The sequence below is a fragment of the Peromyscus californicus genome, unplaced genomic scaffold (assembly GCF_007827085.1).
Source record: "Peromyscus californicus insignis strain IS unplaced genomic scaffold, ASM782708v3 Scaffold_12__1_contigs__length_115047231, whole genome shotgun sequence".
NCBI lineage: Eukaryota > Metazoa > Chordata > Mammalia > Rodentia > Cricetidae > Peromyscus > Peromyscus californicus.
The window spans coordinates 67,937,095-68,079,207 of NW_026294413.1; the positions used below are offsets into that span (position 1 = coordinate 67,937,095).

Genomic DNA, 142,113 nt, shown 5'->3' on the forward strand with positions numbered 1-142,113 from the left:
CAACTTCTGTGCTTAACAACCATGCAGATTTGAGCACATTCCTACCTCTTATAACCTCCTCTAACCCAAGCCATGTGTGGTTCCTCCCATTAGGGCCTCAGCCCTGTGGTGCCAGCCCACCTTAGGCCCTGGCAGAGAGGTAACTCTCAAAGGTCCAGGCCAGAAGTTGCATCACACAAGGACCATGGAAGCCAAGGCTCTCAGCGTCTCTTTCTAGAACCCTGTATTTCCCTCCCACATGCTCAGGCCTAGGGAAGCTCTTCCCAGTCAGCTCAGTTCCTCCAACGTGCTCAGCATCCACAGCTGCAGGGTCTCTCAGCAGCAGGAGCCCCTCTGAACAGGTCCATCTCAGTCCCTGCTGGACTCTAGGATAGGACACCATGATGGTCACATGGCCTATGTCTGTCTTTGACATCCACAAGGACGAAAGAACTAGAAATCTCTACTTTTTCATCAGTGTGCACTGAAGTGTATCAGGTTTGGAAATGACAATAGCGTGTTAGCTTCTACTGGGAAACTCTTCATAAAAGCATAATTTTTACCTAGGGGAGAGGGCTGTAGGTAACTAATAACACAACCAAGACAGCCTTGTATTTATTTTAAAGATACCAGATACAGAATCATTATGCAGATTTAAATCATAAGACATGTACATATTCAGAAGCATAATTCCAAAAAGAATTAAACAGGAATCCAGGAAAATGGAAAAGGATAGAAAAAATGGTGTTAAGAAATACCTCTAATGTTTACACATTTATGGTTACTGCTGCATCTATAGTTCCTAAGATTACCTGGGCTTCTCATGTCCTGTGGTTTGTGGTCGGGAACACATGCTGGTATACCTCCATTGTCCTGTCCAGCTTCCTAAGTCTCCCAGCACCACTTTCCATGGACTTAGAGAATATAGAGATTCTGTTCTCTATTTGTGCCCTTTGCCACCATTCTGTCCATGGTGGTTTTTAGTGAGGATGTTCCCTAGGCTCCTGTATTTGAACATCTGGTTCCAAGTAGGTGATGCTGTTGGGGATGTGAGGAAATATGGTCTTGGTGGAGGAAGTCCATTCCTGGGGCAGGCTTTGAGGATTCAAAGACTCACACCATTCCCAATTCTTTCTCTCTCTCTCTCTCTCTCTCTCTCTCTCTCTCTCTCTCTCTCTCTCTCTCTCTCTCTCTCTCTCCTATGTCCTGGTGTGTGTGTGTGTGTGTGTGTGTGTGTGTGTGTGTGTGTGTGTGTGTGTGTGTGTGTGTGTGTGTAATTACAGGAAATGATATGAGACCTCAGCTGTCTGCTCCTGCGGCCATGCCTTGATGCTATGCCTAGAACCACATTCCCTAGTCTTTCTCCTAGAAGTTGCCTTGGTCATGGTGTTTTATAAATGTAAATAATACACATGTTTTTAAGCAACCAAGACAGATTGTTGTATTTATTTTAAAGATAACAGATACAGAGCCATTATGGAGATTTAAGTCATAAGAGATGCATATACTCAGAAGCATAATTCAGAAACAGAATTAAACATAAATCAAGGAGGCTGGAAAATATGGAAAAATTTAAAAAATGATGTGAAGAAATACCCCTAATATTTAGACATTCCTGATTACTACTGCATCCATGGTTCCAAAGAATTCCTGGGCTTCTCATTGTTAGGAAGTTCTTGACCTGAGACTGTAGGCAGAATGTGTGGCTTTTTGTTGAATAAAAGTCTCCCTAGTTGGACTCACATTGCAAAGTAAATCCAAGCTTCTAGCCATGGTTTCTCACACCTAAATCCATGATTGGGAGGCAGAGTGTGACAGATCTCTGAGTGCAAGGCCAGCCAAGCCTGTAGAGAAAGACTCTGTCTCAAAACAAACAAACTACAAAAAAATGCTTAAATTAACTTGAGTAAACTTAAAACTCCAAGCAACCATTGCTTCAGGATCCTGTCCTGTCAGACTCTTATTAGATGACAAATACAGCTTAATTCCTTCCTATTCCAAATAGACAGAGCATAACATTCTTCTGGGAGATGAAATAAAATTCCCCTTTGGGTCAGGTAACTTTCAAAAACATGCTTTTATAATGGAAGTGATGTAGTTGACACACAGTTTCTGATAGGGAACTGGAAAACAAACCTGCCCTGGAGACATAAAAGGACCTAGCTATTGGAGACAACAAAAACAAAGAAGAGTGCTGAATGAAGGGAAAAATGCATGTCAAAAATCATACAGTCACAGATGTATTCAGTTTAGGTGTTATATTTACTTTGAGAAGATGGTTCTATGCCTTAAATAACTTTGAAAACCATTATGGTGCATCCTTTAGAGAGGAAATAAAGTAAATTTCTACAAAAAGGTAGTAACTTATACAACAAACAGCATCAACCATGTTAGGACAGAGCCTGAACTGAGCCTAGGATTCCCTGGCCACCAAGGCACAAGTAATCTCAATGTCATCTAATTTGTGGTCAGTAACTTGCTGGCATCCCACACAGAAGATGAGCCCATGCTCAGACCTCCCATGGAGAGAAGCCCCTGGGCTCCTCCCACAGCTGCATGGTGCAGTGTAGTAGGACAGGCCCATAGGGTCGGGAAAATTGCCTCAAACCAGTTGCCAAGGCATGCACATAACGTACTTCCATATGAGCCAACCTGGAGTCTGCCTGAGGGCCTCGCAAGAGGAGCTGTCAGAGATTCTGATCATGCCCCGCCAATGATAGATGACCACACAATGCCACCATATTGGGACACAGCTTGGGTGCTGGGAGGAGGGTATATAAGGCCTTCCCTGTTATTGAATAAACAAGTCTGTTGTTTGCCTTCAAAAGACTCTGGCTGTCTGTATCATTGACGACATGCTTTCTCACCCCCTCCCCAAAGGAAGCCCTTAGGATCCAAGCAACAGTGAAGGTGTTTAAAGCCACCTTGATTTGCTCCATTGAGCACACATTGGAGTGGATTCAGAGGCAGGTAAATGCCTTAAACACACTGCTTTAGATTTCTCTGCTCTATGGAAGTATCTCTGAGTTGATCCCATTTCAAAAGAGCTTACACTCCTCTTCTAAAATCTCTGTACTGATTTTCTGTACATAGGGAAAGAAATGCTTCAACTCATCAAGACCCAACTTCTCTGCCTCTCCAGGCCATTGCAGTCCAGCAAACCATGGAGAGCTGTAAGACATCCCTGAAGGACACAGACCAGACACAGGAACACAAGGTCTTCTTGGTTTGTTCTGGGCAACATATGCCGGTATACCTCCATTGTCCTGTCCAACTTTCTAAGTCTCCCAGCACCGCTTTTTGTGGACTTAGAGAATATAGAGTTTCTGTTCTATATTTGTGTCCTCTCAAATATTATTATAGGACTAGCCTTAATAATATTATTCCCAGGATACCAGAAGAGAAACTATGAATGCTGAGAAATGAATCTAAGTACACCCAGCTCTTTGTCCGTCTACTTTATTCCTCTGGGATAAAATCCTATCTACATAGCTTCAGTTCTGTTCTCATGCCTAGCTCCCTTCTTGTGTGATTTCTCTCTACCTTTATCTGCTGTCCCTGTAAGTTCTATCTTAATTCTCTCATCTTAGTTCTGCCCCATCTAGGTCTTTATCATCCCATTCTTACCCATTTCATTCTTCCTCATCGGGCTCTTCCTCATCTTCCATCTCAATCTTCTAGTTCTCCATCTAGTTCTCCTGTTCTCTTCTCTCTTCTCATGTCTAGCCTCTCTCTGAAAATAAAACCTCCTTTTTATCCCTGATACTCTTATCTCTCCAAGCTATCTCTGCTCCCACCATTTCTGGCTAGTGTGCTCAGTCGCTAGGTAACGTGGCTAGCCAACTTCCATCACAGATAGAAGTACCTGTAAGTTGGAACCCTTTAGTTCTGAGTTAATTGTTAAGGGTGGATCTAAAACTAGAGATAAGACTTGTAAAGGAGAAAGTTAAGTTTAATTAGCACATCTGCCAGACCTTCTCAAACAGTCTGGATGCTTAAGTCTGCTCTTAGAGAGTACAGAGGTATCTCTGGTAAGATACTTTGGTCCATCTGGGGATGGTCCAGGCCAGATGCAGCTAATGACAATAATTACAAAAAGGCCTGAAATTAGGGATCCTGGCTCTGTTACTGAACAGAAGGTTATCTAAATGTTCCTTTAGTAGAGGAGAAATTGTGCCCAAAGAATGATGGAAAAGCTACAATAGCACACGAGAAATTCATAGTAGGAAACAGCTAATAATCAAAAGTCAATATCACCAAGACTCCTTGAGCCTCATCTTGACCTCTGGAAGGCCCAAGCTTCTTCCAGGTATTAGCTTGTCATAACCAGCTGAAATCCTACTTCATATATTTTTTGGGCTTGCAGCAGTGTCCCATGACTCCTTTCTGTGGTGGTTTTTAGGGAGGATATCTCGCCTAGGCTCATGTATTTGAACATCTGGTTTCCAGTAGGTGATGCTGTTGGGGATGTGAGGAAATATGGTCTTGGTGGAGGAAGTCTATTGCTAGGGCAGGCTTTGAGGTTTCAAAGACTCACACCATTCCCAATTCTCTCTCTCTCTCTCTCTCTCTCTCTCTCTCTCTCTCTCTCTCTCTCTCTCTCTCTCTCTCATTCTTTCTCTCTCTGCCATTCCCTGGTGTGTGTGTGTGTGTGTGTGTGTGTGTGTGTGTGTGTGTGTGTGTGTGTGTAATTACAGTAAATGATGTGAGCCTTGAGCTCTCTGCTCCTGCTATCATGTTTCTTCTTACTTTAACACATGGAACCATGTGCCCTAGTCTTTCTCATAGAGGTCACCTTGATCATGGTGTTCTGTTTCAGTAATAGAAAAGTAACTAATACACACACTTTTAAGCAACATACATATTTATCTTGACAGAAATGCAGGAATGGATTTATTTACCATATTTCTCAGGAGTGGTTGGCCTGATGCATTGTGGGAGAGCCTGCAAAGCACACAGCCACATCTGAATGACAACTCTCTTTGCAGAGTCAGACTGCTACCCTACATAATGTAGTTCATCCTCTAAGCCAGAAATGACATTTTCCCCTACAGCAACAATATATGGTTTCAAAATCAAAGTGATGTGCAGACAAGTCTCCCTCCTAGAAAAGACTGCACTCAAGGGTTCTTGAGCCAGATACAGTGATGCTCATTTATAATCCCAGCACTCAATGGGCTAGCATAGGAGAATAGAACTTACAAATTCAGCCTCAGGTGAATAGCTGGATCCTGTCCAGAAAAAGAGCTTCTCTCTACAACCTTGAGTTTGGATTGCCTGGAAGTCTTTTTTTTTTAATTTTATAATTTACTTTAATTTTACATATCAGCCACGGATTCCCTTGTTCTCCCCCCATCCCCCTCCCCGCCTTCCCCTCAGCCCACACCCCATTCCCATCTCCTCCAGGGCAAAGACTCCCCTGAGGATTGAGTTCCACTTGGTAGATTCAGTCCAGTCACCTCCTCCCAGGCTGAGCCAAGTGTCCCTGTATATGCCCCAGGTTCCAAACATCCAGCTCATGCACTAAGGACAGGTCCCGGTCCCACTGCCTGGATGCCTCCCAAACAGATCAAGCTAATTAACTCTCTCACTTATCCAGAGGGCCTGATCCAGTTGGGGGCTCCTCAGCTATTGGTTCATAGTTCACGTGTTTCCATTCGTTTGGCTATTTGTCCCTGTGCTTTTTTCCAATCTTGGTCTCAACAATTCTCGCTCATACAAACCCTCCGCTTTCTCGCCAATTGGACTCCTGGAGCTCCACCAGGGCCTGGCTGTGGATCTCTGCATCTGTTTCCCTCAGTCATTGGATGAGGTTTCTAGCACGACAATTAGGGTGTTTGGACATCCTATCACCAAAGTAGATCAGTTTGGGCTGACTCTCGACCATTGCCAGTAGTCTATTGTGGAGGTATATTTGTGGATTTCTGGGGACCTCTCTAGTACTTTGTTTCTTCCTATTCCCATGTGGTCTTCATTTACCATGGTCTCTTATTCCTTGTTCTCCCTCTCTGTTGTTGATCCAGCTGAGATCTCCCGCTCCCCCAAGCTCTCTTTCCCTCAACCCTTGCCCTTCATTACCCCCACTCGTGTCCAGGTTGTTCATGTAGATCTCATCCATTTCTCTGTCAGTGGGTGATCCCTGTTTTCTAGGTAGCCTCCCTGGAGTTGTGAGTAGCAGTCTAGTCATCTTTGTTTTACATCTAGGATCCTCCTATGAGTGAGTACATACCATGTTTGTCTTTCTGAGTCTGGGTTACCTCACTCAGGATGATTTTTCTAGATCCATCCATTTGCCTGCAAACCTCATGATGTCATTGTTTTTCTCTGCTGAGTAGTACTCCATTGTATATACGTACCACATTTTATTTATCCATTCTTCAGTTGAAGGGCATCTAGGTTGTTTCCATGTTCTGGCTATTACAAACAATGCTGATATGAACATAGCTGAGCAAGTGCCCTTGTGGTATGATTGAGCATTCCTTGGGTATATGCCCAAGAGTGGTATAGCTGGATCTTGAGGGAGATTGATTCCCAGTTTTCTAAGAAAGCACCATATTGATTTCCAAAGTGGTTGTACAAGCTTACATTCCCACCAGCAGTGGAGGATAGTTCCCCTAGCTCCACATCCTCTCCAGCATAAGGTGTCTTCAGTGTTTTTTATCTTAGCCATTCTGACAGGTGTAAGGTGGTATCTCAGAGTTGTTTTGATTTGCATTTCCCTGATGATTAGGGATGTTGAGCAAATCCTTAAATGTCTTTCAGCCATTTGAACTTCCTCTGTTGAGAATTCTCTGTTTAGTTCTATAGCCCATTTCTTAATTGGACTGTTGGGCATTTTGATGTCTAATTTCTTGAGTTCTTTATATATTCTGGATATCAGGCCTCTGTCAGATGTGGGGTTGGTGAAGACCTTTTCCCATTCTGTAGGCTGTCGCTTTGCCTTGTTGACCGTATCCTTTGCTCTACAAAAGCTTCTCAGTTTCAAGAGGTCCCATTGATTGATTGTTTTTCTCAGTGTCTGTGCTACTGGTGTTATATTTAGGAAGTGATCTCCTATGCCAATGTGTTCAAGACTATTTGCTACTTTCTCTTCTATCAGGTTCAGAGTAACTGGATTTATGTTGAGGTCTTTGATCCACTTGGACTTAAGTTTTGTGCAAGGTGACAGATATGGATCTATTTGCAGTCTTCTACACATTGATATCCAGTTATGCCAGCACCATTTGTTGAAGATACTTTCTTTTTTCCATTGTACAGTTTTGGCTTCTTTGTCAAAAATTATATGTTCATAGGTGTGCGGATTAATGTCAGGGTCTTCAATTCAATTTCATTGGTCCACATGTCGGTTTTTATGCCAGTACCAAGCTATTTTTATTACTGTAGCTCTATAGTAGAGCTTGAGGTCAGGGATCGTGATGCCTCCAGAGGTTGTTTTATTGTACAGGATTCTTTTGGCTATCCTGGGTTTTTTTTTTTTTTCCAGATGAAGTTGAGTATTATTCTTTCCAGGTCTGTGAAGAATTGTGTTGGTATTTTGATGGGGATTACATTGAATCTGTAGATTGCTTTTGGTAAGATTGCCATTTTTACTATGTTAATCCTGCCTATCCATGAGCATGGGAGATCTTTCCATTTTCTGACATCTTCTTCAATTTCTTTTTTCAGGGACTTAAAGTTCTTGTCATATAGGTCCTTCACTTGCTTGGTTAGTGTTACCCCAAGGTATTTTATATCATTTGTGGCTATTGTAAAGGGTGATGTATCTCTGATTTCCTTCTCAGCCTGTTTGTCAATTGTATATAGGAGGGCTACTGATTTTTTTGAGTTGATCTTGTATCCTGCTATGTTGCTGAAGGTGTTTATAAGCTGCATCAGTTCCTTGGTTGAATCTTTGGGGTCACTCAAGTATACTATCATGTCATCTGCAAATAGGGAAAGCTTGACCTCTTCTTTTCCCATTTGTATCCTCTTAATCTCCTTATGTTGTCTTATTGCTCTGGCTAGAACTTCAAGTACTATATTGAATAAGTATGGGGAGAGTGGACAGCCTTGCCTCATTCCTGATTTTAGTGGAATCACTTTGAGTTTCTCTCCATTTAATTTGATGTTGGCTGTTGGCTTGCTGTAAATTTCCTTTATTATGTTTATTTTATTTTATTTTATTTTATTTTGGTTTTTCGAGACAGGGTTTCTCTGTGTAGCTTTGCGCCTTTCCTGGAACTCACTTGGTAGTCCAGGCTGGCCTCGAACTCACAGAGATCCGCCTGGCTCTGCCTCCCGAGTGCTGGGATTAAAGGCGTGCGCCACCACCGCCCGGCCCTTTATTATGTTTAAGTATGTTCCCTGTATTCCTGATCACTCCAAGACCTTTATCATGAAGGGGTGTTGGATTTTGTCAAATGCCTTTTCTGCATCTAGTGAGATGATCATGTGGTTTTTTTCTTTGAGTTTGTTTATATGGTGTATTACATTGACGGACTTTCATATGTTGAACCACCCTTGCATCCCTGGGATGAAGCCTACTTGATCATGGTGGATAATTGTTTTGATGTGTTCTTGGAGTCTGTTTTCCAGTACTATATTGAGTATTTTTGCATCAATGTTCATGAGGGAGATCGGTCTGTAGTTCTCTTTCTTCGTTGTATTCTTGTTTGGTTTAGGAATCAGGGTAATTGTAGCCTCATAGAAGGAGTTTGGTAATGTTCCTTCTGCTTCTGTTGTGTGGAATAATTTAAAGAGTATTGGTATTAACTCTTCTTTGAAGATCTAGTAGAATTCTGCGCTGAAACCATCTGGTCCTGGGCTTTTTTTGGTTGGGCGACTTTTAATGACTGATTCTATTTCCCTAGTGGTTATTGGACTATTTAAATAGTTTATCTGGTCTTGATTTAAATTAGGTATGCGGTACCTATCCAGAAAATTATCCATATCTTTTAGCTTTTCCAGTTTTGTGGAGTAGAGGTTTTTGAAGTATGACCTGATGATTATCTGGATTTCCTCATTGTTGTTATGTCCCCCTTTTCATTTCTGATTTTGTTAATTTGGATGCTCTCTCTCTCTGTCTGTCTTTTGGTTAGTTTGGATAAGGGCTTGTCTATCTTGTTGATTTTCTCAAAGAACCAACTCTTTGTTTCATTAATTTTTTATATTGTTCTCTTTGTTTCTATTTCATTGATTTCAGCTCTCAATTTGATAATTTCCTGGCGTCTATTCTTCCTGGGAGACTTTGCTTCTTCTTGTTCTGGAGCTTTTCAGGTGTGCTGCTAAGTCACTAGTGTGAGATTTCTCCAACTTCTTTATGTTGGCATGTAGTGCTATGAATTTCCCTCTTTCACTGCTTTCACAGTGTCCCATAAGTTTGTGTATGTGGTGTCTTCATTTTTGTTGATCTCTAGGAAGTCTTTAATTTCTTTCTTTATTTCTTCCTTAACACACTGGTGATTCAGTTGAGCATTATTCAGTTTCCATGAGATTGTAGGTTTTCTGTAGTTTTTGTTGTTGTTGAAATCTAACTTTAAACCATGGTGGTCTGATAGAACTCAGGAGGTTATTTCAATTGTTTTGTATCTGTTGAGATTTGCTTTGTGGCCAAGTATGTGGTTGATTTTAGAGAAGGTTCCATGGGGTGCTGAGAAGAAGGTATATTCTTTTTTGTTAGGATGGAATGTTCTGTAGATATCGATTAAGTCCCTTTGAGTCATAACATCAGTTAAGTCCTTTATTTCTCTGTTAAGTTTCAATTTGGAAGATCTGTCCAGTGGTGAGAGTGGGGTGTTAAAGTCTCCCACTATTAATGTGTGGGGTTTTATATGTGGTTTAAGCTTTACTAATGTTTCTTTTACATATGTGGGTGCCCTTGTGTTTGGGGCATAAATGTTCAGAATTGAAATGTCATCTTGATGGATCTTTCCTGTGATGAGTATGAGCCCTTCTTGATCTCTTTTGATTGATTTTAGTTTGAAGTCTGTTTTGCTGGATATTAGGATGGCTACACCTGCTTGCTTCTTAAGACCATTTGATTCGAAAGTCTTTTCCCAGCCTTTTATTCTTAGGTAGTATCTATCTTTGAATTTGAGGTGTGTTTCTTGTATGCAGCAGAAAGATAGGTCCTGCTTTCATATCCATTCCGTAAGCCTGTGTCTTTTTATAGGTGAGTTAAGTCCATTGATATTAAGGGATATTAATGACCAGTAAGTGTTCATTCCTGTCATCTTTTGGTGGTAGTGTGTGTGTACTTCTCTTCTTTGGGGTTTACTGCTGTGGCATTATCTATTGCCTGTGTTTTTGAGGGTGTATCTGACTTCCTTAGGTTGGAATTTTCCTTCTAGTGCTTTCTGTAGGGCTGAGTTTGTGGATAAGTATTGTTTAAATCTGGCTTTGTCTTGGAATGTCTTGTCCACTCCTGTCTATGATGATTGAAAGTTTTGCTGGGTGTATTAGTCTAGGCTGGCATCCATGGTCTCTTAGTGTCTGCATTACGTCTGCCCAGGTCCTTCTGGCTTTCAAAGTCTCCATTGAGAAATCAGGTGCTATTCTGATGGGTTTGCCTTTATAAGTCACTTGGCCTTTTTCCTTTGCTGCTCTTAATATTCTTTCTTTATTCTGTACGTTTAGTTGTTTAATTATTATGTGGCGAGGGGACTTTTGGGGGTCTAGTCTGTTTGGTGTTCTATAGGCTTCTTGTATCTTCATAGGCATTTCCTTCTTAAAGTTGGGAAAGTTTTCTTCTATGATCTTGTTGAATATATTTTCTGTGCCTTTGAGTTGGTATTCTTCTTCCTCTATCCCTATTATTCGTAGGTCTTTTGGTATTTTCATGGTGTCCCAAATTTCTTGGACATTTTGGTCATGACTTTGTTGGCTTTAGTATTTTCTTTGACTGATGAATCTATTTTTTCTACGTATCTTCAATGCCAGAGATCCTCTCTTCCATCTCTTGCATTCTGTTGGTTATATTTGCATCTGAAGTTCCCGTTCGTTTACTCAGATTTTCTATTTCCAGCATTCCCTCTGTTTGTGTCTTCTTCATTTTTTCTATTTCCCTTTACAGGTCTTGGACTGTTTCCTTCATCTGTTTCATTGCTTTTTCATGATTTTCTTTCAGGGATTTATTGTTTTCTTCTGCTTTATTTGTCCTTTCCTCTAATTTTTTATAGTGTTCTTCCCATTTTTTTGTTTGTCTTTTCCTCAATTTCATTTGTGATTTCTTCTATATAAGCCTCTACACTCATCATGATGTTATTCATAAGGTTGCTTTCTTCTGCTTCTTCCATATTGTGATGTTCAGGTCTAGCTGTTGGAGGAGGGCTAGGTTCTGGTGATGCTGTATTGCTCTTCATTTTGTTGTATGTACTTCTGCCTTGACGTCCACCCATCTCCTTGTGGATTCGTTCTTGGTCTTATCAGTGCTCTTGGTCCAGACAGAGCTGACAGATTCAGGAAGCCTCTCTCTCTTGTCCAGATGGGAGCTCCAGCATGGGATGGGAGCTGGGGGCTCTTGTCCAGATGGGAGCTCCAGGGCAGGATGGGAGCTGGGGGCTGGTCTCTAAGTCTCAGGAAGTGGCTGGGGTCTTGGGCGGATGGGCGTGGGGCAGGGTATGGAGATTGCAGGGTCTGCTGGTGGTCTTGGAGAAGGGGAACCTTCCCGGTGGGGGTAGAGGGGATCCTGCCTGATGGCCAGAACCTGGGGCCAAGTTGGGCAGGTCTTCTCTGGAATGGCTGGTGCCCAGGGATGGGATCTAGGGGCAGGCCTCTCTGGGTCTGAGCCCAGGCACTCACCTCTTGTCCAGATGAGCAGAAGTCTTAATTCCTTAGAAATGAGTCAACCATAAGTAATGGATTAATATGTAACTAGGTGATCTATTCTGATTTCAGAAGAAATGATTAACTGAATTGTCTCTCAAAGTTTAATGATTCCTAATTAAATCTATGATAGGCCTCTGCAGCATGATAAAGGAAAGACCACTAAGACACCATAACAGTCAAGTTTGTGGTCACTGTAGCAGATAGAGAATCCTTTCAGCTTAAACACTTGAGGTCAGAGTCCCATGAAAATCTTCCAGAGGTCCTTTAAGTCCCTCTCTTCACAATGACTCCCCAACCCATTTGGCCAAGGACCCTGCCAACTTAGTGTCAAGGAGAGTGACATCCTGGGCTCACAACAAAATGACACCAGGAATCCATGTTGTGACAACCAAGCTGAGACCTTCCTATTGTAGTTTGCTCTCTCTACAGGAGGGGCAGAAAGTTTGCATTGGACCCAGATGTGTCCTGCTTCCCCACAGTGTCCTTAGAATGTCGTTTACTGCAAGCCATCATGAATAGCTACCTACAGAATTTCATACAATTTCACCTAAGTAGCTGATGTGTTCCCTAGAATAGAGAAAGATATGAACAAATAGAATTCCTTTCGTCTCTCTGTGATTTTTTGCCCAATACCGATATTTGCATGTTTTATACAGCTAATTCCCTTATCAAATGACAGATTTATAATTTTACATTAATTGCCTGTTTTCAGGCTTCAAAGTGATGTCATATGTATGCAATGTAGATTGATTAAATCAAACTAACTGACATATCCACAAACTCAAATACTTTTCATTTTTGGAGTGAGAACATAAATCTGTTTGACAGTTTTGAAAAGCACAATATATTATTGGCATATTGTGCAGTAGATCTCAAAAGTTATTTAGCTCCCTAATTCAAATTCTATACTCTTTGATCAACAGGTTCCAATTCTAATCTCCCAGCCTCCATTAACCACTATTTTCTCTACTTCTACAAGATCCGTTGTTTTAGATTTTAAGCAGAATGACATCATGCATTATTTTTCTACTATATGTAGTTTATTTAGCTTAGGATCATGTCTCAGTTCCACCTGTATCATGCAAATAATGGAATTTCACCATATTTTTAATTTCTGGATCATGAACCGGAGAGATGGTTCAGTAGTTTAGAGCACTTGTTACTCTAGCAGAGAACTCAGGTCAATTCTCAGCATCCACATGATGTCTCACAACCATCCTAACTCCAGGTTCAGGACATCCACTGCCCTATTCTGACCTCTATGGGCAACACACACACACACACACACACACACACACACACACGCACACGCACACGCGCACGCGCACACGCACACGCATGCACGCATGCGCACACACCCATCATACCCCTGTTCCTAGGTGAGGCCAGCCTGTCTCACCTCCCAGAGCTGGTTTCACACAGCTCTAACCATCTTGTGCTCTAAGCTCAGATCCTCAGCTCACTCCAGTCAATATCAGCCTTTTCCAGGGCTGGAACCCTGTCTCTCTCACTACTGGATCTACACCACTAAATAATCATTCAAGATCTTACAAAGATTTTTGTTTATCTATGGACAATCCTCGGCTACATTGTAGAAAATACCAGTAGACTCATCAGCAGGGAAGCCAGTGCTGATCTAATCTTACTATTAAATTCAATCCTGAAGCTTTTGCTTAGAGATAAATGCAAATACATAATAAACAGGTAACCTATACATGTCATTGTGATTGATTATTATACTTAACTATGTATGATGGTAAGACATGATCACTGGCTACAGGGCAAACACTTACTTTTAAAGTTTCTCTGTGACCCCCTAGCAATTTAAGAGAGTCAGAGTAAGTTAAGATTAATTCACCAGATGATTTTCAACAGAGGCTTCCACAGTGTCATCAGAAGTCCCAGAGGTTAATGAAATGATGTACAGAAATACTTCTGGTGAAATATGGCACAGTATCAAATCTAAATAACTACTGTATAACTTTGTGTGTGTGTTTGTAGTGATAGAATTGTGTTATGGTAATTTGGGTGTCCATATTATTTTTTTAAAAAGAAAAAAAGAAAGAAAAAGAAACAAATTTAAAAAAGATCTTATCAGAACAGAAAAAAATGTAAGAAATGAGAAAGGATACACTTTTAGGTCAGTGCAGTCCCTGTGGACTTCCTGGGTCTCAGGCCCCTCGCAGCCACAGCCTAAACACCCTCTTTTCTTGGTCTTTAACGTGGTTTAGCTCTTAGGATGTCATTGTGGTGACAGTGTCATTTTTACCCAAACCAGAAAACTTCCTTAAGTACTGAAGCCAATTAGAGCAGAGGTGCTAGGCTGGAAGTGTCTTTTTGACATCACCAACCAACATTCGTAGATCCTGATTTCTATCAGGTACACACAGTAGACTCCTTCTTCACCCTCATTCTCTTGTTTCACTAGACAGGTCAGTGTGGCACAAATGGATCTATATTTGGAATTCACTTAAAAATCACATTTTAAAAATAATTAAATTCTCTATATTCTAACAGTGCCACATGTGTGGTCTTCTTTGATTCAGAGAAGCAGTGTGTGGAATTGGAAGAAGGTTGGAAACCCCACAAGGCTGTGGCGTTCAATGTTCCTCATGTGGAGCCCTCTTCGAAAAGGGGGCATGAGAAGAGCAACCAGAAAGAATAGCTTTAGTTTTCTTGATGTTCAAACCACGGACCCAACCACTCCAGCTGGAAGTATAAGACAGTTCATTGTGACCCATGTGGCCCTATTTAAGTCCCTCAAACAGCACCACTGGTGAATATTACTTTTTTTTATTCTTCTCTGATACATTACATCCTGGTCACAGTTTCCCCTTCCATCCCAGTCTGCTCCCCGCATCACTGTCCCCCCAGACCCACTACTCCTCCATTTCCCTTCAGAAAAGAGCAGGCCTTCCAGGGAGAGTAACCAACAAGGCTTAACAAGCTACAATATGACTAGGCACAAACCCTCATGTCAAGGCTGGATGAGGCAACCCAATAGGAAGAAAAAGGTCCCAAGAGCAGACAAAAGAGTCAGAGACACCCCCCACACCCACTGTTCGGAGTCCCAAAGAATACCAAGCTACACAACCATAATGTATACACATAGAACCTAGTGCAGTCCCATGCAGACTGCGTTAATTTTGCTTCAGTCTCTGTGAACCTCTATGGGCCCTCCTTAGTTGATTCTGCAGGTTGTGTTTTCCTAGTGTCCTCCATCCCTCTGGTGTGGTGATATTGTGTTCCCCAAAATATTGTGCACCCTAATAAATTTATCTGGGGTCAGAGAACAGAACAGTAACTAGATATAGAGGCCAGAAAATGGTGGCACACACGCCTTTAATCCTAGCATTCCAGAGGCAGAGATACTCTGGATCTCTGTGAGTTCAAAGCCACACTGGAAACAGCCAGGCATGGTAACAAGAGCCTTTAATCCCAGGAAGTGATGGCAGGAAGCAGAAAGGTATTTAAGGCGTGAGGACCAGGAACTAGAGCTGGTTAAGCTTTTAGGCTTTCGAGAAGCAGTTCAGCTGAGATTCATGGGCTCCCTCTCAATGGTATGGTCCTCAAGTTGGACCTGTCATTGGTTGGGCACTCCCACAAGTTCCCACCACCATTACCCCAGCATGTGTTGCAAGCAGGACAAATTTTAAGTCAAAGGTTTTACAACTGGGTTGGTACTAGTTCCACCATTGGAAGCCCTGCCTCGTGTAGAAGGTTCCAGTTCTGAATCTCTCATTGCTAGGCATCTTCCCTAGGGTCACCCTCTTAGATTGCAGGAAGTTTCTATGGCACCATGTTCCCACACCACCTCCAAATATGCCCAAATTCCAGTCACCTCTCTGAGTACCCTCTCCCACCATTCTTCTCTGTCCCATCTGATCCCTCCTGTTCTCATCCCCAGCTACCTACAGTCCACCTGCAAAATCTATCCTATTTCCCCTTCCCAAGGAGATAAATGTGTCCCTCCTTGAACCCTTCTTGTTACTTGGCCTCTCTGGGTCTCTGGATTATAGATAGCATGGTTATCCTATAGTTAATAACTAGTGTCCACTTATAAGTGAGTATATACCATGTTTGTCTTTCTGGGTCAGGGTTACCTCATTCAGGATGATTTTTTTCTAGTTCTATCCATTTGCCAGCAAATTTCATGATGTCATTTTTTAACAGCTGAGTAATACTCCATTGTGTAAATGTACCACATTTTCTTTTCCATTGTCCATCCATGATGCACATCTAGATTGTTCCAGTTTCTGGTTATTACCAATAAAGCTGCTATGAACAGTTGAGCAAATGTCCTTGTGGTAGGATGGAGCATCCTTTGGGTATATGCCCAAGAGTAATATAGCTGGGTCTTGAGTTAGATCAATTCCCAACTTTCTGAGGGATTGCCATATTGATTTCCACAGAGGTTGCACAAGTTTGCACTCCCATCAGCAATGGAGGGTGTTCCCCTTGCTCCACATCCTAGCCAGCATGAGCTGTCACTTGTGTTATTGATCTTAGCCATTCTGAGAGGTGTAAGATGGAATCTCAAAGCAGTTTTGGTTTGCATTTTCCTGATGGCTAAGGGTGTTGACCATTTCTTTATGTATTTCTTGGCCATTTAAGATTCTTCTATTGAGAATTCTCTGTTTAGATCTATACCCCATTTTTAATTTGAATTCTTTGGTTTTTTGAAGTGTATCTTCTTGAGTTCTTAACTGTGCCAGAGTCCTGTGCTGTTCCCTTTGGGGGAGGAGGCCAAGTAGGTGCAGAGTCAACGACACAGGCTCTGGAAGAATGTTGAAACAACAAACTCAGTTTATTCAGGAAGAGGCAAGTCTTATATACCCTCCAACCCACCCCAGGGGAAGATCTGATAACTGTTCATCTGCTGGTGTGAAATGGCTGACTCTCATTGGACTAGGTCATCTCCAGATGATGTCTCAGCTGCTGTTGCTAAGGCCCTTAGGCAGACCCATGTTGGCTCTCAGAAAGTATCATATTACTGGTTTGGGACAGCTGCCCCTCAGGCCTGTTAGGGATGAGTCATTCCATATTTTACATATTTTGAATATTATTTGGAGTTGTTGAAAATCTTTTCCTGTTCTATAGGCTGCAGCTCTATCCTGTTGATGGTACCCTTTGCCTTACAGAAGCTTTGTAGTTTTATGAGGTCCCATTTATTACTTGTAGATCTTCGTGCCTGTGATATCAGTATGCTGTTCAGGAAGTTGTTTCCTGTGCCAATGCTTTCAAGGCTGTTCCTCACCTTCTCATCTATCAGGTTCCACATATCTGGTTTTATGTTTAGATTTTTATCTATTTGGACTTGAGTTTTGTGCAGAGTGATAATTATGGATCTATTTGCATTCTTCTATGTGCAGACAACCAGTTAGACCAGCACCATTTGTTGAAGATGCTTTTTTTCCTCATTGTGTATATCTGGCTTCTTTATTAAAAAAAATCAGGTATCCATATGTGTGCAGATTTATGTCTGGGTCTTTGATTCAATTCCATTAATCAACCTGTCTGTATTTATATCAATATCATATGGCTTTTGTTACTGTTGCTCCATAGTACATCTCGAAATCAGGGATGGATATTGGACACTTTGAAAAATAATTATTAGATATTTCTTTCTTTTGGGGTTTTTTTTGGTTATTGTTGTTGTTTTATATTTGGTTTTGGCCATTCTCTTACCCATTTGTTGATTTTCAGTTTTATTTCTTTGGAGTTTAATTTCTGAAATTCTTTGCATATTTTGCATAATAGCCTGTGATGGCTGATCTTGGTTGTCAACTTCACTGCATTTGGAAGGAACTGAAACCCAAGCAGTTGGGCAGACTTCTGAGGGATTTTCTTGATTAGATCATTTGAGTTGGGAGATCCATCCTAAATCTGGACCTCACCTTCTTATGGCAGCCCACATAAAAGGACATGGAAGAAGGAAGGTTTTTCTTTTTGCCAGCTTGCCATCACTTTTTCTGGAAACTACATCCACCTTGTTGCTGACATTCCTTCTTTGGTTATAGAACCTACTTTTTCAGGATTCCATCGCAGATGAGACCAGAGCTCTCTAAGAATCCTCCAGAACTCCAGCACTGGATCAGGACTGCTGAGACATCAATGGCATCCTTGGTCTTCCTGTCAGGGGACAGCCATTATTGTTTCCTTTGCTGTACAGAAACTTTATCTTCATGGAGTATCACCTGTTGATACTTGGGTTTAGCTCTTCTGCCTTTGGTGTTCTGTTTAAAAAGTTCTAGATTGTCTCAATATCTTGAAGGGTTTTCCCTGTGTTTTCTTCTAAACATTCCTTTTCTGTTTTTAAACTAAGGCCTTTGATCCATTTTGAAATGATTTTTGTACCTCTGCAGGTAGATTTTTGGTAGATTCCTCCACCAGTTTTTGAGGCACCATTTATTGAATCTTTTCTCCCAAGATTTTTGTTATTATTTTTTATGCCTCCCTGTCAAATTAAGTGGGCATTGCTTTGCCACTTTAAGCCAGCACCTCTGTTCTATCCATTGCTCTTCCTGACTATTGTTGCATCAGCACCAGACTATCTCTATAACCATGACTCCACAGAATAATTTAAGATTGGGTGTTGGCACAACTCTAACAGTGTTTTTATTCCTTAGGACTGCTTTGGTATTTGGTGTCCATTGTGGTCCCATATAAATTCTTTTCAAATGTGACATGGAAATTTTGCTACACATTGCATTAATTCTATATATTAATTTTGGTAGTATAGATTTTTTAAAACAATTTTGGTTCTATCTATGTAGGAACATGAAATATTTTTCCAGCTTCTGGCATCATCTGTGATTTCCTTTTGTAATATCCTGAAATTTCAGAGAGAAAGAAACCTCGTGTTCTTCCTCATGTATAGAATATAGCAAATAATATAGCATATATGTTAGCAAATGCACACATGACTACAGTATAATGTGAAGGAAGAGAACAAGAGAGGTAAAATAAAAGGGACTGAGGAAACATGAGCACAGGTGACTGAAATGAGTTATGAAAGTATATTAAACAATTTTTTGAGTTCTAATTCTGTCATGGATTTTTTTTGTCTTGGTGGTGCCTGGATAAGCCCATAAAATGTATTTTCTACTAAAAGTGTAAAATTGAATGTGAAGCTTCACAACTTCCATTCTGAATACCAATTCTAACTGCATGGAAGTTCATTGAGTAGTATCAACTTCGGGTCTGGTTAATTTTGATGTGGTTTTTTTATTTATTTACAATGTTTTCTTAATGATAAAGTTCATGGGTGGGGAAGTGGGTGGATTGGGGAGGAGATTGGGAGGGAAAACCATGATGAGAATATGTTTTATGAAAAAATATTTTATTTTCAATTAAAAGTTTTTTAAAGATGTAAATGAGAGAAGCCAACTGTTTTTTATAGACTAGGTCAGGGTATATAACCTGGTCAGATGGTGGGCTGCATGTGGCCCTGAATTGGTACATATATATGATCCAACATAAAATCAAAATTTCACTGAAAACATTATGAGATCTTTTTCTGTGTGTGATTTTGTGTGTGTGTGTGTGTGTGTGTGTGTGTGTGTGTGTGTGTGTGTGTGTGTGTGTTGTGTGTAGCTATATTGTGTGACTCTTGAGCATGAACTCTGTAGATGACTGCATGTTCCAATGTCATGCAAAGTGAATACATAAGAAAAATAAAAGAAAGAATGAGAGAAAAAAACAAAGAAATTAAGAGAGATTTTAACAGAATACAAAGGATGTAAGACATAAGAAAAGACACAATTTTAGCTCAGTGCATTCACTGTGGACTTCCTGGAGTATCAGGCCATCCTCAACCACAGCCTCTTTTTTTTTTTTAATTTTAATTTATTTTGCAATACAATTCAGTTCTACATATCAGCCACGGATTCCCTTGTTCTCCCCCCTCCCATCCCCCTCACCTTCCCCCTAACCCCCCCCCCCATTCCCATCTACTCCAGGGCAAAGCCTTCTCCACAGCCACAGACTGAGGTCAACCTGGTAGACTCAGTCCAGGTAGGTCTAGTCCCCTCCTCCCAGGCCGAGCCAAACAATCCTGCATAGGCCCCAGGTTTCAAACAGCCAACTCATGCAATGAGCACAAGATCTGGTCCCACTGCCTGGATGCCTCCCAAGCAGATCAAGCCAATCAACTGTCTCACCCATTCGGAGGGCCTGATCCAGTGGGGACCCCTCAGCCATTGGTTCATAGTTCATGTGTTTCCATTCATTTGGCTATTTGTCCCTGTGCTTTATCCAACCTTGGTCTCAACAATTCTCGCTCATATAAACCCTCCTCATTCTCGCTAATTGGACTCCCAGAGATCCACCCAGGGCCTTGTCATGGATCTCTGCATCCAGATCCCTCAGTAGTTGGATGAGGTTTCTAGCACATCAATTAGGGTGTTTGGCCATCCCATCACCAGAGTAGGTCAGTTAGGGCTGTCTCTCGACCATTGCTGGCAGTCTGTTGTGTGGGTATCTTTGAACCACAGCCTCTTTACCCTCTACATTCTTGGTCATTCTCTCAGCTTAGCTCATAAGATGTCAATGCGGTAACAGTGTCATTTTACCCAAATCAGAAAACATCCTTAACTAATAAAGCCAATTAGCACAGAGATGCACATGTTTAGAATGCCTGTGAGGTCACTGAGCACTGACCTCCTTCATCCCTTCAAGGACTGTGTCTACTCTGCCCTCCTCCAACCCAAGCAGCCTTCCTGGAAGATGCCACCAGTCCTGATTCTCCTGACCTTGTTTCTGCCACTTGGAGCTGGTGCAGATGAGTGAACACCCCTGTCCCAGAGATGCCATCCCATAATACATTGGCAGATGCTCTGCCCAGCTCTAGTCAGGAACTGACCTGCACCTAACCAGGAGGTTTCTGAATCTCAGGTTTCATACCAAACCCAGACCTGGAAATCTGTCACTGGCTAGATTTTCAACAGGGTCTGAAGAAGGGAGGTGTCCTCAGAAGACATAGTGCGCATTAGCTTTTCCCTAGGGAGAGATGATAATCCCTAAAAAGAGAAGTAGCAGAGAATGCAAAGAAAATTAAAAAGTACATCATTAAACTTACTTGAGCCCAGGGCAAGGGCAGCTTTAATGACCAGCCTGCAGTGGGGTAAGGTAAGGCCACCAGCTCAAGAATATTAGCATCAAAGCCCAGCAGCAGTGGCGCACGCCTTTAATCCCAGCACCCAGGAGGCACAGCCAGGCGGATCTCTGTGAGTTTGAGGCCAGCATGGTCTACAGAGTGAGATCCAGGACAGGAACCAAACTACACAAAGAAACCCTGTCTCAGGAAAAAAAAAAAAAAAAGAAAGGCAGAAAGAAAGAGAGAAAAGGAAAGGAAGGAAGGAAGGAAGGAAGGAAGGAAGGAAGGAAGGAAGGAAGGAAGGAAGGAAGGAAAGAATATTAGCATCATTCAGTAACCTCCACACTCAGCCAGCTAAAGAAGGAGGCCCAGGGGGACAGATGCCTGCATTGCACACTCCACTAGCTTTGCAGTCTTGTTTTGGTTGGCCTCTCCACTTCTTCCTGCAGGTCACCAGCTATTCCCATCTTTGCCAGCACACTACTCCAATGTCCCCTAGGCTCTGAATCCCATGAGCTCTGAACCACCAGGCCTCCAGCTAAGTAGAAGTCATTCATCCATGCAGCCAAAAGCATTTACTAAGAACACAAGATGTGTTGGGCACCAGAATAGGAGAATTTTAGAAAATCCCCCTCTGCAGTTGAGAAAATAACAACCAAGACATGAGCGGGATTGGGAGACTCACTAACAAAAAGAACATAGGCGAGCCTACCAGGATCCTCTTGACCTCTATCATCAAGAAGATAGAGCTGGTCCGTGCACATGTTCATAAAGGAGGGGCTGGAGGACAAGTGCCACCCACCCCTTCTCAGAATAGGGCTCTAGGCTTAAGATTCAGCAAAGATTATTCTATGTATAAGGAATTATGTTCACCACAGGCTTAGGGAACTGCAGATCCCATAGTCTTCACCCTCTCCCTGGATATTCCCTCCTGACCTCACCTGCTGCTCGCAGGCACCCATATTCTAGCCTTTTCTTTCAGAGGAGATCATCGGGGGCCATGAGGTCAAACCCCACTCCCGCCCCTACATGGCTTATGTTACATTTCTGGATGATGGTAAGATGATGCTCTGTGGAGGGTTCCTGGTGAAAGACAATTTCGTGCTGACAGCTGCTCACTGCCTAGGAAGGTGAGGAGAAGCAGCTAGCCCGTGTTTTCTGAGACCCCAACAGGTGTTTCCATCCTCTACTTGTGGATGCTCCTGAGAGCACACTAGAGGGTAGGACTGTGCAAATAGATGTCTGAAAACAAAGACACTGAGGTCAAAGGGTGAGAAGTCAGAGCTAGCAGCACACTTGAGTTGAAAGTAGCTCCACTGGCCAGACTAAAGCAGTGGCTGAGGTTGAAAGGACACATTGTGAGTCAGTGCAAACTTTGGAATATTTCCTAGAAGCAAGAGGGAGCCTCCAGGACTCTAAAGTTCTTGAGAAGCAGAGCAGCAGGTCAAACCCTGAGGTCCTCCTGTCTCCTCAAGTCCCCTCAGCTAGAGCCCATCCCTGCCCTCCCTGCCTCTTACACCTCCTGGACTGTGTCCTCTCTCACTCCACATCTCTCATCTCCACTCTGCTCTCTACAGCTCAATGACAGTCACTCTGGGAGCCCACAACATCGAGACAAGAGGCTGTATTGATCATCCAGGATGACCAGAAATGCAAACTCCGCTTCCACCGCTATATCAAGACCATTCAGATTTGTGCTGGAGACCCAAAGGAAATACAGGCTGCTTTCAAGGTGGGGATCAAGCATTTAACAGACAAAATGCAGGGAGAAAGGAACGTGGGGGAGGCCTGGGTGTGAGAATGGCCAAACCCTCAAGCCCCAGATCAGAGCAGAGACATCCCAAAAGTGCAGCTTTGAGTCCCTCTGTGGGTTAGAAAGTATGGAAGGTGGGAAACATCTACCTTCCCAAAGCAGCATAAATTATCAGAGCATCCCTGAGGACTTCAGGGAGAGCCTTGGACTGAGCTAGAAGGAAAAGTCGGGTCTCCCTGGAGCCCTGATCCTGAGGGAGTTTGAAAACCGGTCCTGGACCCGATCTAACAGTTAACCTTCCGAGGAGGAAGTACAGACGGCAGAGTCAAGGAACCAGACTCAGTTCTTCCTTTCCCTGCCCACAGGGTGACTCTGGAGGACCTCTCGTATGTGACAACAGAGCTTATGGAGTTTTAGCCTATGTGAAAAACAAGACCATCGCTCCAGGAATCTTCACTAAGGTCGTGTCCTTCCTGCAGTGGATAAGAAGAAGCATGAAGCCTTCTAACAGGTGCTAAAACCAGCTGTTCCTACCAGCTTGTCTGGACACAGGCCAGAACCACATGGAGTGGGCAGCAAAGGTGAAAATTCATAATAAATTGATGTCCTCGGTGAATACAACTGACGTCCTTTATTGTTTGAGCGTCTCTCATGTGCACCTCGGTGATCCAGGCAGACTCTCTTGTCAGTTCTGGGCTTTTCTTCTTCCTTCTTCCCCAGCCCCTCCCTCACCTGGAACTTCAGGCTAGACAATTCCACATATTCATCACCCCATACATGGTGGACTTGGCGGGTTGTTTTTTATTTATTTATTTATTTATTTGTTTATTTATTTATTTATTTTTACCTTTTTAGAGCTTTATTAGGAGAGAGAAGGACAGAGAGAAACAGAGACAGAGACAGAGAGACAGAGAAAGAGAGACAGAGAGACCTAGCAGCAGGAAAGTACAGAGAGAATACGGAGAGAGCTGTTTTTACTTTTGAGGTAGGATCTCACTATACAGCTCTGGCTGGCCTGAACTTTACAGAGATCTGCTGCATATGCTTCCCAAGGGATGAGATTAAAGGGGTGTGCCACGATATCCAACTACATGCATAATTTAAGACCCAGCTCTTCAAGGTTGGTTTTCTTGCAACACAATCAGGAGTCTATACTCAGTCATTCCTTTTCATACTTAGCCCTCCACAAAAGAACCTCCTCAGGACCAGGAAAGCTACCATTTCTAAACCACCTTCATCAAGATAATTGAACAAGGCATTGGGGTGAAGGGAGATTGGACTCTGGGAATTTAGAAGGCCTTGGGAATCAGTTTCCTATTTTCAGGACCTCTCATCTCTCTAGCAGGTCAGGTGACTCTCACCACCTGAACTGTCTGCAGTCTGGAAGGCTGAGACATCCCTCTGGTGGCCCCAGGCTCACCTGGGTGCCGTTTCCCCACCCAGCACAGATCTCAGGCAACTTCTGTCCCCCTTGCTGGCCTTCCAGTGTTTTCCACATGACTTCCTCCAGCCACCTGTGCCAGCCCCACCTCCTCAGCCCTGATTTAAACCAGCCTTTTACTCATTTATAAGTTCCAAACACTTGGAATCTCCTCTACCTCTTAGTCCAGTTAGACTTAGCCTGCCAGTCACCTGATGATCACCCTTCCCACCTAGGCCAAGCTCAGCCCTGTTCCAACCCAAGTCTTCCAAGGAGAGGCTCAGCCATGACCTCCAGTCACTCAACAGCCCTGGCTCAGCTTGGAAACCCTGCTTCCCCCTGCTGGCAACATGAATTATAGCAGTTTATGAACCAGAGGGATCCAAGGGATGCTAGGCTGGAAGTATCTTTTTGACATCATCAACCAACATTCGTAGATCCTGATTTCTATCAGGTACACAGTAGACTCCTTCTTCACCCTCATTCTCTTGTTTCACTAGACAGGTCAGTGTGGCACAAATGGATCTATATTTGCAATTCACAAAAATGTAATGTTTTAAAAATGATTAAATTCTCTCTATTCTTATAAAGACATGGGCATAATCTTCTTTAGTTCAGAAAAGCAGTGTATGGAATTGGAAGAAAGTTGGAAACCTTCCAGTGCTGTGGTCTTCATTGTACCTCATGTGGAGCCCTTGTGAAGGAGGTGGGCAGGAGAAAGGCAAGCAGAGTGGCTGTAGCCTGCTTCACATTCAAACCACAGACCTGGCCTGTTGTTTGAATTTCTAAAGGTCTTAAAATAAAAAACCTGGATCCAGATAGTGGTGTAAATACTGAAAATTCAGAGAGACAAAAAAAAAACAAGCCACAACCACATCTCAACTCACCAATTCCCCAATCCTCTATTTGAAAGCCTCTGAGTCCTCAGCTGAAAAAGTTCTCACCACACTGGCCACTCCACCTGAATTATCATACGTTTCATTGTGACCCATGTGACCCTATTTACGTCCCTAGAACAGCACCACTAGTGAATTGTACTTTTGTATATACGTCTCACATACCTTACATCCCGCTCACAATTTTCTCTCCATCCACTCATCCCTGTCTGCCCCACCTCCTGCCTCCCCCAGATCCTCTTGTCCTCTACTTCACTTCAGAAAAGAGCAGGCACCCCAAGGAGATCAACCTAATATGGCTTAACAAGATACAATAAGACTAGGCACAAACCCTCATATCAAGGCTGGAGGAAGCAACCCAGAAGGAGGAAAAGGGTCCCAAGAGCAGGCAAAGGAGTCATAGACACACCTACTCCCACTGTTAGGAGTCTCACAAAAAGAACCACAGAATGTATGGGGAGGATCTAGTGCAGACCCATGCTGGCTCCTTGAGTGTCACTTCAATCTCTTGAGCCACTATGAGGCCTGCTATGTTGGTTCTATTGCCAATTGTGGTAGTTTGAATGTAACTGGCTCCCATAATTTCATAGGGAGTGGCACTATTAGAAAGTGGGTATGGACTTGTTGGAGGAAGTGTGTCACTGTGGGAGCAGACTTTGAGGGCTCCTATGCTAAGATACAACGCTCTCAGCTCCAGCACCTCATCTGCCTCTATGGCCCCCACGTTCCTAGTCATGATGATAATGGACTGAACCTCTGAAACTGTTAAGTAAGCCACGTCAATTTAATGTTTTCTTTAGAAGAGTAGCCATGGTCATGGTGTCACTTCACAGCAATAGAAACCCTAACTAAGTCAAGCATGTTTTTCTAGTGTCCTTGAACCCTCTGGCTCCTATATCCTTTCACCCCCTTTCTGCAGGGTTCCTTGAACTCGGCCTAATTTTTGGGTGTGGGATTCTGCATCTGTTACAATCAGTCACTGGAGGAGCCTCTCTGATGATGAATGGGCTGGGAACCAATCTATGAGCATAGCAGAATATCATTAGGATTCATTTCATTGACTTTTTTGCCAATTCATGTTTGGTTCTACCCTAGGTCTTTGGGCCATCCAACCTCTGGTTCTTGGCCATCCAGGCAGTGTCAGGCATGGGCCTCAAGTGGACCAGTCACTGTCTGGTCACCTGTTCTGCTCCACCAACACTCTAGCACAGGCAGGACAAATTGTAGGTTGAATGTTTTGTGGTTGAGCTGGGGTTCCAGTCCCACGACTGGAAGCCTTGACTAGTTACAGAAGATGGACAGTTCAGGCACTGTATTCCCCAAGGCATCTTCTCTAAGGTCACCCTCATAGACTCCAGGGAGTTTCTACTAGAGTAGGTTTCCACATCACCCCCAAATTCCAATCTTCTCCCCCAATCTCCACTCCCTCCAAATCCTACACCTGATTGATCCCTCCAGTTCCCATACCCACCCGAACCCAGTCCATCTTCAAAATCTATTCTATCTTGCAGCAGCCTTTTTCTTTTGGGTCTACCACCCAGCTCCCAAATCAAGACATGGAGACTTCTTATTAGTTTTGAATGCTCAGCTTAGCTTAGGCTCATTTCTGGCTAGCTCTTTTAACTTAAATTAACCTGTTTCTCTTTATCTACCTTTTGCCTTGGTGCTTTTTACATTTTCCTTCTGTATGTCCTACTTTTCCCGCTGTCTCTATGTCTGTCTGTCTGTCTGGCAGGTGCCTGGCTTCTGGCCCTGGGCATGTCCTTGTCTTTCTCCTAGTTCTCTACTCCTTCTCTCCTCCTTCTTCTCTTCCTTCCTCTCAAGATTCCTCCTATTTATTCTCTCTGCCCACCAGCCCTGCCTTTCCCTCTCCTGCTTGGCTACTGGCCATTCATCTCTTTATCAGACCAATCAAGTGCAGGCAAGGTGCAACAGCAACACATCCTTACATCATCGTTAAACAAATGCAGCAGAAACAAATGTAACACACCTTTACACAATTACAGTAATATTCTACAGCATAAACAAATGCCACACATCTTTACATAGTTAAATATTCCACAACACTATCTCCCTTTCACAGGGAAATCCAAGTGGTCCGCCTAAACTGTAGCTAGAGTTTTCCAGCATTTGTAAGACTGAAACGGTGCTATGGCTGCTGGCTCCGCCCACCTCAGCTTCCCAACATGGCGGTGGTACGTTTTCCACCAGCTCTGGGAGCCATCAACTCTCAGAAATAGTGGGTCTATGTTTCTATCAAAGCATCGTGTAGCCCAGAAACCTCTTTTTTTGTTTTGCACTAGCAAAGGCTAAATCCACCACACAGCTTAATGTGCCACTTGCAGAGGCCTCATTCCTGCCATACTGCAGGTCGAGCACACACACCAGGAACGTGCCATAGTAGCTCAAACACGCAGGCTGCCGCTAACTTGAGAGAAACAACTAGGAACTGTTTTTAGTTTGTTTTAGAATCTTTTTACTCAGGTTTTAGGTGGAAACTCTTGTCAACACGTTGGGCACCATTTGTGGCTGGAGTTTTCCTGCCTTTCCCACAGTCAGGACAAATCTCTGTCACCTGCCAGTCCCACAGCCGCTCAGACCCAACCAAGTAAACACAGAGACTTATATTGTTTACAAATTGTATGGCCGTGGCAGGCTTCTTGTTAACTGTTCTTATATCTTAAATTAATCCATTTCTATAAATCTATACCTTGCCACGTGGCTCGTGGCTTACCGGCATCTTCACATGCTGCTTGTCATGGCTGCGGCTGGCAGTGTCCCCCTCACTCAGCCTTCCACTTCCCAGAATTCTCCTCTCTCCTTGTCCCGCCTATACTTCCTGTCTGGCCACTGGCCAATCATTGTTTTATTTATTGACCAATCAGAGCAATTTGACATACAGACCATCCCACAGCACTTCCCGTTGAGTCCTTGTTACTTAGCCTCTCTGGGGCTGTGGATTGTAGCATGATTATCTTTTACTTAACAGCTAATATCCACTTATAAATGAGTATATACCATGTTTGTCTTTCTGGGTCTGGGTTACCTCATTCAGGATGATTGTTTTTCTAGTTTCATCCATTTTCCTACAAATTTCATGATGTCTTGTTTTTTTACAGCTGAGTAATACTCCATTGTACAAATGTACCACATTTTCTTTATCCATTATTCTGTTGAAGGACATCTAGGTTGTTTTCAGTTTCTGGCTATTATTTCTTTAAAACTACTATAAACATAGTTAAGCAAGTGTCCTTGTGGTAGGATAGAGCATCCTTTGTGTATATGCCCAGGAGTGGCTAATTTGGTATAGTGGTATAGTTTGGTCTTCAGATAGATCAATTCCCAGTTTTCTGAGAAACTGCCATATTGATTTCCATGGTAACTATACAAGTTTGCATCCCATCAGCATTGGAGAAGTGTTCCCCTTGCTCCACATCCTAGCCAGCCTGAGCTGTAACCTTTGTTACTGATCTTAGCCATTCTGATAGGTGTAAGATGGAATTTCAAAGCAGTTTTGGTTTGCGTTTCCCTGATGGCTAAGGATATTAAACATTTTTTAATGTTTCTCAGCCAGTTATGATTACTCTATTGAAAATTCTCTGTTTAGATCTGTACCCCATTTTTAGTTGGATGATTTGATTAGTTGATGGCTAAGTTTCTTGATTTCTTTACATATTTTGGATATTAGCCTTCTGTCAGATGTGGAGTTGGTGAAAATCTTTTCCCATGCTGTAGGCTGCCATTTTTCCTACTGACTGTGTCCTTTGCCTTACAGAAGCTTTTCAGTTTCATGGGGTCCCATTTACTAATAGTTGATCTTAGTGCCTCTGCTATCCGGGGTCTTCAGGAAGTTGTCTCCTGTGCTGATGCATTCAAGGCTATTCTCCACTTTCTCTTCTATCAGGTTCAGTGTATCTGGTCATTGATCTGCTTGGACTTGAATTTTGTATAGGGTGATAAATAAGAATATTTTTCATTCTTCTACATGCAAACATCCACTGAGACCAGCACCAGATGTTGTTTTTTTTTCCAGTGTGCATTTCTGGCTTCTTTATAAAAAATCAAGTATTCATAGGTGTGTGAATTTATGTTTGTGTCTTCAATTCCATTGGTCAACATGTCTGCTTTTATGCCAGTACCATATGGTGTCCATTACCATAGCTCTGTAGTATAGCTCATAATTAGGAATGGATATTGAATGCTTTTTAAAATATTTATTGGATTTTTTTTTTGTTTGTACATTCTTTTTCATTCTTTCTTTCTTATTGCCTATTTCTTTCACTTGCCCATTTGTTGACTGTCAGTTTTATTTCCTTGGTGTTTAATTTCTGAAATTCTTTGCATATTTTGAATAATAGCCTGTGATGGCTGATCTTGGTTGTCAGCTACACTGCATTTGGAAGGAGCTAAAACCCAAGCAGCTGGGCACACCTGGGAGTGTTTTTCTTGATTAGATTATTTGAGGTAGGAGATCCATCACAAATCCAGGTCCCACTTTCCCATGGCAGCCCATGCAAAAAAAAAAAAATGGAAGAAGGAAGATTTTGCTTTTTGCCTCCTTGTTCTCATGCTTTCTGGAAACTACATCCACCTTGTTGCTGAGGCATTCCTTTTTTGGTTATAGAACTTACTTCTTTAGGATTCCATCTCTGGTGAGTCCAGCAGCTCTCTAGGAATCCTTCAGAACTCCAGCACTGGATGTGGACTGTTGAGACAAATAGTCTTGTGGACAGAACAACAACATCCTTGGTCTTCCTGTCAGGGGACAGCCATTAATGCTTCCTTTGCTGTATGTACAGTGTTGGACCCCAAAGTTTAGGGTCTCGAGTGGGCGCCCAGACTCCGGTCCAGTTGATGCAATAGCAAGAGGTTTTTATTGAAGCGGCTGTACAGTCGGGCAAACTCTTGTCCTGGGAGCAAGAGTTGCATCGCACTACAGTCACATAGGCACTTTTAAAGGAAAAACCCACAAAAGCCACAAGATTACAATTCCCATACAATTTCGTTTCAGTTGATTTATGTCTAGAGGCTAATTTCATAAGATCATGGTCTGGTCACAGAGTAATCACAGAGGGGGTACAGTTATGTCAATGTGCACATTTTTCCCCAAACCTCAAGGGGGGGAGTGGAGTTTACACTATTCCAGTCACAGTTGAGCATATCTCTTAACAGAAATCTTTTTACATTGTTACATTGTAGGGGTGGTTGAATAATGGCTGAGTCAGGTTGCCCTAGTTTTCTTTTTAGTTCCTTATTCTCCTGGGGCTTGGGGGGGTGTAAGCCTGAAGGGTTAGGGTCTTTCATACAGAAACTTTATTTTCATAGCATTCCACCTATTGATGCTTTGGGCTAGTTCTTCTGCCTTTGGTGCTCTGTTTAAAATGTTCTAGATCTTCTCAATATCATAAAGGGTTTCCCCTGGGTTTTCTTCTAAAATTTGTGTTTCTGGTTTTTTTTTTTGTTTTGTTTTGTTTTTCGAGACAGGGTTTCTCTGTGTAGCTTTGCGCCTTTCCTGGAACTCACTTGGTAGCCCAGGCTGGCCTCGAACTCACAGAGATCCGCCAGCCTCTGCCTCCCGAGTGCTGGGATTAAAGGCGTGCGCCACCACCGCCCGGGCGTGTTTCTGGTTTTAAACTAAGGCTTTGATCCATTTAAATGATTTTTGTAGAAGGTTAAGGATGAGATTCATATTTCATTCCTCTCCAGGTATATCCAGTTCTGACAGCACCATTTGTGGAATCTTTTTCAAAGATTTTTTTTTAATTTTTTGCCTCTTTTGTCAAAAATTAAGTGGGCATAGCTTTGCCACTTTATGCCAGCACCTCTATCCTAGTCATGTATCTTCTTGCCTATTTTTGCCCCAGTACCAGGAGTTCTTTATCACTATGGCTCTGTAGTATTATTTTTTAATTAAAAGGTTTTTTTTCCTTTTTACATATCAACCACAGTTCTCCCTCCCTCCCCTCCTCCTGCTCACTCTCTACTTTCCCCCCACCACACCTCATCCACTTTTCAGAGAGGGTAAGGCCTCCTATGGGAAGTCAACAAAGTCTGGCACATCATTTGAGGCAGGACCAAGCCCCTCCTCCCTGTATCAAGGCTGAGCAAAGTATCCCTCCACAGGGAATGGGCTCCAAAAAGTCATTTCATGCACTAGGGATAAATCCTGGTCCCACTGCCAGTGGTCTCACATGCTAGTTCAGGCACATGCAGGTTCCCCAGCTGTCAGTCCAGAATCTGTGAGCTCCAACTAGCTTGGGTCAGCTGTCCTGTGGGTTTCCCCATCATGATCTCTGCTCACATAATCCCTCCTCCCTCTCTTCAACTGGATTCCAGGTGCTCCACCCAGTGATTAGCTGTGGATCTCTGCATCTGTTTCCCGCAGCTCCTGGATGAAGGTTCTATGATGATAATTAGGGTAGTCATCGATCTGATTACAGAGCAAGGCCAGTTCAGGGACCCTCTCCACTATTGCTTGGAGTCTTAGCAGGGGTCATCTTTGTGGGTTCCTTGGAATATCCCTAGCACCAAGTTTCTCCCTAACCCCACGATGGCTCCTTCTATTAAGATATTTCCTTCCTCGCTCTCTCTCTCTGTCCCTCCCCCCAACTTGACCATCCCATTCCCTCATGTTCTCATGCCACCTCTCCTTGGCTCCTCCCCTTCCCCCACACTCCCAATTTACTCTGGAGAGCTTATCTATTTCCCCTTCCTAGGGTAATCCATGTTTGTCTCTCTTAGGGTCCTCCTTCTTATCTAACTTCTCTGAGGTTGTGGATTGTATCCTGGTTATCCTTTGCTTATGTCTAATATCCACTTATGAGTGAGTACATACAGTGTTTGTCTTTGGGGGGGTCTGGGTTACCTCACTCAGGATGGTTTTTTCTAGTTCTGTCCATTTGCCTGCAAATTTCATGATGTCATTGTTTTTTACAGCTGGTTAATACTCCATTGTGTAAATGTAGCACATTTTCTTTATCCATTCTTCATTTGAGGGACATCTAGTTTGTTTCTAGATTCTGGCTATTACAAATAATGCTATTAACATAGTTGTGGAAATGTTTTTATGGTATGAATGTGCATTTTTTGAGTATATTCCTAAGAGTGGTATTGCTAGATCATGAAATAGATTGATTCCCAGCTTTCTGAGAAACTGCCATACTGATTTCCAAAGTGGCTGTACAAGTTTGCACTCTCACCAACAGTGGAGGAGTGTTCCCCTTACTCCACATCCTCTCCAGCATAGGCTGTCATCAGCGTTTTTGATCTAACCATTCTGACAGGTGTAAGATGGTATCTCAGAATTGTTTTGATTTACATTTCCCTGATGGCTAAGGATGTTGAGTGATTCTTTGTCTTTTGGCCATTTGAGAGTCTTCTGTTGAGAATTCTTTGTTTCGATATGTGCCCCATTTTTTTAAATTGGATTATTTTATATTTTGATGCCTAGTTTCTTGAGCTCTTCATATATTTTGGAGATCAGCCCTCTTTCAGATGTAGGGTTGGTGAAGACCTTTTCCCATTCTGTGGACTGTCGTTTTGTCTTATTTACTGTGTCTTTTGCCTTACAGAAACTTCTCAGTTTCAGGAGGTCCCATTTATTAACTTTTGCTCTCAGTATCTGTGCTACCAGTGTTGTATTTAGGATGTGGTTTCCTGTGCCAATACATTCAAGGCTACTTCCCACTTTCTCTTCTATCAGGTTCAGTGTAACTGGATTTATATTGAAGTCTTTGATCCACTTGAACTTTAGTTTTGTGCATGGTGATAGATGTGGATCTATTTGTATTCTTCTACATGCTGCCATCCAGTTATATCAGCACCATTTGTTAAAGATGCTTTCGTTTCTCCATTGTATATTTTTTGGCCCCTTGTCTAAAATCAGGTGTTCATAGGTGTGTGGATTAATGTCAGGGTCTTCGATTCTATTGATCCAAGTGTCTGTCTTTATGCCAATAACAATAAGCTGTTTTTGTTACTATAGCTCTATAGTAGAGCTTGAAGTCAGGGATGGTGATGCCTCCAAAGGATCCTTTATTGTATAAGATTGTTTTGGCTATCCTGAGGTTTTTTTTTCTATGAAGTTGAGTATTGTTCTGTGAAGGATTGTGGTGGGATTTTGATGAGAATTTCGTTGAATCTGTAGATTGCTTTTGGTAAGATTGCCATTTTTATTATGTTGGTTCTATCTATCCAAAAGCATGGGAGGTCTTTCCATTTTCTGATATCTTCAATTTCTTTCTTCAGAGACTTAGAGTTCTTGTCATACAGGTCTTTCACTTGTTTGGTTAGAGTTACTCCAAGATATTTTATGTTCTTTGTGGCTATTGTAAAGGGTGACGTTTCCCTGATTTCATTCTCAGACCATTTATCATTTGTATATAGGAGGGCTATTGATTTTTTTTTTAGTTAATCTTGTATTCTGCCACATTGCCGAAGGTGTTTATCAGCTGTAGGAGTTCTCTGGTAGAATTTTTGGGGTCATGTAGATGTAACCAACCTTCTTATTAAATAAGAAACACAGAACCAATGCAAAGAAGAAAGCCAAGAGGTCAGAGCTAAGAGCTAAAACCTTACCCTTCCTCCTGTGGTGGTCCTACCTCTCCGAACCAGAGCTACCCCTGTGTTAAAGTCTTCATATAGAATTCCTATTCTGCCTTCTCATTGGTTGTAAACCCAACCACATGACCGCCTCCTCACGGCCTGTCTGTATAGGCCTCCAGGTTTTCCATGATTGGTATTGATTAAAGGCATGTGTATCCAATAATGGCTGTATCCATGAACACACAGAGACTTACCCAGCTCTGCCTACCAAGTGCTGGGATTACAAGAGTACACCACCACTGCCCTGCTTTCCTATGGCTTGCTAATAGCTCTGACCCCCAGGCAACTTTATTTATTAACATACAAATAACATTTTAATACAAATAAAATATCACCATATTTCCCCTTTTCTATTTTAATAAAAAGAAAAAAAGAAAAAGCTTATAACTAACATAAGAAAAACTATATACAAAAGTACAATAACTATATACAATATAAGTTCATTTGTATTTGACAAATTCAGAGAAAATAATTCCATTATCTATTCTATTGTATCTAATTCACTTTCTATCCTAATTAATCTTCAACTATAACTAACTAATCTTCAACTCCCTCAGAGACCCAAGAAGGAAATAATACTAGCTAACAAAAAAATAAAAACGGGAAGTATATGCAAGCAACTTCCAAAAAATTGTGAGTTGACAGAAGCAGTCAGCTGCCTGGACAATCATCTGAGGTTTCTCCGCAGTTTGGGGGCATCATCTTCATCCTATAGGCTTAGCATATTTGACAGACTCATTTGTGAAGTAGGATGTACACAAGGTCAACAGTTCAACCTCACATTGGGTGAGAGCAGTCCATGTACCAGAAACACCTGAATTCCACTAGTGTCATGTTATGATTCAGGATTTTAAATTCTGGAAAATGTTGATGGTTTTTTAATTCAGCTGTCCATTCTTCTTGGCTGTGTATATATAGCTTCATCTCAGCATCCCGTTCTTCTCCACATCACTCTATCAAATGCCAGTCTACTATTGAGAGGCGTGAGCTTACTTACTCTTCAAGAATAACTGTTTCAGCTGCTGTTCCATTGCACATCAGAGGCCATCGGCCCACTGCCTGTTCAGCTGCCTTCAAAGAAAAGGGCACTGTACCTTTTCCAAATTGAGAAGGCCACTTCAGGGATGGTGCCATATTGTCCTGGCCTCAGAAGATGCCTTTTGATAAAGCCATAACCACACTTGTTTTGGCAAGAATCAGTAGTCCTTTGTTTCATGTCCTGTCTGTCCATTTTGTCAGCAGTTGATTTGAGGATACTTTGTTGTCCAGTGGCTAACTTTTGCCACAATGAAAGTTAACTCCATACGCAGTTTCTTCAATATCCATATTTTCTCTGAAGTAGATTGGTACTGCCAGGAGCCAACATATCTCAAAAAAGAAAAATTTTCTAAGTTATTAAAACATTTTAAATGCCATATTCTGTAGATCTCTGAAGGATTTGAAGATGACCTGTCTAAAATATATCTGCTCAATTTTTAAAACATATGACTACAAGTTCTATTGTAATGTCTAACTACTAACCTTCATTTCTTTATATCCTAATAGTTGGTAATAATAACATTCAAGGATCAGAAAATTGCATTACATTGTTACATGAATGGTACAATTAGAAATATGCATAAAGCATTTTCTAACAATATCAATTTCAATATATATAATTTGTATACAATATAAAACAATCCAATCCAATGTAAAGTATTTAAAACTAGTAATTGTCTTTTTCTTCTTCTTTCTTTCTCTTTTTTTTAAACAAGAACCTTAAATCTAATCTCCTTTGCTTAGCCTTTTTCCTAACCCTTGACAACAACTTGTAACCAACCCCCCAATCAATGAAAATTATCCCAGACCCAAAACCCATTAAAAGACCCAAAAAACCACCCGTTCCACACCACCTCTTTAGGAATGTGGGCGTTGTATTCTTGAAATTGCTTCCTGCTGGGTATGGGCGAAGGTATCTTTATCCTGAAAAGAAAAATTTTAGGTTAATTGTCAAATTCTAGGAAAGGTAACTATATCCGTCGTTATCCAGTCTGTGTATAATGCCAAAGTTCAGGGTTTATCTCAAGTCCTTATTCAAGTAGTCTTTGAGACTGGATCCTTTCAGCTAGTCATCTCAAAATTGCTATGAGCACCTTGTAGTTCAAAGCTGATCTGTAGATGATGTTTGTCAGCTTAGTGATATTATTATTGTCCACGTGGAATTGTTGTTGTTGTGGGGCCCCATCTTCTTCCTGGAGACTTCAGTTGATGTTAGGCCTGACCATGATTTCCTGCAAAAAACTGAAAAGAGACTCAAACACAAAGACTATATATGCAACTTTTTAGAATTAGTTAGTACTCTATATGACCATTTATATCTTAACAAAGTTTAAAATGTATATATATATATATATATATTAATCTTGTAAATTTTGATATAAAATTTATACTTTAAGAAAAGTTTAAAGAATCAGAATAGAATCAAAGAGTTGAGATTAGTAATAGAATAGTCCCTTAATTAATTTGGAATTTCTCCTGTCCCATAGCAGAAGATGGCTCTTTTCTTCTGGCATGATACAGGGAGTCTGCATTTTCCTTTTAACAACATGCTTGAGTTTAAAGAAGGAGAGAGCCATTTTCCAACTCCAAACTCAGCTTTAAATTTTAATTGAACTGGGACTATTAGAAGACCAATAGTGTTAAATCTTTAAAGAAAAACAGAAACAAACATTTAGGAAGACATAAAATTCTTTTAGATAACATACCCATACGCCATTTCACTCTGTTTCTTAGGATAGACGATTTGTCCCTTTTCTTCAGTTGTCTCATTTGTACAGTGTTCTTCAAATTCCTTAACCTTCATTCTCCTAAAAAACAAAAACAAAAACCTTTCCCCAAGGTTTTTTGGGGATGTTCCTTTTTGACAAGTTATCTGATTAAATGAAAAGGCATGTGTTACTGGTGTAAGTTAGTTTAAATTGGATGTTTACGGTAGTTGATGAACTATCACCTCCTCTAATTAAGAGGTCTCTCTTGTTCAAATCGAACCTTTATCAATTTTGATGGTACCCACAGCTTATCTTCTCCTTTAGAAACAAAAGCAAAACCTCGTCCCCAATGTAACACATATCCTGGTTTCCATTCTGAGGTCAACACATCCTTAAAGTATATAGGTTGATTTAATTCTGTAGTTTTTTCTATTATCCAATGTCTCTCTGCAGCTGTTGTTCCTTTCTCATTGGCATTGAGAAAATTCAAAGTTAATAGAGCATTATGTAGTCTATTTCTGGGGGTTTTTGCTACTCCTTTTTGTTTATTTAGCATATCCTTTAGAGTTCTGTTTGATCTTTCTATAACTGCTTGACCTGTAGGATTATGTGGTATACCTGTAACATAGTTTATATTATAATAAGCAAAAAACTGTTTCATTTTAACAGAGACATATGATGGAGCATTATCAGTTTTGATTTGTGCAGGTATACCCATAATGGCCATAACTTCTAGCAAATGAGTGATTACAGAATCAGCTTTTTCAGAACTCAAAGCAGTTGCCCATTGAAATCCTGAATAAGTATCGATAGTGTGATGTACATATTTCAATTTTCCAAATTCTGCAAAGTGAAACATGTCCATCTGCCAGATTTCATTCCTCTGAGTACCCTTTGGGTTACATCCTGCTGGTAATGGTGTTTGATTGTAGAAGGAACAAGTAGGACATTTCTTTACTATTTCTTTGGCTTGTTGCCAGGTTATGGAAAAATCCTTTTTTAAATCTTTACTATTGACATGATGGTTTTTTTTATGAAATTCTGAGGCCTCCACCACATTTCCTATCAATAATTTATCAATCTCATCATTGCCTTGTGCTAGAGGGCCTGGCAGACCAGTATGGGATCGGATATATAAAGGATGACTCCTTTTTCTGATTGTATCTTGTAATTGAATAAATAATGAAGTTAATTCTGAAGCATCGTGGATAAATTCTGCAGTCTCAATATGTAATACTACTCTTTCAGCATACTGAGAGTCAGTTACTATATTGAGAGGTTCTAAAAAATCCATTAATACCAACAGAATAGCATACAATTCTGATTTTTGAACTGAATTATAAGGACTTTGAACCACTTTACTTAAATTTTCTGATTTGTAACCTGCCTTTCCTTCTTTGTTGGCATCTGTATAAAATGTATGAACTCCAGATATGGGTTTTTTCCTCACAATTCAAGGCAAGATCCAATCAGCTCTCTTTTTTTTTTTTTTTTTTTTTTTTTTTTTTTTTGAGACAGGGTTTCTCTGTGTAGCTTTGCGCCTTTCCTGGGACTCACTTGGTAGCCCAGGCTGGCCTCGAACTCACAGAGATCCGCCTGGCTCTGCCTCCCGAGTGCTGGGATTAAAGGCGTGCGCCACCACCGCCCGGCCCAATCAGCTCTCTTTATAAGATCAATTCTATTGCTTTTGGGATATTTGCTGTTAATTTCTCCCAAAAAATTACTACAAGCTTTTTGCCAAGCTTCATTTTCTATCCATAATTTTTCAATGTCCTCCTTAGTTAATGGTACGACAATTTCTGCTGGGTCTATTCCTGCTAATTGACAAAGTCTCAATTTTCCTTTCCAAATCAAGTCAAAGATTTTTTCCACATAAGTTTTTAATTTTTTATTTGGTTTATTTGGTAAAAATATCCATTCCAATATAATATCTTCCCTTTGCATTAATATTCCTGTTGGGGAATGCCTAGAAGGTAAAATAACCAAAATGCAATCCAACTTTGGATCAATACGATCTACGTGCCCTTCATGTACTTTCTTTTCTACCAAGGCCAGTTCTTTCTCAGCTTCAGGTGATAATTCTCTTGGACTATTCAAGTCCTTATCACCTTCTAAGGTTTTAAACAAATTATTCAGTTCATCATTTTTTATCCCAACAATAGTTCTTAGATGAGAAATGTCTCCAAATAATCTTTGAAAGTCATTAAGAGTCTGTAGTCGATCTCTCCTAATTTGCACCTTTTGAGGTCTAATTTTTTGAAGTTCTATTTTATATCCTAAATAATTAATAAAATCTCCTCTTTATATCTTTTCAGGAGCAATTTGTAATCCCCAGCAAGGCAAAATTTTCTTTACTTCTTCAAACATTCTTTCTAAAGTATCTGCATTTGAGTCAGCTAATAAAATGTCACCCATATAATGATAAATTATAGATTTAGGAAATTTTTTACATACCACTTCTATGGCTGTTTTACAAAATATTGGCACAATGTTGGGCTATTCAGCATTCCCTGTGGAAGAACCCTCCATTGAAATCTTTTAACCGGTTGAGAATTATTATAAGTAGGCACTGTGAAAGCAAATCTTTCTCTGTCTTTTTCTTGTAAGGGTATTGAAAAGAAACAGTCTTTTAAATCAATAACTATGAGAGGCCATCCTTTTGGTAACAGAGTAGGCAAAGGAATTCCAGATTGTAAAGAGCCCATTGGCTGAATTACTTTGTTAATTGATCTAAGGTCTGTTAACCATTCTCCATTTACCAGATTTCTTTTTAATAACAAATATAGGAGAATTCCAAGGGCTGGTTGATTCTTCAATATGATGAGCATTTAACTGTTCTTCCACCAGCTCTTGTAAAGCCTGGAGTTTCTCTGTTGTTAAAGGCCATTGCTGAACCCATACAGGCTTGTCTGTTGACCATTTTAAAGGTAGAGCTGTTGGTGTTTTTGGAAAATTATCAGTTGTTGTGCCCTGTTCTTGTATGACATGGATGGCTGGTGAGCACTCATTAGAATAATATCTTTTAATATTTCTCTCAGAAACATGTACTAATTTATGATTTGTTTCTGAGATTGGAGGGATATTAATCTGAGTATTCCATTGTTGTGACAAGTCTCGACCCCACAGGTTCATAGCTATGTTAGCCATATATGGTTTTAATTTTCCTTTCTGTCCTTCTGGACCTATACATTCAAGCCATCTTGCACTTTGTTTCACTCGAGATAATGTCCCAATTCCTAACAGTTGAAAGTTTACCTCCTGAAGAGGCCAAGTTGGATGCCAAAATTCTGGTGCAATTATGGTAATGTCAGCATCTGTGTCTACCAGACCAGACAACAAAACACCATTTATCTTTATTGTTAGTTTTGGTCTTTGTTCATTAATAGAAGTTTGCCAAAAAATTTTCTTTATGTTTTTTCCTGAATTTCCTATTTTCTCTGTTTCATCATCCCGACCAGCATGATTTATTCCAATAGACATTTGGTTATTTAGTTGCTTTGAGTAGGGGTTTCCTCTACAACTGCAGGAAAGGTTTGAACTGATTTACTGTGGGGGCCTGCCTCAGGCCCCTCTGGGAGTTTCCCGAAGCTCGAGGCAGAGGATTACCCTGTCTGTCCCTTGTTGATCTACATTCGTTGGTCCAGTGTTTTTCCTTACCACACCTTCTGCATACTCCAGAAGGAAGGGGCATTCTGTTGCCAGTGTTCCTTGAAGAAACATTATTTCTAGGAATGACCTGTTTACAATCCCTTTTCAAATGTCCTTGCTTTCCACATCCAAAACATCTAACATTTCTCAAACCTTTTGAAATTGCTTTTCCTACCCACACATCATCATGGTCATAAGCTTCAACATTAACTGTATCTCTAATCCAATCTTCCAAAGGTGCAAATCTTGCCTTTCACGGCCTGATTATTCTTTTGCATGCTGCATTTGCATTCTCAAAGGCCAAAGATTCAATTATTATCTGACTAGCCTCTGAATTCGGGACCATTTTCTGTACTGCTGAAGTCAATCTTTGTAAGAAATCTGTGAAAGATTCTTTTGGGCCCTGTATAACCTTTGTAAATGACTCAGTTTTTTTTTCCTGTTCTTCAACTCTGTCCCATGCATTCAAAGCTGCCGTTCGACATAGAACTAGGGTTTGGACATCATATAAACATTGTGTTTCTACTGAAGCATATTGGCCTTCTCCAATAAGCTGATCCTGGCAGACTTGTATTCCGCTATCCCTCCATTGTTTTTCTATATTTTTAGCCTCATTATTGAACCACATTTTCCACTGGAGATTTTGTCCGGGTTCAAGAACAGCCTGTGCCAATTCCCGCCAGTCCTTTGGTATAATCCTATTACAAGTTGACCAGGTGTTTAACATTTGCTTTACATATGGGGAGTACATGCCATAAGATGCTATTGCCTCCTTAAATCTTCATAAGTCTAACATTTTAACTGGAGCCCAAGTATTTTGTTCATTCTCTTCATCAGGTAGCTGCTGTACGGCTACCGGATAAATTAAGGGTGATTGTGTGAAAACTGGCTTTCTTTTTGTAACCTTATGATCCAATTTTGAAACAACTTCACTATTTATTTCTTCTGTCTGAATTTGAATTTCTCTATAATTCATCTTTACCAGTTTAACAGGTTTTTCTAAGACTGTTATCCTGGCACTTAAGTTGACTACCTTTTTAAATAGTAAAATGAGGATAAGAAAAGTAATAAACTGAATAATTTGATCAATATTAATCTTCTCATATAGTTATTCCATTGTCAGAGTGCCTAAAATTTCAAACAAAGCCCAATTTACTTCCAATGTACACATAAAGCCCATTCTTCTTAGGTTTGGTCTTTTCATGGTGTCCCAGGCTTCCTGGATATTTAACGTTAGAAATTTCTTGGATTTAACATTTTCTTTGACTGGTGAATCTATTTCCTCTATTGTGTCTTCAGTTCCTGAGATTCTCTCTTCCATCTCTCAGATTCTGCTGGTTACGCTTCCAGCTGTAGTTCCCGTTTGCTTCCCCAGATGTTCCATTTCCAGCATTCCCCAGTTCATGTTTTCTTTACTATTTCTATTTTAGTTTTCAAGTTGTGCACCGTTTCCTTCACCTGTTTGATGGCTTTTTCTTGGCTTTCTTTAAGGGATTTATTGATTTCTTCCAATGTTTTATTTGTCTTTTCCTTGACTTCTTTAAGGGAATTTTTCATTTCCTCTTTAAGAACCTCTATCATCTTCATGAAGTAATTTTTAAGGTCGTTGTCTTGTGTTTCAGCTGCATTGGAATGTTCAGGCTTTGCTGTTGTAGGATCACTGGGTTCCAGTGGAGTCATCTTGTTCTTTTGGTTGTTGAATGTGTTCTTACAGTGGTGTTTACTCCTCTGTTCTTCCACTTGTGTGGCTTGTGCCTGTGCCTGGTCTTCCAGCTGTTGTGTTTTGAAACTGACCTATGTAGTCTGCTGTTTTAGCAGCTGATGTGGTTTGCGACTGTTCCTATGTAGTCTGCTGGGTTTGTGGGGGAGGGCTGCCCACAGGGAGGGTGTTCCGGTGCTTGGGTTGGGTGAGGGAGTGGACCTTGGCAGGGTGGCTGGCGGGGGTGGGGGCACAGCCTGGAGGTAGGCATCTCACCTGCCTGCAGGCTAGTGGGGACTGCACCAGCACAGTGGAGTTCCACCAGAGGTGGGGGCAGGATCCAGCTGCCTTGCTGGTGCTGGGAAGCCCTGACTGTCCTGGAAACTTGTTCTGTAGACCAAGCTGGCCTTGAACTCACAGAGCTCTTCCTGCCTCTGCCTCCCAAGTGCTGAGATTAAAGGGGTGTGCCACCACTGCTTTCCTTACTTTTAGGATAAAAGGATACTAAAATAAATCCTCTTACTTAGATGTGATCAATTTCTTTATTAGAAATCACTAAATTGGAGCTGTCCCATGGTTTTGAAAGATTCTCTCTAAATGGGCGCCATATAATTAAGATTATTATATTCTGTAAGTATTTAGTTCCTTCCCTGTGTGTGCGGATATTATGTCATTTATATAGGGTACTTTCCCAGGGGGAATTACCAATTTTCATCGTACCTTGTATTAGTAATGTATATCCCAAAACAGTTATTTTGTGACCCAGAAAAGCCAAAGGATTACAGCTCACGAACCAGATGATATATTTTGATCCAATTAATATCAGAACTTCAGTTCACAACTAAGACAAGAAACCCTCTCTTGGTCACAAAGTATGAAAGGAGGAAATTCAAAAATATCTGAAAAACATAAGGCTGTGGTGGTAAAGCAGGAACCTGGGGTGCTCCGTGGTTATCTGGATGTGCCCACACACACACCTATTGTTCGAGCAAGGCCAGCCTGTCTCACCTCCCAGAGCTGATCTCACACAGCTCTAACCATCTTGTGCTCTAAGCTCAGATCCTCAGCTCAATCCACTCAATATCAGCCTTTTCCAGGGCTGGATCCCTGTCTCTCTCATTGCTGGATCTACCCCACTAAATAATCCTTCAAGATCTGACCAAGCTCCTTGTTTGTCTATGAAAAATCCTAGACAGCATTGTAGAAAATGCCAGTGGAGTCATCGGCAGGGAAGCCAGTGCTGATCTGATCTTAGTAAGCATTAAATTCGATCCTGAAGCTCTTGTTTAGAGATAAATGGCAAAACATAATAAACAGGTAACCTATACATGTCATTTGTGACTCATTATACTTAACTATGTATGACGGTAAGACATGATCATTGAAAAGAGGGCAAACATTTGATTTTGAGATTTCTCTGTGATGTCCTGGAAGTTTGGGAGAACCAGAGTGAGTTAATATTAATTCATCAGACTATTCTAACAGATGGTTCCACAGTATCATCAGAAGTCCTAGAGGTTAATGAGATGATGTACAGAAATTTTCCTGGTCAAATATGGCACAGTATCAACTCTAAAGAACTACTGTATAACTTTGTCTGTGTTTTGAAGTGCTGTAACTATTTCATAGTAAATGGCTTGTCTGTATTATTTAAAATGGAAAGAAATAAAGAAACCAAAAGATAATTTACCAGAATGCAGAAGAATGTAAGAGATAAGAAAGGATGCAATTTTAGCTCAGTGCAGTCACTGTGGACTTCCTGGGGTCTCAGATCATCCTCAACCACAGCCTCCACACCCTCTGCTTTCTTGGTCTTTATTCCTGTTTAGCCCATGTCAATGTGGTGACAGTGTCATTTTTACCTCAAACCAGAAAACGTCCTTAAGTACTGCTGCCTATCAGAAGCAGAGGTGCACAGGTTTAAAATGTCTGTGAGGTCACTGAGCACTGACCTCCTTCATCCCCTCAAGGACTGTGTCTACTCTGCCCTCCTCCAACCCAAGCAGCCTTCCTGGAAGATGCCACCAGTCCTGATTCTCCTGACCTTTCTTCTGCCACTGGGAGCTGGTGCAGGTGAGTGAACACCCCTGTCCCAGAGGTGCCATCCCATAATACATAGGCAGATGCTCTGCCCAGCTCTAGTCAGGAACTGACCTGCACCTAACCAGGAGGTTTCTGAATCTCAGGTCCCATACCAAACCCAGACCTGGAAATCTACAACTGGCTAGATTGTCAACAAGGTCTGAAGAAGGGAGGTGTCCTCAGAAGACTTAGAGGGCATTAGCTTCTCCCTGTTCTTCTTCCTCACCTGAAGGGATGATAATCCCTAAAAAGAGAAGTAGCAGAGAATGAAAAGAAACTAAAAAGTACATCATTAACTTTACTAGAGCCCAGGGCAAGGGCAGCTTTAATGACCAGCCTGCAATTGGGTAAGACCACCAGCTCAAGAATATTAGCATCATTTAGAAACCTCCGCCCTCAGCCTGCTGAAGAAAGAGGACCTGAGTGACAACATGCCTGCATTGCACACTCCACTAGCTTTGCTGTCTTGTTTTGGTTGGCCTCTCCACTTCTTCCTGCAGGTTCCCAGTTGTTCCCATCTTCGCCAGAACACTACTCCATGTCCCCCAGGCTCTGAACCCCATGAGCTCAAGTAGTACTCATTCATTCATGCAACCAAAAGCATTTACTGAGAACACACGTTATGTTGGGCATCAGAATAAGAGAATTTTAGAAAAACCTCCTCCATAGGGCTTGGGGGGAAAAGGTGAGAAAATAGCAACAACCAAGACATTGGTGGGATTGGGGAGACTCACTAACAAAGAAAGGCTCAAGGCAAGCCACCCAGTACCTGCTTGGTCACTACCATCATGAAGACAGAGCTGGTCCCTCCATGTATTTGTAAAGCAGGGAAAGGAGCTCTGTGGAATTAGATTCAGCAAAGATTATTCCATGTGCAAGGAATTCTGTCCACCACAGGCTTGGGGAACTGCAGATCCCATAGCCTTGACCTTCTCCCTAGATCTTCCCTCTTGACTTCACCTGCTGCTCCCAGACACCCCATATTCTACCTTTTTCTTTCAGAGGAGATCATCGGGGGCCATGAGGCCAAGCCCCACTCCCGCCCCTACATGACATTTATTGAATCTCTGCATGTTGGTGGGAATAGGAGTCGCTGCGGAGGATTCCTGGTACAAGACAACTTCGTGCTGACAGCTGCTCACTGCCTGGGAAGGTGAGGAGAAACAGCTGGCCCGTGTTTTCTGAGACCTCAACAGGTGTTTCCGTTCTCTACCTGCGGATGCTCCTGTGAGAGCACACTAGAGGGCAGGACTGTGAAAATGGAAGTCTGAAAACAGGGACACTGAGGTCAAAGGGTGAGAGGTCAGAGCCAGCAGCACCCTTGAGGAGAAAGCAGCTCCACTGGCCAGACTAAAGCAGTGGCTGAGGGTGAAAGGACAGGTTGAGAGTTACTGAGGGCTGTGGGAGTATACAGCAGGTGACGACTAGTGTTTGACAAGTCGACCCATCAGATGTATAACTCCCTGATGGCGAGATCCACCTGGCAAAGCCGTAGCGTCACTGGCTGTGGAAATGGGTTGTTTTCTGTCTGTAACTTTCTCATGGGCCACCATTATACCTCCCTATAGGAACAGCTGTCGGGTGCTTTCCACACCCCTTTGGTAGTGTGTTTTCCATCTTTGGGCACACTTAGAGTTGTGGATGGTCAGGTTATGATTTCTGTTTAAACTATAATTTTGATGTATAGGAACAACACTAGGATATTTTATATTATTCAGACTGACAGAATTCTCAGTCACAAAGACAGCCTTTTACACCGACAGCTAACTTTAGACTTTAGAGCAAATTCAAAGCAGACTGGTTGCCCCTAGAGACAAATACACAAGGTCATTTTTCCAGGTGTTGTTTGATTATTCGAGGTCAGAGCTTGAAGCAACTTTAGACATAATTTTCTCAGTACCTGACTTTTTTATTTTTCGAGACAGGGTTCTCCATGTTGTTTTGTTGCCTGTCCTGGATCTCACTCTATAGACCAGGCTGGCCTCAAACTCACAGAGATCCTCCTGGCTCTGCCTCCCGAGTGCTGGGATTAAAGGCGTGTGTCACCACCACCTGGCAGTAATTGACTTCTTGCACGAAGTCCCAGCCTCAGCTGATGCTGCAGGCTCAAGGTTCAGCCAACTGTTGACTTACTGTCTGGGACCCCTCACCAACTTAGAGCTACGTGCATGGGTCAATGCGACATTACTAGCCTAAGAGAAACTACGTGGCTTATCTTGTGTTTTGAGAATGGGCAGGGCCCTGAGAAATGTAACTTATAATTGTCCAGAGTTTGGCTGAGAGAGCAGCAGCAGCAGTGTGGAGGGAGACAGCTGTGTAGAGCTACATGAGAGCTGCTGCAGAATGTGAGTGAAGTGTGTGTGTGTGTGTGTGTGTGTGTGTGTGTGTGTGTGTGTGCTGGGTAAGAGATGAAGAAGAAGAAGAAGAAGAAGAAGAAGAAGAAGAAGAAGAAGAAGAAGAAGAAGAAGAAGAAGAAGAAGAAGAACAAGAACAAGAACAAGAACAAGAACAAGAACAAGAACAAGAAGAACAAGAACAAGAACAAGAACAAGAAGAACAAGAACAAGAACAAGAAGAACAAGAACAAGAAGAAGAACAAGAAGAAGAAGAAGCATGAGAGAAGTGTGAAGGAGTGAGTGATAAAGAGTGAGCGAATAATGTAGAAGTATGTGTGTATATGAGTGAGTGTGAGAGAGAATGCTGTGTAAACATCTGCTGCTAAATAGAGGAGCTGTGCCTGGGAACTGTGTAAGGTGCTGTATGATGAGAGAGCTATGTAAATGAGATGTTTAGCTGTGGCTGTGTGGAGATTTGGAACTGTGAAGGGAAGGAAGGTGAAGCTGTACGGAAAATAGATGTAGAAGAGAAATGTATGTAAAAGAAAGATGTGTAGTCATGTGAAAACAGATGTAACTGTGTATAGAGGTGTATGGCCATATGTACGTAAAGAAAGACATGTAGCTGTATGTATAGAATATAGCAGTGTGGAGATATGTAGAACTTCAGAGACAGAAAGAGTCAGAGACCCTCTTTAAGATGAAGAAAAAGATAAGGTTAACATCAGAAAGCATCTGTATTTCCTTATTTCACCAATCATAGATAGATTAAAACTAATTCCTAAAACCCTCAGAAAGAAAAAGTCTAGCCCTCACTGCCTTTGTGGATTTCCTTCCATTATCCTGGAGGTGACCACAGAGCAGGCTATCCATAAGGCTCCCGGAAAAGAGTCAACGCAAACTTTGGAATATTGTCTAGAAGCAAGAGGGAGCCCCCAGGACCCTAATGTCCTTGAGAAGCAAAGAGAAGCGGGTCAAACCCTGAGGTCCTTCTGTCTCCTCAAGTCCCCTCAGCTAGAGCCCCTCACTGTCCACCCTGCCTCTTACACCTCCTGGACTGTGTCCTCTCTCACTCCACATCTCTCATCTCCACTCTGCTCTCTACAGCTCAATGAAAGTCACTCTGGGAGCCCACAACATCAAGACAGAGGAGAAGACCCAGCAGATCATCCCTGTGGCAAAAGCCATCCCACACCCAGCCTATAATGATAAGGACTGGTCCAATGACATCATGCTCTTAAAGGTGAGACCTGCCACACACCCCATCCACACACCTCCACCCACATCTCAACCAGCCCTGGTGCCTCTGCTCTGCTTGATGCAAGCCTTGCCCCTCCCCTCCTGCTCTCATCCTGCTCCTTCCCTCCCTGCCATCCTGGTTGTCAAAGTGTCCCAGGTCAGCAGGCTCCTGGCCGAGCTGGTCTCTCCTGCCTCTTCCCTATCAGCTGGAGAGGAAGGCCATTAGAACGAAAGCTGTGAGCCCACTCAAGCTGCCCAGGGCCAATGCCCAGTTGAAGCCAGGGGACGTGTGCCACCTAGCTGGCTGGGGGGCAACGTCCCTCAATGCCACTAAAGGAGCAGCCTCCCTACAAGAGGCTGTATTGATCATCCAGGATGACCAGAAATGCAAACTCCGTTTCCACCGCTATATCAAGACCATTCAGATTTGTGCTGGAGACCCAAAGAAAATACAGGCTGCTTTCAAGGTGGGAATCAAGCATTTAACAGACAAAATGCAGGGAGAGAGGAACGTGGGGGAGGCCTGGGTGTGAGAATGGCCAAACCCTCAAGCCCTAGAACCAAAGAGGGACATCACAAAAGTCAGGCCTCCCAGAGCCCTGATCCTGAGGGAGTTTGAAAGCCTGTCCTGGCCCTGATCTAACAGTTAACCTTCCCAGGAAGAGGTACAGACAACAGAGCCAAGGGAACCGGGCTCAGTTCTTCCTTTCCCTGCCCACAGGGTGACTCGGGGGGACCCCTCGTGTGTGACAACAGAGCTTATGGAGTTTTAGCCTATGGAAAAACCAAGAGCATTGCTCCAGGAATCTTCACTAAGGTCGTGTCCTTCCTGCCCTGGATAAGAAGCAGCATGAAGCCTTCTAACAGGTGCTAAACCCAGCTGTGCCTGACCAGCTTGTCTGGACACAGGCCAGAACCACATGGAGTGGGCAGCAAAGGTGAAAACTCATAATAAATTGATCTCCTCGGTGAATACAACTGACATCCTTTATTGTTTGAGCCTCTCTGGGGTGCACCTCAGCGGTCCAGGCAGACTCTCTTGTCAGTTCTGGGCTTTTCTTCCTCCTTCTTACCCAGCCCCTCCCCGACCTAGAACTTCAGGCTAGACCATTCCACATATTCATCACCCATACTCGGTGGGGTTAGTGGGTTGTTTGTTTGTTTTTATTTTTGAGATAGGATCTCACTACATAGCTCTGACTGGCCTGGACTTTACTACACAGACCAGCCTGGCCTTAACTCACAAAGGTCTGCTGCATCTGCCTCCTCAGTGCTGGGATTAAAGGTGTGTGCTATGACATCCAACCATACACATATTTCAATACCCAGCTCTTCAAGGTTGGCTTTCTCACCACACAAGCAGGAGCCCACAGCACTGATGTATACTCAGTCATTCCTTTTCACACTTAGCCCTCCAGAAATGAACCTCCCCAGGACTAGAAAATCCCTCCCATCTCTAAACCACCTTCATCAAGTCCCCAACTCTTTCCAGAGAATCGAACAAAGCATTGGGGTGAAGGGAGATTTGACTCTGGGAATTAAAAAGGCCATGGGCCATGCCACTGGATATGTTTCCTATTTTCAGGACCTCCCATCTCTCTAGCAGGGCAGACGACTCTCACCACCTGAACTGTCTGCAGTCTAGGAGGCTGAGACATCCCTCTGGTGGCCCCAGGCTCACCTGGATTCATTTCCTCACCCATCAAGGATCTCAGTCAACTTCTGTCCCCTTGTTGGTTTTCAAGTGTTTTCCACATGACTTCTTCCAGCCACCAATAGTTTCTGATCCAGCCCCACTTCCCCAGCCCTGATTTAAACCAGCCTTTTTACTCATCTACCTATAAGTTCCAAACACTTGGAATCTCATTTACCTCTTAATCCAGCTAGACATAGGCTGCCAGTCACCATCAGGATGCTCACCCCTCCCACCTAGGCCAGGCTGAGCCCTGTTCTAGCCTGAGTCTTCCATAGAGAGAGGCTCAGCCACGACCTCCAGTCACTCAACAGCCCTGGCTCAGCTTGGAAACTCTGCTTCCCCCTGCTGGCAACATGAGTTATAGCAGTTTGTGAACCAGAGGGATCCAAGGGATGCTAGGCTGGAAGTATCTTTTTGAAATCATCAACCCACACTGTGGATCCCGGGTTTTGGGTCAGCTATACAGTAGACTCCTTCTTCCTTTTCATCGTCATGTTTCATAGACAGGTCAATGTGACACAAATGGATCTATATTTGGAATTCACAAAAAAAAGATCATATTTTAAGAATGATTAAATTCTCTACATTTTAGCAGTGTTATGTGCATGGCCTACTTTGGTTCAGAAAAAGCAGTGTATGTAATTGGAACAAAGTTGGAAAGCCTCCAATGTTGTGGTTTTCAATGTATCTCATGTGGAGCCTTCATTGAAAGAGATGGACCAGAGAAAGGCAAGTGGAGGGGGGCGCTGTACCTTGCTTCAGGTTCAAACCACAGACCCGCCACTCCTGCTGAAGTAGAAGACAGTTCATTGTGACCCGTGTGACCCTATTTCAGTCCCTCAGCCAGCACCACCACTGAATTATACTTTTAAAGTTCCTGTAGTCTTGGGTGTCGGTTTTGTCTGATTCTGTGTATGTAGCTACTGTGTGTCACATATCACCCACCAGTGGTGCGGTTTGAAGGACCTAACCTTCAGCTTGTCTGTTTTGATTTTCGTTTTCTAAAGGTTGCTGAGGAAGTATGATTTTTTTTTATTTTTAGTTTGAGTTTTGATTTGTTTGTTCATTTGTTTGTTTTGAGAGAGAGAGAACATGAAGTTGAGTGGGTAGGGAGATGGGGAAGGTCTGGGAAGAATTGAGAGGGGAAAGAATATGATTAAAACGTATGGTATGAAAAAAATAAAGAAATTAGCAATAATATAATAGAATTTTATAATTAAAATATAGATTTATTGAAATTAATAAGAATAATAACTGAAAACAGCTCTTCCTCCCTTCTTCCACCAAGTCCTGGGAGTGAAATTTCAGCCCTTGAGACATGGACAGTGGTAAGTGTGCAGTAGGGCACCGGAGAGAGGCGCTGGAGCTTCATGCTCCTCTGTGGAAGCGAGCTAGCTTCCGGCCGTGGGTCTCTGCCTAGACTCCCAATGAGCAAAGAAACATAAACTTGGTGTCTATGGATGAAGCTACTCCTCCTCTTCATCCTCCTAATCCTCCTCTTCTTCATACAGCAGTTATCCTATGCTTAACAATGAAATAGAGCAATATTCTGAGGTTTTAATGCCAGGTTTTAATGCTCTTTTTGCAATCTGTACCTATCTGTATGACATTGACACACTTTTCTTCTGTAATTATTGAATTCTGATTCTTGTGTTTAATCCAAATCAATATTTAAATCTTATTTCTCATTATAACATAAATAAATGTATTTGGAAGTTTTCTAATGACTTCTGGGAGTTTCCTACTGTATTATCTTAGTGTGTTAGCTTATATAAGAGATGAACTTTAACTTTCTCTCTCTCTATCTCTCTATCTATCTCTCTATCTATCTATCTCTTCCTTTTATTGAAAATAGATCCTTTTCTTCACATAATATAATCTGATTATGGTTTCCTTTCTTTCTACTACTCACTTCCTGTCCCATCTGGAGCCACTCCCTTTCTGTCTCTGATTATAAAATAAATCTAAGGGATTATAATATAATATAGGATAAATTAAAAATTAATACATTAGAATTGGATAATACAAAGAGAAGGAAAAGAACCCAAGGAAAACCACAAGGATCAGAGACCCACTCATTCAAACACTCAGGAATCTGCTGCAGGAGGAAGTGATAATGGCTGAGCAAGGCACTGATTTATATAACAGAATGTCATTAGGAGTCATTTTATTGCTATGCTTTGTTTTTGTGGTTTTTGTTTGTTTGTTTAGAGCAGTAGTGTTTGGTTTTACCCTAGGTCCCTGGGCTATCTAGTCTCAGGTTCTAGGTCACTCAAGCAGTGTCAGGTGTGGTTTCCAACTTGAGGGGCGGGCCTTAAGTCAAATCAGATATTCATTGGTTATTCCACAAGCTTTGTGCCACCATGCAGGCAGGACAAGACTGTAGATAAAGGGTTTGTGGCTGGCTTGGTGCTTATGTTCTCATTTGGTAACATGCACATTACCTTCCTGTACCAAAGGCACTGGAATGTAGGGGTGAAGACTCTATGTGGGCACCAGCTTGACTTTTCCCCGTTCAAAGAGTTGAGTCAATTGCTGTCAATTTGTGGAGCACAATCTATAGTCTTGGCAACAGCCTGGGATGTTTGCGGGTTCCCATGAAAACCCTTTGGCCAACAACTCAGTTAAATATAACCCAGTCCTGGTACTGGAAGCTTCATTTAGTGACAAGAAATGTCCAGTTAGGGATCTGTCTCCCACATTTGAGGAACTTGCCTGACTCCATTTTGAAGGCAGGAGCCATTGTGCTATATTGTTAAAAATGTTTCCATTTACTGTAAGAGCTGAGTTACTGTTTTTAAGTCTGTTCCCTGGCTTCACTAAAATGCCCCAGAAAGGCACTTAGCGACATGAAACCTACGCCCACCACACACTTCTCTGGTTTAAGCCTCATTTGTTTCACTTTAGAGACAGCACAGTGACAAGGGAATGGTATTTAAGGGGTTTCCCCCATAAGTTTTTTACTATTATCATTATTTAATGAATCACTTCATAGTAATGAACTCAAAAACACCACACCGCTTGACGACAGCAGCCACTAGACACATCCTAAGTTCTTTTTTTCCCCCAACCTAACGGGGGTTTTATCTTTCAGTATTTGTGTGGTAGATGAAGTTTAGATGAAGTTTATTGATTTCCATAGTGACTGTACAAGTTTGCACTCCCACAAGCAATGGACTAGTGCTCCCCTAAATCCACTTCCTCAACAAGCTGTCACCTGTTTGTTGATCTTAACCATTCTGATGGGTGTGAGAGATGAAATCTCAGAGTAGTTTTGATTTGCGTTTCTCTGATGGCTAAGGATGTTGAACCTTTAAGTGTTTCTCAACCATTTGTTTTCTCTAATGAAAAAAACATTAGTTCTTTATATATTTTGGGTATCAGTCTTCTATTGGATATGGAGTTGGTAAAAATCTTTTCCCATTCTTTAGTCTGCCACTTTGTCCAAAGGACAGTGTCCTTTGCCATGCAGAAGCATTTCAGTTTCATGAGTTCCAATTTATTGTTGATCTTAGTGCCTATACTAATGGTGCTCTGTTTAGAAATTCTTTTCCTATGCCAGTGAGGTCAAGGCTATTTCTCTTCTATCAGGTTCAGTATACCTGGTTTTATGTTGAGGTCTTTGATCCATTTGGGGTTGAGTTTTGGACAGGATAATAAGTATTATACTGAATAGATATGGAGAGAGTAGACAACTTTGTCTTGTTCCTGATTTTAGCAGAATTGTTTTGAGTTTCTCCCCATTTATGTTGATGTTGGCTGTCTGTTTACTACAAACTGCCTTTATTATGTTGAGGTATGTCCCTTGTATCCCTAATCTCTCCAGGACTTTTATCATGAAGGGGTGTTGAATTTTGTCAAAGGCCTTTTCTATTATCTAATGGAATGATCATGTGGTTTTTGTCTTTCAGTCTGTTTAGATGATCATTGTGCAACTAATGATGTAAGACCCCTTACTTAGCTGCTGAACCGCGCATGTATGGCCATGCAGCTGGAGGAGGCATCTGTGGTCTCTTAGAATCTGTAGAACTTCTGTCCAGGCCCTTCTGGCTTTTAGAGTCTCCACTGAGAAGTTGAAAGTAATTCTAATAGGTCTGCCTTTATATGTTAGTTGGTCTTTTTCCCTTGCAGCTTTTAATATTCTTTCTTTGATCTATATGTTTAGTATTTTGATTATTATGTGCAAGGGGACTTTCTTTTCTGGTCCAGTCTATTTGGTACTCTGTATGCTTCATGTACTTTGGTAGGCATCTCCTTCTTTAGGTTAGGGAAATTTTCTTCTATGATTTTGTTGAAAACATTTTCTATTCCTTTGACCTGGGTATTTTCTTCTTTCTTTATTCCTACTACTCTTAGATTTGGTCTTTTCATAGCATCCCAGATTTTCTGGATGTTTCGTTCCATGAGTTTTTTAGATTTAGCATTTTCTTTGACCAGTGTGTCCATTCTTCTATCATGTCTTCAATGCCTGAGATTCTCTCTTTCATCTCTTGTATCCTGTGGGTGAGGTTTATCACTGAGGTTTCTGTTCAAGTTCTTAAATGTTTCATTTCCAGATTCTTCTGCTTGAACTGTTTTTTGTTTGTTTGGTTTTGGTTTTTCTCCCATTTCCACTGTATGCTTGATTTTTCAAGGATTTCTTTAAAAGATTCACTCACTTCCTTTCTTAGGACCTCTATCATATCCACAAAGACTGTTTTAAGGTCCTTTTCTTGTGCTTCATCCATGTTGTTACACTGGGGTCTGCTGTGGTAGGGTTGCTGGGCTCTAGTGGAGACATACTGACCTAACTGTTATTGATCACAATTTTACACTGGCATTCAAGTGTCTGGGGTTAGGAAGACTGAAATTCTAGGTGCTGGCATCTGGTCTCTCTTTGTTGGGTGAGTGTCTTGTTCCTTGGTTTTTGCCACCTCCTCTGGTTGTTAGGAGGGTGTGGTGGCTGTGTGTTTCCTGTTAAGATCCTTGTGTGGAGGGGTCACAGCACTGGTGTGTGGGTTCACGAGAATCTGTGGAAAGAAGACTCAAAGGCACTTTAAGAATGCATCTAGCCTTTCTCGGCTGCAGGGGGATCCAGCCTCTAAGGACTGAAGCACTTTCCCTTCGCCCAGGGTATTTTTATTTTTCTCAATATTTACACTTTAGCAAGTTGATTTTCATAAGCTCAAAACAACCTGAAAGGAGATCCCCAAAATATAATGCCAAGTACAAATTCCTTGATTCGTCAGGTACCACTGTTTTCCGGGTTCCCTGAACCAAGTTTTGCATAGGCCTTTGTATCCTTGGGAGACTCTGAGACAAGATTCACATAGGGCAACAAGAGAAACAAAAGGTGTCAGCTACACAAAAGATGGACTAGGGCTAGATGCTGCTCTCTGGAGCCAGGCCAGGTGTAGCCCAGCAGGAACGCCACCACAGATCCTGATAGGTGTGGGCACTGGGTTTCCAGGCAAAATGTGTTTCTAGGTATTGAGAACTAACATGTAGGAATAGGGATTGACTAGGAGGGGATGCTGAGGATCCACAGATGGGAGGAAAGCAGGGTGTTCCACCAGGATCCACTTTGTTCCCTGGAAATGGGGGCAGAGAGTGCGGGGAGGCCACAGCAGAAGGTCTGCTACAGAGCTGGGGATGAGCCTGGGGAGGAGTGGAGGGAGAGGTGAAGATCTGCAGTTGACTTTCCTGCTTGGCTGGCTGGAGTGACCTGTGGGTTCCCAGGGAGTGCCTGCTGGGGTTAGGGGCTGGGACAAAGCAGTGAGTGGGTGGAGGGGAGATAGGAGAGGAAGATCTGCGTGGTCCACTAGTGATGGGGGCAGAAGGGGAAGGGAGGCCACAGGATGTGGTCTGCACCGGGGATGAGCCTGGGGGGTTGGTTTTGGAGGAACCGAGGGAGAACCAAAGAGCTGCAGTTCGCTACCTGCATCCCCAGCTGGAGTAGCCTGTTGATAAACTTTAAAAAAAAAATAGTAACAATAACAAACCAAGCACACGACTTTGACCAAACAGAATTCAGCACATCAAATAATAAAGGAAAAAAGATAGAGCTAGGTTTCACATGAAACTGTCCCAAAGTTCGTGTGCCTGGTCACCCTGGTTCACAGCACTAGCAGCAGCACCACACTGAGGAGTTAGCTGTCTGCACAGAGATAACTGCAGGTGGACAGTTCAGGGAGCAGCGCCAGGGGTCACTCAACAGAAAGACAGAGACCCCAGAAAGCCAGCCACTGAGAGAGTCCCAGAGTGCAAGCCAGCGCCCGTGGCACAGAGAACAAGGGTTCTGCCACCAAAGGTAAGGCGGCATCTTGCGGGACAGTGTCTGGACAATAAATTTGACAGCTGGTCCATCATTAAGGGACTCAGACTCAGTACCCCAAAGAAGGCTTCTCAGTTCCTCAAATTGATCTTTAATAAACCACAGATGGGGAAGGGCCTTGAAGACAAGGTGTGAGAGAAGGTGATAGTCGGGTCCAGGAGGTGCCTGCACCATATTCCATCAGCCCCAGTTGCTACAACAGTCATACTGTCCCACAGACCCTCACCCGAGGCTGGAAACAAAGGGAACTGTTTTGCTAACCTGCTTAGTTCATGGTGATTACAGTGCTTAATATTGTTTGCTGTTTAAGAGGACCTATGGCCCTGCTTTAGCTTTTTCTTACTCTTCTGTCTTTTATTACCATATATTAATTTTACAAAGTAGTGGAAACTTCTTTATATGCATATAACACATTTTGGGCATATTTACCCTCTCCTTACCCTGTCCCTCCTGCACACACACCCCAGCCATATCTCCTCCATATTTCTAACAGTCCCCTCTACTGCCATGTCTCCCTGCCTCCAAAATCCACACTTGAAAGAAAGCATGTGGCATTTGTCTTTCTGAGTCTGGTTTATTTCATCTCTCCTGATGATCTCCATTCCATCCATTTTCCTGTAAACAACATAATTTTCTCTTCATATAAAACTAGTACATTTCAGCTCGCTCTGGCATGGTGGCACATGTCTGAAATCCCAGCACTAAAGACAGAGAAGAGGATTAAGAATCCAAGGTCATCCTTAGCAACAGAGAGAGTTAGAGTCCTCCCTGAGCTGCCTGAGATCCTGTCTCAAAAAACAAGTAAATAAAAATAATGCATTTCCATTATAGAAAAAGTAAGTAATATAAAGATGTAAATAAGGGCTACATAAAATTATCCTTCTTTCTGGTTATTGCCCTTTCTCCCTCACAAAATTAGAATTAAATTATATTAATAATAATATAACTATTATTATAATTTCTCCACCCACTATAAGAGAATACAAGCTTCTGCATGCCACTAAGTAGAACTTTAATATAAACTTGTCTTACAGCGCATCATTCCATGCCTATATCATTATCTATATTGTTGAAGATTTGGGTAGTCTTTCTTACTGGCTGGACAGCGCATCATTCCACGCCTGTATCATGCTCTACATTGTTGAAGATTTGGAAGGTCTGGGAGGTTTACTAAGAACATCTCATATTGGCCCCGGCCTCACATTGGAATAAGCTTTTCTGGCAGGCACGCTCAGGATCTGTGACATCCGAGTGTGTCCTTCCCTCTAAATTCTCGATCTGTGAGGTTTTGGGCGGATGCCAGCAAATCTACTATTTGCAGTCCTGTACTTGAGGATCCTCTGGGGCTTCAGTGTCTCCCTTGTCACCTGCTGCTCTTACACAGAGAGCAACACACAGTCCAATTCTTGGCTAAAGGATCTGGCTGCGTGCAGACACTTTTGTCAAAAGGACCAGCTGTGATACCGCCCCCTCCCAGCATAAGCCTGACTGAAATATCCAGACCTGGTGGAGACAACAAAGATGCTTCCAAAACACCCTTCCAGGAGTGACACTAAGACAGTCCCGAGGAGCTGAGGTCAGTATAGCCCTGGTCTCCTACAAAGTCAAGAAAAACTAAACTGGTTTCTCAGTTGGGGGCGAGGGTGTTTCTGACCCAGCTGCGTTGGTCACTGCCTGCCCAGAGAATCGGTGTGTGGGGCTTATGCAAGAAGGAGATGGGAAATACCCAATATTAGTGTCCCAACACCCCAGAGGAGAAAAAAAATGTAACTGACAGAGATGTAATGGAACAGTCAAAAACAAATGCAACCAGTTATGGACATTGTGAAATATATCAACAGTCTTACTGGTTCAAACCACAATCTTTATTAAAATAAAAACGTTTTAAAGATATGTACTCTGATCTACTATAATAGCCCCTTTTCCATTCAAATCATCTTTCCAACATCCACCCTATAGCAAACAGATTTTTAAATGTATATGCAGATATATAATGCAAAATACACTCTTTTGGAAAATCTATAGATTCTATGCATACTGTTGAAAGAATACTTATGAAGCAATGGCTGCATTTTATGTCAGTAGGTGGAGCCTTTTCCCAGAAACCCTCCAACCCTAGAAGTGTCACCATTCTGGCTTGATGCAGCCTTCCTGCTTTTTTATGTACTGCTCTCAAGTGTGTGAACATCTACATGTAAAGTCATGCTTTGTCTAATTTTGAGCTTTATATACACACGACCATAGTGAGTGTTTTCTCCTTGGGTCCTTTCTAATGTTTCCTACATGCGTGGAAGAGACCAATGTTCACTTACATTCGAAGTGGTCCTATTATAGAATATTCCACAAGTTACTGTTCCCAAGTGTTCCCAGGTTGAGGCTATCCCAGTACAGCTGCTCAGAGAGATGCGGCTGTGGCCACCTTGGACACGAGCATCTGTTGGGTCTGTATCCAAGGATGGGTGGTGATGCTGGTACCTCAGTGTGCTTTAACTCTCCAGATGTTTATTGATCAGCTGGATGTCCTGTTTTGAGACATATATTAAAGCTCATTATTTTGTTTAATAATTTATCTTTCCCACTGCTTTATAGACGTCCTTTATGTAACTTGATTTGTAAGTCTTCTGCTGGTTATGTATATTCTAAGACTCTTTCTCTCAATTTTAATACATCAAATCCATTAATTATTTTCCTTATATTGGTTACCTTTATCTATTGTGTATAAAATCTTTATCTATGATAAAGATACTGATATATCAAGTCTTTGTTCACACTTAGCCCATATTCTCCCCCTAGGAAGAATTTTTGATGTGGCATAAATAAAAGGTAAAGTTTTATCTTTTCCACATAGAAAATATGTGCCCCTGAAGGACACTGAAGAGGCTTGTGTTTTATACACACCATTTCTCTCTATCAGGGAGAAGAGAGTGTTAGTCTTTATTTTGTCAGAGGATCCAACCTTTATCACAAAGTAAATGTCATCCGATAGCTGTGTCACCCTGACCATGCCCGGTCACGTCTGACCTCTGAAGCTGAGCATAGTTGGTCCTGGGGAATACTTGACTGAGAGACAAATCGCAGTACATGTTGTGTCAGTGTCTGACTGTGGGGGTCTAAAAAAAAAGAATGAATCCCCACAGAGTGTTCTCTGAACTCTATCCATACGCTGTGGCACACATCAGCACACACACACGCGCACACACACACACATATGAAAATAATCCTACAAAATATTTCTCAAGAACAATGAAACTACATGTCAACTTTGGGAAAACTAACTTTTTTTTTTATGTTGCCTTTCAGTTCATACACATGGAATCCCTGTGCTTAAGTCCTCTTAAATGTTCTTCGTTCAGTTTTATGATCTTCAGCAAAAAGGTATCACATATATTCTTTTAGATTTTCATTTAGTTATTAATGAATGTCCAAGCAATTAAATACTAACTTATTAATTTTTCATTTTCTAGGCTATTACTTTATATGTAAAAAATACAATTGATTTGATTTTCTATCCAGCCAAATTATTAGGCTCCTATATCAGTGATGGCAATTTAGCTGTAGATCCTTTTAGATTCTCTCTATACTTTTTGTCTACAAATGTTACAGTTTGGTTTCCTCCTTCCTGGTCTCTAAGCCTTTCACTTCTATTTCCTGTCTAACTAGCTAAAACCATTAGCATAACAAGGAAGGCAATAGATGGCAACTTGTACCCAGATATTTTTATATTGTTTTGCTCTGAAAGAAAAGGCTTTTGATGTTTCACTGTCAATTATAATTAGTGTGGAATTTTATGGAATCCAATTAAAGATATCCCTTTTTGTTCCTAGTTTACTCTTAAAAAAATTCAGTGAATGTGAATTTTAGCAAATGCTTGGGCAGTTTTTCCTTTTGTTTTTGCTTCGTGTGAACAATAATGCTTCTCTGTAATCAGTTAATTGCTACAGCAACTGATTTTCAAATGCAGGGGTAACCACACACTCCTAGGATAAACTCAACTTTCTCATGATGTAACTTTTTGATAATTGATGTGATTTGATGTGTATTGATATTCAAAAAGTAGTATTGCCCTATTAATGTTCCTTATGGTGTGGCTGTTGGCTGGACATTTAATTTAGATAGAGACTGCATCTTCTGACATACTAAGGTTTTATCTTCTTTTCTCCCTGATAAATGATATTTATAAAGCACAAGTTTCTAGTGTCCCACATGGACACACATTTTCTGTGTGGAAAAAAATAAAATATGACCATTTTAATCATACTACATTAAAAAATTCTTTCTAGGGAGAGAGAACATGAGGCCAAGTGCAAATAAGGATTTGAAAAATGTGACATGTCAATAGATAAAGATTATTATTTTCATTGGATTTGGTATTAAAGATATGTTAATCCCATAAAAGAGATGGGCTCACTAACTGCAGAAATCATGTACCAGTCTTTGGCTATTTTGATTATGGAAAGTTCATAATTCATGAGTTCAGTGCCTCTGCTCAGACACCAGTAGTTTCCTGTCTAGACTCTCACTATTCCTTCAGTTTAGGCCTGAAGAGAACTCCTGCACAGGCAGTTCTCAGGCTTTTCCCTTGTTGGGTCATTTTAAAAGCCTTATTCCTAGTTGTTTTCAGTGGGAAGGTTGACATAAAATCTTTAGTCACTGGTATAAAATGCTGGGTGCGCACCTTTATTTACATAACTGGGTGTATAATTTTCATAACTTTTTTTTTCTGTGTATACAAGCTTTTTATCCTTTTTTTTAATCCAGATAACATTTCTAAAGCAAAACAAAATGTTGAGACATCACTGAAATTAAAGTATCCCAAACACAAAGGTAACAGTGTTGGGGGTTCTCTCTTCCTTCACGCTAGCTCTCTGATACAAACAGAGAACATGGATTAGGATGGGATTAAGCTCTGCAGCTCTCAAAATAAGTGGAAAACCGTATGAGATGAGAGAGGATGCTTAACCTCCAAATCTTGTTCAAGTTAGCCTATCATGCTTCGTAGATTAGAAAGTGTGCCTGTCAGCGGCTGTTATGCAGAAGGGATACAGGATTATGGTGGTCTGCTGTGTACACTGAGTCTGATAGATATTTTTCAGTGGGTTTAATAATCCACTGTGTGACTCTGCAGTGGCCTCTTGTACCCCCACTCCCTGTTCATTATTTGACCCCACCTCTTCTGGATGTAATGTAGCGCAATAATAAACATGACTCCTTTTTTAAACTATTACCCCTGAGGCTAAGTGTAGCATGAATCTTAAAAGTTCTTATGAATAAAATCAAACCTGAGGCCAGGTATTGGGGTGAATGCTGGTAGATCAGAGAGAACAGAACAAGCCACAGCTATCTCACCTTGCCAATTCCTCAGCTGGTCCTGTTTCCTCAGACTGGAAGCTTCTGTGTCCTCATCCCAGTGGCTCTCAGCTGAGCTGCTGCTGCTAGAAGCTTGAAAGCTTAACCAGCCAAATGCTTAACCAGCCAAATGCCTAACCAGCCAAATGCCTTTAGTTTCTGGTTCTCACGCCTTATATATCTTTCTGCTTTCTACCACCACTCCCTGGGATTAAAAGCTCGATTTCTGGGATTAAAGGCGTGAGTCACCATTCTTTTTTTTTTTTTTTTTTTTTTTTTTTTTTTTTTTTTTTTTTGGTTTTTCGAGACAGGGTTTCTCTGTGTAGCTTTGCGCCTTTCCTGGGACTCAGTTGGTAGCCCAGGCTGGCCTCGAACTCACAGAGATCCGCCTGGCTCTGCCTCCCGAGTGCTGGGATTAAAGGTGTGCGCCACCACCGCCCGGCGTGAGTCACCATTCTTAGCTGTATCCTTGAACACATGGATTTCTGCCTCTGGAATGCTAGGATTAAAGGCATGTGCTACCACTGCCTAACTTCTATGTTTAATATTGTAGCTGCTCTGTCTCTGACCCCAGATAAGTTTATTAGCATGCGGAATACAATACCACAGCTAAGAATGGAAACTAGTTGACTGGTCTCTTCCACCCAATAATATGAATCCTAAGTATTTCCTAGCATAGGTCAGACAGCTCTCAGCAAGGCGACCTGCTGGGCCTCTGCAGTGTGCAGGGCTCCTGGAGAACACAGAGACCTTTGCCAGAATCGGCAAAAGGTCTTCAATTGAGTCATGATTCCACTGAGAGTGGGTTGGGACTCAGGTGACCCAAGAAAGTCAGTGTCAGAGGCTTGATCTGCCCTTTCCTTCTCCAGCAGCCCCTCCCCAACCTCAGGAGAGTGGCCATTCTCTCCACCTTGACAACTTCGAGAAAGACGTGGGAGCAGTAAGGATGAAGGCAGGCGGGCTTCATTCCTCTGTTTCCCTCTTTGACTTTTTCTTGTTGTCTTTCTTGGCCCATACCTCCCTCCACACAGCATCATTTATTCACCCTTGTCCTTGGACATTACTAAATACTTGTGAATAAAGAGTACAGAAGGGGTGGTTTTAGCTCAGGTGGTAGAGTGATTATCTATACCAGCACCTCATAAACCTGACATGGCAGTGAACTCCAGCAGTCCCAGAACTCGGGAGTAGATGCTGGAACATCAGAAGTTCAAGGTCATCCTCAACCATGTAGCCATGTTGAAGCTATCCTGAGCTATGTAAGACTCTCTCTCTCTCTCTCTCTCTCTCTCTCTCTCTCTCTCTGAATGTGTGTGTGTGTGTGTGTGTGTGTGTGTGTGTGTGTGTGTGAGAGAGAGAGAGAGAGAGAGAGAGAGAGAGAGAGAGAGAGAGAGAGAACTGATATTCTTTGAATGTCAATTGATGCTCTAACCCATAAGGAGAGGGAGCGAAGGAAGTAGCCACCAGTTTCCCTGTATTATTGAGTGTACAGTAGACTTGGGACACATTGTTCAAAGACCTCACTCTTTCCTTGGTTCCTACTTTACTGTCAGCACTAACACAACTCTGTGGGATGCCATGTTGGCTTGGACTCCCTCTTCTAGATCACTGGCAGTTGGTGTGCAAACCTCCTGGGAAGCCTTGGGTGATGAAACCTGTCACACAAGCAGGCAAGTGGGACCGTGACTTCCCAGCGCCCCCTTCCTTCCTCTCCAGAGGGGATAAAAGTCTGGCAGGGAGAAGTACAAGCAGCAACTGACTAAGCAACAAACGGTTCTGGAAAGATGCGGCCACTTCTGCTCCTGCTGGTCTTTATGCTACTCCGAGGAGATGAGGCAGGTGAGTGATCAACCGCACTTCAGAGATCTGATTCCCGCCCTGTATACTAGAACTAGACTGTTGCAGCAACCCTAACTCTGTATTATTGAGCAAGTGATTTGAACACACATTTCCTCGGTTTCCTTATCTATAAAATGTGGAAAATATTAATACTGCTTCATAGCATTGCTATGGCAGTTAAATTGATTAATGTATGAGAGAGTCTTGTTATTGTCCCTGATATATAGAAAGTACTGTATAAATATTTTCTACAAAAATTTATTCAGTAGCCCATATCAAAGTCCAGAGACAAGAACACAGCTATAAAAGTCCCATCCACCCATGTCTAGATTCCTATCTAGTCCCATGATTCCAGGAAGCAGACTCTGGGATGTGGGATGCTTCTGGATGAAGGGGGCACCAGGGAACAGAGAAAGTTCATACCTTGGGAAAGCATCTTTCCTCAATACCTGAGGACAGAGCCAGCCTTGTGTGGAACCAACATCCTTCTCCATTTGGAGAAGGAACACACAAAGGCCTGGGAAGGGGATGAGCCTCCCTTCAAGCTTGGAGTAATTCCTGTAGATCATTGGAGTCTTCTCCCTGCTCCTGATGTCCACAAAGCTCTCCTGCATCACTCCCTGCCCCCTTCCAGCCTTTCTAAAGTCACCCCGCAGGCAGGCTGCCCAGCACACAGGTAAGTGCCAGGTGCTTCCTTGCAGGAAAGATCATTGGAGGCCGAGAAGCCAGGCCCCACTCCCACCCCTACATGGCCTTTCTTCTGATCCAGAGTCCAGGAGGGCTGAGTGCTTGTGGAGGGTTTCTGGTGCGAGAAGACTTCGTCATGACAGCAGCTCACTGCTTGGGAAGGTGAGGACCAGGAGCTTCCCAGGAGGCAAAAGTTCCCAAAACGTCCTCCCCAGAGCCACCTGAAAGTATGCAATTATAATTAAGTATAATTATAATGAAAGGTTCTGCCTTTAATTCTAGAGATGAGATGGGCCTGGGAGAGGGAGGCAAGAAGCCAGGGTGATACAGAGAAAAGGGGGATGTGATCAAAAGGTACAGGAGGAAGAGGGAGAAGGCACAGGCTGGGCGCTAACTATGAACTCAGTCTACTTCTGTTCAATCTTCTGTCCCCAGTTCAGGATTCCTGGGGAACAGCAGGCAGGGGTCAGGTGCAGGGCCCTCCCTTGCCCCCCACTCTCTCCAGCTTCGGTTTTCCTGTCCTTGGGCCATTCATCTGCCCTGCTGAGTTCCTGGTTCTCATACCTACCTTTAGCCCAACTTTTCTTTTGCAGCTCCATAAACGTCACCCTGGGGGCCCACAACATCCAGAGGCAAGAAAGGACCCAACAGCACATCGCTGTGCTCAGAGCCATCCCCCATCCTGATTACAATCCGCAGATCATCCACAATGACATCATGCTGCTGCAGGTACTACCTACCTACCTGGCCTCTGGTTCTCCAGGCTTGCCGGCTCCCCCTCGGGTGTGCGTGACTTTTCTGTGTTCAGGGACTGCTGAGAAGGAAGTCGGGGCAGGGTTCCAGGGTGGTGGTGAGGACACAGGATCCCTGAATGTTGGTGGGAGACACCAGCTGAGCTGGAATGCCTACATTCCTCCTGTCAGCTGAGGAGTAGAATCCGGAGGAGTCGAGCCGTGAAGCCCGTGGCTCTGCCTATGGCCAACAACCGACTTCGGCCTGGGGATTTGTGCACAGTGGCTGGCTGGGGCCGGGTCAGCCAGCGCAGGGGAACAAATGTACTCCAGGAGGTGCAGCTAAGAGTACAGAGGGACCAAAAGTGCAGCGATCGCTTCAACTCTTACAACAGCCAGACGCAGATCTGTGTGGGAAACCCACGAGAAAGGAAGTCTGCCTTCTTGGTAAGAGTATGAACAGCTACCGGTATTTCTTGGGACAAGGGGCTCAGGGCTGACAGGATAGCAGGACCAGTCTCCATACCTTCAAGCCTGGGGACCAGACCAGAGTGGAAAGGGTTTCTCCTCTTCAGGAAGGACAGCAAGGCCCACAATTTACCTCAGTGGGGAAGGTGGAGGTACCATGACGGAGCAAGCTGGAGGCAGTAACTTTAGCCAAGCCTGAAGTCTAGCAGCTGAAAGACCCAGGGGCTTGCCTCCTAGAAGCCCATCAAATGCCCATCCCACACACACAGACAACTGAAGGAGCCCAGCAACCCATGCCTTCTCTGGGAGCCGGGCTCACAGGGCAGCGAGAGCCAGAAAGCCTAGCTTCATGTCCTTTCCCTCCTCCTCCTCTGCCCCCAGGGTGATTCTGGTGGCCCCCTGGTATGTAACAATGTGGTCCAGGGCATCGTCTCCTATGGAGACAGGAATGGCATCCCTCCAGCTGTGTTCACCAAGATCCAGAGCTTCCTTCCCTGGATAAAGAGGACAATGAGGCGCCTTGCACCACGAACATCAAGGACCTACTGACTCCCTGTCTGGGGCACAGACCAGCTCCAGGGGATTTCCATGGCCTTGATTAATGTCATATGGAGAGTGTAAACTTTGTTTATTAAATATCATCTAGTAGTGTCTTAATTTGTTGAACTCCTATGTCAAAATGCCACACAGTGGTATGCTAAACAACAGAAATTAGTTTTGCCACGTTTGAGAGGCTGAGAAGTCCAAAGTCAGAGAGCACCAGGCATTCGGTGTCTGATGAGGGGCTGCTTACGAGGACCACAGCTGTCTTCTTCCCGTGTGCTCAGGTGGTAGAAAGGGCAGGGAATTCCGTGGAGCCTCTTCAATGGGGTGACTACTCACAAGAGTTCCTCTCTCGTAACCCACCGCCTCTCATCTAACCCCTTTCAAATGGGGATGTGGTTTCAATGTGTCAGTGTTGAAGACGCATTAACCCTCATTCTCCAGTGACATGAGCCTGGGCAGAGTGAAGTTCCTCCAGAAAATGAGTGTTCTTCCCCATGACAAACAAACCCTATCATCGACCCACAGCCTGGGGCTGGAGGTGAGCTCCCTCCCTTCCTGAAGCCCCAGTCTGCCTTTCTTCCCTTCTCACTCTCCAGAACCGACTTCTCTCCCCAGGACAAGGCTTTCTCTCCCTGAAACCCACCCGTCAGTGCTGATCTATGCAGACAGATAAGCCTGATCAAAGGACAGAGTTGCAATCCCATGAAAGTCCCCATTTAATATAAGACAAATCTCAAATCCATGAAAACAATGAACTTTTAATAAGTGGTATTAGGACAACCATTGTTTTGATAGGAAAAAGATAATATTGAATCAATTCTTTACACCCCACTCAAAAAATAAACCTTAAATGCATACAAATACTAAAGATTAAACTACACAGGTACTAGGAGAGAGGAACAAACAGAACACTGGTGTGTTTAAATGAAGGCCAATGTTCATAGTCACAAGAGTAAAGGGAGAAGAAGTAAGGCAGTGTCCATCATAGACGGCAGTTCTTGTCTAAGGCAGCATCCATCACAGACAGCAGTTCTTGTCTAAGGCAGCGTCTGTTATAGACAGCAGTTCTTGTCTAAAACAACATCATACCGTCACGCTGTGTTATAGACCAGTGCTTTCATTTTCAGTGATAGCGCCGCACTTTTAGTACTCTGAAGTTATATAAAACTTCAAACAAAATATTGACTAAAAGGATAATGTTTCTATGGCTGTCTACATCAAATAAAGGATCACTGAGATCACGTAATCTGAAATCAGACTTTACACATCTTGAAGTCACTTCACAGATTCAGCTGTAAAGGTTTTCTGGTACACCAAAATGTTCGTTACACACTTGACAGTGGGATGTCTGCAATCTGAACTACTTCGGTTTCTATAGTCTGAAGTGAAATAATTACGGGAACAGATATTTTACCAAATCCAACTGGGCATACACACAAATGCTCTGGTGGATTCGATCATTGTTTTATGTGTAACTCCTATCAGAAGGTCATTTGTTTAATATTCAATATAGGCCATTTGTCAACAAAATTGTAGCCAATAGTGTCTAAGGCATCATTCATTTTGTCTGGTAACTGTATGCTCAGGGGAATTATCTATTACTTCTGGGTTCTCAGGGATGAGTCTCACTATTAAATGTTTATACTGACAAATGGAAAGAACTCTTGCCAGCAAGATTAGAAGGACTGAAAACAGTAAAAAATGTCCCCCTATTTGTCCTGTGGCATTGACTTAGAGTCCCAGAACTCTGCCCAGTCCCAGAGTCAATAATAAGGAAACCCAGGGGCAGCCCCAGCTCTTTGCATGTCCTCCTATTCCTACCAGCACTTCCAAGGCAGCTTCTCATATCTGACTTCCATTTAGAAAGGTTCCTACAACTCCCTAAGACCTTGATGTCTATTTCCCATGAGATTCTGCAGGCTCTGACCTCACCTTCAGGCGCCTTTGGTGTTTTCACATTCTTGAGCACACCACTCCATACACACATGCACATTCACATATACTCAGGACTTGAAGTCTCACTTAGGGGCCTGACCCACTAAGACAGGTAGGTCTAGGCTGTGAATTGCGTTCTTCTTATGACCAAATCCTCGTGCTCTGTTTAGCAAGCAGATCTGAAGGGCCTGAGGGACTGGGAGATCACTCTCTACACTATCACCTGTTCCCACTGTGTCTCTTACATGTCCCTGGTGAGAGTCTCAATGTCATTTTTAACTGAATGCTGTAACAGTGGTGACAGCTAGAGTATTCCTTTGATGACAGTCTACCTATATCTCAGCAAAGAGGATTCTAAGATGGATTCTAAGCAGGCTCCTGGGCATCTATCCAAGGTTTAAAACATTCGCACTACCCAGCCATTCGCCAGTCTCAATATACATCAGCCCACCCCTCTGCTAATAGTTGTGAGCCTCACTTCTGAGCCACACCCCTGCCTACTGAACATCTGTGCTTCACCTGCCTTTTGTGTAAGAGGAGGTTTGGAATGTTGTGCCCTCCCTCCTTCAAGACATAAGTGGTTGTGAGAAGCAGCCAATTTCCAGGGCAGTGCTGGCTCTGGAGATGTAGTGGTGAGCATGATGCTTAATAACCTATTATTGGGGTGATCCCAATCTGCACTCACAGATGGCTTTGTCCTCAGAGCCCCTTGTGATGAAGCTTAGGTGAAACGTCAATATGAGGAAAATGGGAAAAATAGGGGAGGGCTTTACCAGGGAGGGAAGAGAGAGGTTGATGTAGAAGAGGAGGGAGGGAAGAGAGAAAAATAATACTAAGGATGTTTGGAGAAGCCACAAGGACTGTCTTGGTTAGGTTTCTATTACTGCAGTGAAACGTCATGACCAAAAACCAAGTCAGGGAAGAAAGAGTTTATTTGGTTTACACTTCTATATTGCTGCTCATCATCAAAAGAAGTCAGGACAGGAGCTCAAACAGGGCAGGAACCTGGAAGCAGGAGCTGATGCAGAGGCCAAGGAGGGGTGCTGCTTACTGGCTTGTTCTCCATGGCTTGCTTTCTTATAGAACCCAGGACCACCAGCCCAAGGATGGCACTACCCACAATGGGCTGGGCCCTCCCCAATCAATCACTAATTAAGAAAATGCCTTACAGCCAGATCTTACAGAGGTATTTTCTCAACTGAAGTTCCCTCCTTTCATAACTTTGGTTTGTATGGCAAGTTGACATAAGCTTAGCCAGCACAAGGACCCACATTATTTTTTACTTAGATAAAATTACACATTATACATGTAAGTGTATGTGTATCCAGACACACATACAGCTTAAATGAAGTTATGTCACCTGAGCTGGCAGTACTGACCCCAAGAGCCATACACTCTTGAACAAAAACCCCAGTACCAGGCATGGGAAACCTCCTTTTGAGTCGTTGATCAGGGGAGTCCAAGAGACCCCTAAAACAACGGGGGTCATTTCTGTTGCCCTTGGTAGCCTCCCAGATCTTGAAAGTAAGTCCCTGTTGCTGAAGTCACCATGCACTTTAGACACAGGATTCAATGGATCTGGTAATAGCGGAAGCTGTCAAGGGAGGGAAGCAACCAATAGTCCTACCAACCGTGATGCCTTATGACCCACAACAAGGACCATCATAACAAGATATCCCTAAAGGTGCGACAGTGGCACTTATATCCCGGAAGTAACCGTCTAATTAGATTTAAAGCCTGTTCAACAGAAGAAAAGCCGTGCTTGGTACTGGAAATCTAACCAACTACTTGGAGCTAGGGAGGTCATTATGCATTTATACAATGTAACAATAGTAATTAAAGAAAGGCTTTGGATCTGGGGAATTGGCTCAGTAGTTAGCGTGCTTACTGCTCTTCCAAAGGACCTGAGTTTGGTTTCCAGCACCCACATCAGGCAATTCACAACTGCCTGTAACTGGGGATCCTATGCTGGCTTCCATCCCCCACACACGTGACACACATAAACGTAAATAAAAATAAATATTTAATAAGAAGGGAAAAAACAGACTATGAATATGACAGGGAGTGCATAAAAGGGGTTGGGGAGAGGGAAAGGGAAGGGGGAAGTGTAGATGAATTTCTAAATGGTCTTATTAAATAAAAAACATGGAGCCAAATATAGGAGTGAAAGCCTTAGATCAGGGAAATAGGGAAAGTCACCAGCCAAACTTACCCCACCAATTCTGCAGCTTCCAAATGGCACAACTTCCTGTCTACCTAGGCTTTATATGCCTTGCTTTTCTGCCCTCTCATTGGCTCTCTTAGCCCAGCTACCTCACTTCCTCTTCCTACATAGCTCTGTCATTTTTTTTGTCTGTCTGCACAGACCTCCAGGTCTCTATGGTTGGTACTGGGATTAAAGGCGTGTGTTACCACGCTTGGCTCTGTTCCCTAGTGTGGCCTTGAACACACAGAGGTCCTGCCTGCTAAGTGATAGGATGAAGGGTATATGCTGCCTGACTTCTTTGTTTACTTATAATGGCTTTCCCCCTGATCTCCAGGCAAGCTTTATTTATCAAAGCACAAATAAAATATCACCATATTTCAGCACAATTAAAATATCACCACAGAGAAGTGATGTGATTATATCATAATTTTAAAAATTAAAGTCACTACAAAGGTAAGAATATTCAATTCTAATATAAATATCACAACTTTCATTGTAGCACCTATATTCTACTGGTATCATTTCACATGACCATAGAAAACAGTATAAAAATGACTGGAGTTCACAGAACCTTGCTGATGGTCATGGTCCATGGATCAAACTAAGAAGTGCCCCAGATAACAGAGGGAAGAAAGAGATTAACACATAAATACCCATGTCCATGGGTCTTAAATGTGAAATATTCCACCCATGGGTGAAATTATTTCCAGAAATAAAACTATCCCTTTAAAAAAAAGAAGAAGAATTACGGACCCAAAGTGATACACAGATGTAAGTCCCAGGCAAGAGTGATCATCAGAGACCTCAGCAAGTTCACTACAGAACCTGGGCTGCCTTGTCCACGCTGCCAAAGCAGGGCCCCTCTACTAGAAAAGTTCGCTTCTGACTACCATTTTTCTTCCAAATCTGTATCTGTGTGGCCACCCAGGCCCCTCTGGTATGTCCTGGAGAGGATATTGCACATGAGACCATGTGGTCTCACATCCTTCCTCTGAGCTGCTTATCTCCAGGAGTGGCAGGATTCAAGCTGCCTGGTTCTGTGTAGGAATCTATTGTGACTCTCTACATTTGAACTACTAAAAGAGACAGAGAAAAAGAAGATGGCCGTGACTGATACAGGGCACAGTCCCTGGTGTTGTGGAACATTATGAGTGGGAGTGAAGCCCAGGAGACACAGCAGGGGTGACTTGAACAGTTGAAGGAAACATCTCCATCAAGAATAAAAGTTCAAGGACCATCTTGATGGTATAGGTAACTGAGCCAAGTGAAGAATGACTGAAGTCCAGATCTAGGTGGCATGTCTCCCAGAACGGTTAAAATCATCTTCATTCTTATAGTCCACCACAATTATTTCAGCATGTCTTCAAAAATGTAAGAGCCTTTGGGACCCAGACTTCCTTCCACTCTGATTGGTGTCGTCTTCTCCCTTCATCAAAGGAACTTCTCTGTCCTGGAGACCACTCCAGGAAACCACAGCCAATCGACACAGACAGTTGTGGAGCCCAGTTCAAGTGGATACATCTACGACACACTCCTGCACCTAAGGATCGGGGGACATTCCAGAAGAGAAGCCAGAAAGACTGTTAAGAGTCAGAGGGTCAGGGAGTTAGCTGTGGGACCGTGTCGCCTAGTAACAGCAGAAGCTACACCACAAAACTTCACCACCATGACTGTGAGAACGAGGATGAGACCAGTGAACACGCCAAAATGGGCAAGGAAAAACCCATGAGGCCTCAACCCTACACAAAGAGCTATAGGCGACTGAGGAGAGCTGGGAGTGGGGGAGGTGGCCGTCCCTAGGGAAGAGCACATCAATCGGTTGTCCAGTGCTGAGTTGTCCAAATGGTCAGTCCTGAGACACACATACAAGCAACATTATACAGACTCAGCAGTTATATTTAAAAACATATATGCGTATACAAATATATATAAAGATAATAACAATTAGGGTTTTTTTTTAGGCCATGAATTTGAAGGAGAGCAGGGAGAGGTATATAGGAGAGTTAGGAGACAGAAAAGGGAAGGGAGAAATATTGTAATAAAATTAAAATCTAAAAAAATTTAAATATCAAAAACAAATAACCTATGGATACATTATGACCAGGTATGGCATTTTACGGAACCATTTCAACAATGACAAATGTAAGTGTTTCTCGTGAAGACTAATTCTGTTACAAGCAGCATCAACAGGACCAGTCACTATTTTAGAAGTAGTTACATCTGGGCAGAAAACAAACCTAGCTCAAGCTGGCCTCCTATATTCCGGGCATAATCACACTTACGGCCACCTTGCCTAAGGACAAACAGCCATGAAACTCCCGAGTGTAGAGACCACCAAGCCCAGGACCCACACAAGAGCAGAGAGAAGAGGGATAGTGACTCTTTAGTTCTGGGTCACTCAGGGGCCTGAGGTATCTTCAGGAGACCAAGTTCCTAGGCCCAGTCCCTGGCCATAGGAACCAATGTGAAGGCAGATGCCAGCTTCCAAGTTTCTAGTCCCACTAGGCAGACTGGCTGTCCTTACTGCAGGACGGCTGTCATAGTCACCATCCTCTCAGGATCACTGTCTTCCCCACACCTAGCTCCTCCTCTCCAGTTCTTCAGCTGCCATCTTCACGTGCTTGCTAGTCCATTCATTTCCCAGGATCCTCTCCTGTGGGAATCCACCTTAAGATGGGAACTCCTGTCACAGCCTCAAGCAAACCCGTGAGGAGGATGCAGTCCTCAGACACATGAGCAGCTCAGCAGACACTCAAGCCTTTGAGTGTGGTTCCTGGAAGCCATGCAGCAAATCCCTCAACTGCATGGACCATTGTGCTTGCAGTGGTGGGTTCTATAGAAGAGAGGAGGAAGGAAGGTCCAGGTGGGTCAACAGCATCACCTTAACTGGGGATGTTTACTCCTTGGAGACAAGAACAGAAGACAGTGCAAGACCTCAGGCTTTTCTCAGATGAGTCTAATGACATCCGTTTGTCACTTTAAAAACTGTAATTCTCAGGTTTTTCTTCCAAAACAACCAAAACTGTGGTAACCCAGACTCCTGTAGTCTTTCTCAAAGCAGTCAGAGATGCAATCAAACTCCCTCCTGGAAGATTCCTCCTGGTGGTTCAGATCAGAAAGATTAATTCAGGAAAGCTTTTCTTTCATCACCTGGGCCCCTCCCCAGCTCTCACTCTGGTTTTAACACTTTCTTCATTTTCAAGGCCTCAACATAGTCCTGATCTATCTAAAGCAGTCTGGTTAGTAAATAAACTATGACCAGGAGGTAGCATCATGCTCAGGATTCTGGTGTCTGTGCAACAGTCTCTCACAGATCAACAGAGACACAAATAGAATCAGAAAGGAGCAACAGGTCAGCATTATCTTATAGGTTCAGTGTTTCCATACAGAAAGCTGAAAAATGACTAAGATGAACGTAGCTGATAACTGTATAAGGCTGTGGGTCTACACAACGCCATTGAACTTGACTAGTGAAAACAACTAAAATTATCAAACTTGTGTTCTTACCTTTTGCAACAATGGCAATCATTTGATTTTAAAGAATCTGTGAGAACATAAGAAGACCAAGTCTTAATGGAATAAGATGTTGCCTAGAGAAGGTGGGTGGCACCATCCCCTGTTCAGATAAAGTATTGATGAGGCTTCCTTTCCCCTGGATCTTTCCATTTCCAGCCCAGGAAGAAGGTTCCAAGCGTAGCTGCTATCACATCCTGGCAGGGTCCCCAGTCTACCTTGTTCGTCTGTGATCCTAATACAGAAACAGAAGTTGTGGGTGACAGGGACCCAGAAGCACTGTCTAAAGAGAGGGCTGGGCAATAAAGGAGAGGGTGGGCTAAGGTGTAAGTGGAAAGGGCTGCATGGCCCAGATACTTGTCCGGATTCATTCCACTACGATCATGAGAGGACTCAATGACTATTTTCCATAAACGTGAGACATTCACATCATTGTTTTCATGCATTGATCCTGGCCTGTTTGTAACTAGCTTCTGGACCTCTCACTCACATACAGACACTATTCTATCAAAATGTGGGCCTTTCCCTTCTTTCAACTCACAAAGTAATAAGGCAACTAAACATTCATCAGTGAAATCCTAACACCAGCAAAAACACTTAACTCACCACAAAGTGTCCAATCTACTGCACATATTCCCAGTCCCCTGGTCTAAAAAAGCTGTCAGCTCTGAGAAGGGCCACAGGGAGCAGGAGAGACACTCACAGTGTGGCTGCTTGACAATGTGACCTGGTCACAAGTAGCTATGAGATAATGGGGCTCTGAGCCAAGTGTGAGGCAGAAGGCTAGCCCAAGAGACTGCCCCAATCACTCAAAAGTCGTTTAACTGCCAGAAAAATGTGATGGCACTATCAAGATGTAAGAAATCAGAAATGAACATTGTGGCAGAGCAGGACCAGATGATTCTAAATGATAATCAGCTGCTGCAGGGGTAACATAATCCAGCATCTTTCATTTGCTATATGTATAACCTCATAGATTTTGTTTTAGCAGATATATGATACCACACAGATATTTAATAATTGTTCCAAATTCAGAGAAATTGTTCATCATTTGCAAATGGGACATATGAAGATAGAACTGAATTAACAGGGAATTTAACAAGAAATTAAGAAGTAATTTACTTCACAAAAGTAAATTAACAAGACAGAAATACTACCTTTCATATCCTTTGGGAGGAGAATGAAGATGACAATGTATTTGACTATTCCAGCTTTGCTGTGACAGATGCCAAGTCAGCAGAAGGACGGCATGCAGCTTACATCAGAGGTCTCCTGTGTCTGTACTAAATGACTAAAATGTCCAGAAAAGCAGTCTCAAATGTCAGGTGGACTGAAGAAGAAATGCACTCGAGTTTTATATTAAAAGCACATGCACATACAAAATGCAAGAGGAGCTAGAGCTTGTTCCTCAGCAGAGACAGAGAGAGAGAGAGAGGAACTGGTTCCTCAGCAGAGGCAGAGAGCAAACAGGGAATACCTTTGCCTCCATCACCTTCTTCCCTGGGGAGACCAGATTGCCTTGACAGTGTGGAAAGAGTAATGCAGACTCTGGGCAGGAACAGCACAGCTCTGTTTCTGCTCTTCATCTCTAGCTTCTGCCACTAACTCCTTTGCTAATGAAATATTTTAAACCTTTGAAATGTCTTTATAGACTGGCATGGGACCCTGAATGTTGGTCTGTCAAGTCCGTTCTACTGGCTTCCCTACTCTGTCATTTCCTCACCTCCTCACAGTGTCAACATCACACTAATCTTCATCCTAAGTTCTTACCCCACAGATATCCCCCAATAGAGTTCAAAGCTCTTGAGATGTTAATAGGTGACCCAGCATTTTCCAAGGGTATAGTCTTAGAAGGGTATTGTCTTTTTAGAATCATAAAAAAAAAAACAGTCCTTGTGCTCTTGAAAAAATATAAGCTACTCATAGATAATATTAGGGAATATAGACATGTTACTTTTAAAGAAGATAAATACATGATCACAAACTCAAGCACAGAGGCATCATATTGAAATTCCCTCATCACTGACATGAGAAGGGGAATACCTCTCTCTGCTTGATGTGGAAAGCCCCAGGAGGCACTTCATTCCTTCTCAGAGTCCAGCATTCCTCTGGGAATGTGGTCATGCCCACCAGCAACTGACTGACAAAGTGCTTCCTGTACATTCACCACACAGATGCAGCAAGAACTCAGATCTTAAATTTCACACAGGAAATAGTGGCCACTGACCCTGGCCCTCTTTCCACACCTAATGGTTTAAAAGTTGTGAGGCATAGACAGGTGACAATTGAGAACTGGTCAGACCCCTGAAGAAGATGTTCCTGCTCCTGCTTCTCCTGGTGGCTGTCCTGCCAGTCAGCACAGAAGGAGGTAAGCAGCCATTCCCTTCTCTAGAGTCTGAAATGTGTCACCAGGGACACTTCCATAATGCCCCAGTCAGGCTGTGTCTAAGGTCTGCTCCTCACTCGGTTCACCTGAGAATTTTGCTGAGCCCCAGCTCCAGGACTGGATAAAGAGGGCTCTGAAATCACCAGGAAATACTTGTAATGTTACCTGGTGAGTGAGATCTCAGTCTTCTAACAGCGAGGAATTACAAAAACATCCTGGGACCCTAGTGGAAAGATGCAGTTGAAAATGAGGGCTGAAAGTTCCACTTGGCCAGCTTTATCCCATGACTGTAATCAGGATTTGAGACTCGAAGAACTGTCTATTCTGGTCTCAAGACTTCAATTCTTCCTTGTCTCTGTTCTTCTGAGCCATACAGGTCTCCATGACAGATCCCCACAATCTAACAGAGCCAGCAAAGTGTGGCTTCATCCCTGCTCCACAGCTTGATGGGAACAGGCTGACACTGGATCCTCCCACCCATCACCCATCTCACTAGGATCCCAACTCCTCTGTGTTATTCCTTCTAAGTGCTGAAGGTTATTTCAATGTCCTAGGAAGACAATCCTATGCTGAAGTTCTGACTACATTAAAAACCCTCCTCCCAGCTACTGGCATAGGGCAATGAGGGCTTCTCATGGTTAAGACAATCTTGTTGTTTCTAAGTTGTACACTGTGTATCATGAATCAGAATGGAAAAAAGGCAGCCAGGGTTTTCTAACCCAATAGACCATCATGTTTACTTCAGGCACAGCCCAGTGCTTAAGTGAGCAGGACTCCAGATAGAGCATAAGACAGAGAAGTAACTGTAGTTGTTTGGATGTATTCTAGATTTTCTGAACAATGTATGCTGAATTCTTCCTTAATGTGAACATAAGCTTGAATTTGATTCAGGGAAAAGTCTCGACTCCATCATTACTACAAAAAGAAATTGAAAACTACTGGAAAAGTGACATCATGACACAAGGTGGGGTTAAAAACTAAAGAAGCCAGGGCCCCTTTTTAAGTGTGTGACAGTCTCTACAAAACACTCTTCTCCATCCATGTCAACTCCACAGACTCTCCTAGCATGAAATGTCCCTTATGGCAGCAACCAAGTGTGGTGAACAGTTTCAAAATGCACAGAGGTATTCAGAACAAATACTCTCTTTCAGGAAAAATACTTTGGGGTACAGAGGCCAAACCCCACTCCAGGCCCTACATGGCATTCATAAATTTTTATGACAGCAAATCACACCTATGGCGATGTGGTGGTTTCCTGGTGAGAGAAGACATCGTAATGACAGCCGCTCACTGTAATGGAAGGTGAGGAGAAGCAACTGGGTCTTTGTTGTCTAAAATTGACCAAATAACAGATATGGGCTGTTTCTAAAAATAGACCAAGGGTCCAGATCAACCTCAACTTATTTCATTTGACCTAGACTGTTACAGGCCACAGGACTGGGGTATCAGTGAAGGATTTGAGAAACTGGGGAGGTTTCTGAAGACCTAGGACACAACTTTTCCATGAATTTCTGGCTACTTGACTCAGCCAAGCTCTGACTTAGGCTAAGCCTTAAACCTGCATTCCCGAGACTGATTCTTTGCTCCTATGTTTACTTCATCCATTTTATTTTCAAGGAATATAACTGTAACCTTGGGTGCTCATGATATCAACAAACAGGAAAACAGGCAGCACATCTTGGTTGTTAAATCCGTCCCTCACAAGTACTTTAACCGAAAAACACTGGTCAATGACATCATGTTACTAAAGGTACCAATTTACTGATTATTTTTGGTGCACTCCACAGATTACTAGTGTATCAGTCCAGTGTTCTCCCCTGAGTGGCTATCTATTGGTCCCAGGACCATAGAATGGGGCTTTTGGAGGCTTTACAAGTGGGGAAGGTACAGGGAACCCCATCTATGGCTTAAATTTGCTGAGAGTGCCAGACCTGAACTCTTATTTTCCATCTTTCTGACCAGCTGAAACACAAAGCTCGACTCAATAATGTTGTGCAGAAAATTGACCTTCCAAGGAGCCAGGACTGGGTGAAACCTGGGCAGGTGTGCACAGTGGCAGGCTGGGGAAAACTGGCCAATGGTAGTCTGTCTAACACACTTCAGGAAGTAAAACTAGAAGTTCAAAAAAGTCAGACATGCCTTAAAATGTCCAAAGACTACAACAACTCCATCCAGATCTGTGTGGGAAATCCCAAGGAGAAGAAGGCTACTGCTGGGGTAAGGACATGACCATCTTCAAATGTTTGCCCAGAAACAGGGCCATACTGCACACACACAGCCAGGCTTTCTCCCTCTGTTCAACTGCTGCTAGTCTAGAGTTTATGTAGGGGTCAACCTATAGGGATCTAGCATTTTCCCTGAGCCAATCTTCTGTCCTTTCACCATGGGAAAATAGGAGAGCTGGAGTCCAGTGAAACTGAAGGACACAGCCAGGCAAGGACACTCCAGTTAGTGACTGACAGGGTTCATCAACCTCCATCCCATCAGGACCAAGGGTGATGGTGGCACTTAGCCTTTCCATCTGAAAACTCAGGGCTTACTGGGTACACAGAAGAATGGGCAGAAAACCAGTCTGGCAAGAGGTGATAATATTTACTAAGATTTCCCATTTTTCCATCCACAGGGAGATTCAGGGGGACCCTTTGTGTGTCACAATGTGGCCCAGGGCATTGTCAATCGTAAATTTAATACCATAAAACCTCCTCGGGCATTCACTAGAATCTCTAGCTTTCTACGTTGGATTCAAGAAAAAATGAAACTGCTTCAACAACCCTAGAAGACAAGCTCTGTGTCTAGGGTATTCTCCAACATCCTGGGGTACAGCTACCTGAATCTTAATAAAGAAATCTGTCTTCACAAAAAAGCTGACATTAGTCTCTTCCAAGAAAGCACATCTTTAACAATTTTGTTCACCAGCTTCTTCTTCACCCTCCCCTCATCTCATGTTCGCTATCTCCAAATACTTCTCACTAAGCCTGCTCATACCTATGCACTGACTGCATCCAAACAGCACTTCTATAGACCAGTACTGTCAGTCCTGGAGACAATAAATACACTACCATCTGACAAGGATGCCTGCTTCCTTTCCAAATTCTTCTCCAAATTTCACAGACTACAAAGGGAAGGAAAGATCAAAAGTCCTTACCTCCCACTCTACCCATTCTTCTAAGGAATATCTATGGTCCTAGGAAGTCCACTGCTCTCTCAGGCTCCTCCCAGGTCTGCTGGTCCAGCACCCCAAGGTCTCTCTCCCCAGCTGTCCTCTCATCTCAGAACTGCATCCACCACTCTTTACTTTGCCCTAAAGGACTCAGGAGATGACACATGACAGCTCCATCACCCAAATCAGGAGCTTTAGCAGAGGATCAGTGTTGTGTGCCTAGATCTGTATAGTCACCTCCAGTGCAGCTGGACCAGCCCAGCACTCTCATATACGTGTGTATACATCTTGTCCCAGAGCCCTGGTGTGAGCTGAGCCACGAGCAATGCACTGAACAATTACTGTCTTATTCAGCTTGTGCACCTAGTCATGGATGACATCCTGATAACTATTTTTATACAATTTCTCACACGTATTCTGTGCTTCTTGAACATTCTCAAAACCTCTCACCCCTGAAACATATTTATATACCTTAGGCTCTCCTTACAAATCTCTCTCTCTCACACACACACATTTATATCTTTGTATTAGTTTTTATATTAACAAAGATAAACTGTATAATTGTGGGTTTGGATCTATCCTTGTAGACTCAGCAGTGGATATACAGCTCAAGATATTGATTTCTTCCTCTCCCAGACTCTATCAATAGCTAATAGTTCAAAGCTAAAGAGTGGGGTCTACAAGCCCTCCCCATTTGTTGACTGATTGTTGACAGGACTGGTCTTATATGACCCCAGTGCTGGTAACTACAGTTGGTCTGAACTGATAATTGCAATAATTGTATCAAGTCTAAAGAAAGAAATTTTGAAGCCCTTCACCCTACATTTCAGCTCTTACATACTTCCCATGCCCTCTCCCATGATGTTCTCTGAGTCTTAGAAGGGGTGTATAAACCACTGGATTATATATGGACTCACGACCATCACATGTTTGTTTATCTTGGGCAGCGTTGATCTCGGCATTCACCAGCATTCATCACAAGGAGCAGCATCTCTGATTGAGACCGGAAGACACTTTTGTCTATGGGGAAAAGCATTGGCATTTGGAAGTCAGTTTGCTGCTGTGTGAGTTCAGTTAATAATCAGAAATGCATCCCCAACATGGGCCTACTGCCTCCCCTGTAAGTTATTAACCAGACTTACAGCACCAGGCAGGGCCCCTGCAGCCTATGGTGTGGGTCTTGAATCTGATCAGAGGGCAGTTTGTTACCCTCAAAACAGTGAAGCTGCTATTGCCCACCTGGCTTTCCATACGGTTTCTTCATACTTTCTTATCTCAGTTAATTCTTCCCTCTAGCCCAAACCTACAGCTCCCATCCCCTGCCTCTCTTCCAGCCTAACCTTTCTATTTCAATAGCCCCCTTCTTTACTACCTGTGTTTTCCTATTGGTGGAGGTTTGATGTAACTGGTCACCATAAGTTCATAGAGAATGGCACTACTAGAAGAAGTGGCCTTGTTGGAAGAAATAACACTTGTGGGTGGGATTTGAGGTCTTTTCTCAAGCTCTACTCAGTGTTACAGACAGTTCACTTTTTGTTGTGTTTGTATCAAGATGTAGAAATCTCAGACCCTTCTCCAGCACCATGCCTGCCTGCATGCCACCATGTTTCCTGCCGTGAGGATAATGGGCTAAACCTTTTAAACTGTAAGCCTCCCAATAAAATATTTTCCTTTATAAAAGATGTAGTCATCATGGTGTCTCTTCACAGCAACAGAAACCCTAAGGCAGAAGTTGGTACCAGGAGTAGGGTATTGTTTTCATAGGCTTGACCATGGTTTTCTTTGGAGGAATTGAACTTTGCTACTTTGGGTTAGGAAAGCAGTGCAATGCTTTAAGCACTGCTTGATGAACCATACTAGTAGGAACATGGAAGATTTGAACTGTAGTGGTCTGGCTAAAGGGGTTCATAGGAGAAGAATTCTAGTACATTGTCTAGATCAAGCATACCATGGGAATGCTCACACAATCAACTAACCTGGGCTCATAGGGGCTAGCAGAGGCTAAAGAAAAGCCAGGGAGCCTACATGGAACTGACCTAATCAGTTTGCATATAAGTGACTGTTGTGTAGCTTGGTCTTCTTGTGGGACTCCTAACAGCAGAAACAGTGACTGTCTGACTTTTACTCACTTTGGGACCTTACTCCTCATACTGGATTGACTTGCTCAGCCTTAATACAAGGGGAGATGCTTAGTCTTACTGCAACTTGATATACCAAGTTTTATTGATACTCATGGGAGACCTGCCCTGCCCTTGCCTGGATAGAAACAGAAGAAAAAAGGGTTGGGGCTGGGATCGGGGTGACTGGGATACTCTGATGGAAGGATGTAGGGGACACTGTGACTAAGATGTAAAATAAATAGATTAATAATATATATACATATTCATAAGGAATATGGACCTCACATGCAATTTGTTAAAATATGATGCCATGTTTTTTCTGTTTAGAAAACTAAAATATTGTCACTTGCTAGTTCCATTTTACAATAATACCTGGACTAATTACTAGCCTCTTCAGAAGACCCTTCTTAACTTTTGAACAACAACAAAAAATGGATTCCAGTTAACAGATATAGAGACCCACACTCAAACATTAGGCTGAGCTCAGAGAATTCTGCTGAAGAGAGAAACAAAAGACTGTGGGAGTCAGAGGAGTCAAGGACATCACAAGAAAATCCACAGAATCAGCAATCCTGGACTCATAGGAGTTCATGGAGACCAAACTGACAGCCAGGGAGACTTCATGGGACTGACCGTGTATATATGTGACAGTTGTGTGGCTTGGTCCTCTTATGGGACTCCCAGTAGCAGGAACAGGTGCTGTCTCTGATCCTTTTGCTGACTTTTGTATCCAGTTCCTTCTACTGGCTCACCTTGTCCAGCCTTAATACAAGACAAGGTGCTAAGTTTTTCTGCAACTTGATATACCGTGTTTGGTAGATATCCACTGGAGGCCTGCCCTTTACTCAATAGATACAGAAGATGATGGGGGATGTGGGGTGATCAGAGAAGAGGTGATGTGAGGGACTGGGAGTAGATGGGTTATGGAAAACTGTGCTCCAACCGTATAATAAATAAATAAATAAAATATTAAACTCGAAAAAAGTGGATTCCAGTCAAGGTTCACATTCACTTTGACCACAAACTCTGGTTCCTGGTGTATCCTCACCACAAAAGGCTTTGAGCTTGGAATACTGACGATTCTACTACGAAGCAGCACCAGCAGTCTGCTTGATTCCCAGGCCTCAGTTCAGAGCTCTCCAGTAATTCCCATCACACAGTACCTACAGGATTGTCCTGCTAGACCAGTACTTGCCATTCTGATTCCATCACACCTTAGAGCATTCCAATTCTGGAGCTGCCTATAAAGGATGGAGGAAAAAAAGAATAAAGAAACCCACCTCATATCATTTAACTAGAGAGGACCATGAGTATTAAATATTTGCTATGGCATTCACTTTTATTTCATGAAAATATCATGGTAAACAAAAGAAAAATGTTTAAAGGAGCAAATATACACTACCCACCACCATGAAATGGGAGGACCCAGAAAGGAAGTGACCACACAGCATCTTGTTAGTTAATTCAGAAACACAGTTAATTCAGATCCCAGGTCTCCACTCTTAGCTGATGCTCCTATGATTAAGTATTTTTTATGATGCCTCCTCTGCTCAAATGTGTATGTGGAGAGGATTTCTCATGTGGAACCAATTGACCTATTCCTTCTCTGTCCACTGACTTGAAACCTACCTCCCTGGGATTTCCAAACAGCCATGCATCCCAGAAAAGTAGTAGTGTTGGATAACCTGTTGCTACAAGACTCCTGTGTTGTTGTGACTTTTTAATTGAATGAATGTCTGGGATGGGTCATTTGTCATCTCTGAACCATAGAATTCCCTCAAAAGATTCTCAGCATCAAATCAAACAGTATCCATGGGTTCTGTACAGCACACCCTGCACTAGAGAGCATCCATTCACATAGACTCCTTTGCCCTCTTCTGACACATCTCTGGAACCACAAGGAGAAAGTCCCACTAGGCAGACTGGTAGTCCTTACTGCAGGACGGCTGTCATAGTCACCATCCTCTCAGGACCACTGTCTTCCCCACACCTAACACCTCCTCTCCAGTTCTTCAGCTGCCATCTTCACGTGCTTGCTAGTCCATTCATTTCCCAGGATCCTCTCCTGTGGGAATCCACCTTAAGATGGGAACTCCTGTCACAGCCCCAGGCAAACCAGTGAGGAAGATGCAGTCCTCAGACACATGAGCAGCTCAGCAGACACTCAAGCCTTTGAGTGTGGTTCCTGGAAGCCATGCAGCAAATCCCTCAACTGCATGGACCATTGTGCTTGCAGTGGTGGGTTCTATAGAAGAGAGGAGGGAGGAAGGCCCAGGTGGGTCAACAGCATCACCTTAACTGGGGATGTTTACTTCTTGGAGACAAGAACAGAGGACAGTGCAAGACCTCAGGCTTTTCTCAGATGAGTCTGATGACATCCGTTTGTCACTTTAAAAACTGTAATTCTCATGTTTTTCTTCCAAAACAACCAAAACTGTGGTAACCCAGACTCCTGTAGTCTTCCTCAAAGCAGTCAGAGATATAATCAAACTCCCTCCTGGAAGATTCCTCCTGATGGTTCAGATCAGAAAGATTAGTTCAGGAAAGCTTTTCTTTCATCACCTGGGCCCCTCCCCAGCTCTCACTCTGGTTTTAACACTTTCTTCATTTTCAAGGCCTCAACATAGTCCTGGTTAGTAAATAAACTATGACCAGGAGATAGCATCATGCTCAGGATGCTGGTGTCTGTACAACAGTCTCTCACAGATCAACAGAGACACAAATAGAATCAGAAAGGAGCAACAGGTCAGCATTATCTTATAGGTTCAGTGTTTCCATACAGAAAGCTGAAAAATGACAAAGAAGAATGTTGTTGATGGTTGTACAAGGCTGTGGTGGGTCTACACAATGCCATTGCACTTGACTAGTGAAAACAGCTAAAATAAATCAAACTTGTGTTCTTACATTTTGCAACATTGGCAATTGTTTGATTTTAAACAATCTGTGAGAATATAGGAAGACCAAGTCTTAATGGAATAAGATGTTGCCTAGAGAAGGTGGGTGGCACCATCCCCTGTTCAGATAAAGTATTGATGAGGCTTCCTTTCCCCTGGATCTTTCAGTTTCCAGTACAGGAAGAAGGTTCCAAGCGTAGCTGCTATCACATCCTGGCAAGGTCCACAGTCTACCTTCCTCCTCTGTGATATTAACACAGAAACAGAAGTTGTAAATTACAGGGACCCAGAGGCACTATCTAAAGAGAGGACTGGGCAGAAATGGAGAGGATGGACAAAGACACACATGGAAAGGGCTGCATGGCCTATAGATACTTGCCTGAGTTTCTCCTACATAGAGTACACAGGGCTCATGGGAGGACCTCAGTGATTTTTGCTGTCAAACATCAGAGTTCTTCACACATTACATTCATGCATTGATCCTGGCCACTTTGTCACTGTCTTCTGGACCTGTCACTCACATACATGGTGTATATACACTATCCCAATCACATGTTGCCATTTGATCATTACCCTCTAGACATCTCACTCACGTACATACACTATCCCATTCAAATGTGGCCTCCTTTGTTTCCATTCTTTCAACTCACAGAGTGATAAGGCAATTCCACATTCATCACTGAAATGCTCACACCAGCAAACACACTACATTCCACACATAGTGTTCAGTTTCATGAACATATTCACCATTCCTTGGACAGGACAGCTGTCACCTCTGAGAAGGACCACAGGGAGCAGGAGGGACACTCACAGTGAGGCTGCTTGACAATGTGAACTCAGCCCAAGAAGCCCTGAGATATTGGGGCTGTGAGTCAGGTGTAAGGCGAAGGCTAGCCCAAGAGCCTGCCCCAGTCTCTCAAAAGTCGTTTAACTACCAGAAAAATGTGATGACGCTATCAAGATGTAAGATATCAGAAGTGAACATTATGAAACATAATGCATCTAAATGATAATCAGCTGCTGCAGGAGTAACATAATCTAGTGTCTTTCATTTTCTATGTGTATAACCTCATGGGTTTTGTTTTAGTAGATATGTTGAACAAAACAGATTTTTAATAATTATTCTAACATTACTGAATGTATTTATCATTTGCAAATTGTAAATACAGGATACAAGTAAGTTAACACAGAAACAGATAATAATAAACCCTTTTATACCTTAAGAGGAGAATGCAGATGGCGATATGTTAGAATACTCCAGCTTTGCTGTGACAGATGCCAAGTCAGCATGAGGACGGCCTGCAGCTTACGTCAGAGGTCTCCTGTGTCGGTACTAAATGACAAGAATGTCCAGAAAAGCTATCTCAAGTGTCAGGTGAACTCTGGAGTCCTAAGAAGAAATACACTTGAGTTTTACATTAAAAAGCACCTTTGTATAAAAACTGCAAGAGGATCTACAGCTGATTCCTCAGCAGAGAGAGAGAGAGAAAAGCTGGTTCCTCAGGGGAGACAGAGAGAGAGAAGCTGGTTCCTCAGAAGAGACACACAGAGAGAGACAGACAGACAGAGAGACAGAGAGATAGAGACAGAGAGACAGAGACACAGACAGAGAGAGAGCCAGAGAGAGAGAGAGAGAGAGAGAGAGAGAGAGAGAGAGAGAGAGAGAGAGAGAGAGAGAGAGAGAGAGAAGTTGATCCCTTAGGGGAGACAGGGAGAGAGAGAAGCTGAATCCTCAGCAGAGACAGAGAGCAAACAGGAAATACCTTTGCCTCCATCACCTTCTTCCCTGGAGACCAGATTGCCTTAACAGTGTGGAACAAGAGCAATACAGACTCTGGGCAGGAACAGCACAGCTCTGTTTCTGCTCTTCATCTCTAGTTTCTGTCACTAACTCCTTTGCTGACGAAATATGTTAAACCTTTGAAATGTCTTTATAGACTGGCATGGGACCCTGAATGTTCGTCTGTCAAGTCCATTCTACTGGCTTCCCTACTCTGTCATTTCCTTACCTCCTGACAGTGTCATCAACATCACACTAATCTTCATCCTAAGTCCTTACCCCACAGCCATCCCCCAATAGAGTTCAAAGCTCTTGAGATGTTAATAGGTGACCCAGCTTTTCCTAGGGTATTATCTTAGAAGGGCACTTTTGAATCTTGAAATAAAGCCCTTGTGCTCTTGAAAAAATAAGATAAACATAGATAGTATTAGGGGAAGTAGAAATGTTACTTTTGAAGGAGATAATTGCCTGATCACAAATTCAAGACACAAAGGCATCATATTGAAATTCCCTGATCACTGACAGGAGAAGGGGAATCCCTCTCTGTTTGATGTGGAAAGCCTCAGGAGACTCTTGCTCCCTTCTCAGAGTCCAGCATTCCTCTGGGAATGTGGTCATGCCCACCAGCAACTGACTGACAAAGTGCTTCCTGTACATTCACCACACAGATGCAGCAAGAACTCAGATCTTAAATTTCACACAGGAAATAGTGGCCACTGACCCTGGCCCTCTTTCCACACCTAATGGTTTAAAAGTTGTGAGGCATAGACAGGTGACAATTGAGAACTGGTCAGACCCCTGAAGAAGATGTTCCTGCTCCTGCTTCTCCTGGTGGCTGTCCTGCCAGTCAGCACTGAAGGAGGTAAGCAGCCATTCCCTTCTCTAGAGTCTGAAATGTGTCACCAGGGACACTTCCATAGTGCCCCAGTCAGGCTGTGTCTAAGGTCTGCTCCTCACTCGGTTCACCTGAGAATTTTCCTGAGCCCCAGCTCCAGGACTGGATAAAGAGGGCTCTGAAAACACCAGGAAATACTTGTAATGTCACTTGGTGAGTGAGATCTCAGTCATCTAACAGTGAGGAATTATAAAAATATCCTGGGACCCTAGAGGAAAGATGCAGTTGAATATGAAGGCTGGAAGTTCCAATTGGCCAGACCTAAGAGATGGCAGCTTTATCCCATGGCTGCAATCAGGATTTGAGACAAGAAGAACTGTCTATTTTGGTTTCAGGCTTCACCTTTGTCTTGTCTCTGTTCTTCTGAGCCATATAGGGCTCCATGACAGATCCCCACAATCTAACACAGCTTGATGGGAACAGGCTGACACTGGATCCTCCCACCCATCTCCCCATCTCACTAGGATCCCAACTCCTCTGTGTTCTTCCAAGTGCTGAAGGTTATTTCAATGTCCTAGGATGACAATCCTATGCTGAAGTTCAGACTGCATTAGAACTCTCCTCCCAGCTACTGGCATAGGACACATGAGAACTTCTCATGGTGAAGACAATCTTATGGTTTCTAAGTAGTACACTATGTATCGTGAATCAGAATGGAGAAAATCTAGCCAGAGTTTTTATACAATAGAGCATCATGTTTGCTTCAGGCACAGCCCAGTGCTTAAGTGAGCAGGACTCCAGATAGAGCACAAGACAGAGAAGTAACTGTAGTTGGTTGGATGTATTCTAGATTTTCTGAACAATGTATGCTGAATTCTTCCTTAATGTGAACATGAGCTTGAATTTGATTCAGAGAAAACTCTTGTCTCCCTCATTACTACAAAGAGAAACTGTAAATTAGTGGAAAAGTGGCATCATGCAGCAAACCCTGAATGACACCCACAGAAGCCATGGCCCTTTCTCAGTGTGTGACAGCCTCTGCAAAAGCTCTCTTCTCCATCCATGTCAAGCCAACTGACTCCCCTGGCATGAACTGTCCCTTATGCCAGCCACCAGGTGTGGTGCACAGTTTCCACATGCACAGAAATTCAGAACCAATTTTCTCTTTCAGGAGAGATCTTTTGGGGTACAGAGTCCAAACCCCACTCCCGGCCCTACATGGCATTTTTAGAGTTTTATGAGAGCAAATCAGACAAGTTTCGATGTGGTGGTTTCCTGGTGAGAGAAGACATCGTAATGACAGCCGCTCACTGTAATGGAAGGTGAGGAGAAGCAACTGGGTCTTTGCTGCCTGGGACTGAACAAATAACTGGTATGGGTTGTCCCTAAAAATAGACCAAGGGTCAAGAGCAAACTCACTTTAATCTATTTGACCTAGGCTGTTATAAGACGTGGGACCATGGTGTCAGTGAAGGATTTAACAGGCTGGGGAGGTTTCTGAAGACCAAGGACACAACTTTCCCCATGAATTTCTTGCTATTTGACTCAGCCAATTCTGACTTAGGCTAAGCCTTACACCTGCATTCCAGAGAATGATTCATTGCTCATATGTTTACTTCATCCATTTTATTTTCAAGGAATATAACTGTAACCTTGGGTGCTCACAATATCAAGAAACAGAAAAACACACAACACATCTCAGTTCTTAAAGCCATCCCTCACAAGAACTTCAACAGTAAAACACTGGCCAATGACATCATGCTACTAAAGGTACCATTTTACTGACCTCTGGTGCGCTCCACAGGTTACTAGTGTATCAGTCCAGTCCTCTCCTCTGGGTGGCTGATCCATTTGTTCTCACAGCAATAGAGTGAGTATTTGGGGGGCTTTGAAAGTGGGGAAGGTACAGGGAACCCCATTCATGGTTTAAGCTTGCTGAGAGTGCCGGACCTGAACCATTAATCTTCATCTTTCTAACCAGCTGAAACACAAAGCTAAACTCAATGGTGTTGTGAAGACCATTGCCCTTCCGAAGAGCCAGGACTGGGTGAAACCTGGGCAGGTGTGCACAGTGGCAGGCTGGGGAAAACTGGCCAATTGTAACCTGTCTAACACACTTCAGGAAGTAAAACTAGAAGTTCAAAAAAGTCAGACATGCCAAGAAATGTCCAAAAACTACAAGGACTCCATCCAGATCTGTGTGGGAAATCCTAAGGAGAAGAAGGCTACTGCTGGGGTAAGGACATGACCATCTTCAAATGTTTGCCCAGAAACAGGGCCATACTGCACACACACAGCCAGGCTTTCTCCCTCTGTGCAGCTGCTGCTAGTCTAGAGTTTATGTAGGGATCAACCTACAGGGATCTAGCATTTCCCTGAGCCAATCTTCTGTCCTTTCACCATGGGAAAATAGGAGAGCTGGAGTCCAGTGAAAGTGAAGGACACAGCCAGGCAAGGACACTCCAGTTAGTGAGTGACAGAGCTCATCAACCTCCATCCCATCAGGACTGAGGCTGATGACGGCACTTAGCCTTTCCATCTGAAAACTCAGGGCTTACTGGGAACATAGAAGAATGGGCGGAAAACCATTCTGGCAAGAGGTGATGATATTTACTAAGATTTCCCATTTTTCCATCCACAGGGAGATTCAGGGGGACCCTTTGTGTGTCACAATGTGGCCCAGGGCATTGTCAGTCATCACTATTGTACTGGAAAACCTCCTCGGGTATTCACCAGAATCTCTAGCTTTCTACCTTGGATTCAAGAAAAAATGAAACTGCTTCAACAACCCTAGATGACAAGCCCTGTGTCTAGGGTAGTATCCAACTTCCTGGGGTACAGCTACCTGAAACTTAATAAAGAAATCTGTCTTTACAAAAGAGCTAACATCAGTCTCTTCCGAGAAAGCACATCTTTAACAATTTTGTTCACCATCTTCTTCTTCACCCTCCCCTGTTCTCATGTTTGCTATCTCCAAATACTTCTCTGCTGTGGGATGTTCTGTATGGGAAATGTGTTGCTCTGATTGGTTGGTAAATAAAACACTGATTGGGCAGTAGTCAGGCAGGAGGAAGTGTAGGCGGGACAAGGAGGAGAATAAAGCTGGGAAGTGGAAGGCTGAGTCAGAGAGACACTGCCAGCCGCCAAGATGACAAACAGCATGTGAAGATGCTGGTAAGCCACAAGCCATGTGGCAAGGTATAGATTAATGGAAATGGATTAATTGAAGCTGTAAGAAGAGTTAGCAAGAAGCCTGCCACGGCCATACAGTTTGTAACCAATATAAGTCTCTGTGTTTACTTGGTCGGGTCTGAGCGGCTGTGGTACTGGCAGGTGAGAGAGATTTGTCCTGACTGTGGGCCAGGCAGGAAAACTCAAGCTACACTTCTCACTAAGCCTGTTCATACCTATGCACTGACTGCATCCAAACAGCACTTATATAGACCAGTACTGTCAGTCCTGGAGACAGTAAATACACTACTGTCTGACAAGGATGCCTGCTTCCTTTCCAAATTCTTCTCCAAATTTAACAGACTACAAAGAGAAGGAAAGATCAAAAGTCCTTACCTCCCACTCTACCCATTCTTCTAAGGAATTTCTACAGTCCTAGGAAGTCCACTGCTCTCTCAGGCTCCTCCCAGGTCTCCTGGTCCAGCACCCCAAGGTCTCTCTCCCCAGCTGTCCTCTCATCTCAGAACTGCATCCACCTCTCTTTACTTTGCCCTAAAGGACTCAGGCGATGACACATGACAGCTCCATCACCCAGATCAGGAGCTCTAGCAGAGGATCAGTGTTGTGTGCCTAGATCTGTATAGTCACCTCCAGTGCAGCTGGACCAGCCCAGCACTCTCATATACGTGTGTATACATCTTGTCCCAGAACCCTGGTGTGAGCTGAGTCACGAGCAATCCACTGAACAATTACTGTCTCATTCAGCTTGTGCACCTAGTCATGGATGACATCCTGATAACTATTTTTATACAATTTCTCACACCTATTCTGTGCTTCTTGAACATTCTCAAAACCTCTCACCTCCCTAACATCCTTATACACCCTAGGCTCTCCTCACAAGTCTGTCTCTCACATTCACATCTTTGTATTTATTTTTATGACCCACTGTTATTAACAAAGATCAACTGTGTAAGTGTGGTTTTGGATCTATCCATTGGTTCCCTGTAGGCTAATTGGTGGATACACACTAAAGACAGTGATTTCCTCCTCTCTCAGAATCTTTCAATAGCCAATAGTTCAGAGCTAAAGAGTGAGGCCTGGCAAGCCCCTCCCCATTTCTTGACTGATTGTTGACAGGACTGGTCTTATGTGACCCCAGTGCTGGTAACTACAGTTGGTCTGAACTGATAATTGCAATAATTGTATCAAGTCTAAAGAAAGAAATTTTGAAGCCCTTCACCCTACATTTCAGCTCTTACATACTTCCCATGCCCTCTCCCATGATGTTCTCTGAGCCTTAGAAGGGGTGTATAAGCCTCTGGATTATATATGGACTCACGACCATCACATGTTTGTATATCTTGGGCAGCGTTGATCTCGGCATTCACCAGCATTCATCACAAGGAGCAGCATCTCTGATTGAGACCAGAAGACACTTTTGTCTATGGGGAAAAGCATTGATATTTGGAAGTCAGTTTGCTGCTGTGTGAGTTCAGTTAATAATCAGAAATGCACCCCCAACATGGGCCTACTCCCTCCCCTGTAGGTTATAAGCCAGGCTTACAGCACCAGGCAGGGCCCCTGCAGCCCATGGTGTGGGTCTTGAATCTGATCAGAGGGCAGTTTGTTACCCTCAAAACAGTGAAGCTGCTATTGCCCACCTGGTTTTCCATACGGTTTCTTCATACTTTCTTATCTCAGTTAATTCTTCCCTCCAGCCCAAACCTACAGCTCCCATCCCCTGCCTCTCTTCCAGCCTAACCTTTCTATTTCAATAGTCCCCTTCTTTACTACCTATGTTGTCCTATTTCTGGAGGTTTGAATGTAACTGGTCACCATAAGTTCATAGAGAATGGCACTACTAGAAGAAGTGGCTGTTGGAGTAAATATGTCACTTTTGGGTGGGCTTTGAGGTCTCCTTTGCTCAAGCTCTGCTCAGTATGACAGTTCACTTTTTGTTGTGCTTGGATCAAGATGTAGAAATCTCAGACCCTTCTCCAGCACCATGCCTGCCTGCATGCCACCGTGTTGCCTGCCGTGATGATAATGGACTAAACCTTCTAAACCATAAGCTATGCAGATTAAATGTTTCCTTTATAAAAGCTGTTGTCATCGTCATGGTGTCTCCCCACATCCTAACTAAGACAGAAGCTGGTACCAGGAGTGGGGTATTGTTGTCATAGTCTTGACCATAGTTTCCTTTGGAGGAATTGGACATTGCTACTTTGGGTTAGGAAAGAAAGCAGTGCAATCCTTTAAACACTGCTTAATTGGCCATACTAGTAGGAACATGGAAGATTTGAACTATAGGGGTCTGGCTCGAGAGGTTTCAGAGGAGAACAATTTTAGTATGTTGCCTAGATCAAGGACACCACAGGAAGGCTCACACAATCAACTAACCTGGACTCCAAGGGCTAGCAGAGACTGAACAGACAACCAGGGACACTGAATGGAACCGACCTAATCACTTGGTATATATGTGACTGTTGTGTAGCTGGTCTTCTTGTGGGACTCCTAACAGCAGGAACACCGACTGTCTCTGACTCTTTTACTTGCTTTTGGGACCCTACTCCTCATACTGAATTGCCTTGCTTAGCCTTAATACAAGGGGAGGTGCTTATCCTTGCTACAACTTGATATGTCATGTTTTATTAGTACTCATGGGAGACCTGCCCTGCCCTTCCCTGAATAGAAACAGAAGAAGAGGGTATAGGAAGGTGGGAATGGGGGGAATGTGGAGACTTGAATGGGAGGATGGAAGGAAGGCTGTGGCCAAGACATAAAATAAATAGTTGAATTATATATGTATACACATACACACATATAAGGATTATGGACTTCACATGTAATTTGTTAAAATATGATGCTATGTTTTTTCTGTTTAGAAAACTAAAATATGGGGGCTGGAGAGATGGCTCAGAGGTTAAGAGCACTGGCTGTTCTTCCAGAGGTCCTGAGTTCAATTCCCAGCAACCACATGGTGGCTCATAACCATCTGTAATGTGATCTGGCTCCCTCTTCTGGCCTGAAGGGATATACGCAAGCAGAACACTGTATACATAATAAATAAATTTAAAAAAAAAAACTAAAATATTGTCACTTGCTAGTTCCATTTTACAATAATACCTGGACTAACAACTAGCCTCTTCAAAGACCCTTCTTTACTTTTGAACAACAAAAAAATGGATTCCAACCAACACATGCAGAGACCCACACTCAAATAATAGCCTGAGCTCAGAGAATCCTGCTGAAGAGAGAGGAAGGACTGTGGGAGTCAGAGGAGTCAAGGACATCACAAGAAAATCCACAGAATCAGCAATCCTGGACTCATAGGAGTTCATAGAGACTGAACCGACAACCAGGGAGCCTGCATTGGACTGACCGTGTATATATGTGACAGTTGTGTGGCTTGGTCCTCTTGTGGGACACCCAGTAGCAGGAACAGGTGCTGTCTCTGACCCTTTTGCTGACTTTTGGGATCCTGTTCCTCCTACTGGCTTACCTTGTTCAGTCTTAATACATGGCAAGGTTCTAAGTCTTAACCTCAACTTGATATACCATGTTTGGTAAATATCCACTGGAGACCTGCTCTTTACTGAATAGAAACAGAAAAGGAGAGGGGGCGGGGTGAACAGAGAAGAGGTGGTGTGAGGGACTGGGAGGAGATGGGGGATGGAAAACTGTGGTCCAGCTGTAAAATAAATAAGTAAATAAAATGTTAAACTTGAAATAATGGATTCCAGTCGAGGTTCACATTCATTTTTACCACAGACGCTGACTGGTTCCTGGTGTACCCTCACCACAAAAGGCTTTGAGCTTGTGGCATTGAGGATTCTACTGTGAAGCAGCAACAGCAGACTTCTTGATTCCCAGGCCTCAGTTCCCAGCTCTCCAGTACTTCCCATCACACGGTACCTACAGGATTGTCCTACTAGACCAGTACTTGCCATTCTGATTCCATCACACCTTAGAACATTCGAATTCTGGAGCTGCCTATAAAGGGTGAGGGGGAAAAGAATAAAGATACCCACCCATACCATTTAATCATACAGGATCATGAGTATTAAATATTTCCTATGGCGTTCACTTTTATTTCATGAAAATACCATGGATAATAAAAGAAAATGTTTAAAGGAGCAAATATACACTACCCACCTCCATGAAAAGGGAGGACCCAGAAAGGAAGTAACCACACAGCATCTTGTTAGTTAATTCAGGAACACAGTTAATTCAGATCCCAGGTCTCCACTCTTAGCTGATGCTCCTATGATTAAGTATTTTTTATGATGCTTCCTCTGCTGGAATATATATGTAGAGAGGATTTCTCATGTGGAACCAATTGACCTATTCCTTCTCTGTCCACTGACTTGAAACCTAACTCCCTGGGATTTCCAAACAGACACGCATCCCAGGGAAGTAGGACTGTTGGATAACCTGTTGCTACAAGACCCCTGTGTTGTTGTGACTTTTTAATTGAATGAATGTCTGGAATGGGTCATTTGTCATCTCTGAACCAAAGAATTCCCCACAAAGGATTCTCAGTATCAAATCAAACAGTGTCCATGGGTTCTGTACAGCACACCCTGCACTAGAGAGCATCCTTTCACATAGACTCCTTTGCCCTCTTCTGACCCATCTCAGGAACCACAAGGAGAAAGTCCCACTAGGCAGACTGGTAGTCCTTACTGCAGGACGGCTGTCATAGTCACCATCCTCTCAGGACCACTGTCTTCCCCACACCTAACACCTCCTCTCCAGTTCTTCAGCTGCCATCTTCATGTGCTTGCTAGTCCATTCATTTCCCAGGATCCTCTCCTGTGGGAATCCACCTTAAGATGGGAACTCCTGTCACAGCCCCAGGCAAACCAGTGAGGAAGATGCAGTCCTCAGACACATGAGCAGCTCAGCAGACACTCAAGCCTTTGAGTGTGGTTTCTGGAAGCCATGCAGCAAATCCCTCAACTGCATGGACCATTGTGCTTGCAGTGGTGGGTTCTATAGAAGAGAGGAGGGAGGAAGGCCCAGGTGGGTCAACAGCATCACCTTAACTGGGGATGTTTACTCCTTGGAGACAAGAACAGAGGACAGTGCAAGACCTCAGGCTTTTCTCAGATGAGTCTGATGACATCCGTTTGTCACTTTAAAAACTGTAATTCTCATGTTTTTCTTCCAAAACAACCAAAACTGTGGTTTTGGAAACCCAGACCCCTGAAGTCTATCTTAAAAAACTCAGGAGAGCATGAGAGCAAACTCCCTCCTGGAAGATGCCTCCTCTCCTAGGTTTCCAGATCAGAGAGATGAATTCAGGCAGGCTTTTCTTTCATCACCTTACCCCTCCCTGCTCTCACTCTGGTTTTAACACTTTCTCCATTCTCTAGGCCTCAGCATAGTCCTGACCTATCTAAGAGCATCTGGTTGGTAAAAAAAAAAAAAACTAACAACCATGTGTGAAACATAAGGTAGTATCATACTTAGGATGCTGGTGTATGTACACAGTCTCTCATAGATCAACAGAGACACAAACAGATTCAGACAGGCAGAGCAACAGGACAGCATTATCATACAGGATCAGTGTCTCCAAATGGAGAGATTAAAAAATGTCTAAGAAGAATGTTGTTGATAGCTGTACAAGGCTGTGGTGGGTCTACACAACACCATTGCACTTTATTCGTGAAAACAGCTAAAATTATTAATCTTGTGTTTTTACATTTTTAAACAATGGCAATTGTTTGCTTTTAAACAATCTGTGAGATTATAAGTAATCAAACCTTTATGGAATAAGATGTTGCCTAGAGAAGGTGGGTGGCACCATCCCCTGTTCAGATAAAGTGTTGATAAGACTTCCTTCTCCCTGGATCTTTCAGTTTCCATGCATAGGAAGAAGATTCCAAGTGTAGTCTTGGCATAGGTCTCCAGTCACATCCTGGCAGGGTCTCAAGTCCACCTTGCTCCACTGTGACCTTAATACGGTAACAGAAGTTGTGGGTGACAGAGGCCCATGGCACTATCTAAAGATAGAGCTGGGGCAAGAACGGACAGGGTGGACTAAGACACAAGTGAAAGTGCTTGCATGGCCTAGATACTTGTCTGAATTCATCCTACTTAGGGTCCACTAAGCTCATGGGAGGACTTCGGTGATTTTTTTTCCCTTCAAACGTGAGAATTTTTCACACATTATGTTCATGCAGTTTTCTCGACTCATTTGCCATTACCTACTGGACCTCTCACTCACACACACTGTACATATACACTATCCCAATCATATATTGCCATTTGATGATTACCCTCTAGACATCTCACTCACATACATACACTATCCCATTCAAATGTGGGCCCATTTGTTTCCCTTCATTCTACTCACAAAGTCCTAAAGAAATCACAAATTTATTAGTGAAATCTACACACCAGCAAACTCAATTCATTCACGACATAGTGTCCAATCTCAGGTACATATTTTCCATCTCTTGGACAGAACAGCTGTCACCTCTGAGAAAAGCCACAGGGAGCAGGAAGGACACTCACAGTGTGGCTGCTTGACAGTGTGACCTGGTCCCAACAAGCCCTGAGATAATGAGGTTGTGAGCCAAGAGTGAGGCAGAATGCTAGCCCAAGAGCCTGCTCCAATCACTCAAAAGTTGTTTAACTACCAGAAAATTGTGATGACACTATCAAGATGTAAGAAATCAGAAGTAGAAATTGTGAAAGACTGGGACCAGATGCACCTAAATGATAACCAGCTGCTGCAGGAGTAACATTATAATCTAGCATCTTTCATTTGCTATGTGTATAACCTCATAGATTTTGTTTTAGTAGATATATTGGATCACACAGATTTTTAATAATTATTCCAACATTACTGAATGGGTTCATCGTTTGCAAATTGGAGATAGATGATACAAGTAAATTAACATGGGAACAAGATAATAATAAACCCTTTCATACCCCTTAAGAGAAAGAAGATGACAATATGTTAGAATATTCCAGCTTTGCTGTGACAGATGCCAAGTCAGCATGCAGCTTACATCAGAGGTCTCCTGTGTCTGTACTAAATGACAAGAATGTCCAGAAAAGCTATCTCAAGTATCAAGTGAACTCTGGTGTTCCAAGAAGTACACTTGAGTTTTACTTTAAAAGAATCTCCGTATAAAAATTGCAAGAGGAACTAGAGCTAATTCCTCAGGAGAGACAGAAAGAGAAGCTGGTTCCTCAGCAGAGACACTCAGAGAGAGAGGTTGGTTCCTCAGGGGAGACAGAGAGAGAGAGGAGCTGATTCCTCAGCAGAGACAGAGAGCAAACAGGAAATACCTTTGCCTCCATCACCTTCTTCCCTGGAGACCAGATTGCCTTGACAGTGTGGAAAGAGTAATGCAGACTCTGGGCAGGAACAGCACAGCTTTGTTTCTGCTCTTCATCTCTGCTTCCTGCCACTAACTCCTTTGCTGACGAAATATTTTAAACCTTTGAAATGTCTTTATAGACTGGCATGGGACCCTGAATGTTGGTCTGTCAAGTCCGTTCTACTGGCTTCCCTACTCTGTCATTTCCTTACCTCCTCACAGTGTCAACATCACACTAACACTTCATCCTAAGTCCTTACCCCACAGCCATCCCCCAATAGAGTTCAAAGCTCTTGAGATGTTAATAGGTGACCCAACTTTTTCCTAGGGTATTATCTTAGAAGGGCACTTTTGAATCTTGAAAAAAAAAAAAAAGGCCCTTGTGCTCTTGAAAAAAATAAGCTAAACACAGATAGTACTAAGGGATATAGAAATGTTACTTTTAAAGAAGATAAATGCATGATCACAAATTCAAGGCACAGAGGCATCATATTGAAATTCCCTGATCACTGACAGGAGAAGGGGAATCCCTCTCTGTTTGATGTGGAAAGCCTCAGGAGACTCTTGCTCCCTTCTCAGAGTCCAGCATTCCTCTGGGAATGTGGTCATGCCCACCAGCAACTGACTGACAAAGTGCTTCCTGTACATTCACCACACAGATGCAGCAAGAACTCAGATCTTAAATACCACACAGGAAATTAGTGGCCACTGACCCTGGCCCTCTTTCCACACCTAATGGTTTAAAAGTTGTGAGGCATAGACAGGTGACAGTTGAGAACTGGTCAGACCCCTGAAGGAGATGTTCCTGCTCCTGCTTCTCCTGGTGGCTGTCCTGCCAGTCAGCACTGAAGGAGGTAAGCAGCCATTCCCTTCTCTAGAGTCTGAAATGTGTCACCAGGGACACTTCCATAGTGCCCCAGTCAGGCTGTGTCTAAGGTCTGCTCCTCACTCGGTTCACCTGAGAATTTTCCTGAGCCCCAGCTCCAGGACTGGATAAAGAGGGCTCTGAAATCACCAGGAAATACTTGTAATGTCACCTGGTGAGTGAGATCTCAGTCATCTAACAGCGAGGAATTATAAAAATATCCTGGAACCCTAGAGGAAAGATGCAGTTGAAAATGAGGGCTGGAAGTTCCAATTGGCCAGACCTAAGAGATGGCAGCTTTATCCCAGGGCTGCAATCAGGATTTGAGACTCGAAGAACTGTCTATTCTGGTTCCAGGCTTCACCTTTGTCTTGTCTCTGTTCTTCTGAGCCATACAGGGCTCCATGACAGATCCCCACAATCTAACAGAGCCAGCAAAGTGAGGCTTCATCCCTGCTTCACAGCTTGATGGAAAGGCTGACACTGGATCCTCCCACCCATCTCCCCATCTCACTAGGATCCCAACTCCTCTGTGTTCTTCCAAGTGCTGAAGGTTATTTCAATGTCCTAAGAAGACAATCCTATGCTGAAGTTCAGACTGCATTAAAAACCCTCCTCCCAGCTACTGGCATAGGGCAATGAGGGCTTCTCATGGTTAAGACAATCTTGTTGTTTCTAAGTTGTACACTGTGTATCGTGAATCAGAATGGAGAAAAGGCAGCCAGAGTTTTCTAACCCAATAGAGCATCATGATTACTTCAGTCACAGCCCAGTGCTTAAGTGAGCAGGACTTCAGATGGAGCATGAGACAGAAAAGCAACTGTAGTTGGTTGGATGTATTCTAGATTTTCTGAATAATGTATGCTGAATTCTTCCTTAATGTGAACAAGAGGTTGAATTTGATCAGGAAAAACTCTTGGCTCCATCATTACAAGAAGAATTAAAAACTAGTGGAAAAGTGGCATCATGCAGCAAACAGTGAGTGACACCCACAGAGAAGCCAGGGCCCTTTCTCAGTGTGTGACAGTCTCTGCAAAAGCTCTCTTCTCCATCCATGTCAAGCCAACTGACTCCCCTGGCATGAACTGTCCTTTATGCCAGCCACCAGGTTTGATACAGTTTCCACATGCACAGAAATTCAGAACCAATTTTCTCTTTCAGGAGAAATCGCTTGGGGTACAGAGTCCAAGCCCCACTCCCGGCCCTACATGGCATTTTTAGAGATTTATGAGAGCAAATCAGACAAGTTTCGATGTGGTGGTTTCCTGGTGAGAGAAGACATCGTAATGACAGCTGCTCACTGTAATGGAAGGTGAGGGGAAGCAACTGGGTCTTTGTTGCCTGGGATTGACCAAAAACAACAGGTATGGGCGGTCCCTAAATGTAGACCAAGGATCCAGAACAACTTCACTTTAATCCATTTGACTGTTTAACCCATTTAGCAGTCTAGACTGTTTCAGGACCCGGGACCATGGTGTCAGTGAAGGATCTGAAAGACTGGGGAGGTTTCTGAAGACCTAGGACACAACTTTCCCCATGAATTTCTTGCTATTTGACTCAGCCAAGCTCTGACTTAGGCTAAGCCTTACACCTGCATTCCAGAGAATGATTCATTGCTCCTATGTTTACTTCATCCATTTTATTTTCAAGGAATATAACTGTAACCTTGGGTGCTCACGATATCAAGAAACAGAAAAACACACAACACATCTCGGTTCTTAAAGCCATCCCTCACAAGAACTTTAACAGAAAAACACTGGTCAATGACATCATGCTACTGAAGGTACCACTTTACTGATTATTTTTGGTGCACTCCACAGGGTACTAGTGTATCAGTCCAGTGCTCTCTCCTGAGTGGCTGATCTATTAGTCCCAGGGCCATAGAATGGGGCTTTGGGGGGCTTTGCAAGTGGGGAAGGTATAGGCAACCCCATTCATGGTTTAAGCTTGCTTAGAATGCCAGACCTGAACCATTATTCCTCATCTCTCTGACAAGCTGAAACACAAAGCTAAACTCAATGGTGTTGTGAAGACCATTGCCCTTCCGAAGAGCCAGGACCAGGTGAAACCTGGCCAGATGTGCATAGTGGCAGGCTGGGGAAACCTACCGAATTGTAGTCTGCCTAACACACTTCAGGAAGTAAAACTAGAAGTTCAAAAAAGCCAGATATGTCAAGGAATGTACAAAAACTACAAGGATTCCATCCAGCTCTGTGTGGGAAATCCCAAGGAGAAGAAGGCTACTGGTAAGGTAAGGACATGGCCATCTTCAAATGTTTGCCAAGAAACAGAGCCATACTGCACACACACAGCCAGGCTTTCTCCCTCTGTGCAGCTGCTGCTAGTCTAGAGTTTAAGTAGGGATCAACCTACAGGGATCTAGCATTTCCCTGAGCCAATCTTCTGTCCTTTCACCATGGGAAAATAGGAGAGCTGGAGTCCAGTGAAACTGAAGGACACAGCCAGGCAAGGACACTCCAGTTAGTGACTGACAGGGCTCATCAACCCCATCCAATTCAGATCAGAGGTTGATGGTGGCACTTAGCCTTTCCATCTGAAAACCCAGGGCTTACTGGGAACAGAGATGAAGGGGGAGAAAACCAGTCTGGCAAGAGGTGATAATATTTACTAAGGCTTCCTATTTTTCTGTTCACAGAGAGATGCAGGAGGACCATTTGTGTGTAACAATGTGGCCCAGGGCATTGTCAGCCAACATCACTGTACTGGACAACTTCCTGAGGTATTCACCAGAATCTCAAGCTTTCTACCTTGGATTCAGGAAGCAATGAAACTCCTTCAACAACCCTAGATGACAAGCCCTGTGTCTGGGGCAGTGTTCAACATCCTGGGGTACAGCTATCTGAATTTTAATAAAGAAATCTGTCTTCACAAAAGGAGCTTGACATCAGTCTCTTCTGTGAATACAAAACTTAAACAATTTTGTTCACCAGCTTCTTCTTCACTCTCCCCTGGTCTCATGTTTGCTATCTCCAAATACTTCTCACTCAGCCTGTTCATATCTGTGCACTGACTGCTTTTGAACAGCACTTATATAGACCAGTACTGTCAGTCCTGGAGAGAACTGACTGTCTGAGAAGGATACCTTCCTCCTTCCAAATTCTTCTCCAAATTTCACAGACTACAAAGGGAAGGAAAGATCAAAAGCCCTTTCCTCCCACTCTACCCATTCCTCTAAGGAATTTCTCTAGTCCTAGGAAGTCCACTGTTCTCTCGGGCTCTTCCCAGGTCTCCTGGTCCAGCACCCCAAGGTCTCTCTCCCCATCTGTCATCTCATCTCAGAACTACATCCACCTCTCTTTACCTTGCTCAGGGGGACTCAGCTCCATCACCCGGATCAGGAGCTTTAGCAGAGGATCAGTGTTGTGTGCCTAGATCTGTACAGTCACCTCCAGTGCAACAGGACCAGCCCAGCACTCTCATATATGTGTGTATACATCTTGTCCCAGAGCCCTGGTGTGAGCTGAGTCACCACTAATCCACTGAACAGTTACTGTCTCATTCAGCTTGTGCACCTAGTCATGGAGGCAACCTGATAACTATTTTTATACAATTTCTCATGTGTATTCTATGCTTCTTTTTTTTGTTTTTTGTTTGTTTGTTTGTTTGTTTCAGCTGCTGTTTATTGACATTCAGGTGGGGACTATAGCAACAGACCTGGAAATGCTTCTTGAACATTCTCAACTCCTTTCACATCCCTAACATGCCTGTGCACCCTAGGCTCTCCTCACAAAGCTCTCTCTCATGTTCATATCTGTGTGTTTAGTTTTATGACCCCTGAGATTAATAAACACCATCTGTGTAACTGTGGTTTGGATCTATCTATTGGAGCCTGGTAGGTTCATCGGTGGATACACACTAAAGACAGTCATCTCCCAGAATCTATCAATAGCCAATAGTTCAGAGCTAAAGAGTTAGGCCCTGCAAGTCCCTCCCCCTTTTTGACTGATTGTTGATAGGACTGGTCTTATGTGGGCCCTGGGCTGGTAACTGCAGTTGGTCTGCACTGATGATTGCAATAATTGTATCAAGTCTAGAGAAAGGAATTTGGCAGCCCTTTACCCTACATTCCAGCTCTTACGTACTTCCCATGCCCTCTCCCATAATGTGGTCTGAGCCTCAGAGGGGATGGTATAATGACTTGATTACGGATGGACTGGCAGCCACCACATTTTTGTACATCTTGCGCAGCAATGATCTTGGCATTCACCAGCATTCATCATAAGGAGCAACATCTCTGATTAAGGCTGGGAGACACTTTTGTCTGTGGGGGAAAGTATAGGTATTTGAAAGTTAGTTTGCTGCTGTGTGAGTTCAGTTAATAATCAGAAATGCACTCCCCACAAGGGTCTACTGCCTCCCCTGCAGGTTATAAGCCAGGCTTACAGCACCAGACAGGGTCCCCTGCAGCCCATGGTGTGGGTCTTGAATCTGACCAGAAGATTGCTGACTATCCTCAAAACAGTGAGGCTGCTATTGCACAGGTAGACACACCTGGCTTTCCATCCGGTTTCTTCATACTTTCTTTATCTCAGTTAATTCTTCCTTCCAGCCCAAACCTACAGCTCCCATCCCCTGCCTCTCTTCCAGCCTAAAACTTTCTACTTCAATATCCTTCTTCCTGAAGACATATCCTTCAACTATTGCTTCTCCTTTAAGGTATATTCTCCCCTCCCTTATTTTTTTCATGTTTTTCTGGCTTCTACAGTTACTCCATGTTAGACACACCAAACATCCACAGAGCTAGGATCCTCATATGAGAAAGAACATATTGTTTTTGTCCTATGAGCCCTGGGTTAGCTCACTCAGGAAAAAACTATTTCCATCCCATCCATTTTTCTGCAGATATTATTTTTTCATATGTACCACATCTTTATTGTCTACCCATCAGTTGATGGGCAGCTAGACTGCTTCCATTTTCCAGTTATTGTAAATATGGCAGCCATGAACATGGATGTGCAGGTATCCATGCCGTAGGCTATAGAGTCCTTTGGATAACTGCCTAGGAGAGATTTTGATGGGTCATGTGGTAGTTTTATTTTAGGTTGTTTTGGGTTTGGTTTTTTTTTTTAGACATCTCCAGGCTGATTTCCAGGGCAGGTGTGGGTGATGTGGAGCTCTGTGTAGAGTTTTCTCAACCTAAGCGGCACTAGCATGTGACCCAAATATACCACTCCTGGACTCATGCCAGAGGAACACAATCCAACAGAGAGACTTGCACATCCATGCCTATCGCTGCTCTCTTCACAATAGCAAGGAATTAGGATCAGCCTAGATGCTTATCAGCTGCTGAGCGGATAATGAAACTGTGGTACCTGTGCAAAATAGAATTTTTCTCAGCCATAAAAAAAGAAGTTTGCAAGAAAATGATAAAACCTGGAACTGTATTAAATGAGGTGACCCACGCTCAGGGAAACAAACACCACATGTTCCCTCTCATATGTGGACCTTGACTTCTTTTACGTCTTTTTATTTATGTGGCGGTGAGTGTGTGTAGAGACCAGGAAACTGGGAAGGGGGAATGAGCGAGGGATAAAGGATGCTTTGAGGGAGGAAGATGGGAAGTCATTTGACACCAAAGTGGAGACGTGAAAGGGCACAAACAGGGATGGGGCCAGAGAAGGGGAACAGAGTGCAAGTCAGCAAAAACTGAAGATGTGTGGAAATGCCATAAGAAAACTTGTTACTTTGTATGCTAATTAAGAAACAAAGGGAAAGGGAGTCAATAGAGTAAGATATCATGGTAGAAAGGGGGTGTGGCTGAAGACAACACAAAGGATGCTCACAAAGGAGTCTTCATCTACCTTGACTGCTATGGATGCACATGTACAACACATGTGGAAAATTGTTTAGAGCTAAATACTCCACACAAACACACACACACACACACACACACACACACACACACACACACACACACACACATACACACGTGCATGCGCCTATGTAAGATCCCAGCTCTCGGGAGGCAGAGGCAAGCAGATGTTTGAGCTCCAGGCTAGCCTGGTCTAAGAGTGAGTTCCAGGATAGCCAGGGCTACCCAGAGAAGCCCTGTTTCAAAAAGCAAAAAAAAATACTAATAATAATAATATTTGTGGATGTATCATCAACAATTTTCATGTTGATGTATAGTGAGTGCTACAGTTTCACAAAAATATCACTGGGCTCTTCATATATAACTTTTATTACATTTAGGTGCATTTCCTCTGGTTCTAGTCTCTTTGGGACTTTTATCATGAAGGCATGTTGAATCTTCGTCAAAGGCCATTTCTGAATCTATTGAGATGATCTTGTGATTTTTGTCTTTACATCCATTTACATGGTTTGCTACATTTACAGATTTATATATGTTGATCCATCTCTGCATCTCCAGATAAAGACAACGAAGTCACAATGGGTGATCTTTTGGATGCATTTGCTCTGCAAATATTGTCCTGAGAATTTTTCCTCTCTGTTCATCAGGGCAATTTGCCTCTTTCTCTCTTCCTTTCTTTATTTCTTTATTTTTGTTGTTTGCTGTGGGATGTTCTGTATGGCAAATGCGTTGCTGATTAGTCAATAAATAAAACACTGATTGGCCATTGGCTAGGCAGGAAGTGTAGGCGGGACAAGGAGGAGAATAAAGCTGGGAAGTGGAAGGCTGAGTCAGAGAGACACTGCCAGCCGCCACGATGAGAAACAGCATGTGAAGATGCCGGTAAGCCACGAGCCATGTGGCAAGGTATAGATTAATGGAAATGGATTAATTTAAGCTGTAAGAACAGTTAGCAAGAAGCCTGCCACGGCCATACAGTTTGTAACCAATATAAGTCTCTGTGTTTACTTGGTCGGGTCTGAGCGGCTGTGGGACTGGCAGGTGAGAGAGATTTGTCCCGACTGTGGGCCAGGCAGGAAATCTCTAGCTACAGTTGTTATTTAGTCTTTACCTGGCTTGGTGTTAGCCTGAAGGTTTCAAGAAGGAGTTTGAGAGTGCTCCTCCTGCTTCTATATATTTTATTTCTTCCTTGATTTGTAGTTTGTATCCATTCATCATTCAGTAATGAATGAGCTTTTTAATTTCCAGTCCAGCACACCCAGTTTACACAATGCTGAGGAGACAAGTCAGAGAGGGCTTCAGGCCCCCTAAGCAAGCTCTGCTCCCCCACCCCACCAAGCCTCATACCCAGAAATGTTATCCTTCGCTTTTATTAAAAGACAAATTAATTATTTGGGGGTTTTTTGGGTTTTTTTTTTTTTTTTTGAGACAGGGTTTCTCTGTGTACCTTTGCGCCTTTCCTAGAACTTGCTCTGTAGACCAGGCTGGCCTCGAACTCACAGAGATCCGCCTGTCTCTGCCTCCCCAGTGCTGAGATTAAAGGCGTGCGCCACCACCGCCCAGCTGTTTTTATTATTTTTAATTATATGCATATGTATGACTATGTCCACAAGAGTGCAGGTGCCCAGAGAAGCCAGAGATATTGTGTTCCCTAGAGTGGGAGTTACGTGCAGTTCTGAGCTGTTTGACCCGGGTGCTGGGAACAGAATTCAGGTCCTCTGTGCTCAGTACTCAGTACTCACTCATAACCTCAGAGTCATCTCTTCAGGCTGTGTTTTCCCTCACTAAAACTTACAGTCAGGCCAGGTATGGTGGCACACACTTGTAGTCTCAGACACTCAGGAAGCTAAGAAAAGAGGATTACTGTAAATTCCAGTCTCAGCTACAAAAGGAGACCCTGTCTCCAAAAAGTAAACAGAAAAAAAGAAGGAAAGAAAGAGGGGGAGGGAGGGAGAAAGGGAGGAAGAAGGAAAGAAGGAAGGAAGGAAGGAAGGAAGGAAGGAAGGAAGGAAGGAAGGAAGGAAGGAAGGAAGCTTTCGGTCAAGTATGATGACTTACACCTGTGCACCCAGCATTTTGGAAGCTGAGGCATAAGGACTGAAAACTGGAGACCAGCTTTAAGACAGTAAGAACCTGTCTTAAAACAAACAACTGGTTTGGGAGAGGGCAAAGGGTGGAGGACACAGGAGGGCCTGGAGTGAGACAAGGAAAGGGGAGGTGATTTCATTATAATTTCAAAAAGTAAAAAACATATGTTTGTTGCTAAAATAGAAGGCCTTGAGAGATGGTTCCGCAGTTAAGAGCACCAGCTGCTTTTCCAGGGGATCCAGGTTCAAGTCTCAGCATCTACATGGCAGGTCACAACCACCTTTAACTCTAATTCCAGGGGATCCGATGCCCTCTTCTGGCTTCCATGGGCACCAGGCATGCCCATGGTTCACAGACATACACGCAGTCAAAACACACACAGAAAAAACAAGTCACAAAATCAAGAACAAAACAACAACAAAATTAAGCCATAGAGAAACAAGATGGTTAAGAGCAGATAGAGTGCCTATCATCCATTCCTAAGGACTGGGGTTCAGTTCCCAGTAATAATCTGGCATTTGTGTCTCCCTGTGTGTGCTAGAGCAGGGGTGACATGAGGAGTAGCAGAATGGGACACCGAAGAATGGGCTCAACAAGCCAGGGTCACACTGGGGTCCTAAAGCAGCAAAGAGCAGCATTTTGTTCTTCCATGCATATGTTTTTAAATCTTATTTTCCTGAAGAAAAGAAAGAAGGAAGGAAGGAAGGAAGAGAGGGAGGGAGAGAGGGAGGAAAGAAGAAAGGAGTTGATTAAGGAAACAATAGGGTTTGCTATGCTCCATCACCTCCTTCCATATGAAGGTGAGAACATGGTCTGCCAACTCATGTTAAGAAAGAAAAGCAATCAATAGTTTCACTCAACTGTAAAACTTAGGAACCACAGCAATGGCAGCCTGGCAAGACATTCACAGTGGTGTAATAATGGCACTTTTATCTTGGGGGTAAACAGCAACTGTTTAATATGATTTAAGGCCTATACCATAGAAGGGAATTCATGCCTGGTACTGTAAAGCTAGAAGAGAGCCTACTACTATTCCTTGAACAGATACAAGTTCTACTGTATTCTGTACACTTATGCTTAGACCCATAGGCAAGTGTGGCGTTCACCCCTCATCAAAGAAGAATCGTTATGCAAAAGATGGAGACTATTACAGAGACCCACAAGTGGGAAAATGCAAAGAGTAAGTTACTATGGGGTGCCCAGCCCCAAAGGACACATCTATAGTGTAATCCCTACACATGAGGCTCCTGAAACATCACAGAAGAAGGGGCTGAAAGACTGTACGAGCCAGAGGACCAGGATGCCTGCTGCAAAATAGTGTCTTCTAGTCATGACAGAGAAGCTGTTCCTGGGAACTCTCAGCAAAATGGTTGCCTAAACAAGAACTGCATAGTGACACCACCAGTGGACAAACAAATGTGGAGGGGTGAAGATTCACGAGACCTCACCCCTAGATGAGGAGGGAGAACTGGTTTTCTCTGTGGACCAATGCCCTAATAAGTTATCCAATCCTAAGTGGTCAACCCTAAATACATGTACGTACCAGCAACACTAAATGGACTCAATAGTATGTACACACACACACACACACACACACACACACACACACACACACACATACACATATACACACACACATACACACACATACACACACACATACACACACACACACACCAACAACAACAACAATAACAATAATTAAAGAAAAAGAGGTTATATATTTCAGAGGGAGTAGGGAAGCATGAAAGGAGTTTGGGGGGAAAGGGAGGCATGATAATGCTGTAAATACAATACTATTGTATGGAATTTCTAAAGTCAAAGATTCTAAATTTAAAGCATTGTCTCTGGACAAGATGAAGGTCAAGACAGCTCTGGTTATATTTTACAATTGCACAGAAATCTACAACTGTCTAAAAGAAAAGAGAAGTTAATAAAAACTACTTTGGTTGCTGCTTGCTACTATGACTACAGATTAGATGGTCTTCTCCTGGAAGTGTAATGATGTTTTTATTTTGAGTTTGAGCTTCTGCACATCATCGTCTTCCAGGACACCGTCAAGGAGGATTGTATTATTCCAAACACCCACACTCAAATGCCACCAGCCTATCACAGGGAGCCATCCATAAGCTAGATGTGAGCATACTTTCACTATCAACTTCCCATCCAAACACCCAGTAATGATTTTACCTCTTCCTTGGGAGTAGAGGAGCCAAATGCAACAACTTTACTTAGGAAGAGATAACTTGACATATAAAAGATCACTGAAACTGTGGATGCTTCTCTGAAGTCAATGTTTTTAGTGTAACCAGACTTTCTTTGAATCACCAACTCCCAAATAATGACACAGAGACTTTTATTAATTATGAAAGCCTGGCCTTAGCTTAGGCTTGTTCCCAACTAGCTCTTAAAATTTAAATTAGCCCATTTATATTAATCTATATTCTGCCATATGGCTCATTACCTCTCCTCAACACTGTAATCTAATTTCCCTGTGTCTTACTGGTGAATTCCCTGCCTCTCTTCTTCCTAGAGTTCATATCTCTTCCTGGAAGTCCTACCTATCCTCTCCTACCTAGCTATTGACTGTTCAGCTCTCTATTAAACCAATCAGAAGATGCCTTGGCAGACACACATCTTCACAGTACACAAAAACATTACCCCACAACATTTTAGAATTGTTTCTTACTTTGAGGCTAGAATATGTCTTCCCAAGGTGTCTACAGCAGCTGCTGCCTCTTTCACTCCAAGCCCAATGAACCCAAAACCATCAGTATAGCATGATTGGGCTCCCTGCAATGGATGCTACTGCCCCTAGTGATTCATGTCAATGCATTCCCCAAATTGATAGCTGCAAGGGGTGCATCATTTGCAGCAACAAATAAAACTTAAACAAGAGCAACCACAGTGGAGTTTCCACCTGGTTAAGTTTACAAGAATCCACTCTAGTTCTCTGAGATATAAATGGATATGCTAGAAGGAGATATAGCAGAAATCAACTTTTCTGCAATGTTCGATAATGTGTCAGTTGCCCTGACCCCTGGATAACTCTGTGTATAACATTGCCCTGGTTTGCTTTTTGGTAAGTAGAGGCAGTTGTGCTGTTGTCCACTAGTTTCTATCATAAGGTCACTTCCTGAATCAGGCAACCACTATGGGAATGATGCCAATTGTGACTATGTCTCTCCTAGCTCTGTATTCAGGAACTAGAGAAAGAAAGAGCTCACTTCAGACCCAGTGTGTGGGCCATCTCCAAAGCCCATCCTCTATCTGGGGCTTCACAGAAGAATCTGGGGATTATTTTTGTTGTTGTTGTTGTTGTTGTTGTTGTTGTTGTTGTTGTTTTCAAGCAGGATTTTCATGTAGTTTTGGTGCCTGTCCTGGATCTCGCTCTGCAGACCAGGCTGGCCTCAAACTCACAGAGATCCACCTGGCTCTGCCTCCCGAGTGCTGGGATTAAAGGCATGCACCACAGCCACCCAGCTGAATTGGGGGGGGCCTCTTTACCAAGTACTATCAAGTCAGATCTTGTGCACAATAATAAAAAAAAATTGATCTCTTTTTCTATAATCCGTACCACTCTGCTTAAGACAGCCCCTTGTAGCTCTGAGGAACCAAAGGAAGGAAATACAAAAAGACAAAGTTGGGGTCAGGACTTTCCTCAAGGGCATCCAGCCTCTATCATGCAAAGAGCTCCAAGGGTCAGGTCCAAGCCTGGGAACTACTGAGGCTCCGTGTGGTAATCAATACCTTTTTTTTTTTTTACCAGATCTGAGACTTTTCTTCAAAGCACCAAGACTCCAGAATGTCAGTGACAACTGTATAGTTGACTGAGACACATAGTCTTTTAGTCTGGACTAGTGCTTGTTGGATACATTAATGCTACATTAATCTAGCTGCGTGATTTTTTTTCTTTGAAAATTCCTCACAAATTATTTTTATCTTAAAAAAAAGAAAAATTTCTCATCCTTATTTAGACCAAAAATACTGTCCATCATTTTCTCTGCCTATGTTCTTGAGTACTTAGATACAATGAACTAACCACTTTACACTCTTATGATCTGTGGTTGTAAATACTTGTTCTCCCAAAACCTTGTCTTGCACTGCAGATACCCATGGATGACATTGTTTAAGTGGCCAGATTACTCTGTGTCCCATAAATAATCATTTCACGCCTACAACTACTACATTTTATCATTTTCAACAGTATCTGTAAGACCCTTAAATTATGTCTAGATTGGTGAACAGAAAAAGTCCCCTGTTCTTTTTTCCAGTGAGGATCTCTATTCTACAGGGTCCAATCTGGAGGGAAAGCCTGGGTGAGTGGTGCAACACACATGTATGGTGTAACACGTGCAAGCAGTGTAAAATATGTGAGCAGTGTAACCCACAAGATCTGTTCTAAGGTCATCCCCGATGAGCTTGTAGACAGGTGAACTGACCCCTCGGGATCCTTGTGGTTTGTAGCTGGAGTTTTCTCCAGTCCCGCCCAGGCCTGCAGCTTCTCAGACCCAAGTAAACACACAGAGGCTTATAGTAATTAAAACTGTATGGCCTAATGGCTCAGGCTTCTTGCTAGCTAGATCTTACATCTTAAATTAACCCATTTCTATAAGTCTATACCTTGCCACATGGCCCATGGCTTACCGGTATCTTTACATCTTGCTTACTCTGTGTCTGGCTGGCAACTCCTGACTCAGCCTTCCTGTTCCCAGAATTCTCCTCTCTCTTTGTCCTGCCTATACTTCCTGCCTGACTACTGGCCAATCAGGACTTTGTTTATTAACCAATCAGAGCAACACATTCACGGCATGCAGAGTGATATCCACAGCAATGGTTTCTTCCTCTTTATTTTTGCAAACAAGGACAGCAGGCTGGCACAAAGAAAAGCTAGTGGAATGGAGTCAGGTGGCAACTATTTGAGATTTATACTTCTGGTATTTAATGACTATGGCATTTTGTCATGGCTCTATTTCCTCATCTGTAAAATGGAAACAGTAATACTCGGGGTTGGTAGGGTCTAAAGAAAGCACAGAGCAGAAATGCACCAATATGATAATTATTCCAAGATGAACAGCATTTCAGATTGTAATCAATTAAGCAGGATTAAATTTGCACTCAGTGGCACGTTCCTGTTTAACTGAGAGCAGTGTTTGATTTCCAGTGACACATGAAATGAGGAAAGCACCAAGTAAGGTCTCAAATACTGATCTTCACATAGTTGTTATTGAGCAAGCATGGCTCTCAATGTATAAATATTTCCATACCCTGCAGAACATAGATGTGGTACTTTATCCATTCTGTTGTGCTTTCTGTTCATCCCACTGGAACTGAAAACAGTAAGTTTCAGAAACTAATTAAATGTGTAATCTTCCTGTTACAATATATCCCGAGAGTCCATTGAGTTCTCCCTAAATGTGTATTGCAATAGCCACCAAAATGACTTAGTATGACTAAATCAGAACATGCACTTACAGCAGCAGTTCTCAACCTGTGGGTCTCGACCCTTTGGGGTTACATACCAGATATCCTGCATATCAGATATTTACATTATGATTTATAACAGTAACAAACTTACAATTATGGTTGGAAGTCATCACAACATGAGGAACTGTATTAAAGGATCACAGCATTTGGAAGGTTGAGAACCACTGACTTAAGGTCTCTGTCCTGCATATGTAACTGTGCATTCAATACACTCTCCTCATCCCATTCCCCATTCTTTCTTCTCTCTCAACCACATTCTATCATCTGCTACTTATTTGAATAAATATGAAATGCCCTCCCACTTTCAACACAAATGATGGCCATCAGGCTCAATCAGTTTTTGTAAATAAAATGTATGCCCTCGCTGGAGAGATGGCTCAGAGGTTAAGAGCACCAACTGCTCTTCCAGAGGTCCTGAGTTCAATTCCCAGCACCCACATGGTGGCTCACAACCATCTGTAATGAGATCTGGCGCCCTCTCCTGTATACATAATAAATAAATAAATCTTTAAAAAAAAAAATGTATGCCCTCACACCCATGCGTTTCATATGCTACAGATGCCTGTGTTTGTGACTCTTTACATTTATGCTGCATCGACCTCAAAGCTGACACTAATTCCTGGTTGTACAGAAGGACAGGTTCATGACCCCTAAATTAGACTAGGTTCCCCATCTCCCCTGTCTCTGAGGAGTAGCCTTGGAGGATGGAGTAGACACCTCATCATGGGATCCAGGACTCTCAGGATCTGGCCACAGATTCAACACCAGCAGAGAGCAGAGTCATGAGAATTTCTGATTAGGAAGATAAAACTTGACCAGACCAGCTCTGTGGTTTCCAGCCCTCCCTTTCTCCTGCTTTGGAGCTATAAAAGCAGGGACCAGGCAGGACCACAGCAGAGGCTGACCGCAGGCTGCCCCAGTGGGAAGATGCAGGCCCTACTCTTCCTGTTGGCTCTTCTCTTGTCTCCTGAAGCTGGAGCTGGTGAGTTTTGTCTGCATCTCCCTATCCTTTGAGCTTTTCAGCAACTGATCCAAATCTGTTAACTTGGTTAACAGAGATCCTAAAACAAGGCAGGATCCGTTATGTGTAGTCTGGGGGGGCGGGGGGGGGGGGGAGGAATCTCTTCGGTCAAGTAAGAATGAAAAATTAATTCCCCTTCACATTGTTTCATCAAAATATTCTCTGCTGGGCGGTGGTGGCGCACGCCTTTAATCCCAGCACTCGGGAGGCAGAGCCAGGCGGATCTCTGTAAATTTGAGGCCAGCCTGGGCTACCAAGTGAGTTCCAGGAAAGGCGCAAAGCTACACAGAGAAACCCTGTCTCGAAAAACCAAAACAAACAAAAGCCTCTCTGTTCTGGTAGGCAGCTCTTCTCCGGTGAGGAAGACAGGGTGAGGGAGTGAAGAAATGTCTAAATGAAGTGGCAATTCAGAAACATAAATGACCCTTGTGTTCTGAAATAGAGGATCATGGTGGACAGAGAGGACTTGAGAGGAAAGATCTAAGGATGCTCGGAGGGGCCTGAACCCCACGAGACATCACTCAGCCTTGGCCCCATTTCCTCTGCCAGCACTGTGTTGGGGTGTCCTGCAAGTCTGTGACTAGGGACTCGGGGTTCTTTGTTCCAGAGGAGATTATTGGTGGTACTGAGTCAAAACCACACTCCCGCCCTTACATGGCCCATCTGGAGATCACCACTGAGAGAGGTTTCACGGCCAGCTGTGGTGGATTTCTCATAGCCCGAGACTTTGTGATAACGGCTGCACACTGCAAAGGAAGGTAAGGGGCTTCTCTTTCTCTGTGGAGAAATGCACGAACCAGAGTCGCAAAGCATCAGAGGCCTGAGGAAAGGTCCCAGCCCTGCTCATCTCCAGATGGGCTCCTGCTCACACTGAGAGGACAAGGGGAACACACTGGACCATTTTATTTGTCACCTCCATCCTCAGAGGACAGAGCTTTAAGCAGGGCTCCAGTCGAGATGAATTACCGCTTTCCTCTTGTCCTGATGTCCTCAGAGCTCAGTCATGGGCTGGGGTGTAACTGAATGATACCACATGCAAAGCCTTGGGTTCAGTCCAAATACTGAGGGAGAAAAAAAAAAGCCAGTTCTCAGTCCTGTGTTCCCCTGGCTTGTTCCTTCTGGGAGGGCAGTGGTCCTGGGAGCTCTGTCTCAAGTACAATCGAGTCTCTCAAGTGTCTCTGCTCTGGGATAGAGAAGACCCCGGTGTCCCCCTGCCCGAAAGGAGTACTCCTCACGAGAACAGCACTTTTTACTGCCTCTTTTCTCTTTCAACAGAGAAATCACTGTCACTCTTGGAGCTCATGATGTGAGCAAGAAAGAACCCACACAGCAGAAGATAAAAGTCAAAAAACAAATCGTTCACCCAAATTACAACTTCTATTCCAATCTGAATGACATCATGTTACTGAAGGTGCCATTGTTTTTCTCGCCCTTTTTAACTCCCTCTTCCTTAACTCTCCTCCTGGCTCAGGCCTTTGAATTTGCTCTTATCCAACCCATTTCCTCAGAACCCACCCCTGAATTCCATGTCCTTACCACCCCAGTGGGAAAGGACCCATTCTTCTCTGGGTTACCATGTCTTCCCTCCTTCCCCCTGCAGCTTCAAAGGAAAGCTAAGCAGACTCCAGCTGTGGATACAATCCCCCTACCTAGACCATCGGACTTTATTAAACCTGGGAAAACATGCCGGGCCGCTGGCTGGGGAAGAACTGGGGTGACAGAGCCAACAGCAGAGAAACTGATGGAGGTGAAGCTGAGAATCATGGAGAAAGAAGCCTGCAAATACTATCCCAATTACAGCTATAAGCTCCAGGTCTGCGTGGGCAGTCCCAGAAAGATAAACTCGGCCTACAGAGTGAGTACACACCTGCTTTCCCTCCCCACATCAGGAACAGTGTGGCCCCAGCCGGCGGAGCTAGAGGGCCAAACAGCCTCCACTGTCATGACTAATGCCTGTGGTCTTAGGATCCCAGCATTCTGGGAACTGAAATTCTCCCTCTTGGTCTCATTCCCACATCCAAACCCTGTCTGCAGCCTTCCCAGGGGGCTCCAGAAGAGAAAAGAAGGGAGTGAAGGGAGATGACTGAGTCAAGACCAGAGGAAAAATTAAATCCCTAACTTCTGGCTCCCAGCAGGGAGCCGGAACTCCTTATCTCCTGCTAGGATTAGCTATGGTGAGGGGTCTGTAGTTGGGGGAAGGTGATCTTTGCTTACAGTCTGCTTTTTCTAACCTACAGGGAGACTCCGGGGGACCTCTACTGTGTGCTGGGGTGGCCCATGGTGTTGTGTCTTATGGACGTGGAGATGCAAAGCCCCCTGCAGTCTTTACCCGGATCTCCTCATATGTGCCCTGGATTAATTCAGTCACAAAGGGCGAGTAGCTGGAAAGCCTTGTCAACCTGAGTCAGGGTCTCCAAGCCAGAGCTCTTCTAGTACCCCTTGGGTGTGGAAAAAAAAAACTATCCCCAGTCTGCCCCCAGCCTGTCCCAGCCTGTCCCAGCCTGCCCCCAGCCTGCCCCCAGCCTGTCCCAGCCTGCCCCCAGCCTGTCCCAGCCTGCCTCCAACCTGTCCCAGCCTCTTCCAGCCTGTTCCAGCCTGTCCCAGCCTGTCCCAGCTGTCCCAGCCTGCCTCCAACCTGTCCCAGCCTCTTCCAGCCTGTTCCAGCCTGTCCCAGTCTGCCTCCAACCTGTCCCAGCCTGTCCCAGCCTGTCCCAGCCTGCCTTCAACCTGCCCCCAGACTACCCCCGAGAGGATCTCAAAAATACACAAGGCTCTAGTGAATGACTGTTCCCTGTGATGCACCTCAATAAAGATGTGACCTCCAGCCTCTGTGAGACTCCACGCCATGCTCTGAACTGACTCAGTCCCTCACCCACACCTAGACCCTCTCGAAGCTAAATGAAGAATTGTTTGGGGCTGCTCTCTTGCCAAGTTAGTAACCTCGACTACTGGTTTCCTGGCACACGGTGTGCCACCGTGGATCATTGAATGTCCTCTAACATACATGCGTGTGTCCTGTAAGGTTTCACACCCAGAGTGATTTGCGGCTCTGCTGTTTTCCTCTGGTGTCCTTTCCTCTCCTCTGCTCTCTCCTTGTCCTCAACTCTTCTTTCCACAAACCCCATGCCTCAGCCACTGCACCTTTTCCACACATCATAGCAAATTCCCTTGTCTAGGTCAGAGATGGCTGATGATAGCTTGTGTCCCCAACCCCTGTCCCACCATGGCCATCCTCTCAATACTGCACCTGCAGCTAGAGGAAAGCCTGCCCTCGGAAGTCCCTGGAAGGTGTCTGTGGCTGCAGCAGTCATCCCAGGGGAGTATCAGCTCTTTCTGGAGCCAAACGCGGGGCAGAACTAGCCATCGGTGGGAAGAGGTCCTCAAGAGCCTCAGCGCAGAGCTGGTTCTAGAACTACTTCTGAGGCAGCCAAATTCAACTGTCATCTTCCTCAAAGATGGCATAGTGACTTCTAGCCTTTCAGAAGAAGAATGCCTGAGTTAGCTCAACTTCTAAGTGGCCTGCTCTCCTCTTAGAAGCCAAAGGCCCCATTGTCCTTAGCCAAGAAAAAGAGTGCATTAGCTGCAGGGTACTGTGGAGTCTAAAACTGCAGAGACCTCATGTGAGCTCTACTATGCCCCAAGGGGGACTTAACATAATGGGCTTGACCCTTGACTGTTGTACCATGAGAAATTGCTGCTATACAGCCCCGACCAGGAACTCAGCACCTCCACCCTCCTCAGTGCCTGCCGGCCCACACATCTGGGTTTCCCGCTTCACCACAGACAGGACCTGTGCTGATGTCCTAGACTTGTGTCACCATCAAAGGCAGTGTAGATGCCCCGGGTTCTGGACCCACACCTGAGGCCATGTGTGGGTTCAAGGGCCACGCCGCTGTTGGGTTCATGTCAATCCAAGTGACCTGCACTGCCACCCAGGGCCATGATGTCATCCAGGTCCCGGCTGCTGCCAGGGCCCATGTCTGGGTCCGTGGCACTGCCACAGCCACGGTCTGTGTTGATGTCTGTGGCTCCTGTTACCACTGAAAGCAGAGAGGATAGAGCTGCACAGAGTTGGCCCTGCCCCTCACCAACTGCACCTCTCTGGGGAGCGGGCATTCCACCTCCCCAGGGCAGCACAGTAGAGCTGTCCCTGCTGGCGGGTGATGTGGGTGAGCTAGCCCTGAATATGCAAGAGTGGGAGAGCTAGCCCCACGGCCTGTCGCATGCACAGCAGCATGGGCGAGGGATCCCTTGCCCCTTGCCACCTAATGCAGGCCAGAAAAGCTGGTCCCAGGGTCACGAGATTGGGAGAGCTGATCCTGCCCCTCACCAGCTGCAGCACTCAGGTACTTAGCCTGGGAAGCTGAATAGAGCTGATCCCAATGACTGAGTCGAAGGTGATCTGGCGCTGTGAATGCATGTGGGAGATCTGGCCTCACCCTTCACCTGCCATCTGGTGAAGGAGGCAAGGGAGAGATGACCTCCCCCCTCCCCCAGCCCTTGCCGCCTGTGGTGGGTGGGAAAGTTGGCCCTGAGGTCCTGGGAGTGGGAGAACTGGCCCTGTCCCCCACAGGCAGCACTAGGAAGAGCAGGCCCTGCATCTCACCTGGACAGCACAATAGAACCTGTTGGTGGGGGAGCAGGTGAGCAGGCCAGGGGCATGAGAGCCAGAAGACTGGCCCCCAATCTGTCATGTGATGGCATGGGTGAGGGAAAAAATGCCCTCCCTCCCCTCATCCCTGTCACCTGCAGCAGGTGAGAGAGTTGGCCCTGGGACCACGAGAATGGGAGAACTAGCCCTGCCCCTCACCGTCTTGATCACAAGGGAGAGTGGGCACCGCACCTTGCCTGGGCAGTATACTAACACTGACCTTGTTGGTGGGGTCTCAGGAGAGCCAGGCCTGCAGGCATGAGAGCAGGAGAGCTGTCCCCACCCTCTCCCTGGTATGCCACGGAATGGCAAGGGTAAGAGAAATAGGCCCTCTCCCCGACTTGTGACAGGCAGGAGAGCCCACCTTAGGGGCATGAGAACAGAAGAGCTGGCCTTGCCCCTCACCGAGTGCAGCAATCCAGAGATCGGGCATTGCCGGAGTCCAGCTCTGGATGAGGGCAGGGTCTGAAGATGCGTGGATGCAAGAGCGGCCACGGAGAAATCAGACACGGGACACTTTACAGTTTCGTTTTAGGAGAGATGGACAGAGCGGAAGCGCATCTCCGGATGGCTTGTCCTACTCTGACAACCTGTATATCTCACCGGCTTTATTTATACACAAAATCATTTCCTCGTATGCTTTAATCATTGATTACAAAGTCTTTTCATGGTGTACTCATTTTCTAAAGTTTTCCATAATTACATAAGCACAGCAAAGTAAAAGAAACAAAATGAGCCAACAGTAAATTTCACGAGAACTAAAATCTAGCATTATGATAAAATCAAGTCTTTTAACTCAATATCCTTTTCCTTAACATTGGTGCGGTAAAGCCTTACAGTCACAGAAAAACTAGACATGATGTCTCTATTTAAGTTTGACTAAGTTAATAGATCAGAAGTTACTTCCTAGTGCCTGATATTCTATTAATCTACTATTATGAATATTTGCTCTTTCTACAGAAATCTAGTTCCTTGGTCCCTTGTTGAAATTCTTTCTTTATATCTGACATCAGACCACCATTCTTTCCCTTGACTTCTAAATGCCGTGTTCTGCTCTTCATTCTTTCTACAATCAGAGAAGTCCTGACCTGACCGGTCTGCTCAGGAAGTCAGGCAGTTCACCGAGCCAAGGTGTTTCTCTTTGTGTCTCTGTCATAAACTCTTGTTTCAATATGGTCTCTATCTTTATTACAGTCCTGCAAACTACAAAAGAACATCAAGATTCCTGAAACTGCTTAATTTGCCTTCAGGAGGTACCAAGGCTTGTTGTTCATTTTATAATCAAAAATCTTTTCCTTGTCCATACTAGTTCTGTGTTTCTGAGGCAAACCATAAAAACCTAGTGATTCGGTTACAGTTTGTCAGCTTCTAAAATTTCCCAAAGTCTTTCTTCTTAAATGATTTGTTCCAGATCCTATGTCTCATGCTTATTAATACCACTTAAGAATTAAGTTCTATGGAAGACTCGATTTCTTGCCTAGCTAATTCTCCCAGGGAATCACCATAAGTTTTATTCTTAACATCAGCTTCCATAAAAATGGTTACGTTGTCCCAGTTCTTGCCTTCAGTGAGGGGTCCTTAACAGCAAGAAATTCAAACATTAAACATGTCAAAGACATAGGTTAAGGGTTGTGCAGCAAATTCCATGAAGGACCATGAAGGGTCAGTCCAGGTCATTCGAGCACTGTGATTTTTGTCAAACAGCACCTTCAAAACGCTTGGCATCGCCAGGGCCCTACACCTCACCTGGGCAAAACAGTAGAGTTGGCTGGCCCTGGTGGTCACCTGGTGGTGCAGGTGAGCTAGACCCAAGGGTGGGAGAGCAGAACTGGCCTAGCTCCTTGATGTCCACTACATTGGTATGAGCTAGCCAGGGCAGTGCTGGAGAGCTCGCCTGGATGGCAACAATGAGGGAAAGCTGGCCCGCTGACCAACCCAGCTGCCACCCAGGCCAGAACCAGAACTATAATGTATCCCATCCCAACACCCACATCATCTATGAACTGCTGGAGCATGTGAAGAGGCCAGAACTGCAGATCCAAAGCTACAGGATCTCCATGACACAGGGCAATAATAGGATATCCAAGAGGAGTCCTAATGAGAGCCCAGTATTGGCAGTGTGGCAGAAACCAGAGGCCTCAAACCAGACCAATGACTCATTGCAGTGAGCATTTGCAAGTAAACATGTATTGACTGAAGGGTCTACTGTGTGATTCACTGGGCCCTACTACAGCTTCCATGCTGAATTTTTTTTGTTTTTTGTTTGTTTATTTTGTGTATGTGTTTGGTTTTTGGATTTTTGAGGGACTTTTTGGACTTTTTATATCTTGTTTTTGGAGGGAGGTTGCAAGGGCAGAGAGAGGAAACAAGGGGATGGGGAGACTAGTGGAATCAGAATGCATGATGTATCAATAAAAAGTTTTTTAAAAAGATAGCTATCCAAGTACAAGACTGACTATAAACTCTAATTCTATGGAAAAAAAAAACCACATGTGGGGATTAAACAGCCTAAAAGAACCTTTAAAAACAATCTGTGTTGGATTACAGTTTCAAAGGTGACTTTTGTTTGTTTGTTTTTTCTAACTCTTGTTTATAGTTGTCCAATTAAGTGGTACGGTCTTTTTCATTTTGATTTAGATTGGTTTGATTTGGGCATAGTCTCACTACATAGCTCAGAATGGCCTCCAACTTATAATCCTCCTGCCTCAGCCTCTCTAGGACTGGGACTACAAACATGCCCCACCACCCTTGGCTTACACGAAAGTCTCAAAGGGTGAAAGATAAAGCAGAGACAGTGACTGTGTTTTCCTAGGAGATGTGAATACTCACTAACCTGCAGCTGAGGCCACACTGCCTCTTTACCCCCACAGTCTAAGAACAACATGTACTTGGGACAACTCTTCCTCCCTGGAGCTGGGCAACTGGATGTGGGAGAGAGTGATTACCCCACCCTACAACCTGGCCCACATAGTGGGGCAGATGGAAACTCCTGAGAGCTGGGCTGGGGCCTCATTCTGGAAGCTGAATTGCTTCCAGAAAGGTTACCACTACAGAACAAACCCCATGACGTGGGCCCCTGGTGTCAAAGGAGCAGTTGGTGGCCCAGAAGCTCCAAAATCAAGAGCCTGGTTACCACCACAGCGTTCATTCTTAGGGATGGTGGATAGGGTACAATAATGACCTGCCCAATGAACCCTGGGCAGGGCCTCATGAGGTCAGGAAGGGAAACATGGATTAGAAGGTTTTGCCTGTGTCAAGTACTGTAGCAGGGCTGAGCAATTCAACTTAATGAAGCCTCTCCATGCACCATTGGCAGCAGACACCCACTGAGGATGTCAAAGCAAGCTCAGGCAGCAGCATCTGAAGGAAGCATCCAGAGGAGGCCAGCAGCTTCTCACCCAAGCCTTGCAAAAGCAGATACAAAATGCAAGAGTCAGAAAAAAAAAAGGTATATCTTCTGCCCAAAGAAATTGCAAGTGAGAGGGATTTACAGGTGACCAAAGGTTTGCCTTCAGAAAACAAAAAAAGCTTACACTGAGGAGAATCCAGTCTCTGGTGACATGGGGCAAGAAGAAAGAAGCCGGCGTTGATTAATGTCCTCCAGCCAGTGTCGCTACCTGTCCCCATCTATTCTCATACTATCCGAAGGAATACTTTATCAGTTATTTTCTAAATGAAAATTTTTAGTAGCTCTGAAAACATTTTTTTTAAGAAGGAAGGATGTCACAGCATATTTGTTTACACTGTGAAGATGTGTCTTTGTCAAGGTGCCTTCTGATTTGATTTAATAAAGAGCTGAACGGCCAATAGCTAGGCAGGAAGAGGTTAGGCAAAACTTCTAGAAAGAAGAAAGGTAGAGTTGCCAGAGTTGACAAGAAATGGAAAGAGGAGGTATAAGATGGAAGAGAGGTAATACCATGTGGCAGAACATACATTAATATAAATGGGTTAATTTAAGTTACAAGAGCTAGTGGGACAAGACTAAGGATGAACTTTCATAATTAATAAGAAGTCTCCATGTCATTATTTGGGAGCTGGCTGGAAGGACAGGAAAGACTTTCTACAGAAGAATATGACTTTGTCATTTTTTTTTTCAAATTAACTTTTATTTGAAATTACTCTTCCCCACATGAATTTTAGGATCCTATCCAATACAATAACCCACGAAACCAATAACTAACCAATACCAAAATTTCTAACAGCAAGTTATACAATTGTTCTAGGTAATAAATAAAGGTTTTCCTTCAGTGATTAAGGGAATACTTAAGTTTCTGTAAATTTAACATAAAAATCACACTTTAAGTTTATAAGGTTTAACACGTAACTTCAAATATAACAAGTTTCATAGGAATCTACAAGCTTTTAATTCCTAAAAGGTGACTTAATTTTTTAGGTTCAAAGTTACATTCTTCATATTTTTCTCCTACAGCTTCAAACTTTCTACACTCAACTAATCCTGTTCCATGCCACTCCAGACAAACTTGACATGACTGACCTACCTCAAGTGTTATTTATCTTTCCCCAAAGAAGGTTAAAAAGCAGTTTATTATAACTGCAGATTTCTAATAAAAGGACATCTACTACAATATTCGTCACAAAAGCTTTCAAAAGATCATTTTTTTCCTCATAGTAAAGGCAGAGAAGAACCACAAAGTCTAACACTGGGCTCCTTTTTACTCAGATGTTCAACGACTTAAATGACAATTACACCTTTAAGAGTATAACGAAGGGTGGAAAATAGCAACATAACTGGCCACACTATAGATGAAATAAATGAGGTTTTTGTTTTGTTTTTAGGACTAGGAAGCATTGGAAGCTTAGAAATACAGAATCAAAGGGGGAAGGGGAAAAAAAGGGGGGGGGGCAGAGAGTCCTTGGCCACAAGCACTCCATTATTAATAGCGTCTTGGGCTGTAGGAACGAGATCTTGACCGTGACCTGTATCGACTGTAATAAGGAGAAGGTGACCTTCTTCTGTACCGGTAATCATAATCTTCATATCTGTCATAGCCTCGATCATATCCTCTATCATAGTAAGAATCCCGTCGTCTACCACCACCGCCGCCTCCACCGCCGCCGCCTCCTCCTCCACCTCCACCACCACTATGAGTCGGTCTGCCCATGTAAATGCCTGGTGTAGGCGTGTGTGCTCTCTTGGTGATAGAATAATCCACACGAATTCTTCTACCATCCAGCTCCATCCCATTTGCCCTTTCCATAGCCTCCTTAGAGTCATCTATCCTCTCAAAATACACAAAAGCAAATCCACGTGACCTTCTAGTTCGCTGATCATAAACTACATTGACACCACTCAATGGTCCATATCGAGAGAATACTTCACGAAGATCTCTCTCTGTTGTGTACAAACTGAGGCCAAAGACACCCAGGCAAGTGTTGGGATCTGGATTTGCCCTGCTGCCTGTATGTCTTCTGCGATTAGACATTGGAGAGTGACTCCGGCTTCGTCGTCGACGATACTCTGGCGTATAGGATCTACTTCGAGATCGTCTTCATGAGAGTGGGACCGGGACCGAGTGTAGCGTCTATGAGAATGCCTCCTTGACCTTGACCTGGATTTTGATCTTGATCGAGAATGGGATTCAGAATGTTTGGAAACTCTTGATGGACTACGAGATCCTGACCTGCTCTCTGATTTTACGCGAGCAGGAGTTCCCGTTGGAGATTTTGACTGAGAGCGAGACTCTCTGCCCTCGAAGTTGTTCTCCTCTACATCACTCATGTTGGCCAGGAGTTCCCGAGAACTAAATAAGAGACAAGTCTCGGCTCGAGGGCCGGCGGCCTAGTCACCCCGCTGTCTGGAGTGTGGGGAGGCGGAAGGCGACGGCGACAACGGCCGCTGCGCTCCACTCCCACTAGCTCGCACGCTCAGGCCGACTTTGTCATTTTTAAGCATAAACAATTTGGGGGCTTTCTTCATTCTGTTTAGTTTTATACAAGGTCTTGCTATTAAGCCGAGGCTAGCCAGGGACAAGTGCCATAATCTTGTCTCAGCCTTCCAAGTACTGAGGATTGCAGTGTCTACCACTATATCCAGCTTTTCGTTTCATAATGCTATGTTAGCTTAGAGTCACCTTTGTGCACTGAATAGATCTTGAACATCTTAATTATTTCTAGCATCACATTACAAAATTATCTCCTAAGAAACAAATCCTAAACTGGACATAGTGGTTTAGGATTAAACACACATAACCCTGCACTTGAGGGGCAGAGGCAGGAGGATCAGGATTCAAGGCCATGGTCTCAGCTGTATACGGAGTTCAAGGCCACATGAAAGCCTGACTCAAAATGAAAAATAAGAGAGGAGAGGGGAAGGAGGGAGGGAGGAACAAAAAGAGGGAGGGAGAGAGGAGGAAGGGAGGAAGGGAGGAAGGGAGGAAGGAAGGAAGGAAGGAAGGAAGGAAGGAAGGAAGGAAGGAAGGAAGGAAGGAAGGAAGGAAGGAAGGAAGGAAATTAACCACTCCTGGGTGGTGGCTGTCCCTGCCAGAGCTGCATACACTCTATAACATATTCTATTACGATAGTCCAGTTTTCCCAACGGCTTTATGTTGTAGATGAAGAAATTTTGAGTGTATACTATATACACTATTGTGTCGTGAATTGATCAAACATCTTGAACAGGTTTCTGTGACTCGTGTCTTTAACACTGGGTCCTCGGCTAAAGGCACCGCCTTTGGAAGGTTGTAGAACCCTCAGAGGTACAGCCTCGGGAGAGGAAGTTGGTTGCTGCAGGCTGGCCTTTAAGTTTTATATTAGAGTCCCACTTCCTGTCTGCTCTCTTTCTCCTGACTGCTGATGCAGTGGGACTCACCCCTTCACAATGCTGCTGCCATGTCTTTCCATCGTGGACAGCGCCCTCAGACTGTAGAACGAGAAGAGACCTAACACGACTTCCTTGAGACAACACAAATCACAGGTTTCATCAGTTATGGCCTGTTAGTGAAGACAAGATCTCCTAGAGACCTCCATTCCCTTCTAACTAATCACACTCCCAGTTTCATGATCTTCAAACCATAGTTAAACTATGAAGCACACCAACATATAAAGCAGACAAGGGAGCCAAAAGAGAAAGCAGAATTCTGATAAACTATACTCACAACAGACAAAGAAAATGCAAACAAATCATGGATCGATATTTATGAGGTTGATGCCCTGCTGGGGGCTGAACTGTACCGATCTCTTCCCTCACCTCCAGCCGAGCAGATGAAACACAACTCAATGCTGGGTGGATCTGAGCCATGATGCTGGGAGCCGTCACCTAGTCCTAAGTGACCTACCCCTCCATTTCAACAACAGAAGTGAAAAACCTTGCCTAGATCTCTGGGGCTTGGTCTCACAGATACAGAACCACCAGACAAGACTTCTCCACCTCCAGATCCTCCTCTGTCCTGCTAGTAATGAAGTGTCAGAGCTCTTAGTTTTAGCAAATGAAAATACAGGACTTACAGTTAAATTCCAACTTTAGATAGACAACAGTTTTCAGTGAAGTTTCCACTCAATATCTGGGGTGTTGTTTCTTGGGTTTTTGTTGTCATTGGTGTCCCCCTGAAACACACATTTAATGGGGCATTCTGGGCTTTATGTGTCAATCCCAGAGGGTGAAGGAAGCAATGCTGATAACCCTAAAGTGCCCAGATGCAGAAAGATTCTAGGGAAGTGTGTGTAAACATCTCGTTCTTGAGAGGGTCGGAGGGGGAGATGGGCTCAGAAAGTTCAGATGAGAGCAGCAGCTGATGGAGACTAAGACATGGGTCACTGTGCTCACGAGCCCAGGCTGGCACAAGGGCATGTGCAACAGTATGCGGAAGCATTGACCCTCTGTAGGCTCCCGCTGTGAACCCAATCTCTTGGTGGTCTCCAAGAGAAATTGCACTCCACTGTGTGGCCTGCTCTTCCATGTCCAGGGGAGCACCACACAGGTGCTGGATGTGTTTTTAATAGTTAAGATGTGGTGTGGTCTTCTTCCCAGTTTCAATTCTACCTCTGTAAACAGACAGGAACGGTATTTTCCAAGGTAGTTACAAAAAGAAAAAGTGTTAACTCTCAGACACTGACATTGTACTCTTCAGTTTAGAACCCACCCCCACCCCAGCCCTCCAGAGAAGATGACTTACTTCATACCTCTGTCCCTTCCCTCACACTTAGCAAGACTCTTTCTCTTCCGTGGTTGAGCAGAAGGATCCTTGATTTGAAATCAGAAAGATCTAGCTCTACACCATAAACCCTAAAGGTCGGGTCAACAAAACTGAAATTTTCGTTGGGCTTGCTAGGGAAGTAACAAGGTATCTTGTGGAATGGCAGACTGAGGAAAGGTCATCCCGTCTCTTCGCTCTCAGGCCGAAGTGTGTGGGGTAGCCCAGAGTCAGCCTCCTCCTCTAGTTGATCTCTCTTTTTCCCTCTGTCTCTTCCTCTGACAATAAACACTGGTTCAGGAAGGAAGAAATGCAGGTTAATGTGTTTCAGATAATCATTATTTAAGAGGAATGCTGTTTAAGTTTTAATATATAATGTAATGAAATGGAATAGCATGAAAACTAACAGAATATTATATTTTTTATTTTTATTTTTGAAATTTCCTCCCAACTTCATGTGTTTTTTTTAATAACCCAAGAAGTCCAATTAGTGCTGCCATGTGTATGAGTCTCGAACCATCAGTGGCCACGTCCTCTATGAAGAAGAAGTCTGCCTCCCCAGCAAGCATTCACTGACAGTCGCTCCTTGGTGTGGGGTCTGGAGATGATCTACCCCACCTATGGCAGGAATTTGGCTGGCTTGATCTCCTGTAGGCTTGTACAGGAAACCACAACTGCTTCAAGTCCATGAGTGTGACAGCCACCCCATATCCAGAAAACAGCCTTCCAGTGTGCTCCTCTCCATCCTCACACTCTTTCTGCCTCCTCTTCCACAATGTTCCTTGACTGTTGCTTGGGGAGTGGAGATATAGATGCCCATGTAGGGCTGAGCACTCATTCCCTCATTCTCTTGACAAGTTATGCATCTCTACATTGACTGCTGCCCGCTGCAAAGAGAAGCTTCTCTGACCAAGCATGACAGCAGTTCGGGTCGATGATCATAAACACAAATATTTAGAGGAAATTTTGACAACTTTACCATCAAACAAACTAACAACAGCCGGTTCTACCCTAAGACCTTCCATAGGCTTTTGACTTTGGGTCAAGATTACAGTAACAGGCATACTCCTCCTGTGGAGTATGCATCAAATCCAAGCAGAAATCAGTTATTTACCCCAATAACAGTCATGCCACTATGGCACTAGTGGGCACATCTTGCCTGGCAGATCTTTATTGCAGCATACAAGGTCCAGAGCTGGGTAAGTCTATTGATGTCTTTGCTCCCCCAGCAGCCTGTATCGTACCTTCCAGAACTAGGGAAGGAGTTTCCAGGTCAGTTTGGGACTGATTTTCTATTTCCTGCAGCCAATACGTGTGGTATCTTCAGCAATAAGGCCTTACCGTGAAGTTACGGTGAGCAACCAAGAGCAATGGCAGTAGTTTGTGTTGTTTTGGAGACCAGTAACTCATAGGCAGGTATCCCATGCCTAGTGTTATAATTTTTATTTAAAAACCCATGTTTTCCAGTATTGACATTTGCCACCCATGCATAGCAATTCTGTTCAAACTCTTTATTTAATTAGCTTACTAATTAGTGGATTTCCTTAAGTTTTTTTTAAAATAGATCTTTAGTTTGAATTAACCTACCCAGTATCCCTTTTCTCCCTTACCCCTGACTAATACTTTAACCCTCCTTACTTTGTAAAAATGGCATATTGTGTTTGTTTGTTTGCTCATGTACATATCTATACATGTATATGTCCATTGAGGCTTTCTGCAAGACACATTTCCTACTGTGGGCTACAGTAATCACAACCTGTGTGCTACTGGATGCCCAGTGCAAAGATTACCTACCCTCAACCCAAGTTTCTAGGGACTTTTAACAAGTTGGCCTAACTAGAAAAGGTAGGATCCCCCCATAGTCTGTCCCCACACTCCTAACCCACACAGAGGCACAGTTGAGGACCCACCTGAGTACCCAGGCTTCAGTTTCACCTCTAGTAAAACAGTGTCATTCTGGAGGACCGTCCAGTCATGAAGACAGCCAACTCTAGAAGAAACCACGACCACACAGTTCCTGTGGTAACAGCTCTGCCACTCCCTTGCCCTCTGGGAGTAATAAGTCCTAAGACCCAAAGATAAAGCTTGCAGCAGCTGTGGGCAGCCCCTCCGAGAGGATGCGTCTTCTTGTTCTCCATCTGCTGCTCTTCCTCCTGGGCTCCACCGCCAAAGCTGGTGAGTGTCGGGGTCCTTCCCTCGCAAATCCTCAGGGTCAGCTCCTAAGACAATGAGGTTTAGTCTGACTTTTGGGGCTCTGAAAAGGGTCTCATAGCTCTTCTCAAGAGCCTCAGACTGGTCTCCTTTTGGAACACACCCACCCATTCTTTAAAGCCATTGTGGTCTCCAGGAACACGGAAGCTTGTGTTGACCTGGGGTGGGGGATAATCCTAAAGCACGTGGGAGACAAAGGGAGACTCCAGGAAAGCAGGCATGCTCCCTTCATTGCTGGGGCTTAAGGTAAAGGATTGCTTTGTGATTTTGCAGTTCTGTGACTATAAGGGGGCAGGACAGGAGGAACCTGGACAACATGGGCTGCAGGAAGGCAGATGGGCCAGGGGTAGGGCAGAGTGTGGGAAATCAGAAGCGGGAACCCCCTGAATCTAAGGCAGGATTAGCTGCTGTGCCTTGAGAAAGGAATGACTATTTGGAGGAGGGTGAGTTGTGGGTGAGAAAAGCTGATCAAGATGTTTGAGAGGATGACGGACAGGATCTAGGGCAAGGAGATCAAGGGAACCCTCTCCCAACCTTAACCCAGCTGTGTATTCATCTGGAGAGGGCATCCACACCTATGTCAGGCCCTGGGGTTCTCTGTTCTAGGGGAGATCATTGGGGGCACAGAGTGCATACCACACGCCCGCCCCTACATGGCCTATCTGGATATTGTCACTCCTGACAACCACCTGTCGGCTTGCAGCGGCTTCCTCATAAGAAGAAACTTTGTGCTGACTGCTGCACACTGTGCTGGAAGGTGAGACAAGGTGCTGTTTATCACTAAATACAAGGTTAACCATCAGGGTAGCGTTCTGGGACAAGCCCAGGTGGGACCCGAACAGGGATCCTGAGCCTAGGTCAACTGACGGAGAGAGAGATTGTTAAATAGATGCCCTGACCTTCGATCAGTATAAATGTAGCTACCCTCAGAGGCAAGGGAGGTTTCTCCAAAAGTCTCCCCTCCATACCCCCTTCAACAGAGAGGACACTCATGCTCACTTGTCAGTGTCTACCGGTAGTTTTCTGGGTCATCTCCCCTTGATGTTTTCAAGAACGCCATCAGTTTCCAGGGTCCAGAGCCCATCATTTCTAAGGAAGACAGAACACCATCCACAGGACACTACTTCCTACTTGACTCATAACTCTTTCTGCAGAAGACTGGCCCCATATAAAGTTCCCCAAACTGGGGAGTGCTAACTCTACCGGCTAGGTCCTCCATTTCTTGCTCATTCCCCAGCAATTCCAAGGGACGCAGACCTAGAAAGAATGTCTGCTGCAGGGAACACTCTTTCTTGAAGCCTTTTCTCTCCTGAAAGTTGGTCCAAGTTCAAGATCCACCTTCAGGCCCAAGTGCAGATATCTCCACATTGCTCTCCTGGTTAAAAACTGAGCCATCCAAAACCATGAGTAGCCCAGAAAGGGGGTGTGGGAAGAGTCCCGAGTCCCAGTGAGGAATTCCAGCCTTTTCTCAAAATGCGTTCATCTCTGAAGCCGTCTCTGTCTTCTCCTTGTCCTTTCTTTTTGTTGTTGCTGTCACTGGTTTTATTTGTGTTTGTTTTTGAGGCACAGTCTCATGTAGCTCAGGCTGGCCTCAAACTCACTATGCAGCTAAGAATGACCTTGAACTTCTAATCCTCCTGCCTCTACCGCCCCAGTGCAGAGATTATAGGCATGCACCACCATGCCAGTTTATACAGCGCTGTGGGTCAAACCCAGAGCTTCAGGTAAGCTAGGTAAGCACTCTCCATCCTCAGCCCCCCTCCGTCTTCACAATAGGTCTATCACAGTCCTCCTAGGAGCCCACAACAGGAAAGTCAAAGAAGACACATGGCAGAAGCTTGAGGTTGAAAAGCAATTCCCTCATCCAAAATACGATGGCCATTTGGTTCTCAACGACATCATGTTACTGAAGGTAACAAGCGTCTCCCTCCAGGCTACTCCCTTAGACTTTTCCTCCAGGTCCCCATTGCCCTGAGCTTCCCCTGCCCTGACTCAGGACAGCACTCCCTTCTTATCCACCGGTTGGACTTGGTGTTTTGCCCTTTCCCTCTCTGACTGCCCATGGCCCTCACTAAAAGCCCCTCATTCCCTTCACAGCTGAAGGAGAAAGCCAACCTAACCCTAGGCGTGGGCACCCTCCCGTTCTCAGCCAAATCAAACTTCATCCCACCTGGGCGGGTGTGCCGGGCAGTTGGCTGGGGCCAAACGAACGTGAATGAACCAGCCTCTGACACACTGCAAGAGGTGAAGATGAGTGTCTTGGACCCTCAAGCCTGCCGTCACTTTGAGAGTTTTCATCATGAACCCCAGCTGTGTGTGGGCAATCCCAAGAAGACGCGAAATGTATACAAGGTGATCCTCTTACTAGTATTTTTTTCAAAAACCACTGCTGGGGCCCCCGAGTGCTAGAAGGAGGCAGGGCAGAAAATTGTCAGCTAATCACAGCGTTTAGGAATCACGGGAGTGAGGAAAGAAAGTTTACATCTTCCATCGCTGTGCAGAGAACATGGGGTGAAGGTATGGTGGCTGCCCCAGAAAAGAAAGATGTGACATCAGGCTCCTGGACTGACTAGCCCTAACTGCAACTCCAAGGGTGAAATGGGTGGGTAGAGGTAGAGGCGCTCGTTCACACGCTTCCTCTCTGTGCCTCCCCCCAACAGGGAGACTCTGGAGGACCCCTCCTGTGTGCTGGGATAGCCCAAGGCATCGCATCCTATGTACATCAGAATGCAAAGCCCCCGGCTGTCTTCACCAGAATCTCCCATTACAGGCCCTGGATCAATGAGATCTTGAGAGAGAATTAACTCTGGAGCTTGGGCGAGCCTGTGAGGAAATCTGGAACTGGAATTGAGCAGGTTTTCTGTGCCATGTGCCCTGGCCTGTCTAGTTTCCTGCTGAAGTCCTACCAGCTCCCTGATATCCCTAAAGGTTCTTCCATGTCTCAGAAGGTTCCTAAAGGGCAATAAACCTCAATAAAGACCCAGATTCTAGACGCAATGTGTCTCCTCTCTCAGCTGCTCTCTTCTCCCTATACACAGCAACCCGACAACTTAAGATTTGGGAGGCGGTCTGTGGGGGTGCGTGGGTATGAAGGAGCAGGCAAAGACAGAAAAATGCACAGTGAAACAGGGGATGGGAAATAATAAAGAAAAAATAAGAGTTCTCCTGGAAAGGCAAGGTCTATATTTCCATATTAAACAAGAAATTATGCCCATTCCTTATCTTAATATCTATCTATCTTTCTTTCTCTCCTCTCTCTCTCTCTCTTTCTCTCTCTCTCTCTCTGTCATTGTGTATGGGAGGGGGCATGTATACACATGTGTATATATAGGTGTGCATGCCCATGCACACCCAAGCAGGCCTGAAGAGAATGTCCAGTTTTGTTCTATCACTCTCTGACGGAATCTTTTGAGACAGGGTCCTCAGTGATCCTGGAGCTACACTGGTGGCCAGCAAGCCCCAGAGATGCTCCTGTCTCATGGTGCTGGGGTTACAGGCACACTTGGCCACACCCTGTTTTTTATTTGGATGCTGGGGATTCGAACTCAAGTCTTCACGCTTTCACGGCATGCTCTCTTAGCCACTGAGCCATCTCCCATTCCCTGACTTAACTACTAACCCTATACCAACTCTAATTTATATTTAATAACTCAGAATCACTGAGAACATTTTGTATTACAAACAGGATATGGGATCTTTAACATATTTCTGGCCTCTCTCCAGTAGAGGCCAGCAGCAATACCCTCTACACATCCAATCAAAATGTCTCCAGATATTGATCCACTCCCTTGAGGGCGAAAGTGCAGAATCACCTTCAGTTGAGGATCACTGCTTTCTCCAGGAAGTATAGAGAGGGCAGCTAAGGGCAAACAATCTGGAAAAGAGATCTCCCACCTGTAAAGCTCTAACGGGGTGCAGAGGGGATTACCTCTCACTTGTGACCACAGAGTAGATGCCAGAAGCAAACAAGAAGAAAAACTATCACAAAGTCAGCTTTTGCAACATCCATCCATCCATCCACAAAGGGTTCTGCGAAGACTGCTAGGAAACCCAAGATCTACAACTGCTCAGTACAAACATTCGCCCACAAGAGGAATGGTTGGAGGCAAGCACATGGCAGGGTAGGGATACCAACCAGAGCCTGAGGCTGGCAACACCCATGGCTTTTGTGGGCATGGTGAATCCCTTTGACCAAGCAAACTATTCCCAGGAATTCATTAAGAAGTAAAAGGGATGGGCTGCAGAGGTAGCTTAGTAGTTAAGAGCATTGGTTTATCTTCCAGAGGACCCAAGCTCAAATCCCAGCACCCACATGGTAGCTCACACCTATTTGTAACTCCAGTTTCAGGGTTTCTATGACAATTTCACACAGACATACATGCAGGCAAAGCACCAATGCACATGAATAATTTTTTAAAGGAACATGCATGAAGATTGGTGTGTAAATATTTACATCTCAACATTCTTAATTTGAAAACAAATTGGAATCCCATCCATGGAACAGAACTTAAGTGGTAAATTTCTACAGCTGAATATTTTGATCATTGACCATTTGTTTTCAAATGCATTTAATAATGCAGGAAAATTCAGTACAATGCTTTTTAAAAAGCAATATGAAAATCTCTCCATAGTAGAATCTCAATATTAGTTATACATGGTTTGTAGCCACACTAAAAAAAATATGGAAGTGGTTATATCAAAATTATTTTGGGAATTGTCTCTAGAGGACAGGACTAATGGCTGTTTCTGCTTTGTTTATACACCCCGTGTGTTCTGACCATATAGAGACTCAGCACTGGGTAAGTGTATATATCCATCTTCAGTCCCCACCAGTCAAGTATTGCTCCACAGAAGTAAACATCCTGTGCTTACAGGCTCACATAGCTGAGCCATCCAGAAAGCCAGAGAGGCTGAACCTCCACCAGTTCCCCTGTAACAGGAACAGAAGAGATAGTCTTTTCTTATCAAATGCGGCTGTGCGTGGGAGTCTTTTGGTCCTTAGCAAGGACAGTGGTGGCCAGGGATATTCATAAATGTTTGTGAACATGGACACTGAACTGGAAAAGCTGAGCTGATCAAGATAATGAACACAGTGGTCCTGATTCAGCCCATCCCATGCCGCCCAAATCTATTCGCATATCCTTGGCTGGGAACAAGATGTCATCTCCTTTCCTAAGGGGGAAGGTGCAGTCCAAATCCTCAAAGGTACAGCATGAAAAGATTTAAAGGGTTAGGGTCAGAGACACAGTGATCAGCAGTTAGCTGGTCGGTGCTCACGGGCCATGTTCTATCCAGGCCTCATCTCTGCCTGGAGAGGTGGGAAGGCTCCAGGGCGCAGTCCCTGTTCAGTAGCTGGGATGTCTCTCAATCTTGTGTGCTGAGGAAACTCGGTCAGCTTCTAAGATGAACTCGGCTGATGGCTCACAGCAGTTTCTGTATTGGAAAGGGTTTGATAGAAAGTGGTATTTATCTTCTCGCGCAGGTCAATTAGTGGAATACTGTTATCTAATAAGCAGGCTTAAAAAATTGACAAAGAAGCAGACGGTGGGTGGTGGGGAGATGTTTACACCCCTCAATCTAGAAATGTTAGTTAGACAATATAATAAAAGACCAAGGCTCAGGATTCCCAGATGAACAGTGTTGAGAGAGAGAGAGAGAGAGAGAGAGAGAGAGAGAGAGAGAGAGAGAGAATGGGGCCATGGGTGTAAAGTTGTCGGTAGCCTTGGAAATAAAGGGAAGAATAAAACATTTTCAAATAATCCAGCAGGCTGGAACTCTAACTTATCAAGTCACTTTGTTATTTCATTTCTGTGTGTACATCTACACGCATGCATGTGTGTGTGAGTTCACATGTGAGTCTGGATATGTGTGTACATGTGCATGTGTGTGTTTGTGCAGGTGGAAGGCAGAGGTCAAGCTCGGTATTGTTCCTAACAAGACACCCACCTTGATTTTTTTGAGGCAGGGTCTCTCACTGGTCTCACAGCCTACTCACCAAGTAGACTAGGCTGGCTGGCCAGTGAGCCCCAGCAGTGCACTCATCTCCCCCTCCCAGCACTGGGTACAAGCACATGCCGGCACACTAGGCTTTTTTTTTCCTTTTACATGAGTTCTGAAGACCAAGTTCAGGTCCTCAGGCTTGCACAGAGAGCATTTTGACAACACACACACACACAATCTTGTTTTTTAAGCCTTGAGCTAATCAGAACTGATTATGAATATGCAGGCCACCATCCCGAGTGTTCTTCCCAAGCCACCAGGGCCGGGGTTGCTGTTTCCTGTAATCCTTCAGCTAAGGGGTAATGACATTTCAACTCAAATCCTTACTTCAAGCACAGATATAAAGTACTAATGTTTACATTTTATCATCTTCGTCTGGAGAGATGGCTCAGTAGTTAAGGGCACTTGCTCTTGCAGAGGATCCAAGTTTGATTGCAAGCACCAGCACAGAGACCAGCAGACATCTGTAACTGCAATTCCAGGGGATTCAGGGCCCTCTTCTGACCTCCAGGCACAAGCCTGGTGCACATACATACGTGCAGGCAAAACACTCATACGCATAAAATAACAAAATAATTGTAATTTTTTAATTTAAAAATCTTTACAAATAGTCGTCAGTTGATCTTAAAGAAATTCACTGGGGATATTTTTCTTGTGCAAAACTTCTAATTAATGTAAATATATAACAAACTACATTTCATTTTTTAACATGACATGTGCTTTGTGATATAATAGTAATATCAGTGTAACTTTAACTAAATAAGTGTACTTGCTGGTGCTTGTTCTCAAACAGTTTCAGTGACAGCTGGGAATAGAACCCAGTCAGCAGAATGGTTGTCTACCACGCATGCTGTCCTGAGTTTGACCCTCAGCTCTGTGTGAGCAGCATGCACTAGGCATGGTGACACACACCTGTCACCACAACACTTAGTAGGTAGAGACAGAAGATCAGAAAGTCAAGGTCATCCTGGGGTACAAGAGAACTTATATCAAAAAAAAAAAAAGTTGACTCATATCAAACCAGTTACATTTAGATTGAGATCATGACAAAGAATTTAACTTTTCTACTGTCTGTTAGCAAGAATTAGTCATTTAAGATTCTTGGGTCAGCAGTAGTGAAATAGCATCTAACAATACAAGGACTGAAACCATTTGGAAGGTAAATGCCTGAGGAACACCCCAGCCAGTAATAGGCCAAGACCCCAATATGCTGCCAAAAGAAAATCTGAATTTTTTTTTATTTTTTCATTTATTTAACCTACCAACCACAGTTCCCTCCCTCCTCTCCTCGGGTTCCCTCCCTCCACCTCCGGTCTACCCCGCCCCCATCCACTCCTCCTCCATTCAGAAAGGGGCAGGCCTCCCATGGGAGTCAACAAAGCATGGCATATCAAATTGAGGCATGAGTAAGCCCCTCCCCTCTGCTTCAAGGCTGAACAAGGCATCTCATCATGGGGAATAGGTTCCCAAAAGCCAGCTCATGCACCAGGGACAGGTCCTGATCTCACTGCCAGGGGCCCCACAAACAAACCAAGCTACACAACTGTCATCCACATGCAGAAGGCCTAGGTCAGTCCCGTGTATGCTCCCTAGCTGTTGGTCAAGAGTTTGTGAGCTCCCAGGAGCTTGGGTCAGCTGTCTCTGTGGGTTTCCCCAGTCATGATCTCAACCCCCCCCCTTGCTCATATAATCCCTCCTCCCTCTCTTCAACTGGACTCCCGGAGCTCAGCCCAATGCTTGGTTGTGGATTTCTGCATCTGCTTCCATCAGTTACGGGATGAAGGCTCTCTGTTGACAATTAGGGTATTCATCAATCTGATTACAGGGGAAGGCCAGTTCAGGCACCCTCTCCACTATTGCTCGGAGTCTTAGCTGGGGTCATCCTTATGGATTCCTGGGAGTTTCCCTGGAACTAGTTTTCTCCCTAATCCCAAAATGCACCCTCTCAAGACACTTTTTATTACTCTCCCCCTCCATCCTGCCCCTAACCTGATCAACCTGATCCTTCATGTTTGCATCCCCCCAGTTTTACCCAGGAGATCTCATCTATTCCTCTTCCCTGGGAAATCCATGCATCCCTCTTTGGGTCCTCCTTGTTACTAGCTTCTCTGGGGTTGTGGATTGTAGCCTGGTTATCCTTTACTTTACAGCTAATATCCACTTATGAGTGTGCACATACTGTGTTGTCTTTCTGGGTCTGGGTTACCTCACTCAGAATGGTATTTTCTAGTTCCATCCATTTGCCTGTAAATTTCATGATGTCATTGATTTTTACCGCTTAGTAAAACTCCATTATGTAAATGTACCACATTTTCTTTATCTATTCTTCAGTTGAGGGGCTTTTAGGTTGTTTCCAGGCTCTAGTTATTACAAATAACACTTCTAAGAACATATTTGAGCTTGTGTCCTTGTGTTATGATTGAGCATCCTTTGGGTATATGCCCAAGATTCTTTTAGCTGGATCTTGAGGTAGATTGATTCCCAATTTTCTGAGAAACTGTCATACTGATTTCCAAAGTGGCTGTACCAGTTTTCACTCCCACCAGCAGTGGAGGAGTGTTCCCCTTACTCCACATTCTTTCCAACATAAGCCATCATCAGTGTTTCTGATCTTAGCCATTCTGACAGGTGTAAGATAGTATGTCAAAGTCTTTCTGATTGCATTTCCCTGATAGCTAAGGATGTTGAACAATTATTTAAGTGTATTTTGGTCATTTGAGATTCTTCTGTTGAGAATTCTCTGTTTAGATATGTACCCCATTTTTTAATTGAATTATTTGGTATTTTGATGTCTAGTTTCTTGAGTTCTTTACATATTTTGGAGAACAGCCCTCTGTCAGATGTGGGGTTGGCGAAGATCTTTTCTCATTCTGTATGCTGTCATTTTGTCTTATTGACAGTGTCATTTGCCTTACAGAAGCTTTTAAATTTCAGGAGGTCCTGTTTATTAGTTGTCAATCTCTGTCTGGGCTACTAGTGTTATATTCAGGAACTTGTCTCCTGTGCCAATGTGTTCAAGGCTACTTCTCACTTTCTCTTCTATCAGGTTCAGTGTAACTGGATTTATGTTGAGGTCTTTGATCCATTTGGACTTGAGTTTTGTGCATGGTAATTGATATGGATCTATTTGTGTTCTTCTACATGTTGACATCCAGTTATGCTGGCACTATTTTTTGAAGATGCTTTCTTTTTTCCATTGTACTTGGTTTTGGTTTCTTTGTCAAAATCAGTTGTTCATAAGTATGTGAATTAATGTCAGAGTCTTCAATTCAATTCCATTGATCCATTTGTCTGTTTTTATGCCAGTACCAAGCTGTTTTTATTACTATAGCTCTATAGTAGAGCTTGAAGTCAGGGATGATGATACCTCTGGAAGTTCCTTTATTGTACAGGATTTTTTTGGCTGTCCTGGGTTTATTGTTTTTCCATATGAAGTTGAGTATTGTTCTTTCAAGGTCTGTGAAGAGCTGTGTTGGGATTTTGACAGGGATTGCATTGAATCTGTAGGTTGCTTTTGGTAGGATTGCCATTTTTTCTATGTTGATCCTACCTATCTAAGAGCATGGGAGATCTTTCCACTTTCTGATCTCTTCTTCAATTTCTTTCTTCAAAGACTTAAAGTTCTTGTCATACATGTCTTTCACTTGTTTAATTAGAGTTCCCCCTAGGTATTTTATGTTATTTGTGGTTGTTGTAAAGGGTGATGTTTCTCTGATTTCTTTTTCAGCCCATTTATTGTTTGTATATAGGAGAGTTACTGATTTTTTTTTTTTTTTTAGTTAATCTTGTATCCTGCCACATTACTTAAGGTTGGAGTTCCCTGGTAGAATTTTTGGGGTCACTTATGTATACTATCATATCATATCATCTGCAAATAGTGAAAGTTTTATGTTTTCCTTTCCAGTTTGTATCCCCATGATCTCCTTTTGTTGTCTTATTGCTCTAGCTAGAACTTTAAGTACTATATTGAATAGATATGGGGAGCGTGGACAGCCTTGTCTTGTTTCTGATTTTAGTGGAATAACTTTGAGTTTCTCTCCATGTGATTTGATGTTGACTGTTGGCTTGCTGTATATTGCTTTTACTATGTTTCGGTATGTTCCTTCTATCCCTGATCTCTCCAGAACCTTAATCATGAAGGGGTGTTGAAAAATCTGAATATTCTTAATGAATTTTACAATTTTTACTAACTTGTAGAGTGGTAAGTGTGTAAAGGTCACCTGGGACTTTTTGAAAGAGGCACAATGTGTACTCTGCTGGCTTCTTCAATGCAGTAGATTAACGTCTGCCGACAGATGTACTAAAGTGATATGATTTTTTATTATTCTTTTCACATATATTACACCCTAACCACAGTTGCCCCTCCCTCCTGTCCCCCAGTCTCTCCCTCCCACCTCCCCTCTTCCCCAGATCTACTCCCCAACTCTGTCTCCCCTCAGAAAAGAGCAGGCCTCCCAAGGACATCAACCAAACATAGCATAAAAAGCTACAATAAGACCAGGTACTTACCATCACATCAAGGCTGGATGAGCCAACCCAGCAGGAGGGAAAGGATCCCAGAAGCAGACAAAAGAGTCATAGACAGCCCCCACCCCCACTGTTAGGAGTCCCACAAGAACACCCAACTGCTCAGCTGTAACATATATGCAGAGGACATAGGTCAGACCTCTACAGGTTCCCTGATCTCTGTGAGCCCCCATGAGTTCCTTGTTAGTTGATTCTGTGGGCAGTGTTCTTGCGGTGTCCCTGTCCCCTCTGGTTCCTCCAATCCTTCCTTCCCCTCCTCTGCAGGACTCTCTTATCTCTGCCTACTGTTTGGCTGTGGGACTCTGCATCTGCTCCCATCAATTGCTGGATGAAGTCTCTCTGGTCTCTTTGATGAGGATTCTGCTAGGCTCTGGACCCAGAACACTCTGCAGGCAGGGCTGACTATAGGTCGATCGATGGTTTTGTGACTGGGTTGGTGCCCAATCCCTCCACTTGAGGCCATGCCTAGTTACAGAAGATGGCCAGTGCAGGCTCCGTGTCCCCTATTACTAGGAGTCTTTGCTAGGGTCACGCTCATAGATTTCATGGAGTTTCCATTGCACTAGGGGGACACCATGTTTTAATCTTTCTTTTTTTTTTTACTAATTTTTGAAAACTTAGTACATGTTTTGATCAGATCTGTGGCACTGTATTATGATTTTTTTAAAAAAGGTATGTTTTATTCTAAGAGACTGGGACTTTTGCTAGACCTCAAGGCCAAGTTAATAATCCACCTTGAAGTCACTAAGACTTAAAACTTAAGACTGCTATCCTACTATGTGCTCAAACTGCCTGTTTAACCTGCCTTTCAGAGAACAATGTAACAACCAACCTTACTTGCCTTGGGCTTCCCATGAAATCAACTTTTACAACATCAACTAATGCAGAGCTGCAATCTTAAATTACGTTCTCTTCCATGCCCCTGACCCAGACAATGCGTGTTTATCATGTGCCAAAAGCAGCAAACACAGAGGTTAAAAGAGATCTTCTGAAGTGAATATTCGCCATAAATACTTGACTACATCTGGAATTAATTTAAACCCAACTTCTTGGGTATTCTGTAAATAATTTTTTTCTTAATTAAATCATTTGAAATATGAGACCCACCTTTAAACCAGATCTTTTGAGGTGGGAAGATCCACCTTTAATCTGGGTCACACTTTCTGGTGGCAGCCTATACAAAGGACACAAAAGAATTACAGTTATGAAGTAGCAACAAAATAATTTTATGATTGGGGGTCAGCACAACATGAACTGTATTTAAAGGGTCGCAGCATTAGGAAGGTTGAGAACCACTGCTCTAGAGAACCCTGACTAATAACAATCACTGATACATTTAATCCACACCATATTGACCCTCTTTTCCCCAGTTCTTCCCAGATTACCCCACTTCCCTTCCCACCAAATTTTGACTAGTTTTTCCCATCAAGGCCAGTGTGTGGTACCTAATATTCTTGGGTTTGTGGCCTTCCGACAGAGTATGCCCAACTTATCAGGGGCTACACCTTCCTCTTGCCACAGCTAGGAACTGTCAATAGCACCATGTCCACAGTGAAACTTTGTACCCAACTCCAGTCTCCATGCTGGGATTTGGTCTGGTTTAAGCTTGAACAAGTCTTGTGCATGATCATAACTTCTACGAGTCCATGTGGGCAACTGTTGTATGTGTCCAGAAGACGCTGTCTTCTTGTAGTCGTCCACCAACTCTGACTCTTACAATCTTTCCCCAAAAAATGAAAAGACTAGTATTATCTGGGTGTGGTAGAGCACATCTTAAATCCCAGCCCTGGGAAGGCAGAGGCAGAGGCAGAACTCAGAGGATCTCCTGCGTTCAAGAAGGATCAAGAGTTCAAAGTCAGTTTTGGCTACACAGAAAGTCAAGGCCAGCCTGGACTACATGAGACCCAATCTCAAGACACAAACAAACAAACAAACAAAATATTGTATTGTAACACTGCCCAAGCTATTCTGACAGTGACCTGACTTTATATTGCTGCAAGCCCCTAGACTTTAGCACAACTGACTCCCTGATGGAAGTACCATTCTGGCCATAAAACTCAGCATGTAGACAGCACCACCTTCCAAAACAAAAACAAAGACCTAATCCATCGAAGTCCATAGTTCTGGGAAAGTCTCTAAATGTACTAACCTTGCTTTTTGGCTTCTGTAGTTCAGCTTCTGGCTAACTGTTCTTGTTAACTGAAGTATGTCAACCCAGGATATGGTTTTTGTGTTTAAAAACTCACCATGAGAAAGACTCAGGACTACGCTGGGATCCCAAGCACCCGTTGTCACCAGTTGGCTAATAAAGGTTTTCTATTGGCTTAAAGCCATGTCTGAGCAGTGTTCGCTGGTGGCTATCTCACAACATTTCCATCCTACAAAGTCTGCCTGAAGTAGGAAGTTAGAGAATGGGAAAGTTATAAGAGCCTAGAGAAGAAAAAGTCATGTAAATGTTCCTAATAAACCTGAAATGTCAGTAGTTTTCCTGGTATTTGTCCAATAAAAATAAACAATTTTAGTGTGGATTTACTAAATAGAGGACCATACACTATATTCTATACTATGACCTAAATTCACAGACTCTCAGCTGTCTTTAGAGATTGCCCTTCTGCAAGAGTGCCAGTGTGCATGTGCTGGAACTAACTTGGTGGTGTACTTCCAAGCGAATCTTAGTGTAGGACCGTTCTGCCTCTCAGTCTTTAAACCCAAGAATTTGGTTCCCTCCAATTCCCCCACCTGAGGTACAGTGTTTAGGCATCCGTGTTTCTGTATGTTTTTAGACAGGAATAAGCACAGCTGAGGGGCCACCTATGTAAAAGATGCAACATCTTGCATAACACCGCAGTACCGTGCTTTCCAGCCATAAGGTAAGTGTTCATACAACAGTTACTGCAATAGCAATTTTTAAAAAATGTGGGCCAATTTAAAAATACTGATTACTAATTCCCTATTTTCATATTTGTAATCAAAACAGCTAATTTGTATTTCTTCAAACTAATTCAAATGAAATACTGCATTTAAATGAAACATCAAACATTGAATATCCTACAGGACAAACTTATGTGGTGCTTAATGGGCATGATCAGAATTTGAAGCATGAAATTAAAGGATTGTTTAAGTATCCTTGCTGAAGCTGGTCTCACACCCCAGCTGATATTTTCCTTTCATCTCCAGGGGCCTTTCTAGATTCCCAGGCAGCTCTGCTTCTAACACTTCAACTGGGCTGTGTTGCCTGTCTGACAGTGTCCCAGTTCTGTACCTCTAAGGACTGAGCCTTTAGTTAACTCTTGTTACGTTTTCATTGTTGTAAATGTCTACTTAAAATTGTCACTGGACTCTAGTACACAAGTGTTGACCCCTGTGAACCTCCTGAGATCTCGCCATCTCACCTTCTCCCACTGCTCTTCCATAGCCCCTGTGTCCCATGGTAATCAAGGCCTATTACTCTAGCCAATAGAATAACTGTGCTTGCTGGAGCAGTAATACGAAGACCCTAAACTAGGTAATAGTCAGAACCTCCATTTCCCTGTAGCCTCCACCATGCCCCTGGTGAGAGCATTCTTATGATACCAAGTTGTGCCTCTAAGCTAGAAGGACTTCAGGCTGCAGTGATGGGAAGGTACAAATTCTACCAGCCAGCCCCTGGAAGTGGTAACTAAAAGGGTCAGTTCTATTTGGGGGCCTGTAATTCCAAGCCTCATATGGTTGTTGTGTGGCAACCCTGAACTATAATTGTTCATGCATCTTATTTCCACATCCTGGAGAACATTTCTCCAGCCTTGAGGGTGCTCTCCCAGATCTGGCACCTTAGGAGATATTTCAATGGGCCAATTGACTATATCAGTGGGCTCACTGATTCTATGTGACCTGGTACATGACAGGATCAGTGAGCCCATCCATTACCTCCATTGTTTAAAATGAGTCCTTTAGTCTGAGATAATACTGTAGATGTAACCAACCGTCTTATCAAATAAGAAACACAGAGCCGATTCAGAGAAGAAAGCCAAGAGGTCAGAGCTAAGAGCCTCACCCTTCCTGCTTCAGCGATCCTCTTCAGTCAAGAGAGCTCTCTGAAAGGGGCCTACTTCCTGTGTGTATGTCTTTATAGTCTTTCTGTTCTGCCTTCTCATTGGTTGTAAACCCAAACATGTGACTGCCTCGTCACTGTCTGTATGTACCGCCCTCCAGGTCCTTAAAGGCGTGTGCCACCACCGCCACGCACTTGCTATGGCTCTAATAGCTCTGACCCCCAGGCAACTTTATTTATTAACATACAATTAAAATCACATTTCAGTACAAGTAAAGTACCACCACATAATACTCCGTAGGAACTGGCGGGACTGGGCAATCTGAACTCAGTTAATACTGGCAGACACTTCAGACACAGACTAGAAGCTTATTTCCAGAGTCCAGATATTGATGTTGATGTGGGTGTGTGCCCATCCCTCCAGAGTAAGAATGATATAATTTAATCAGTCTCTCACTAGTGACTGGCTGGTCCCTTAAGGAAGTGCCTTCTCACGGGCTCAGTGTTATTCTCTGCTGATGATTGGTTAAATGTGCAATAGTGGCAGGATCTGGGTCAACCTGTCACTAGAGACACTCCAGCCTAAAAGGAAAGGAAAGCAAATAGCCAGCAGAGGAGAAGTGGAATGGATCTGGGGTGATGCATATACTCAGAGTTTCCCCAGAGCTTTAGCTGGGATCTTCATCAACAAAACTCTGCTGGAGTTAGGTCATCCTGGGCAAGGGCTACAGCATCAAGTGCTGATCTAACTGTAGATATAAACACCATATGTTAGAGTGGATGTTGGAAGGAGTTGAGGAAGGGATGCCACTGAAGAGTAAGAAAAGGAAAACTACCCAGAGGAAAGCTAGAAACAAATGACTCTCAGCAGACTGGAAAGTTTTAGATGACATTGATGCCCTTCCCAAGGCCACCTATGCCCCAGCTGTGCATGCTAAGACACTCAACAAAGACTATGAGTCCACATTCATCCTTTCCTTGG

General features: G+C 43.6%; 8 protein-coding genes, 1 non-coding gene and 1 pseudogene across 9 annotated transcripts; 8 read left to right on the forward strand and 2 right to left on the reverse strand.

The window, feature by feature from the left end:
* Positions 1 to 20,511: 20,511 nt before the first annotated feature.
* On the forward strand, positions 20,512 to 23,152 carry LOC128106503 (granzyme F-like). Its single transcript, XM_052732038.1, has 4 exons — positions 20,512 to 20,560; positions 21,864 to 22,011; positions 22,496 to 22,613; positions 23,000 to 23,152. The coding sequence occupies exons 1-4, from the start codon at positions 20,512 to 20,514 to the stop codon at positions 23,150 to 23,152; spliced, it is 468 nt and encodes a 155-aa protein (XP_052587998.1).
* A 20,514-nt stretch (positions 23,153 to 43,666) lies between these two features.
* LOC128106512 (granzyme G-like) lies at positions 43,667 to 48,179 on the forward strand. Its single transcript, XM_052732050.1, has 5 exons — positions 43,667 to 43,721; positions 44,733 to 44,883; positions 47,174 to 47,309; positions 47,512 to 47,772; positions 48,027 to 48,179. The coding sequence occupies exons 1-5, from the start codon at positions 43,667 to 43,669 to the stop codon at positions 48,177 to 48,179; spliced, it is 756 nt and encodes a 251-aa protein (XP_052588010.1).
* Positions 48,180 to 48,625: 446 nt separating this feature from the next.
* LOC128108085 (small nucleolar RNA SNORD55/SNORD39) lies at positions 48,626 to 48,700 on the reverse strand. Its single transcript, XR_008217300.1, has one exon. It is a non-coding gene; the product is annotated as a small nucleolar RNA SNORD55/SNORD39 (small nucleolar RNA).
* Positions 48,701 to 62,444: 13,744 nt separating this feature from the next.
* LOC128107945 (cathepsin G-like) lies at positions 62,445 to 64,934 on the forward strand. Its single transcript, XM_052734277.1, has 5 exons — positions 62,445 to 62,499; positions 63,201 to 63,348; positions 63,780 to 63,915; positions 64,110 to 64,364; positions 64,767 to 64,934. The coding sequence occupies exons 1-5, from the start codon at positions 62,445 to 62,447 to the stop codon at positions 64,932 to 64,934; spliced, it is 762 nt and encodes a 253-aa protein (XP_052590237.1).
* Positions 64,935 to 74,898: 9,964 nt separating this feature from the next.
* Positions 74,899 to 77,747, forward strand: LOC128107946 (granzyme-like protein 2). Its single transcript, XM_052734278.1, has 5 exons — positions 74,899 to 74,953; positions 76,123 to 76,273; positions 76,589 to 76,721; positions 76,934 to 77,188; positions 77,595 to 77,747. The coding sequence occupies exons 1-5, from the start codon at positions 74,899 to 74,901 to the stop codon at positions 77,745 to 77,747; spliced, it is 747 nt and encodes a 248-aa protein (XP_052590238.1).
* Positions 77,748 to 85,732: 7,985 nt separating this feature from the next.
* Positions 85,733 to 88,554, forward strand: LOC128107947 (granzyme-like protein 2). Its single transcript, XM_052734279.1, has 5 exons — positions 85,733 to 85,787; positions 86,932 to 87,082; positions 87,398 to 87,530; positions 87,742 to 87,996; positions 88,402 to 88,554. Exons 1-5 carry the CDS (start codon positions 85,733 to 85,735, stop codon positions 88,552 to 88,554), a joined length of 747 nt encoding a protein of 248 aa, XP_052590239.1.
* Positions 88,555 to 97,067: 8,513 nt separating this feature from the next.
* On the forward strand, positions 97,068 to 99,942 carry LOC128107949 (granzyme-like protein 2). Its single transcript, XM_052734280.1, has 5 exons — positions 97,068 to 97,122; positions 98,295 to 98,445; positions 98,784 to 98,916; positions 99,130 to 99,384; positions 99,790 to 99,942. The coding sequence occupies exons 1-5, from the start codon at positions 97,068 to 97,070 to the stop codon at positions 99,940 to 99,942; spliced, it is 747 nt and encodes a 248-aa protein (XP_052590240.1).
* Positions 99,943 to 111,468: 11,526 nt separating this feature from the next.
* Positions 111,469 to 114,368, forward strand: LOC128107950 (mast cell protease 4-like). The gene is made up of 5 exons (XM_052734281.1): positions 111,469 to 111,523; positions 112,170 to 112,320; positions 112,838 to 112,973; positions 113,163 to 113,417; positions 113,800 to 114,368. The coding sequence occupies exons 1-5, from the start codon at positions 111,469 to 111,471 to the stop codon at positions 113,941 to 113,943; spliced, it is 741 nt and encodes a 246-aa protein (XP_052590241.1). The 3' UTR covers positions 113,944 to 114,368.
* Positions 114,369 to 120,978: 6,610 nt separating this feature from the next.
* On the reverse strand, positions 120,979 to 122,099 carry LOC128107951 (transformer-2 protein homolog alpha-like; annotated as a pseudogene).
* Positions 122,100 to 126,163: 4,064 nt separating this feature from the next.
* LOC128107953 (chymase) lies at positions 126,164 to 129,546 on the forward strand. Its single transcript, XM_052734283.1, has 5 exons — positions 126,164 to 126,538; positions 127,181 to 127,331; positions 128,351 to 128,486; positions 128,672 to 128,926; positions 129,235 to 129,546. Exons 1-5 carry the CDS (start codon positions 126,481 to 126,483, stop codon positions 129,376 to 129,378), a joined length of 744 nt encoding a protein of 247 aa, XP_052590243.1. The 5' UTR covers positions 126,164 to 126,480; the 3' UTR covers positions 129,379 to 129,546.
* The last annotated feature ends 12,567 nt before the right edge of the window (positions 129,547 to 142,113 follow it).

Bases quoted from the DNA above. Each gene is read 5' to 3' on its own strand.
- LOC128107953 (XM_052734283.1), top strand. From the start codon at position 126,481: ATGCGTCTTCTTGTTCTCCATCTGCTGCTCTTCCTCCTGGGCTCCACC. The intron at 126,539-127,180 runs GTGAGTGTCGGG...TCTCTGTTCTAG, and splicing joins GGGCTCCACCGCCAAAGCTG to GGGAGATCATTGGGGGCACA. The intron at 128,927-129,234 runs GTGATCCTCTTA...TCCCCCCAACAG, and splicing joins AGACGCGAAATGTATACAAG to GGAGACTCTGGAGGACCCCT.
- LOC128107945 (XM_052734277.1), top strand. From the start codon at position 62,445: ATGCGGCCACTTCTGCTCCTGCTGGTCTTTATGCTACTCCGAGGAGAT. The intron at 63,349-63,779 runs GTGAGGACCAGG...TTTCTTTTGCAG, and splicing joins GCAGCTCACTGCTTGGGAAG to CTCCATAAACGTCACCCTGG. The intron at 64,365-64,766 runs GTAAGAGTATGA...CTCTGCCCCCAG, and splicing joins AAAGGAAGTCTGCCTTCTTG to GGTGATTCTGGTGGCCCCCT.
- LOC128107947 (XM_052734279.1), top strand. From the start codon at position 85,733: ATGTTCCTGCTCCTGCTTCTCCTGGTGGCTGTCCTGCCAGTCAGCACT. The intron at 87,531-87,741 runs GTACCATTTTAC...CTTTCTAACCAG, and splicing joins ATGACATCATGCTACTAAAG to CTGAAACACAAAGCTAAACT. The intron at 87,997-88,401 runs GTAAGGACATGA...TTCCATCCACAG, and splicing joins AGAAGAAGGCTACTGCTGGG to GGAGATTCAGGGGGACCCTT.
- LOC128106512 (XM_052732050.1), top strand. From the start codon at position 43,667: ATGCCACCAGTCCTGATTCTCCTGACCTTTCTTCTGCCACTGGGAGCT. The intron at 43,722-44,732 runs GTGAGTGAACAC...TTTTTCTTTCAG, and splicing joins GCCACTGGGAGCTGGTGCAG to AGGAGATCATCGGGGGCCAT. The intron at 47,310-47,511 runs GTGAGACCTGCC...CTTCCCTATCAG, and splicing joins ATGACATCATGCTCTTAAAG to CTGGAGAGGAAGGCCATTAG.
- LOC128106503 (XM_052732038.1), top strand. From the start codon at position 20,512: ATGCCACCAGTCCTGATTCTCCTGACCTTGTTTCTGCCACTTGGAGCT. The intron at 22,012-22,495 runs GTGAGGAGAAGC...CACAACATCGAG, and splicing joins GCTGCTCACTGCCTAGGAAG to ACAAGAGGCTGTATTGATCA. The intron at 22,614-22,999 runs GTGGGGATCAAG...CCCTGCCCACAG, and splicing joins AAATACAGGCTGCTTTCAAG to GGTGACTCTGGAGGACCTCT.
- LOC128107949 (XM_052734280.1), top strand. From the start codon at position 97,068: ATGTTCCTGCTCCTGCTTCTCCTGGTGGCTGTCCTGCCAGTCAGCACT. The intron at 97,123-98,294 runs GTAAGCAGCCAT...TTTCTCTTTCAG, and splicing joins GCCAGTCAGCACTGAAGGAG to GAGAAATCGCTTGGGGTACA. The intron at 98,446-98,783 runs GTGAGGGGAAGC...TTTATTTTCAAG, and splicing joins GCTGCTCACTGTAATGGAAG to GAATATAACTGTAACCTTGG.
- LOC128107950 (XM_052734281.1), top strand. From the start codon at position 111,469: ATGCAGGCCCTACTCTTCCTGTTGGCTCTTCTCTTGTCTCCTGAAGCT. The intron at 112,974-113,162 runs GTGCCATTGTTT...TTCCCCCTGCAG, and splicing joins ATGACATCATGTTACTGAAG to CTTCAAAGGAAAGCTAAGCA. The intron at 113,418-113,799 runs GTGAGTACACAC...TCTAACCTACAG, and splicing joins AGATAAACTCGGCCTACAGA to GGAGACTCCGGGGGACCTCT.
- LOC128107946 (XM_052734278.1), top strand. From the start codon at position 74,899: ATGTTCCTGCTCCTGCTTCTCCTGGTGGCTGTCCTGCCAGTCAGCACA. The intron at 76,722-76,933 runs GTACCAATTTAC...CTTTCTGACCAG, and splicing joins ATGACATCATGTTACTAAAG to CTGAAACACAAAGCTCGACT. The intron at 77,189-77,594 runs GTAAGGACATGA...TTCCATCCACAG, and splicing joins AGAAGAAGGCTACTGCTGGG to GGAGATTCAGGGGGACCCTT.